Here is a 144,179-nt window from a genome sequence, read left to right on the forward strand (position 1 = left end):
TTTATGGGGCTGTGTCAGCCAGCCATCTCAAGTCATCCACAGCTTCAGGGGGCTTATATATAAATTTATTCTTTATTCTTTCAGTAACTGAAGGAGCCTGAAGGAGCCACAGGAAAGCTGGGGAGGGACTCTTGACAAGGGTTTGTAGCAAAAGGGTGAGGGATAATGGCTTTAAGCTGGAAGAGGGGAGATACAGGTGAGAAGAAATTCTTTAGTATAAGGGTGGTGAGACACTGGAGCAGGTTGCCCAGAGAAGCTGTGGCTGCCCCGTCCTTAGAAGTGCTGAAGGCCAGGTTGGATGGGGCTTGAAGCAACCTGGTCTACTGGGAGGTGTCCCTGCCCATGCAAGGGAGCTGGATCTAGATGATCTTTAAGGTCCCTTCCAACCCAAACCATTCTATGATAAGCATGTCCTGCAAGTTTGTAACTGAGAAAATCACAATGCCTCCAATTGTGTCCTCATGCAAACACTGTTTTCCTCATGGTGGAAATATAAAATCTGTTTTAACTATATGGTGGTTAAGCCATTAAAATGTCTGTCTAAAATGCAAAGTTCTTCATCAGCATTTACATAACCTGTGCATACTCAAAACTGCCGTTTTTCATTAATGATGCTTTGTCCCTGTTTTTCCAGTAGGCAAACAATTCTGATTATACAGTTTTGCTTTCTCTGCATGAATATTTATATAGATAATGATCTAGGAATAACACTGTAATACATAGCTGTTAATCTGATGTGCTGTTGATTAGTTCCAACTACTTGAGAATACCTGGGCTGACAAATTAATACTCTAGATAGGTAGTTATTTTATTCATTTCCTTAACCTTAATTATACATGATTCAGCTTTCGTTCTAAACAACAAGTACAGCATCCAGGAAAATAAGTTGGTAAGTCAGTAAATGCTATTGTAATGTTTCATAATTATCAAAGAAATAAAGTTCTAGGCCATACTAGTTTTAGGCTAAAAATGTCCCTCCTGTTTTTTAAAAAATATTTCTTCCACCTATAGTTACTTTCCTCTTGCAATAACGCTTCAAAAATACAGAAATTTCATGATTTTTTTTTGCTGAAGTTAGCACTTTTCTCATTGAAGGCCCTCAAGGGAAGTGGAAACTCCAAAATTTGAAATGCAATTCATGCTTGCCTTGTAAAATGCCAAGGAAACTGCTTTAAAACCATAATAACCCTTGCTGCTCATTCCATGAACATGCCTATAGAAAATGTTAATTTAATCAAGAAATTATAGCCTAACACAAAGCAAGAAGTGTGGGAAAATTGGCAGAGGAGGAGGAAAGGTCTCATAATTTTTATGATTAATCATCAATTAGGGACTCTCTATCATACTGGCATAAATGAAGAACTTCTCCTAAATGGATTATGTTGCACTTCCCATTCATTTCATTTCCCGATTCCCATCTACATACATGTCCCATCAAAATTTATGAGAACTCACTTACACTGCCATGAACGCATTTTAGTGAAACTGTTGATTGGTTTGGAGGTGTTTTTGCTTGTCAGAGTTGTTGTTTGAGAGGGAGATCAAACAGACAGCTAGTACTTTCAGAGGAAACCCTGCAGTTTTCACACTGGTTTCTAGCAGCACTTGGAGCCCATTGATACTGATCACGAGGTACCTTGCACTGTCTAAATGTTACCTGTCAAATCTCAAAGCAAAGAAGTTAGAAATACAAATATTGGAATAAAAAGGAACAAAATTCGATTTAGAATCATAGAGTCATCCTGGTTGGAAGGGACCTTGAAGATCACCAAGTCCAACCATAACCTAAATCCCCCTAGCATAACCTAATCTACCCATTCAGTGCTTAAATCATGTCACTAAGCACTGTATCTGCATTTCTTTTAAACACTTCCAGGGATGGTGACTCCACCAGCTCCCTGGGCAGCCTGTTCCAGTGTCCAACCACTGTTTCAGTAAAGAAATTCTTCCTAATATCCAGCCTAAACCTCCCCTGGTGCAGCTTCAGGCCATTTCCTCTGGTCCTGTCATTAGTCACTTGAGAGAAGAGCCCAACTGCCACCTCCCTACAACCTCCTTTCAGGTAGTTGTGGAGAGCAATGAGGTCTCCCCTCAGCCTCCTTTTCTCCAGACTAAACAATCCGAGTTCCCTCAGCCTCTCCTCATAGGGCTTATTCTCAAGACCTTTCATCAGCTTGGTAAAGCTACAGGCTTGGGGATTTCTACGAGTCAGCTTAAATATCCATTTGCAGTAGGGCAATGTTAAATTTTTCAAATGTAATTAACTGATTAGATCACCTGCATATGGAGTGTTAATTAATAATATTCATAATGCAACACAATTACATTAGCAGGAAAAGCTGTCAGATCCATTGTAGCGATGTCATTCAGGCACTAATCCTAAAGATAATGGACCAAAATCTGCTCTATTTGTTTGTTTGGGGTTTTTTTCAGCTTATATATAGAGTAACACCAGTGATACAGGCTGGCTGGACCTTTTTGTGACTGAATAGTGAATTTGTTCCATTATTATTACTTTAACTTAGCAGCTGGAGGTGGTGGGGGAAAGCGTAGTTTCTAATAATACAAATTTAATTTTCAGAAGTGCATTGAAAACTTACCAGCTGAACTAGACAATTATCAAGATGAGATGAGACTGAAAAATTGATATTCTGATTGCAAACAAACCGTCTTCCCTCTTCAGGGATGTACATCAGAGAATTGTCTAGTTCTTGTGGAAAAGGAATTTCCATTCATTCACTAAAGCTGGAATCAGGTCAAAGTCCATCTGACTTCTTTTATATGCATGCTGCCAACTTGACTGACAATGAGAATATAACTAGGCATATTTTGACTGAAAAACATTACTTACTGCAGCTGGGTTTTTTTTTTTTTTTTATTTGTATTGTAAAGGACTCGTGCTCTCTCTATTTGGTATAACATAGATCCAATATAAGAAGATCCTGTCGCGAAGTCCGTGTCTGCTATACAAAAGGACACAGAACCAGATGGTCTGACTTTTACTGTGCTTAACATTTAGGTGTGTCAGTTTTAGCCAATAACCAGGGGGCAGATGTTCTGTTTCCCCCCACAGGCCCTGCTGCCACAGCCACAGGACGAGTGGCCCGGGGGGCTCAGGGCAGGGCAGCCAGAGACAGGTTTTGTCCGGGGCCTCTCATACCAGGGCAAGGCTAAAGGCCTGGGAGGAAAGGGTATGTGGAATAAGTCAATAAATGCAGTTAGTTTCCAGCCAGGAATGTTTACATGCTGAAGAGATCTCTGCCCTGCCTCGCTCATGAAGTGGAAGCTGCAACAGGATTGGAGAGGTAGAAGAGGGTCAGAGGAGCGATGAGGCCAAGTGTGGGGAGGTAGGTGATAAAGTGGCCAAGGAAGGAATGTCTAGTGGGCATAAATGTACAGCTTCACACAGTCAATAGAGGGTATTGATCTAGTGTGTTCTGGAGAGTGCTGAAGAGAGAAACACTCCAGTACAAAACAGCGTTACATGCTGGAACTTCTTGGTCATCAGACTTTTATTCTAACACGATTCAAGGTGAAAAGCCAACAACACTAGTCATTAGTACTTTTCCAATTTATACATTTTCATTACAACCAATGCTAATTCATTTTTGTAATGCATATTGAGATTGTCTATCTTATGTATCCTCTTTATTAGCAGCATGCTGAAGGGATAGCATGGACCTGTGCTTTGCAATGCAAAGTAAGACTCTGTCTTCCCAAGAAAGTTTACAGATGGAGGCCAGATAGGCTTGAGATGTTAAAACACTGATGTCAGCCAACATCCGAGTTGGTGGCAGGAGAAAATGGGAAGATGGGAATAGATGAGAGGGGGAACAGTGAGTGGTAATTATGTGAGGGGTACAAAGGCAGGACATGGAAAATGGGACAGGAATGATCCCAAGGTGAAAACACTGGGAGGGACAGAGAAGGAAGGATCAGGAAAGCCAGCTGGTCAAGACAGGACACAAAAATGTAGGCAGCTCTATGAAGAGTCAGAGGTCCCAACTTTGGCTGTTAACCCTCCTGCTCTCTGCTGGGCTACACTCACAGTAGATTTTCTATGTAGTTCTTCCCCAACAAATAAAGGAATATCTCCTGTTATCTGTGGAAGTATTTCAGTGGGGAAAAAAAACATGGTTTTGTAATCCTGAAAAAAAAATCCCCAAAGAATGCATTCCTCACTCTGAAGTATCTAATTAATGTGTGCTGTGATCTTATTTTATTATGACAAAGCAGTTTCACTGCTTGCAATGTACACCTTGAGTGCATACACAGTATTTCTGTGTAGGAGAAACATTTATGAATTGTGTATTTCATGTCCATAAAAGTGTGAGAGTGCAGAATGGGGTAGTTTGCTTTGTTCCCTAAAAGGGAACTTTTTAAGTCCAAGATCTCCTTGGTGCTACACTTAATTTGTGACCAAACAGAAAGGTAACCCAGGTACAACTATGTTCTGCTGAAGACAGTCAGCATTGTGTTTTAGACATATCCATAGCTCCTATTAAAGAACGAGTAGAATTCCTGTAATAATTTTCATATCAACACCAATTCGTTTGGGAATTTTCTTTCTTCAGTGGTACTTTACTCCTGCTACTTGTCCCATGTGTGCTCTGTGGAGTATGTAGTTGGTGAAAGGGGTAGGTGAAATATGATTTTGTTTACTGTGTGCTGCATTTTTTAATTTAAGCAGGCAGGTTGGAAGTGCCCTGGGGCAGCTCAAGATAAGCTTAAGCAAGTGAGTACTGCATTGTGCTAACTTGGGTTCATTCCTGTCTTCAAAAGTTATTTTTTACCCTTTATGATACCTAAAGAGCTTTATGTGTGTGTTCTGGTTTGGTGGGGTTTTTGGTAGTGGGGGAAGGGCACCAGGGGTGGCTCCAGTAAGAAGCTGAGAAGCTCCCCCTGCCCCAAAACCCAACCAAAGAGCCATCAGAGGGACAACAGATGCCTCTGCCATTGACATATGAAAGAACTGAGATAAGAGGTGAGCAGAGCTAGGAGAGGGAGAGAAGAGCAGTGCTGGAGAAGGAGAGCAGTGCTGGTGGTTGGTGAGGAAGAAGGGGAAGAAGGTGCCCAAGCAGAAGTTTCCCTGCAGCCCATGATGAGATGGCAGCTGTGCCCCTGCACTTGTGGAGGAACGTGGTGGAACATTCCCTGAAGGAGCCAGGAGGGGTGAACTTGACCACTGGACTTGGATTTTGTGGCCAGAGGATTTGCTGCCTGTGGACTCTGATTGAGCAGCTTTGGAAGCCCCCAGGTCAGGGGAGTTTGTTCCCGAAGCAGCCGTGACTCTGTGGGAAGCCCAGGCTGGAGCAGCTCCGGGCCTGGTGGGAAGGACTCATGGAGGAGAGGTTGGTGGAGGACTCTCTGCCATGGGAGGGACCCCGTGGGGAAGCAGGGCAGGACTGTGAGGAATCCTTCTTCCTGAGGAGGAAGGAGCAGCAGGAACCACCAGCCTGTGACCTGACTCTAAACCCCATCCCCATCCCCCTGTGCCGCTGGGGGGAAGGAGGGAGAGAAACCGGGAACGAAGGGATTTGGGCGGGAAGAAGGGAGGGGTGGGGGTCATGTGTGTGAGCCCTGCTCTGGGTGTGTCTGTGTCCTGGGTGCGTTTGATTACTGTGAAATTAACTTGTTACTCTTTCCCCAAGTTGAGTCTGTTTTTCCCAGGACCTTAATGGGTGAAGAACTCTCCTTGTCCTTTGTCTTGACCCAGGAGCTTTGTCCTCCTCATCCCTGTGTGTGTGGGGGGGAAGTTGAGTGAGCGCACAGAGGATCACAGTTCCCCACTGCTTCCTGTTTAGCAAGGGAAGACGAAATTCTGCATGGATACTTCAGGAATCAGGTAAGGACAGTTCTTGCAGGGAAAGCTAGAGATGTAATCTTAGCAGCGTACTTGAAGCATAATGGTTCAAGCCATGATGGGATGTGACCCTGGTGTTAGGGATTTGCGTTTTGGGTAGTTGCCTGAGGTCACTTGGAGCCTCTTGGAATGGTGTGTCACCAGCATCATGTTTCTAGCTTCTTCAGTCAGCTTTAGATTTCCTGTCAAATACTGGAAGATGGTCCAGAACTCTGACAGCTTGATGTGAAATCTTAGGCAAAAATGGTAAGTTGATTTTTTTCTTTTCACATAAACCAAATTTTGCTGAGTGAGCCTTTCACAAAGCCTTTGAACACTGTAACCCTCATGGGTGTTAAAATGGTCTGTGCATATTGCATCCAGCTGGCTCTTATCCTTCTGAGTCAAAAGTAAAAAAATCCTCTTTCAGTGATGTCTAGTGATAGGACAAGGGCCAATGGGTGCAAACTGGAGCATAGGAGGTTCCATGTAAATATCAGGAACAACTTCTTTCCTGTGAGAGTGACAGAGCCCTGGGACAGGCTGCCCAGAGAGGCTGCGGAGTCTCCTTCACTGGAGACATTCCAAACCCACCTGGACACGTTCCTGTGTGATGTGCTCTGGGTGATCCTGCTCTGGCAGGGGGGTTGGACTGGATGATCTTTCGAGGTCCCTTCCAACCCCCCTAAAATTCTGTGATTCTGTGAGTGGCTATGGGACTGTTCCTGTGTTGTCGTGTTGGGCCCAAACTACTAATGAAGAGCCAGCCAGGAGAGGGAGACAAGGAACCATGACAGTGTGTTCTTCCCTCATTTTTCTTCCAGAAAGAAGGATTTTTTTCCATCTCAAAAATGAAAATAAAATAAATAAAAGTATGTGTTTTTCCTATAGAACAAGTAAAGACAGCGAGTACCCACGCGTCTGTTGTGACATTAATAAGTGGCTTGCGACATGAGGTACTGGTCTGAGGTACTTGCCTGAATCCTGAGTGACCAGCTGGCCATTGTCTCTGCTCTGGCTTCAGCTTCCTGGAATCTACAATTGCTTTGCTTTTGCTTAACTTACAGAAGGAAACATGTATTTTTCCTTGCATGAAAGGAACAGCAGCATTTTGCTGTCTGACAAACGCATCCCACAGATCTGAATGTGACTCTCTTTCTGAAGTGATTTTTGATCCAGACATCTTTAGAAAATCTTCCCCAGAGCTTTTACTTATGCTCCTCTCTATTTCTTATTCATTGTCTCTAGCAAATAACCCAAACCTTTCTGTTGTGTCCTCCAGCTTCACCAAGGGATTCTGTGACAGTTCCCATTCCTACCAGGCTGCTTTTCACCGACAGGTCTCAGCTTTGCTTTAGTCCACTTCTTCCTCCAGTTGCCATGTTTTGTCACACCCTGCTGATCACATCACAGGTTCCCATGACAATCCTTAGCAGGGCAGCAATACAATAGATGTTGCTAGACTGAAATTCCACAGCCCTCTTTGCAGCAAGGCATTCATGTTGCCAGGCCCTCCAGAGGATAGATGCCAGTTCTCCTACTGAAGCTCAGGCTTTAGATTCAAATAGTTGTTGTGCAGCTCTAAAGAGCAGTGCTGTGGTTTCATAGATCATGGAAAAAAATGAAAGTATATCTAGCAAGTGACTTAGTGTATTCAACAACTGCCTTATTCCTTATTCCCTGGGGTAGCTGTTCCAGTCCTTGAAGCAGCTGAGATTTGAATGTCTAAGGGAACATGGCTTCTACCAAACAATTGGTAATCTCTGAGAGAGAATCACCATACTGATGTTGTTATTAATATTAGACTTAATTGCATTGCACAGGCCGTGATTGCTTGAATAGCGTTAAGAGCTTTAGTCAAAGATTGGTGTGTAGGAAGGAGCTGTACAAGAGAGAAAAAACATATTCTCTCCCTCTGGTGTCTGTAGGCTTTAGATCAACAAGGAGTATCTGGTGAGTTGTCCCAGCATAAAGACACAGATTCCAAATTTAAAGTGAAATTGAGGAAGCTCTGCAAAAAAAGGTATATCTGTAGCCAGTACAAAACTGGAGGGATGAGTAGTCTGAGACAAGACAGGTTTTAAGGGAGGATTTAAAACTGATAACAGAACTCCTTCACAAATGTTTGGAAGGACCTCTCCAGCAGAGGATGTAAAGTGTAGAAGTGTTGATAGGAAAAGCAAATTATCAATAGCAGTGCAAAGTTGAGGCTGGTATCTTGCTCAAATCACAAGTCTTACAGGAACAGGGTGAAGTAAAGGAGTTTGTTAAAGGCTAGCACAGAAAGCTTGCTTCGTGTATGCAAAGGATCAGGCCACACATCATGGAGAGAATGATGGAATCAAAGCAAGGTGCCAAACCCAACAACTTGGAACAGTGATGGCTGCATGGATTGAGATCGCAGGCGGGCGGAGTGGTTGATTAGCATCAAGGTGAAGAAGCAACCACATTTCATGTGTATTTATTTTTAACTCTCAGTGCTGATATAGTAGTCAGATATGGGCAAAATTTGTCAAAGTCTGACATAGGAATGACAACTTGATGAACAGAAAATGTGTGAATATTCTAGATCCCAAGTTACTCCCTTATTTTAAAAGATGTGTTTCTTCACAGGGCACTGTCATGTTTCTGAGTCTAGCTAGTTTTGCAAGATTTAAGATTCAAAGCTCTCAGTTTTCATGACAAAAGTTTATAATGGTCAGATGGTGTGAAGCCAAAAAGGAAGACCATCTAAGCCACAAAATACAGGGCACTACGTGTACCAGGGTAATTAATTTATATGGAAAGTGTACAATGTTTGATTCCATTTAGCAGCAGTGAAAATAGACTCAGTCAACTGTGTCATCAATATACGGACTTTTCTGAAGCAACACAACACATGATGGAATACTGAGTAAACACTGAAGCAGCAGCTTGACAATTTTTAAGGTTTGTGAACTGCTAAAGCTACTACTTTAGCTATGCTAATGCAATAGTTTCATTTCCACTAACAGAAAAGGGAAACTACTGAAAGTAATGAAATTACTGGATTATACTTTAATATAATGAATACAAAGAACACAAAGATCAACTTCTGCATTTAATCTGCAAACCCCTGGTTACAAAACCCAGTACCACTCTTGTGTGAGAGCCCCAGGCCTCTTGCTTGTCTTTCTTCAATAACCCTCAGAATAGCTGAATGAGTAACGTTGAACTCCTACGGTGAGAAAAAAAAAATCATGCATCATTAAAGGCTGTATGGAGGCACAGAGGAGCAAACATATAGGGTTTAGATGGCATAGACCACCTTAATTTTACCACAGGAGCAGTCTGCATATGAAACTGCATATGAAACTTGAGAAGAATTAGGTATGTTTGCCCCAGCTTCCCCAGGGAGGCTGTGGCTGCCCCATCCCTGGAAGCGTTCAAGGGCACGTTGGATGGGGCTTGGAGCAGCCTGGTCTGGTGGGAGGTGTCCCTGCCCATGCAGGGGGGATGGGACTAGATGATCTTTAAGGTCCCTTCCAACCCAAACCAATCTGTGATTCTATGTTACTGATATGGATATTCCAAATGGGAATTTTAAAAAATAAGAACAAATGAAAAGACCCCCAAAACCTGATAAGCAGAACTATTCACAGGTAGCAGGTGATTACTATCTTTTATTTATGTGTGTATGATAGTATGATTCTGTTACTCAGGTGTTGATAAATGAATGACTAAAACAAAAGCAGAACTTAGTGCTTGGTGGTGCTGGGGTAAAGTCTGGACTAGATGATCTTAAAGGCCTTTTCCAAGGAAAATGATTCTATGATTAGTAATATGTGGAAAGGAATTACTTTTCCATAGGCACAACAAGAAACAATTCCAGTGATTTATAAATTACATGTAAGTTTTCTATGTTATTTAACTTTCTTACAGGAAAAAAACCTCCTTGGCTGTAATAAATGGTCTCTTCTATCCATCACAACTGTTAAGTGGAAAAGTAGCCTTAGGCATTTTTAGAATTTTTTAGTAAGTTTCAGGTTTTCAGTTATAGGGTGGTTTTTTTTTTTTCCCCATCATGGATGTGCCCCGTTAATCAACTACAACTTGTAATTTTGGGTCAAAAGTGGTCCCAGTCATTTTTCATTTGATAAGAGGTAATTCTTTCCATACTGTTTCCAGACTAGATCTGAACAACTCCCTGTGCATGTAGAAGGATCTTCAGCTCCTTGTAGAGAGGGCTGTAGGCCAGGCAATTGCTTGTGAATTAAGCTGTATTGCAATTCAGGGTATTTTTTAGAATTGCTTTAACAAGCAATTAGTGGTAACAATTTTGCCACCACAGAAACCTACTATGGCTTCTCTACTGCTAAACTGATCCACTGCCTGTTTACCTCCGGGGTTCTAGCTTCTAGATTATTGTACTATAAAGACTGCATTTAATTCCCAGTGTCTGGCATGGAGGATGCCAGTTAATTTCCGCTGCTAGAAAATTTCCATTGCTAGAAATTCCATTGCTCTGCTCTGCACTGGTGTGGCCTCACCTTGAGCACTGCATGCATTTTGGGCACCACAATATAAAAAGGACATCAGGTTATTAGAAAGTGTCCAGGGGAGAGCCACGAATGTGGGGAAGGGTCTGGAAGAGATGATTTATGAGGAGCTGCTGAGGTCACATTGTTAGGTCCAATTGGAGCTTGTTTGCCACAAGTATTCAGTTTGCTCACTGCTGGTCATCATAGTGGCTGCCCAGCTTCCCAGGGAATTCACAGCCTTGAATTAGTCTCTGAGGGTCCCCTTTGGGACTATGGAGTTAAGAATCCTTGTTAAGTAATAGAGTTAAGCAGTGAATTCTATAAACTGGTCAGAAGGAAAATGCAAAGAAAGAGGCAAGATTGGCCACCTCAGCTGTAAAGAAACTGTCTTGTTTTATTCTGAGGGGTGACCTCACTGCAGTCTGTGGTTCCTCAGGAGGGGAGGAGATGGGGCAGGTCCTGATCTCTTCACTCCTGTGACCAGTGACAGGACTCAGGGAAAGGGCAGGAAGCTGAATCAGGGGAGGTTTAGGTTGGATATCAGGAAAAGGTTTCACACCCAGAGGGTGGTTGAGCACTGGAACAAGCTCCCCAGGTCAGTGGTCCCAGCACCAAGCTTGCCTGGGTTCAAGAAGCGTTTGGATGATGCTCTCAGGCACATGGTGTGATTCTTGGGGTGTCCTACACAGGGACAGGAGTTGGACTCGATGATCCTAATGGGTCCCTTCCAACTCAGCATATTCTATGATTCGATGACAACTCAACAGGACAAATGAGAAGTGTATTAAAAAAATCAACAAACCAACCAACCAAACAACAAAAAAAAAAGGGCAAAAAAGAAAATGGTTTAAAACATAAAAAAAGAAAAAAAAGAAAAAAGATCCCTTCCCATTGAAAAAACAGCCTGGCTTTTAGTTAGGAAAGTTTTAAGTTGATGTCACCATTTGGGCTAAGGAATAGAAGAGTGATTTGATTTAGGAATGAGAAAGCCTCACATCCATCTGAATCCTGTAGTTTGACATGGTCAGTGGGATTCTGCATGGGCCCAGGGTGGCTGGGTCATGGTAAACATAAATGTGCATCAGAAAAGAAAGCCCAGGGTAAAGCAGCACCAGTTCCAAAAACCTCAGTGAGGATTGATGACCATGCAAATAGCATCTCTTCTATTATAGCTCATATTTTGTGAAAGAAATGTGTCCCTGATGTACTCTGTGAAGGATTCCTATGTCAGTGCAGGAGGGCCAGGATTTCAGTCGTATATTTTGAGATAGATGCTTACAGCCTCTGCTTACAGCAGTGACAACCTGCAAGTGCTTCTCAAGATGATAGCACCACTGTGTTATTTGGGATAGCTGTGTGGAAACAGAGAATGGGGCTGTCACATCCGTGCTTTGCCCTACAGAACAGTAAGACTCACCTTTTTGTTACTTCTTACTCCAGGTGTAGTTGTAGTTACAAGGAAAGAAGTAGTGATATTTTAATATTCCCTGTTGTAGACAGGGCAGGTCTTAGGAGAGGTGGGAATAGGACATAGACCTCGTGATTCACCAGCCACACTAGATGGGGTAAGATTATTTTTTTTAAGTCTAAGCACTTTGCTCCTCAGTCTGAAAAAAATGAGAGCTGTTGCACAGGCAGCATTCTTGCTAAGCAATAATTAAATCCTCCTTTTCTTCCTGGGATGGTGGCTTCTTGGGGAACAGCTCCCATGAAGGTAATACCTCCTGCTAGCTCCTATGCCACATGCAGGTGCTGCCCATGGAAGTCCCTGCTTGCCCAGTGCCCTACTGCCTTGGCAATAAGCAGGGACAAATCTCAGCTTGCCTCAGCTTTGGTGGGAGCTTAGGGTTCCTATGGGATCCTTGCAGCACCTCACTTTGAGATCCTATTGCATTTTCACTGTCTCCATGGCAACCCTCACTGCAGCACAGTCTCTTACACGCTGCATATGTGCAGCACATGTTTTCTTTACCTCCTGCTTTTAAATACCTTACTTGGGTTTGGGGTTTTGGTGGGTTTTTTTCCTACAGAAATAATAGTTTTAATACAGATAACGAGCCTGCTGTGTTGCCAGATGAACACTTGGGTAGCTTTCTAGTAGGCTTTTCTGGGTCTAAATCATACACTAATGATCAAGTGTCCTTTTCCTACGCTGTCTCCTGAGGTTAGATGATAAATGTATATTGGTGGTGCTAAGGGTACAGCACTGGTGTTTGCACTGCTAAACCTACATACAAGCAAAGGACAATTAGGATTTATGCAGTCATGCATGATCTTTTTTGGAGCCATTGTACAGTATTTATGCTTCTTTATGCTTCATCTGTTCTGAATTAGATGGCTCTTTCAGCTGGAGCCCTGTTGAAAGCCTTGTGCCATTATTGTGCCGTTTGTTCAGGAGAGCTTGAATTTTGCAATATTGTTACCAACTTCAAACCTTCACCAACTGCATCCACAGGAATACAGTTTACCCAGTACCCATGAGGCACTGTTAAGGATTAAAAGGATATCATAGGGCAACCTGAAGCAACCAAGGTCTGCTTTTGGACATCTCATATTAGCAATGACATTGTCCACAGGAAATTGCTCTTTTTCCACTGGTGGAACTTTCTCTTTCTGATGCCTAAGCAGTGGTTCTGCAAAAGCAGAAAAGGAAAAAGAAAAAGCAGAAATATATTTGTAGAAAAAGAAGAAGAAAAATAAAAATACTTCAGAGGGATAAAAAGCCAATTGACAAATGACTAATGGAGAATCCTTGAAAAGTAAATAAAAAGTTACATTGATGTTACCACACCACTTCGAATAGCACAGTGAAAGGAACTCAATCAAAGTGTGTAGACCAAGCATTTAACCTAGCCTGACCTTCTTGAAACCAGTCCATTTCCTCCCCTCACTGATATCTTGATCCTGTCTCAGTGTTGAGAATATTGTTTCCAGGATAAAGGAAAAGAATCCACAAGTGGACAGTGACATTCAGGGACTTAAAAGAAGTTAGTATTTCCAAGCTCACTTTGTTTATGATGTTAAGTAAAACATAGTCTGTCTCATGTAGTGCTCCAGAGGAAAAAATAGTTTTCAATGTTTTACAACACAAAACTTGTGTGAGGATAGAATTCATTGAAGTTCATGAAGCATTCAGCTAATAAAGTAATCAGTACAACAGCTTGGAAATAGATTTACATTAAAAAAATCACATATTAATATTTTTAAATCATATGGGTTTTTTGGGAACATTTCCCAAGAGAGAAAAATTCTTTCCAAATTCATAGTGAACAATGAAAGTAGCACAAGTCTTCTCATACAAGTGCTTCTGAGGAGAGAGGAAGCTGGAAGTCTGAAAACTGCAGCTGAAGAAAGGCTGGAACAAATGTCTCCTGTTCCTGGACTCATAATCCAGTCTCTAAATGTTACCAAATGATACATCCTTATGTTAAAAAACCTCATTGAGACAGTTTTTTCTAAAAGGGTGTCTTAAAAGCTTATATATGACAGGAAATTTTACAGACGTGAGTTCCCACCTGGTCCTGAAATTGAGGGTTATAGATAAATGCAAATAATCCAGCAAGAGAGAATGTCACAGAACCATCTTCCAGAGTTTCCTATAGCCTAAATTAGGTTCCCCTGTAGCTTTGGGGTAGTTAGTGTTGCTGAACCCATTCTTAGGCAGAGGAACCTAATTTTCCTGAGGTACAGGATGAGGAAAAGAAACAGCTAACTCAGGTATTTCAGTCCCACTCCAGAAATTTCTAGTCATTCTGAGCCATTCAGAGGATCTGGTGTGAAACAGCTTGCCCAATAATACTCAAGAAACCTTGCTAGAAAAGGAGATTAAGCCCAGGTCTCTAACACCAGCTGAGCAGTCACCTTCTGTTAGTACAACGTGCAGAGAAAAAACATGTTCACCCTAAAGCTATGCCAGGTGACACTGGCTGCAATCTTTCCCAAAGTGTTTTCCATAAGAAGCATTGGCCAAAAAAGTAAATGAAACAATAGTGTAGAAAGATGTTTTTGCTTTTAGTGGGGGGCATGAGATGAAACAGTACCTGCCAAAGAAAGATGAAAAAAGGATAGAATGTTCCTTCAGTTCTCATTGTGTAGGAAGGCATGATACTTTGCAGGAAGGTCATATCCAGGAATTAAATGTACTTTTTGTAAGAAGCAACAACAATAGCAAAAATCTTGAAAAGGAAAATTTACTCTCTTCTATTTTTTTTTTCTGTCCTTAAAGATAAAAGATCTTTGTACAAATCATGTATTAGTGAACACGGTATGGGCAAAAGTACACTCAAGATACCGAAGAATAAAGCCAGAAGACAGATAAAGCAAAATAATTCATAAAAATATGCCTAACAATTTTGCCTTTTGTTGGTTTCCTGAAAAGCCATTGTGTGACTTACCACAGTCAGGTAACATAAATGTCTGTTTCACTGCTTAGTCCCCTGGCTGTCCACACAAAATGCATTTTAGTTTGCTATGGGAATTCCTTTTACAATGAGCCAACCAGTTTCTTATGAAATGAAAACTGAGTGCAGTTCTCAGGTAAAGCACTCAGGAGCATTGCTGTCCTGAAAAGAAGTGCATTATTGTCCTAAAATGTCTTGCTTCTTTAATTTGGCAGACTGACTCACATTAATCCAAGTTTTTTAACTGCTTTAGCAAAACCGAACTAGGGCAAAATTCAAACGTGGTCTGGGGAATAGAGTGAATGGAATCTGGAGGGTAACAACTGACTGAATTCAGGTGACAAGCTCAAGGTAAGCTGAATAGATTTCAAGATACTACTGACTCTGTTGATCAGATCTCCTTGGAATGTAAGTGGGAGCTCAGACAAATACAGTGCCTGCAGACATTGGCACGCAGGTATTTAAATTTTGGCATCATTCATTGGGAGCTGAATTCCACCTTGGTACTCCCCTCTGCAGAGCCACAGACCTCAACCATAGGCTCACAAACAGCTCTGCACCTCTGTGGGAGGCCCTGGGTGATCCCAGTGTGTGCCTCTGCCCCTGCTCCATGGCCACGGCTCTTGGAGAAGTTTTCTGATAAACACTCTGAACAGCTTTGAGCTATAATTGTTCTTCCCCATGACCACCCTAACATTTCTGTTCTCATCATGAGAAAATGTGTTTGTTTTTCTTTTTGTTGTTCTTGTTCTTTCGTGATTTCCTATGGAAAATTGAGAGCTGTTATTATGGCATGAGTGGGTTAGAGCTACAATAAAAAAATGGACACCCTAAGGAGATCTGTGATCTTCAACTCTGCTCATACAATGAAAACAAGTTTTCTCTCACACCAATAACCTTTGTGTTTTTTTTTTTTTTTTTTTTCAGGCAGGAATCAGAGCTTTCTTTGCAAACTAAGGGTGATCAAAGTCATTATCACCTTATGCTTTATATCAAGTTACTGCTTCACCAACACAGCAGATTAAATATTTTCTAAGAGAAAAGAAAATAAAGAATAAAAGAAGTGGAAAGAAATGTCTTCAAACTGAATCTTAGGAAACAAAACTTGCCACAATGGACACATAATTTTCCCTCAGGCAAAAGGAGAGAAAGTAAAATTAACTGCAAATGATGTGTTTTATTCATGTTACTAATCCTTAAGTCTTGATAAAAGGGTTTATCTCAGCCAATACTATTGCAGAAAGAAAAGAAGATTAAATAAATAAATAAATAAGTGGTGAAGAAAGTTAATCACCCCACTGAAGTAGGCTTGCTCCTACTGAATTATTTGCCACACCCTTTTTTAGGTCTGTAAGTCAAAGCACTTACAGTAGATTTTTGCTTTGAACTTTGTGTACAGGAGCTTTCACAATGGGCAGAAGCACAAGAAGCTGATCCCCAAACGTCACGGTCTGAGCTGGATGTCACTGTGTTGTACAAAGGTGCCTTAGTGACAGCATGAAGTAAAACCTCCTCACTGATGAATGGCACAACGTATTCTCCAGTTTTCCTGAGGTGAGTGGCTAACATATGAAATTGTAACACTGTTGGATATCTGCCCTGTGTAGTGCCATGTATTTGTTTGTTTCAAGTCAAATAGTTTAGTTATTGCAGATAAGTGAGAAGTCTTGGAGTTTTAGTGCCAGAGGCTAACGAGATTTTGCCTCTGGATAAAATACAGGAATTATTTAAGAACTGAAAAGTATTGTAAATTTAATAATAATCCTGAATAAATTAAAACAGCCTATTTAAAAAATAATAAAATGAAAGGTTCTGTAAGAAAAGCCTGGCTGTGAAAAGTGTTCTGGTCATATGGAACCATTCCACTTTCCCCATCCCAGTGCTCACCTTACATACGGTGTCTCTAACCTTTTTTGGTTTTGTGCTAACATGGTGACTTTGTCTGCATCTTCTCTCATGAAATGCCACAGTTACCTAGTTCAGTTTGAATTATGAGTGTACTATACTCTATTACTTCACCTTTCTCTTTATGGCAGTCAACTACAATCACAAACAAGGAGTGACAAATAAAAAACCCAGGGTTGTCTGCTGTTCTCAGGATCTTGATCCCTGAATGGCCACAGATGCCATTCAGGAATTTGCTCCTGTTGTCTCATGCAACTATTTCTCCATTAATCATAATTATCTGCCCCAAACTCTGTTTCTGGCTTTGTCTCTTCTAGGTGCTTGTTTACTCTGTCTTGCTGAGACATAGAGCTTCACTCTGTGTTGGGTTCATTACTCAGAACCCCTTAACTACTCTGGCAATAAGTGTAAAATGATGTATTGTTGATCACACAGCATAATAACGTTCTCTTGTTTGGAAGCTGAAATCCAGAGACAGTTGTGGTTCCTTCTATACCAATGTATTTGGCCATTTCCTATAAATTGCATCCCATGTTATCCTTCCATTTATCGCCTCCCATCAAGCATTTCCCATGTACAAACCATTTACTTGCATTTTGCCATCACACTTATTACAGATTTCTGCCCAATTATTAAAGCTCCCATCCTTGAAAGCACCCACATACCATCTGTGAGTCAGCTCAGTTTGGTGCTCCTTTCATCATGCTAGTGTGCACCCAGCAGCAGCTTGACCATGACCTTCCTGCTTTCTTCTCCTTGTCCCAATCATCTTACATTTCACATGCAAGTAGCTCTTACCTGCTGTCCATAGTTGCAAGTTAAGCAGCTCATTTCAGATTCAAGTTAACCTACAAACAATATTTATAAAGGCAGAGCAGAAATGGGATGTTTTACCCTGTCACTAGCACGTTACTCCTGGCAGTGAGGGTTTTAAAATCCCAGTGTGCAAGTGGCTGAGGAAGTTTAAATTTTAATGGCTTTTAGTTTGTTCAATTATTTTTGTGTGCTGAGATGCTAAGTAGTTTTCTTGATATTTTTTTTTTTCCTTTTACTTTTGTCTCATGCTAGAATTTCCAGCAACCACCACTGGAAGGAAATATATATCCACATGCCTATATTAAATATATATATATATTTAAAATAAGTATTTTCTATGGAGGATCATTCCATAGAAACCAGAAAACAGCAACTAGACAAACAAAAACCCGCAAAAGGAAAAGACATATTAAAAGATTAAATTCAAAGAAACTGGATGGTATTTTTAAAATATGAGATATGGTCTCTACTTAGCTAAAAAGCTGAAAGAAAAAAACATGTCCTTCGCACAATGAAAACTGAGTGGTTTCAAATACATAATTCTCAGCAGATTTAAAATATACTGAAATCTCACATTCTGTGCAGATCTGCAGTGAGAAAGAAGGTACTGAGGTGAGGGAATGATCTTTCAGTTGTCTCAAGGACAAGAATCTGTCTTCAACAGAAGACTCTGCTGCGCACACAGATGAGCATGGACCTTCCATAGCAGGAACCTGCTTTCCTGAGGGCCTCTCATCTGTACCTGCTCTCCGTGAGATGAACACATTCATGTGGACAAGACTGTTCAAGAGACTAGGCAGAAATACATTTACCCTAAGACAATGTCCTCCATGGTAACTGCAGCTCCATCTGAGGAAGAAGCTGAACACCTGCTGGCAAAAGTGTATGTAGACACACACAAGTTTACATCACTGATGAATAATTCTTTTGCATGATACCTGCTCTTTCAATAATTAAAAGTAAACTTTTAATGCTAAGGAACAGAACAGACCTAAGCTGATAATTTTGCTTATGTACCAACTATTCTGTTTCGTGGGCTGTTTTTTTTATATTATTATTTGTTACTTTATAGTTTTATAGTTGTTAGCTTTATAGTTGGTATTTTTAAAAGTCATATGTTAACATCTGTGCATTTAAATAACTCCATATATACACACAATATGTAATTTAAGTAATGTAATGCATATAGTACAAGCAATAACTTTTCCATTTAGAGTTCACTGCACCTTCACTGGAGAAAGAAAACCTACCAAAAATATGTTTTAACACTTTAACCCCTTTGTGATATGTATTTAATCCCATTATAATATATTTTTACTGGAAAAAAAATACAGTTATTATTATTTTGCTACAGGAACTCCCTAATGTCATATTCTCTAACCAAATTCTAAGTTTATAATTTCTCTGAAACAATTCCAGTCTCACAATATGTAAGTGTACTACCCAACTGGGGCATATGTTTTCTGGCTGGATTTCTTTCTTTCTTTCCTTTCATTTCTTACAGGCAGAGAGATGGGAGGCTGACAGGGAGCCAACTATAAATCATTCATTTTTAAAATTATATTTTGACCAACCTCTGCAACTGAGGAAATTATTATTGCAGGCTTTGGATGTGGTCTAAATTATGCCCCAGGCTATAGGTCCCTCAATGACCTTGCAACAACTGAAAACTCTACATTCCTGACTTCATTTTCTTATTACTCTGATAATCCCATCTTTTCCAGCATTCTCAGCTGGAAGGTGAGAGTCTGAAGGAAAATAAAGGACAGGAGATAAGATCAGAAATTTAGACTTTGATTTTACAGGAATTATTAAGTCCTGTGCTTTTCCAGCTCTGTTGTTAATAAAGCCACAGAAATGTCTAAATGGTTTCTAACATATCCACAACACGGTTTCACTGTTTGTTTGTCTTTTTTTTTTTTTTTTTTTTCCAAGTCCATTCAGTAGTTATTTTTCTAATACAGCTGGAAGAACTTGTCAGTGGAGATTCCTTCTCTCCCTTTTCTTGTCACAAGTTCCTCCAGGACAGGACTGCCTTAAACAACAGCCCTAAGGAAAGCAGTGACTTGTGCTGCTACTGACCTTTGCAAAACTGTGGCTCTGGAAGGACAGCTGCTGGGTTTTGTTATGCCTATGATTTTTGCTGCTGTGGAAACATTCAGTAAAAGAGGCCTTTCCCTGCATAGGTACTTCCAGATAATCATAATTTTTCTTCCTGTCTTTTCCTGAAGCAGATTAAGTGGATTGAGCTCGTATGATCTCTGTCTGTGAGGCATGTGTTTAAGAATCCAAGACAGCTTTGCATAGTTTCTCAGAAATGTCTTCAGTTTTTTGAAAAATGAGACCCCAGAAGTGGGCATGGTATTCCAGTAATGGCTAACTGATGTGTTCTGCAGACTCGTCCTGCTCCCTTCCCCACTCCTGTGGGTGCCCGTTCACATCTTGCACTCCCATCACCCACTGCACTGCCGTTCAGCTAAATCAGAGGAGACAAAATATTCAGAAGTGTGTTGAACAGATTGCATCCGTACTACAAAGAGCTGAATGAAATTTCTTATTTATTGATTTGTTTTATGCTAATTTATTCACAAGCAGTAAAGCCACAATGGCACAGAGGTAATGAAGTCCTTGCCTGCTCCCTCAGACACACCACTTGCTGACATTGGTGCTGCTCTATGGAATTTAGCTAATGGGCAGGGATGGCTACACTGCACTCTATGCCTATTGTTCACTTGATGTGTGGGAGGTTTAAACCACTGTTTGAATCCTGGCTACCCAGAATTGGTGGTACTTGGGGCTGGAAGAGTTGTGGTTGGCAACTCCAAAGCACAGGCAGCATTTGTCCTGCACAGGAACAGGCTGAGTGAACTGGTTCTGTTCCTTTCATCTACCTCTAACTCCGCTGCTCACCCCTTCTTGTGAGAGATGCAATTCCTTTGATTCTTGCTTCAGGCCATGACTGCTCTTTCAGTGCTACTCTGCAGCTGTTGAACTACTGCACTTGCCCTGGTATTATTATTCTTTTTAAAATACCAGCAGTAACTAGCTTAATATGTTAACACTGATTTAATATGATGGGCAACTTGATCTGAAACACAGAAGCTCTGTAAGTCTTGCAGCCACATTTCAGCAGAGACATGGATAGGTATGTAATGACTCAGGTTTATTTACAACCTGTCAAAATGATGGAGACAGGAAAGACTATTATTTTTCCTATAACTCTATAAAGTTCAGAAAGTTTTATACAGAATTTCTGTGAATTATCCACTAACTGATAATGCCACATTAGGAAAGGTCCAATATTTATCTTTATTCTGAAACTTAATTTAGCTCACAAGGACATGAGACAACCTGAATCAAGGGAAATAAATTTTAGGTTGTGTACCACAAACCCACACTCAATGTTGAAAATTACTAGCTTGCTTTAAACTTCTGTACCCCTTATAATCAAGATGCTCAATGATTCAAAATATCTCCTGTAGTTTTTCATACTCTGTCCTTTACAAGTCATCAAAGAGAGCAGTTCTACTCACAGGATTCATGCATATAGGCATAGCTATCAGTTTCCATGGACAAAGCAGTTCTGCATGCAAATATTATTCTGTATATGTTCATGTTTATATCCCTTATGGGTTGAGGTCAGGCAGAATAATTCATGAATGCTCTTTTTTAGGTGCCCTTAAGCTTATCACTTCTATTAACTATTCAAGGGACTTGGGTCTTCTGAAAGACACTTAAATTAACTTTCAAAAGTGGCTTAAAGGAGATAAAACAAACATCCTGGTTGTCAAATTCAGTTATGAATACATCGTTTTCCAGTGATGTGGATTTTTTTTTAATGTATTTGGCTTTGTGATCTGGAAGCTAAACTATCAACAGCTCCATATTTAAGGATAATCACTATCAGTTTTATGACTTGAATCAATGTTTTATGTGTTAATTATGATTGCATGCTGGTGAAAATGATGCAAGCACTTAGGAATGTCTAGTCCAATATATTCTGGCTGCTCTGCAAAAACACAATTAACATGAAGCAATCGATAACCCAGGTAAATGTTTAATTCACTTCATAGCTAAAAGAGTGCAAAGCAAGCAGTGCTTCTTAAAAAAAAAACCGTCAACACATAGACATGAAAATTGACAAGGTCCAGTTGCTGTAAATCAAAGAAAACCTCAGGAAGGCCAGGGAGGCAGACAGCAACATTTCCCACAGGCAGGATACTTGAATTCTCTTTCAGTCTTTTACCCTGGAGTCACTTAATTTGCTTTGCTTCTTTTCCTGTATGCAAAACACTGCAAACATGGGCTCTCTGTTTTGTGGGGAGGTGAGTCCTGAGCATGGTCCTGAAGTCAGGAGGGGAGTCCTGTACTGCCACGAGCCCTTTGCCCTGGACAAAGCCTTTAAAGAGCTTGTCTGCTCTCACACTACAGGCATGAACAGAAAGAACCTGCACTGGGAGTGCCTCAAGATATGAGATGTGCCATATGAAAGCTACATACAATTACCTTAACCCTTACATTCTGGAACAAGTGGATTAAGCTTTCTATTTCAAATGTGACATTCATGGGCTAGTTCTACTGGCAAAAGATATGACACATTTTAAACAACTTTTAATACTCTGCTAAGTTATCACTTCCCTACCTGACTCGCAAATAACTCATCTGGTTAACTTCTCATTTCAGCCCTTTTGGTGCAAAAGAAAAGACATTCTTTACAATTTGGTTGAGTGTTGTCCAGGAGCAAATGAAAACGAGGTATTGCCAAACAAATAAGTAGGAATGGCTTTGTAAAATGCAACTGACATGTCATACATGTTGTGTATTGCTTTAAACTCAGTTATAGTCTCATTCTCACTTTTCATATTTCTTTTTTTTTTTTAAAGAGAAAGCAAAGGATTTTTTTTTTATTGAAAGTGCAATGATGATGTGAAGTAATCAGTAGACACCACAGTCGTGTTTATAAAAGTAGCTGTCTAATCATCTTTGCTTCCCAGTATATTTACTGTAAAGTAATAGATTTCATTTAAAAGAGCAATTAACTTGTGCAATCACTATAGACAGTAAGACATTGATTCTGCACAGTACTGCACTGCTATTAAACTCTAGCTGAGTGCAGTAACTAACCCAAGGCTGACATGTAACAGAGGGAGAAAATGTTTTTATTTCAGAGGAATTTGAACAACCTTCAATTTCCACATGATTAGAGCAAAGATACTCACTGTAAGGAGTTTACACCATTAGTCACACATTTCATCTGCTTGCTTTTCTTAATAAGTCTCTCCATAGTGCTTAGATTTCCTTTTTCTAGTGAATGTAGATAGTTTAGGCTCAGACATGACTCGATGTGGTTGCTGTTCATAAACATACCAATATTAATCCACCAAAGGCTTATTTATTGTAGCTGACAAATCAGGCAGAAGAAACCTGTCATGAAAAACACTGTTAAATATTACGACTAGGAAATCCTCTCATAAAAATTGTAAAGGCCAAAATATTCAAGGGTCAATGGGTGTCTTTATCTTCATTTGCTGCACTGTATTGGTTAGTATTAGCAAGAAGGTCTAGCAGGTACTGACCCAGAAATGAGCAGAGTGGGTAAATCATTATGTATCTGTGAACCATAAGCTCTCCTTCCCTTTTATATAGATAATACACACATTTACATGTAGGCATATAAAAGTCTCTCAAAGTGTTCTCACTTAGAAATCTCCAGATCTCAAAAGTAAGTGCATCTTTTTCATTCCTGCCAAAATCACATTTAGGATTTCTCAGATGTTTGGGACCAACAGACACTGCCTTCACCCAAAACCGGGCTCCTGCATCTCTCACACACACACAAGAAAAAAAAGACCTGTTGGGAAACAATCACCTACAACCCACCAGCTCAGTTACCCTGGCTGCTTCTCCTCCTGGAGTCTGCAGGTCTGACAGTCCTGGGTAGGAAGGAGTGAGGGTGAATGGCTTTGTTGCCTCCCTTGACTCGGGACTTTGCGGTTAGTGAAGCATTTTGGCTGGGCGGGCACAGGTGATGTGAAAAACAAGCCCGAGGATACAGCCCCAGCCTGACTTGTTCCTTCGGCGCGGGAAGCAGCGGCAGAGCCCCCCTCCCCCCCCACTGCCGGTGCCGGGGGGGGTTGGATGATGACCTGTTGGGCTCTCTGGAGCTGGCAGGAGGGCCCCTGATGGGCCGGGCATTGTGCCACCTTTGCTAGGTCACTCAGGCCACCCCCGGTCTCCCCGCGGGGCTGCGGAACCCCCCGCAGACCGGGCGGCTCCTGGTTTGGGCGGGAAGCCGGGGCTGCCGGGGCGGGACCCTCTGGCAAGGAGCGGGGCCCCCCCCAACGGGGGTCTCGGCCCGGGGGGGTGAAGGAATGAACGACCACAGGTCAGAGCTGGCTCAGTCCGTAAAAACGGAGTCCCCGGCGGGAGCTGCTGGTTGGGTTTCCCTGGGAGCAGCGGGTCTGTGAGGAAGCCGGACCCTCGGGTCGGGACGGCACCTGAGGAGACCTGGAGATGGAGAGACCTCATCTCTGGTGAGTGATGCGTTTCTTCTAGATACATCTCTGAGTGAGCCTTGTCCCTGTGGGGCAAGTGCTGCCATGTGCCTGAGGGAGGGAGGCCTTTCCTTTGGCTGAGCGAGTCTGCGCAGGGGGGTTCGTGTTGGTGTTCTCCATGTTAAGATTATCTATGTTAAGACTAGTCAAAAAAGCTTAGGAATCCTTAACTACTTGTGCTATAGTGTGTGAATCCTTAAGTAGTTGTGCTCTAGTGTATTTCCCGACCGGCATCCGTTTCTGTGATATATTATTTTTCATTTATTGGCATCTTAAGTGGTGTTGATTGGAATAAATACTCGCTTCTAGTTAAACCCCTGTGTGCTCGTGGGTGCCTCCCATGCAGTGTCTGATGTCTGCAGATTTTTTAAGATGGACAAAACAAAAAGGATTTGGTGGTTTCTCTGTTGAGCTGAAAAGATGTTTTTTTGGCTTTTCTTTTTGTTTCGGTGATGTGTCTGATGATTGCTCGTGAGCTTTTTGCAAAGACAAACTGTTCATTCAAGAAATGAAGTGCAGCAGTCTAGCTTCTGTTTCTTTTAATACTTGTTGGGAAGAAGATTATGTTTATCTTCACATATAAATGTGAAGTTCTTCCAAGTCTTGAGCTCCACCAGTCTTACGGACTTAACTGAAATTCCAGTCTTAAGAATTGAAATTGTCCTTAGTTGCTCTGGCAGGTTCAGGCACATCTTTTGAAAAGAAGTGGGCTGACAGAAAACTTGCTGGGTTTTGTGGGGTGTTATGGCATGTAGGTCTGTGAATTCTACACTATTTCTTAAGAAGCATATACAGAGAGGTTTCCTGAAATCTGAAACAACAGAAGAGTTAAGTCACATTATGACTTCAAGTTACTACAGGTTACCCAAACCATCTCATAATTTTTTGTGGTTCCAGCAAAGAAAGATCAGTGCATCATGCCTCTGCTGCCAGGTTACCACATCCCTCTCAGAGGTCACAGCTTGCAGGCCTTGTGATTAAATCACCTGACATGTATGAGTTAGAGTCTTCACAAGTCATTTGTTTCTAAGCATATGCATTTTATTCGTTCCTCTTCATTTCCTGCTGATCATTATGCAATTGATTATCCAAACTCATAACCAGTTGGGTTTCAGCAATTTGCAATGGCAAATCAATCATGTCTGTAAGAAGTTAACAATTCTGTTGAAGTCTTAGTAGGGTTTGGATTTTAATAGGTTTTAGGCAGCAAAGGACTGGGATTCTATTTTAGGCTGAAAATAATATAGCACAGCCAATATACACCTCCTCAGTTATGGTAGCTTATGCCATGTACACTGACATTAACCAATGAAAAATATGGGTTACAGCTTCTTGTTACACTAGGAGGGTGTCACATTTTTGACTCAGAGTAAGATCAGATGGGGTAGAGTTTGAATCACATATGAAGCTGGGGGGTAGAAGGAAGGGGAGGATGTTCAAAGTGGTGGCATTTCTCTTCCTAAGTAACTTATGCATGATGCAGCCTGGTTCTCCTGGAGATGCTGAACATCTGCCTGATGGTGGTGGTAGTGAATTAATTCCTTATTTTGCTTTGCTTGTGTGCTTGACTTTTGCTTAAATATTAACCTATCTTTATCTCAACCCGTGGGTTTTCTCACTTTTACCCTTCAGATTCCCTCCCCCATTCCACAAGGGGGGAGTGAGTGATTGACTGCATGGGGCTGAGTTGCTGGCTGGGCTTGAACCACAACGCAGCACCTGGAGCAACTCCACCCCTGTCTCCTTCCGTGATGTTGGTGTCTGCAGCTTTGTTTTTCACCTTTTTCCTGCTTCTGCTCTGCCCATCCACTGTTTTCTGCTCTTTCTTCAAAACATTTTGCTACAGGTGCCACTGGCTTAGCTGATGGGCTCAGCTGTGTCCTGTGGTGGGGCCACTGTGGAACCAGCAGGAACCAGCTGGATACTATCTGTCCAGCACAGGGCAGCTCTGGAGCTTCCCTGCAGCCTCACCAACACCTTGCCGTGGGCATACAACTAATTTATTAATTCCTACTTATTATTGCTAACTGCCAGTGGGTGATGGGTCCATGGGAGTTGCCAGATACTTCTTTAAAGATTTCATCCTTAACCATATATACAGAGTTGCTCAACCTAATCAACCTAAGATATTGCAGTGCCAAGAAAGAAATCCTGCTGCTCTTGGGCAGAAAGCAGAAATAAGCAGTCATGATTCTAGATTAAAAATATACGTATTTCTCATGTGTTGGGTTTGTGATGAAACAGACTTTTGTCTGAGGCCTGGGGGGAAAAGGCTGTTGTTTCTGGTGTTGTCAGTTCATACCTTCTTGTTGACATAGCCATGCCTGCAAATATTTTTCTCCTCCTGGGGAGAAGATGAGGGGAAAATACTGCTCTCTTTTCTAAAAGATGAATCTGTAGGCTGTGTGATACAGAGAGAAAATACTTCACTATCTGCTTGTTCATTAATCTACCAGGAATCATTACAACTGCACGGAGTCCCAACTAGAGTTTATAAGCTCTGCTGTGTTTGTCAGTTTGGTGTTTTACATGAAAGTTCCTAGCTGCTGTTTTCAGGAAGGACAAATCTTCCTAGAACTTCTCTGTACAGTGAACAGAACCTATGTAATATTTCCCCTTAAAAAAGGGGACTCATTGCAGCCTTCAAATTTCTGAAGGTTGCTTTCACAGTTGCGTGGAAGATATATAGTTTCTTTGATGTATAAGAGATGACTGGTTTCACTAGATTTATTGAGGAACAGGGTGTAAAAAGTTGACTAAAAACAATAACTTAGTTTCTGGTGTGGAACAAAACATTATTTCATCAGCCTTAAAACTCTGAAGAGATGCATAGGTATTGAAGCATTTGTTTATTGACAAGGAAGCAAATAGGAATCATTCTATTGAGATTGCTTGAACTGCTTAAACATCATATATCAACTGCAATATGTTGTCTGTCTAATTTATAGATGGATATTGCCAGGGGAAAAAAAAAACAACAAAACACAACTGGTTGTTACTGGGTTCCCTGGTGAGAAAAACTAAACAATGAAGCTGCTTAATTCACTTGTATAATTATGAAGCAAGCTTATAATTTTCTAAAGCTTAAAATACTCAGGTTAATGTCTCCTCTTTCAGATGTCTGCTTTGCAGTATACACTGTTTTGAAATTTTAAAGTAATACTGCTCAGCCTTCCTCAATAACAAGACTGCGAAGTGGAACTATTTTGTTTTTAAAGTGTTTACAGTCCAATCACAGGGAAATACTAGTGCTTCCAGTCTTTGAGATAGGACCAGGAGTTTGAAAATTGTCCAGTGGTCAAAGGCAGTCCTAAAGATCTTTACAATTTTGTAAATATGTATTTATAGAAACACATTTTAAAACTAAAGATTGTACATATTTTGAGTAAGCTTTTGGGAGTTTGATAATATAGAAGCCATTCTTTCTTCTCCAAATGACATCTTAAATAGTTCAGAAAATTATGAGCACAATTCATTGCATCTGCCACCTTATTACAAAGCTGAGAGGTTCTATCAGTCTGAGGATCATTTCTGATGCAACTACCCTTCATCAGATGAATCGCTGAAATTCAGAAATAATAGTCTATTTGCAACATAAATACTCAAAAAGCATGGAGGAAAAAAGCAAACAAAAACCAGACAGCAAATTGCCTTAAATAGGGTTGTAAAGAGGTACACAGAAAACAAAACTGAAGTAGAAACTGAAACCAGTAAGAGACATAACCAAGTGTTGTAATTATATGCAGAACAATTAAAACAAAACAAAATCCAAAAAGGAATTATAGTAAGAATAGATGTAGCCTGAAGGAGAGAAATACATCGTCGTGACCAGGAAAAAGTATGAACAGGCAGGAATTTGTGTTGTGTTGGTTGTGTTGGGAGAAACCACAGATTTCCTTCTCTTAGCCATCAGCCATTGTCAGCCAACAGCAGTAAATCTCACCATCAAGCTGTATTTTTCTTTTCTAATCTTTGGCCTTGTGATGGAAAACTACCCCCCACAGCTGTCTGTCTCCGAGGCAGTCGAAGTGACAGATGTCTATTCTATAGTTCTGAGGTCTCCAGTCTGCCCAGTGACCCACATTGGAACGATTCTGGTGCCACGTGATGCAGTAATACACAAACCCCTTGAAGTACTTCATGAGGAAAGCTAAGGCTGCAAATGCAGGCACTTGAAGCTCACTGAATGCCAAAATGGACAGCTGCCTTTGTGTCTCACCTACTGGAGTGCTCACGTTATGGTTGTCTCCCAACAAAATTCCAGGACGTTTTTCTCACAAGACCATTTGCCTTCTATTAGCTCGAAAGCTGGAAGGAAATAATGACATAGATTGTTAGTACATATTTGTTAACTTGTCATTCACTATGTGGTACTTTAGGATTTATTTCTAGGACAGCAACAAAAACACTACATGAGCTTCCCAGCAATCATCTTTAAGAAATTCTCCTTAAGAGTTACTCACTGTATTTGTACCCTTCTTTTCCTTCCTTTTTGCTCTGCTGTCTCTTAAGTTTCTCACTGGTAATTCAGTGTGTATAAGGACAAATAATTTGCAAGTGACTGAGTTACTGAGGCCTGATGAGTTACTCTAAGCCACTGGAGCAAAACCTTTTCTAGTTTACTGAATACCCTAAAAAAAACAACCCAAACCTGTATTGTCAGAGTGGCTTGTGAAGATAGTTTAAGCTAACAAAGCCAATTACACTGCTTGTGCTTGAGATGGTTTATACAGTTTTGTTACTGAGTTGGTGGTGAATCCTAACTCCTTCAGAAAGGAGAATTCATTTGCTGTAGAGCATCCCTTTATCTTCTCACATTTCAATCTATTATGAAGAGCAGATAAAGGGACATAAGATTTCTCTGCAGTAGTTACCCCCTTCCCTAAATCTCACAAACTTTCATGGTTGTTGCTCAAATAAAAGAACTAACAAATTTTAGGTTCTGACCTGTAATTATTTTTAAGTCAGTTAATTATGATGACAAGATGACATGTTAAAAAATTAAAATAGTACAAATTTTCTGTGAAAGTAAAAAGTATCACTTGGTCAGCTGTTGGTTCACACAGGTTTTGTCACAAACGTATTTTTAAGAGGTTCAGGCATTTCTCTCATCTAAACTTTCCGTGGATTTCATTTTTGCCACGTGATCTCTTCATCTCCCCTGCTGCTGTTGCTGCTCTAACAGCTCTTGTTCCCTGTGCTGCTGAGAAGTGAACCCAAAGCAAATGCAAAGCAAGTCTCTAATCAGAGAAATCAAACAGGCAGTGCTGGGCAGAACCACATGAGTCTGACCCTTTCTACCTCTGAGTCTCCTTTCTTCCCTTTGGACAGGGAAACTCAGCTTGACTTCCATATCTGGCCTCTCTCTGGGTTACTAACTGATATTTATTATCTTGTGAAAGGGTAGACACAAAGGAAACAGGAGGGAGTTATACTCTGTGCAGAATAATAGATTTTTATATCCTGTCAAGTGTTTAATGTGTTCAAGAGGGGAGACATGATAACCTGTGTCTTGGAATAAAAAAGAAAATGAGACTGCAAATCTGCTGGCAAGGATTGCTTTAATTAACAAGGGATAGTTCCATATAAATGAAGCCCAGCATATATTAGCTCTGTAAAAGCATGGTAAGCAATTTCCTGGTGTCTCTGCTAGTCTGTTAATGTGATCTCAGTGTCATGGCTGTTGTTTGGAATTTGCCTGGAAGTCCAGATGCTTGCCCAGTAATACTCTAACACTCTTGGCAGCATATATACTTTGAAATTTTTTTACAGAGTTTTTAATTGTAACAATTGAATCAATCTAAGCAAGCAGAAAAAAGGTATCTTCATGTCCTGACAATAGACCATATTATATTAAGTATAGTCTTAATTATCTCATCCTTTATTTTAAAAAAAAGTAAAAAGCCATTATATCTGACCTTCCAAAAGACTTGACTTCACAAAGAAAACCCCACTAGTTCTCTTTCTAACTTTCTGATTTCATTAGATCAGGAACTAGAGCTCTGTATTGAAGATAGTCAGCCTACAGGCCCAGCTGAGAGACCAAACCACAGAGCAGGATGGACAACCCTATAGGCATTCAGATGGTATTGGCAGGACATAAACTTGGCATAAATGATTTGGACTACAAACAGGCATGCTTCTAACTATCGACAGAGTGAGTCTTTAGCTTTTACTGAGTTGTGTAACACCATAACTAATTGTAAAAAAATTTTGTAAGTTTAGGATAGAAATTGCATAGTATAGTTCTCACTGATAAAACCAAAACTGCTATACTTGATGAAGTCAAAGATCTTTTGGTTCTGCATACTTTTTTCTTATGATGGCAGCTGAACTGCTACAGGTCTGAAGTTTGATTTGTATACGGTAGGGTGTTAAAAATGGTAATGTTTTTCCAGCAGTTAATCAAGGTGTCCCTGAATGTGTTTCCATAGTAATGTTTTTCCTTGTCATTTTTTTTCATAGAATTATAGACTGGTTTGGTTTGGAAGGGACCTTTCAGGATCATCTAACCCCCCTGCATGGGCAGGGACACCTCCCACTAGACCAGGTTGCTCCAAGCCTCATCCAACCTGCCCTTCAACACTTCCAGGGATGGGGCTTCCACAGCTTCTCTGGGCAACCTGGCCAGTGTCTCACCACCCTCATAGTGAAGTAGTTTTATTGGTTGGTAGTATCTTCAGAATTGTTGGGAATTGACTGAAAAAAACAGATTCACCACGGGAATGGAAGGGAATCCTGTTCATTGTGCTATTCAAGGGCCATAATCAAGAATTTTTTTTTCTCCCTAACACATTGTGGGTTTCCTCTTAAAATAACTCATTCTTGAGTAGGTACATACGAGCCCATCCTTGCATGTTCTCTCTCTGAGAGTCTGTTTCCAACAAGCACAAAGTCTCATCAGCTGTAAGAGCTACATACCATGCTGCAGCACGTGGTATTATTCAACAAAGCCTTGTTTGCCCTGAGTAAGTAAGTCTTTAAAGAATACAGGCTTTAATTAAAAGCACAGATTGGTAAGCTTATTTACACTGACCCCACAGGAACAGTGTATGGGTTAGTTCAAAGTACAAGTTTGGGTCTGTTCTAGTGATTTTTAAATACTATGTCCTTTGTGCACCTCTTAAAAATTTCAGTGCCTTTTTCAGCTTCAAGAAGCAGTGAGAGGTTTTTTCAAAGCAAATAATACCTTACAGATAGACAAAGCAGAACCCAAGCAATTTGTTTTCTTCTTTGTTATACCATTGAATTTAAAGCAACTCAGGGCTTTTACTTTTCTGAAAAGCTTTGGAACTGTAGTGTAAATTGATTCTGATTCTGTAGATCTTGGGCAGTTTTGTGTAGGGACTTGAACAGTGATGTTTGCATCACCTGCTTTAGCCACCTAAATGTGTTGGTATCTTAGTGCAAGCTAATGTGTTAGGCTTTGAAATAAGAACTGAAGAAAAGTTGGAGTTTTTTTATTTGTTTGTTTGTTTGTTTTTCTTCTCCCAAATATCTCAAGATATCTGATTGACTAAATTATACTAGATTCAAAATTTTAGCCATCTAAAGTCAGAGGAATTCCAGAGGCCACCCAGGGCCAACCGCTCATTTAATTTAATGAGGTTTTTATTTTGTTACCCATGAAACACTGGAGGTTTTCCAGGTTAAGGTTATGACAGGTTAAGATTGAAATCAAGCCTTATGTATGTAAACTTATACAAGGAATTACAACTTCCCTGGGTAATATTTGAGAGTTCAACATCTGAAAAAAATGTAATTCTATCTATATTACCAAGACACCAAACCTTAGTGTCATTAATCTGACAAATGAGTTAGCCTTTTACTATTTGCTTTTCATTTTTGGTGTTTTTAAAAGACCACAGAAAGACTTGACAGAAATCCAAAATATTTGCCAGCAGGAAGCACAAATACATGTTCTTGTCAGTGTTCTGAAGTGTCACTTTTACATTTGAAAGTTGAAAATTCCCTAATATTAAGACCCATCTAAAAGAGCTAGTGGTCTTCCAGAGTTCTCTGCTCTTAATTAGGTTTCTGAAATGTAATGTTTATTGATTTGCTCTTTGTGACACAAATATAAACTTACTTCTTTTGGCTGGTGGCTGAGAAGAGAACATGGAGGCATTTCACAAGTCAAAATTTTTGTTTGGTTCAGAAGATACTGTTTATAGCTCCTACCATGAAACAACAAAATACTTAATATTCAAAAATCAGTGTTTCAGGATGGGTTTGAGGATTCATTTTGTTATTGTCTTTGACTCTTGTTGTTAGAGCAATCTAGGAATTGAAAAATGTGTTGGCTTAACCCTAGGGAAATGCATATATGCTAAAAGCAGGAAAAGCAGAAGGCCTGAGAAATAATGAATTCACTAAAGGGCATATTTTTTCAGCTATATATCAAGAGTTGGTACTTTTAGAAAATAACCCATACCATTGGTGCAGTTTGCGGATTAAGCTGTCCAACGGCCCACTTTATTTTATATGGAAACCTGTCAGTCATCCACTCTCTGGTACATGTTTCATAACAGCACATAAGAGGACTCGAAACAACTGTACTACTGTTTTATCTATGCTACTTATCATATAGCTGGGAACATGGGAACAGTAAGGCACTGACATGACAGCCTACGTTATTTTTTTAAAGACTGTCATGCATGACACAAATAACTTAATAATTAATTTTTAACATGGTGCAGGAGTGGGAATCGTACTACAACTTTCTTTCAAAGGGCCTAATACATGTTAGATTCAGTGTTGAAAATTGGTCATGGTCCTTCTTTTTATGTGGTGGATATCACTTCTGAAGGCAGAATTAAACGAGAAAAAAGACAACCTGCTTTCCGTTTGATTGTGTAAAGTTCCAGATTTTAATTTCTTTGGTATTTTATGTCCTGTCAGATTCTGTGTGTGTATATGACTTGGTTGCTTGTCTGTAATGACACCCCCAGTCATATTTTTCTCTGTAATCATCAACTTTTACTATATATAATGTACCAGAAGTTTAGATTATACTGATATGAATCTTTTGTACTTTTTGGTCTGGAAACACCAGATACAGTGACACCACAGTAAGCAAAACTTTGACAATTAAAGCTCTATAATGTTCTGTTACAAAATGGCCCATATTTAGGGAACATTTCTTCTGAACCAAAAAAAAGTCTTTGATTTCAGATCAGCTTGAGGCTTCCTGAAATTGTGGTGAAACATCACCTACAGTGAAGGGTTAAACCATTCCTTCTAAATTCCTATTCGTGTGTTTATAATCAATATCTACATGCACTGGAAAAAAAGGGGATTATTTCCTAAAAATGTCTTTCTTTGACATCATTAAAAAGCATTCTGTTCTAGTACTAGGCTTACATAATTTGATGGAGTCAGACTTGAAGCAAATTAACTAAGCTTGTAATACATGTTCTACCCAATATCAGTTGAGGCTTTGGGATTTTTTACAATTGCCTTTAATTTCATAAACCATCATCTCAAATCAATAAACATGTATAAAAATTATGTGACTTTGCAGGAAACATGATAGAGTGTTGACTTGGCTTGCATTCAAGTTGCTTTTTTTAAAAACTGCAAGATTTTATTTAATATCAATGTACCTGTCTGTTGATGGAACAAATACCTTTCTCTGTGCTTAATTCAGATTTATGTGGCTCACTTCTGGCATGTTTTACAGAATAATCTTTTTACTGTGTGACTTTCCTTCCAATATCTGTGTCAATAAGCATTGTTTATTCCAAAGATTTTTTCAATAAGCATGCAACAGTAAAGTGATTTGCTTTGGTGAGGATAGGTTTTCCTTTAATTTCATGATCAGTTTCTGCTTGTGATAAAAATCTGCCCAGCATTTTCAGGAATAGTTTTTGGTGAAATCCAGACCTAAGAGAAGTCAAGGGAAAATTCACTCAACTTAAACTAGAGGAGAATTTAATCTATTGAATTTCAGAGAAAGAACATCCATTGCCATAACCATAACCTAGTCATACCTCAAATAGATCATGTGATTTTAGCAATTCCATACTAGCTGTGTATGGAATTAAAGCATTTATTTAAAAAATGCTCAGTCTTGATGTAAAGACTTAAAGTGACAGAGTCATCCCTTAATAAACTGTTCCAGTGGTTATTTACTGTCACTGTTGAAATACGTGCTCTTGCTTGAATTTGGCAAGCTTTAGTTTTCACCCACTGAATCCTGTTACTGCCTTAACTAGCAGATTAAAGAGCAATGTAGGAACAGGCAAGTGGTCTTAGTTTCCTTCCCCCTGCTTTACAGGCATTGATTATTGCCTGTTACAGTGGCAGGTTATATTGTAACACATCTGGTTAAACATCTTCTGTCAGATACTCCCCATAGGATTGTGTGAGGTCCTAATCTAAAGGAGGCTTGGGCTAGAAACTTATTTTACCTTGTGTGCCATAGTTAAAGGGAGAGATGCTCCAAGGTCACAGTTTCTTTTTTGCCAAGGAATTTTTCTACTGTGCTTTGACTAACCTTGGATGGACATGCCACTACAGCAGCCTTTCCCACTACAAAAGACTGTCTGGTCTAGAGCTCCCTGTCATGCCTTTACATTTTTTGTCCTCTTAAAATCCTTCTTTGAACCCTTAAAGTCTTAATGTGTCACCTCAGTCCGTCTGCACTTGAAATGTTTCTGGATCTCCAGTTCCTTCTTTTTAGGTGGGTAAGAAAACTTTAGTATTCCTGGCTTGTTTCAGCTGCAATAAATGGCCAGTTAAGACTGAGTGACCAGCTATTGCCAGTAGTTTGACAACAACATAGCACAGCTATTATCAGCAACATTTGGCATGTACTGGCATAGATGTACCCAAGAGTATAATAGGCCCATATTAGCAGCTTCGGATGAGTGACCAGAATTCATTAATGTGCAGTCAGAACTTTCAATTCATTACGGTGGGGCAGAAATGGGAATTTTCTTCCCTGTTCCAAGACACATGGTTAGGTAAATGTATCTGAGATTATTTTAGAACAACAACCATTCTAATCCTCCTGCAAAGTTTGTCCAATCTATATAGCTGCAGTGACTTGGAGATGTAAATCCTTATAGCACTGTAAAAATACACATTATATATGGTTTTGGAGGATGGTAGTACAAGAGGTTGGGGGAATTGGGTTTGTTTTGCCTGAAGAGCTCGAGGCTATAAGAGATCATATTGCTGTCTTCAGCTACCTGATGGAAGAACATGGAGGTGACAGAGCCAGACTCTGCTTGGGTGAGCACAGGGAAAAGACAAGGGACAACAGATACAAACTGAAATCCAGAAAATTCCAATTAAATATAAGGGAAAGTTTTTGCTCCATGATAGGCTGTCAAAACTATCCTATGAGATATACGAAGCTTCATGGGACAAGGTCATATGCAGCATTTGGACTTGTTTTCAAGGGGGGTGGAGCAGACACCTTTGTAGGTCTCTTACAAGCTACATTCTTCTTCTTTAAAAATGAAAATGCCTGTGTGATGGTTGGTGTTGTGCAAAGCATTTGCCTACAGATGGGCTAGTTGTAGGTCCCAGTTCTCATGGCTGCCTCCCCTTTAGCAGACCACCACCTAAAGTGGTATATACTTAATTCAGGCTGAATCTTACTTAGAAATCTAAATGTAAAAGATAATCTGTTTGTATTGCCTATTAATACATGATTTAGTAAACGTGTATTTATTGATTTCAAAGCTGCTTCGTAGAAATTTTTATTTCCTTCCAACTGTCTCTATCGAAAGACTCCTAATTTTAACACATTGAACCAGCCTACCAGTGAACCAACCAGTAAAATATTTTGTGACCTTTTCATTCTCTTGTTTAGTGTTGTGCTAAAGCACTTTGCAGAATATTTTAATCAAATACAGAAGCTTGTATAATTCTTAAGCTTAATAGTTTACATTTCCAACACTGTAAGTGGCATTATGTTAACATTCATTTAAATGTTAATTACAAGAATACATTATGTGACACAGGCCTTAAATATATATTTCACTGGATTAAAAATGTAGAGTTTTTCCAGAGTTATGGAGCAAGGGACAAAAGGAGTAGACAATAAATAACCACACACAATAATCATAAGGCAGCATTTTTAATAGATTTTAGCCACAAAAGAGACCAGTATCATCATTTCAGCTGCTCTGCAGCTTAAGAGGCTTCAGATTTCGCCTACTGGCTCTTGAATAGAACCAACAACTAGTTGTTCAAATATATATATGTTCAAATAAGAGAATATTCTCTCTTCAGACAATATCCAGATGTTGTTTCAGAACTTCACATGACAGAAAATGAGCCATATCCCAAGGGGAATTATTCCAGTGGTTTATTATTTTCACAATAAGGGTGTAGAGCATTGTTTCAAGCTTGGATGTTTGTAAGTCTTTAGCAAAACAAAGATGGGCCTGTCATATGCACTTTTCTCACAATGGAAGACAAAGTAATTCTGTCTAACTACCCTTGGTTGCATAGCCCCATCCTTCAGGCTTTCACCTGGGAATAGGAGATCAAGGTTTAATATTCTCATCTGGCTGAGAGTGCTCTGTTCACACAGTCAAGCCTATTTTACTACAGGGCACTCAGTCTTTCCAGTTGGTGCTGTTTATTAAACCCCTGTGAGAGAACAAGGGAAAATAGCTTCATAAATTAGGGATTAGGAACTCATCCAGAAAGCCAGGATTTGAGTCCTAATTTCAATGAATATGTAAGCACCACGGGAGCAAGCGCTGTAGCACTGTCCATGGGATAACTTCAGAGAAAGGCAGAGTGAAATCGCATCTTGCAAGTTAACTGGGAGACACTTGTGAGTAATGAGAGATCTAGGATTGAATCTGCACAGGTAGAGAAGAAAATTGAATTACCTGCCCTACCTCTTCTTTGAGTGCCTGCAGCAGTGGATTACTGACTAAAAAGCAGGTGATGTTCCTTCCTTACATGTGTCTAGTTTGTACCCCCAGAATTTAAACCAGGTCTGGATTGCAAATTTCACTCAAAACTAGTTGGCTTCTTTTTGCAGGTAGTGAAAGTAAAAGCTATTTTTGTCCTTCTGTACTGAAATATGGAAGCTCTCAATATGAAGCAGAAATTACAGTCAATCCATTTCAGCTGAAATTTAGGCCAGGTTTGGTAAAGAGTATTAAAAAGTCATCCAAAGCAGGTAAAACTTTAACATGGTCCATGAACAATTCTTTGCTGTATTATTAGTCAAGTGTGACATAACAGATTTCAGTGTGACTTCATGCTTTTCATTTCTCTCACTGATTTAATTTTAGCACAGTCCATTCAATTTCAATTTCATACGTGTATGAGGCAAAGGCTTTCTTTGCACACAGTTTTGAAAGTGCAGATGTTTTAACTGTTTGTGAATTGATACAGATCTCAAAGCTCAAATACAAATTATGTTGATGATTTAAGAGAAATTCAATATAAATTGAGTACATAGTTCTTATTTATAGATATGACAGAAGAAGAAATTAAAAACACCTCTGTCTTTCAGACTTTCCTATTTTCAACATATATTGTATCTCTAAAACAGGGCTCAGCTGTGCTATTTACCACTCTCTCTAATTAGCATAAATGTATGTGAAAAATTAAATATACATCCTTGTATTTGAAAATAAAATACATTTTCCAACAGGATTCATATGTCCTATGGGACTAGAGGGATATATGTTTAATGGAGTTGAGATGACAATACATAGTAGGAATAAATAACACAATCTGCTTTGCCTTATTGTTGCATAAGCTATTAAAAACTTAACTATTCTGGACTGAATAAACTTTCAGCAGTACAGTATGGATAGAATTCATAAAGAAGGATCTTAAAATTGTGTAGAAACAAAGTAAAATATCACTGATCCATGAAGATATGTTAAATACTGAAGTTACTAAAAATTTGACCTAATATATATGGATGCAGACACATCCATATATATGTGTGTGTGTGTGTATAGTAAAGTTCAACTGGAGTAAGATTGATTACCTTTCTTGCCCTAACCACTCTATAGAATATGCTGATGGAAATGATGGTTCTGCTCTAGAATACTGAAAGGGTTGTGTTTTTTTTTTTTTTTAAATGACATTAGGCTTGGGGTTTTTAGAGTACATTTTTCCAGAGCTTTAGTACACTTTGAAAAGGGCCTACTAATATTTTCCCACAGTAAGATCCTGACGTTTCAAGGAAAAGATAAATGCTGGGCCACAGAGCGTTGTACAAAAATAAAACTAAAATCTGAGCTTCTCTTAAAAAAAAAAACAACAACAAAATATATTATTTGATTTTTCATGTAACGTGCTTTCTTTTAATGCCAAATACCAGTTGTAATTATTTATTTCCTCTGACCTTTTCACTAGTATTTAGTGACATTATAATTTTGACATGTTAGATAGGATAATTACAAAATTAGTTGTTTTTTTACAAACAAGAACAAACTGAGCTTAATTTAGCCAAAGCAAGAGAGTTGTTTAGAGCTGCAGTGACAGACTGACAATGAAGCATCTTGCCTTGAGTTAAGAAGATCCAAACACAACAAGTAGGGATGTTTTCGCATGAAAGAAACTAGACAATTAGTTTTGGTGCTTTTAAGTTACTGTACAGCCAGGAAGGGACTAAGACAAATATATAGTGAATTGCTTTCTTAAATTGTGTAAGGCTGTTAGGTCTATCCTATGTTCTCTTCCTGTCTGGTTGCAGACCAGTGACTATATTCCTCTGCCCAGATGGAAGTGTCAGTGATGCATCAACAAAAACCACTGCATAATCAGGACTTCCCCAAAAAAGTCTGCACTAAAAGCTTCAGTGAACTTTATTCAGTATATGCATTTTGGTTAAACTTCCAGTATGAAGGATTTCATATTATGGAGGATGGAGCAGTTCTACCACCTTGCACAGGAAGGTATTACCCACTGCAAAATCATACAGAGCTTGAGAGAGAGACCCTCCACTTTCTAGAGTGCCCTTGGTTTGTTGAGGGGATGCTTAGTGCAGGTAAGTGCAGTGGTGAGCTTTGCAGTGCTTAAACTTAAAGCAAGTTGATACTAAAACAGTGTTGACATTCTCTCCTGTGTAACTGGGAGATATTTGGAGATAGAGGTTAGAAACCACAAGTGGATTAATTTCCTACCCCTTCACTTTATAATTCTGTTTTCCTGACACAATATGCAATGCTCCAGGTTACTTAGTCCAGTCAGCCTACATCTGATTTGCATTTAATAAGGTTTATTGTGAGTAATTATTTGTGTGGACTTCATCAACCATACTTTAATTCCATATCAATACATCCTCTATTTTTTCACAAAATATCCACCTATTCCAATTTATATGCAAATGCTAAAATAAATATATTTAAAAATGAAAATATTGTACCTGATCAGTAAATTAATCCTGTCACTCAAAAAAACTGTCTGATCAACTGATAACATTATTGCTGCATCAATGCCCCAATGACCTACAGTCTCTCATTTAAGATTGCTGTGTGGATAAACAATATATTTAAAAAATCAAACACCACAGCAGTGCTAGTTTGTCATAAGCAGAGAGAGCTGTGATGGTCATTCACTATTACAACATGAAGATTTTTTAAATAGCAAGAAAATACATTGTGGTGTTTTGTTTTTTGTTGTCCATTCGAATCTTGATGGCTATTTCATGTTAAATATTAATTATTTCTTATTAAATATTTTTAATTAATTTATATTAAATATTACTGAAACTGAGTTTCTTACTACAATAAATATCTTGATAGTTGGTTTATAATTTAAAAATTTGTCATCATTTTAGTGGAAAAAAAAAAAGTCCAAATAACCTTTATTTTAAATCCCCAGATTTTTAGCTGGTACTTGTCACTTGCTTCTCAAACACACCTCAGCAATGCAAACCCTCACATTTTACAAGTATGCTGTAGTTATGTTTTTATGTGTGGGCTCTTTCTGAAAATATGGGTAGATTTAAGTCACATTCAGGTAATTATCTTTAGCTGTGCACAGTTTAGAGCAAGTCCCACCCTTTTCAATCCTCGGTCTGTTTACTCTGTCCTTCCCATGCTTTTTCACATGATGTAAAATGCAGAAATCAAATACTATAATGGCTGTATTACAAACCTCAGATGTCACCACCATGTATCTTTATCCTACTTAATGATTCACATTTTATGTGACTTTAGACAGCAATAACCTTTTATTGGGCTGTGTCTTGTCATATTAAGGCTATATGACTGTGAAAATAAGTATCAACCTACTGATAGATACAATATTTATACTTAGTACAGAGATCTCTGAAAAAAAAATGGAGTTTTGAAAACTCCTGGAATAACTAATCCTCCTGGTCCATCCTCCCAAAATGCTGAAGAGCTGAATTATTTGGTCCAGAATCACTTGCATCAATGTTGAATTAAAACGTTTTCTCTTAATCTTCTACTGGGCTTCAGAATGGGCTTATGGTTTTCATCATAAGCTGACTCATAAATAAGGAATCTGAGTTAGCAAAATCTCTTGGGCATGTCACAACAACTGCCTCACCTTGTTGAAACACCTGTGCCATGGTATGTTCAAAGAACATCAGCACCTATTGGCAACTTCAACGTTTTGCATGGATTTGTGGTGTGTCATTCTTAAAGGTAGCCTGACTCTATTGTCCTGTTGCTGTTTCATGTTCTCAAAGGACAGTTTTATCATTCTCATGATTTGGCACAAACATTTAAGAAGACCAAAAGAGGGGGTTCTTCTCCCCAGTGACTGGTGACAGGACAAGAGGAAATGGGATGAAGTTGCACCAGGGGAGGTTCAGATTGGATATTAGGAACAATTTCTTCAGAGTGATGAGGTGTTGGAACAAGTTGCCCAGGGAAGGTGGTAGAGGCATCATCCCTGGAGGTGTTTAAAAAAAAAAAAAAAGGTATACGTGGTGTTTTGGGAGATGGTTTAGTGGTTAGGGTTTGTATGGCAGACAGTTGGACTTGATGATCTTGAAGGTCTTTTCCAGCCTTGCTGATTCTGAGGTTAGTAACAGACATTTTTTTTTCTCATTCAAGCATTATGAAGTGACTGCTTCCCCCTTTTCATAAACAGGGTCCTGTAGCACATGGTCATAGCCCAAACAACAGCCTGGGCACCAGAGATCACCTTTCTGAAGCACACAAGTAACTACCCTGGTGCACAGAGCAATTTGCTGAGCTGGTTCAGCAGCATGTTGTATCACAATTGTACTGCAAACTCCTGCAGTTTTCTTTCTTACCTGACTGAAATGCTTGGTGTTTTCAGGCAATTTTGACTGAATCTCGTTGCTCTCTACAACTACCTGAAGGGAGGTTGTAGGGAGGTGGGTGTTGGCCTCTTCTCCCAGGTGAATAATGACAGGACTAGAGGAAATGGCCTGATGGTTATGCAAGGGGAAGTTTAGATTGGGTATTAGGAAGAATCTCTTCACAAAAAGAGTGGCCAGGCACTGGAACAGCCTGCCCAGGGAGGTGGTGGAGTCAAGAAACATGTAGATGTGGCACTTCAGGGCATGCTCTAGTGGGCATGGTGGGTTTTTTGTGCATTGTGTGGTGTTGGTTTTATGGGGTGGGTGGTTGGACTCTGATCTTGCACATCTTTTACATGCCTAACGATTCTGTGATTCTATAAATTACAAAATGTGCAGGATTTTGGTTCATTCAAACCCCAATCCCAAACGTAATAATTCAGTGGTGGAGCAGGTCACCACTCTGCATACATTGCTTGTATATTCAGTGTCAGTTCAGAATATTGAGAAAAAATTCAGTTAGACTTGGTGTCCTCCCATCTTGTTTGAAAATGCCCTTGTGTAGCCAGTTGCTGCAGCCCAGGAACAATTTGTCAGTCAAGACATGAACCCACACACCAGCTGGAAGGAGAGAAAAGAATACAGGACTTGGCTGTATTTGCTGTGTGAACAGCTATGGGACAAGGCTGCTGTCTTCACCAATAGTGCTTAGCAGGAATGTGCAAACTGGGCATTATGAAGTTAGGGTGAGAGAATTGCACAAAACCTAAAGGCAACATAAAGCTGCAGAAAATGGCTTGACCAAAATGATTTGAGACTTTGAGGCAGAAACCATTCAGCAAATTGGAAACTGTGAGTCATTAACGATGCATATTGTTCAATTTACAAATTAAATTAATTGTGTTAAAAGTTCATGGTTGTGAGTCAAGTAGTTTTTCAGAGTATGCATCATATTTAGAAGCATTAAAGAATTTCTATGGATGGAAAGTGAGTTGTTATTTGATGATTATGTCTCTTTCCTAAGAACCCTAAATTACATTTTTTAAATGTCAGGCAAATTACCCGTGTGTGCATTTCTGAGGCACAAAAGACTTGTAAGGATGTTATTTCTTCATTTGGTAAGACCTGCTATGCCTGAATATACACAGCACAGTACAGCATCTGGCCTTTTTAAGCATTAAGAGCTTCTGAAACTTCTCAGAGGATAAAGTCATTATGAGGTACATTTTAAAATTAATCCAATAAAGTAAGCAAGAGCTTATAAACTTCAATTTACATTTGTTTTTTTTTCTGCTCCATAGCTATGAAAGACAAAAAAAGCATTACTTTTGTTCTCTCTTCACTAACTACAGCAGCATGAGTGTCTACTTGACAAGTATCTTAAGTATCTCAACAATTTATTTCTTTCCAGGCATAAATTTCTTGGTTTAGTTTTCTTTGGATTTTTAATTTTTTTATTTTTTTGCATATCAGTACAAAAGGAACATATTCTTTAAATGTTTTAGTGCTTTACTCCGGTGTTAACATTTTCTGCCTGCAGAAAAATAACGCATGATAAAAGATCTTAGCATATTGGTGTGTTTTTGTATTGCATTACATTACACTCTGCAGTCCTAGTTGTATCAGCTCCTTTTTAGGTGGTGTGATGGTTTCAGTTTAGAAGACATTTACACCTGGAAGCTGAAGAAAGCTTCTTTCAAAGTTTGTCATCTTATTTCTGCTTAGACAGTGAAATAGGCTGCCAGAGGAGTTTGTGAAACTGCTTTCACTGGAGGCATTCAGAATAAAACTCAACATTAAACTGGGGAAGTTTGCAGAGAATGAAATCAGTTCTGTGATGAAGTGGCAGACACCTACAGAGAAGCAGGAAGGTTTCTCACAAAGGTGCAGCACACAGTTCACCTCGCATGGTGTTTCTTTTTAATCCCCAAGTCACAGCTTCTCTGGAAATATTCTGGTACAGAAAAGACAGTGCTGCCAGACTAGAAATCTGATTCTGTTCTAACTTAACTACCACAGAACCACAGAATTGTCATGGTTGGCAAGGACCTCTGAGATCAGAGTGCAACCATCAACACACAAACCAACACTAACTCACCCACACACCCCCCACTGAAAAGCACCCACAAAAAACCCCACAACCTCAGCCACTAGAGTATCCCCTGAAGTGCCACATCTACATGTTTCTTGAATACCTCCATGGATGGTGACTCAACCACCCCCTGGACAAGCTGTTCCAGTGCCTGGCCACTCTCAGTATAAAAAGGTTTTCTAATATCTCATCCAGTGGTTCCTCACTCTTCCCTGGGCCTATAAGCAGGAGACAGTGTAGGTTTTTATAAGCAGCAGGATTAAAAACAACTGTCCATGATAAAAAGAAGATACTGCAAGCATCCTAGTGTAAAGAGTCCTAAGGCAACTGTGAGAGGAGCAGGGTGCAACAGGAAGGACCTTTATGAAGAGTTTTAAACACAGTCAAGAATTGTCTTTGAAACACATTAAAATATTTTCGAATGTAGTAAGTTCCATGAAATTAGTCAAGTTTCCTGAGCCTCTAGGAAACCCTCTGCCAATGGCACCTGACCTTCATGGGCCTGTGGGCATTGATGTTTAGCAAAAACTGCCCTGCAAGAGTCACTCTATGCCCCTTAGTGCCTTTTTAAAAAATAAATAAAAAAAAATACTCTGAGTGTCCTGTGACTATCAGCAGCATTGGCCCACAAGCCATGAGATGATACCATCTGATGCTTTACTACAACACTGGCATTTCTGTCTATATGCTAAGTGGCTGTTGTTCCAAAGCGAAGATCTGTTTTGTGAGAGTGACTTGCAGAAAACAGTTGGGTGGAAGACTATAAATACTCATTCTGAAAATGCCAGAATATTTCTGTCTCACCAGCCTGTTTCAAAAGTGAAGTGTACTGCTTGCATTGAAGAGTGGAGTCCAGGGTAGTGGATAACGAAAGCTGCCCTCCCTGTTACTGGGAAGCAGAGCTGAGCAGTCACTGTTGTCATGGTATTCTGATATGGAAGTTTAAAACCAAGATGCTTCACCTTAAACACATCTTAGAAATCTTTTATGTCAAAAATAACACTAGCATGTGCTAAAATATGATGGTATTAGCTGTCACTGCATGAATAGAGTCCTATTTTTTATTCAGTCTGGCAAGCAAAGAAGACAGATACTGAGTTAATAATCAGTTCTAGGGTTGAACACACCTCTTTCTTAGCTTCACACTAGATGGCACATTCATGTTTTATAAATTTGTACTGTCTAGATCTGAGGAAGTGTGGATGATTTTATTCTCAGCCATGTCTGTTGTGAACAACTTAAGGGGAAGAAAAAAGCATTTATTTTTCTTATTTTACTTCAAGAATTGATTGAGTCATTCAGGACCCAATAGCTATGGGCACATTTTAACTGTAATTACTCCAAAAGTTGAAATAATATTAAAATGCTTAGCTTGGTGTATGTGTTCTGCTTTTAATGCAGCCACAGATACTTTTTTTTTTTTTTTTTTACAAGTATTCTTATAGATCAGAGAATCACAGAATCATTTTGGTTGGAAAGGACATTTAAGACCATCAAGTCCAACTTTTAACCCAGAACTGCCAAGGCCACCACTAACCCATGTCCCTCAGCACAACATCTACATGGCTTTTAAATCCCTCCAGGGATGGGGATTCCATCACTGTCCTGGGCAGCCTGTTCCAATGCTTGACCACTCTTTCAGTAAAGAATTGTTTCCTAATATCCAATCTAAACCTCCCCTGGCACAACTCAAGGCCATTACCTCTTGTCCGATCACTTCTTACTTGGAAGAAGAGACCAGCACCCACCTGGCTCCAGTCTCCTTTCAGACAGTTGTAGAGAATGAGAAGGTCTCCCCTTAGCCTCCTTTTCTCCAAACTAAACAACTCCAGTTCCCTTAGACGCTCCTCATAAAACTTGTGATTAAGATGGTAATTCTTTCCACAGAAATCAGTACTATATTAGTATTGATTAGTAGCAAATGGAATGCCATGTGCAAGCAGCATGCAGATTGCTGCCAAACAGATAACTCATCTCTTCTTTTACAGCACATGAAATGATACATTTCTATGGAGTGGTATATGACGGTAGGTGCTCTCAAGCTCTTATTGTGTCATTTGAATAGAGGAGATTCTGGATACGTGGCAACTCACTAGAGTTCCCTACTCTGAAACATTATTATTATCTGGATGACCTTGGCAGGTCATGGAGCACCTTTTGTCTCACCTGTATGATACAGTGGGAGCAGCCTTGAGCCCAGCTGTGCAGTAACACAGCTCATACAGTTACTTTCTATTTCATTCCTGTTACCTGGAGGGAATACACATGCTATAAGGGTGCATGACAGTATTTTTCCTGTTGCTTTACACACACACTCTCAGTCCCTTCTTTTCAGAAGATCAGGATGAAATGTTCAGAAGTCAGGATTTGGGAGCCTACCCATTTTAAAAACTGAACATGCCTATACAAAGAAAAGTGAGTTCAGTGATCAGTAGTTTAAATGAAAGTGTTTAGTGGCATCTGAGACGTCTTCAAGTACCCTGTCTGATCTCCAGAAAGAGGAATCCTGTTGGCTCACACCAGTCAGCTTCACCTGAAAATCTTAGATTCCCTACAAAGTCCTTTGTGGCCCTACCAGCCATTAAGTGGGCAACTGAATTTAACCCTAAGATTTTTTTTTTAACTTTAGGATCTTAAACTAATTGTTGAAAAAAGCCCTTTAAAATACCAGTGTTGTATTTGTCAACTCCACTTAGATGGACATAGGGTAACTTAATTGGAATAAAAAAATCTATTTAGGAAGCCGAGTTGACTTGCATGACTGCTTTGTAAAATTTAGTTGTGGGATTCTTTTTGCTGTTTTAAATGCCTGAATCTAGGAATCTACACATGGGAGCAACATGTGCTTTGGGTGATTACTATGTACAGTGTGTCCTGGTAGGACACTCAGAAGGGGTTAGAGAGCTCAGCCTGAAGTGGCTCCTACAATCATTGAGTCAGACAAACTGCTTTCTACGTGTCAGTGGGTAAATCAGCCAGGGGCTGGATAACGTGGCTGTGATTTTAGGTTTTGTAGGGTTCCTGAGGTGTTTTGTCAGGCTGGTAAGTGTGATACCAGAAGTTCTTAATAAAAACAACTTCATTCCTTTCTGAAATAAGTCTTTGTTAGAGTCATGGCAAAGAAGAAAAATGGAATTTGTCTTCATTATACCTTCATCCATATGGTGGATATATGGAAACAATGGTTCTCCAAGTTGATGGGACGAGAACTTAGATACACTGACTTCAGCTAAAAGTCTCTTATTAAGTAAACCTACAAGAAACATGATATTTGCTTTCTCTGTCTCGGAAAACGTGGAACTGAGACTGAAGTACAAACTAATGTAAATTTTCAGGACCACACTGGGTACCTGCTGTACCTGACTACAATGCACAGGACACATGTACAAGTGTATGAACAAAAAACCCCAAGTCTTCTAAGGTGCTGATCTCCCTGGTACAGACCTAGGCCCACCTCCTTTGAACTCTCCCTGAGGACAAATTACCGTCTAAATTCAAGACAGTGCCTTCAACTTCTGTTGAAGGCATAGGTGTGAGGCACTGTTGGGTTACAGGATACTAATTTAGAGGTACCTTTCTCAAAGGCATCCAAAGTCAGCTGCCCTGTGAATCTGTAAATGTCATAGATTTCAAAGCTTTAATTTCTATAGCACTATTTAATTCTCTTTCATTCATTCATACTGGCCTAATTTATCAATATTTGATATAATACAGGGAACACAGGAACAACATAGGAAGTTCCACCTCAGTATGAGGAAAAACTTCACTGTGAGGGTGATGGAGCCCTGGAACAGGCTTCCCAGAGAGGTTGTGGAGTCTCCTTCTCTGGTGACATTCAAGACCCATCTGGATGCGTTCCCGTGTGATCTGTCCTAGGAATTCCTGCTGCAGCAGGGGGTTTGGACTCTTTGATCTTCAGAGGTCCCTTCCAAACCCCGTCATTCCGTAAGACAACACATTGTTGGTTAAATTGATTGCTCCAACACCAGCTAGCTCTAATTCCACCTGACTGCATTAAGTAGACTTCTCATTCAGTTAAAGAAGTTTTTGTGCAGATGCATCTCTATATTAATTTGATTTTCCTCTACCTGACATGGTAGACTGACAATACCTGTGTGTCACTCACCAATCTGTTCACCATTCTTCCTTATGTTGCTCTTAAATCTCTGTGTAAGGGTTTGCCTGCAGTTCAGTGGTATTCCATGCCCTACACCAAAAATGTGTTTCCTGGGGAGAGATGAAAGTAAAGGAAAATCTAGGAAAGAACTATTGGAATATAATATATAAATCCATTAGTAAAGGAGCAGCTGAGGACTCAGGACTGGAACACAGAGTGCTTCTAGGTGAAGGAGCTGAAAACAGATTATAAGACAATCAGTGGCCAAAGGAAAAAAAAAACAACAACACATTTCTGGCAGTGCAACTGTCCCTTATAATAAAGAATTTGACAAGACTGTCAAGATTCTGATTTCACTGAATATAATGCCAGATGTGATATTTCTGTGATCCTCATTCAGAGGAGGATGTATCTCTTGTTACAATCTCTTTGAAGCACAAGTGAGCAAGAGACAGCTGGAGACACCAGCTTAAAGACACTAGTTTGCTACCCACCCTGGAAGTCCTGTGGAGGGCACTTAAAAAGAAAGATTCATCCAAAAGACATTAAATATAATTTATTTCAAGTATTTTTTTTAAATTTAGAGGCATAGATAATGTTAGTTCTGTTCTCTTGTGGTGGCTTCAGCCTTTGGGGCTAATGCAAACAGAAGAGTTGGTTCCCTGGATAGCGGGTCCAAAGATTTTATCCTATTCTGGCAAGTGCTCAAAACAAACATTCTGGGTGTCTCAGCTGCAAAAAATATTACTGCTTTGAGAATAACCAGTGCAGTGGTCATGGGCTCTTCCTGCTAATCTACTCTATTGCACATCATCCAACTTTCACTCTTCTACCCTACTATCCTGTCCCCCACTGTCCCTGCAAATTCTAGTGATAAAACCTTATCAGGAAACACATTTAGCAAGTACTGCAAAAACTAGAGATCGTCCAAATAAATTTGCCTTGTCATTTGATCAAGTGTTTTGCTTGAGGTAAAAAGTTTCAAGGAATTTCTATTTTTTAGATGCTGTTCAAAGTATGTTACAGAACTGTGAAAGATGAAAACTGTAGTATTTTATCTTTGCGTGTGATAACCTACATTTGACTACTGCATCATATCACTGTGTGGGGTATATTTTATAGCATTTTATCATGTCTCCAACATATGTATTTTAAAGCCGTTTATATAGGTATTTATCCACTACAAGCTGTAGCTTTTTAGCAGCAGGTAAACTCTTCAGGGCTTATACTTCAGAGTATAAGCTTGAAAATATGTGGAAGCACGGAAATACAGTAGAGCACAAATGAGGAAGGAATTTGAGAATACTGCTAAGCCCCCTTCTTCTGACAATATATAAATATATAAACCAGGACAACATGTTTGTCTAGAGGAAATATGAAGTATAACAAAAACTTCAGTGGATGTTACATTACATTGCACAAGTGTCTTGGTTGTTTGTTCAGCATAGACAAACTATATCCTGGCAGCATCCTGTAAAGGGACCACTTTGGTTACTGGCAGCTTAGGTGACTTCAAGTCATCTCTCCAGCTTCCTAAAAAAACCTATTTGGCCCTACTGATGAGGGATTTGCTGTGCCACTGAGAGAAAGGCCTACAAAGCTTTTCTTCTGCAAGTGCCAGATGCCATAGCCCCCCCGTGAGGCCAGTTTAACTCACAGTATGTAAAGCAGCTTCTCGGCTCCATTCTGCCCGGCTCCTGGTGAAAAAAAACAAAGGTGCCAGAGAACCCATTTACCATTTGAACCACATAATTCAGTTACAAGCTGTCCTAGAAATAGTAACTAATCAGATGGCCACAGCCCTTGACCTTTTGGCTAACTATTCTACTCAAATGAAAAGTGCAATTTTTCAGCATCTCATGGTTTTGGATTATTTGTTGGCAGAAAAAGGAGGAGTTTCTGGGAAATGAAACAAATCCAATTGTTGTTAGCAAATTGATGACAACGGCAAGGTGGTAAAACAGGTAACTAAAGAAATGAGGAAACTGGCCCATGTGCCAGTCCAGACTTGGAAAGGTTGGGACCTAGACATGTTTTCATGGCTGCCAGGGGGTCCTTGGATTAAACGTGCCCTCTTTTTCCTCCTTTGTGCAGCCACTGGCCTGATGTTCATCCCTTGTTTAATCCCTTGTGGTGCATGCTTGATTAAGCGTGCAATTGCACACGCTGTCAGAGGAGTGTAACTTACAACTATGCCTGAGGAGAACTCATGTTGTTAGAAGGTTTTTTGTATTATGTACTTGTTTGATAATTCCATGTTCTTATTGGTGCTGTAGATGCATTATGGGTAGTTGTGCAGAATGGAAAAGAAACAAAATAAGGCAGCAATTTGAGAGGGGAAAATACCTTATCAGAGCTCTTGAAAAAAGTGAATTGCTATGGTGCAAAAGAGTTTGCACAACAACAGGAAAAGGGAGGATTGATTGAGAGATAAAGTTTATGGGTTTTAAATTTTGGGGGGTTTGTGGTTTGGCTAATGGTTGCAGAGGTTGGGCTGTTGAAACAGGGTGTATCCTACAAATGCAGGATTCCCAGCTTGGTCTGTTAATCAAACTATGTTCTTTAAGTAAGGATTTAAACTTAGATGAAAATAGGGACAAACTCCTTTGCAAATTAATACTTAGGAATTGCTTTGCTCCTCTGTATCAATGACTCTTATCATTGAGTCTCATGATCAGGCTCATTTTTGTTTTCTTCAACTGTTGTCATCAGTGGAAATTTCTACATCACTTACATGATCTACTCTTTTGTTGTTTCATTTTTACCTGGATGAAAAAAACAGATCAAGTATTGCAACAAAAGCTATAGATCCAACATCTGGTCTTTCTGGAGTGAGTTTGCAGAGCAGTAACTTCTGCCATGTCTCTCCTGCACAGCATGTACACAATGTTATAAAAAATGGATCACCTTGTGAAAAATCCGTGCACACCACTGTTTAGAATTCTTTGAACCTGCAGAAAGGAAAAGAAAGGGTAGTTGTTTAGCTGAGGCACAATGAGGCTCAAGGCTACAAGTATTTAAATGGTGCTGCGTGCTAGCCATGCCTTCAGCTACTAAACAGAGCTGCTTTCCTGCCTTATATCAAAGAAACTTGCAAAGAACTGAGTGCATTAGGTAAAAAAAAAAAATACTCTTTTTCATTCCAAATAAAGATTTAGTTACATAACTGATGAAAGAATGAGTTTGTGTGGAAATACATTGTAGAAGTAAATACATTTACTCATTATTTAGGAATAAACCTGAAAGAAGTTTCAACCTTTCAGATTACTCTCCTATGAATTGCTTTTTGTTGGGGAGTTCCTGTGTGATGAGATTAACCACCCTTTAATCATCTTTGTGGAACTTCACTGGACTCACTCCAGTATGTCTGTGTCTCTCTTGCACTGGGAAGCCCAACAGGGGAACCAGCAATCCAAGTATATTTCACAAGTGCTTGGTAGAGGGGAAGGATCACCTCATATCATCTGCTGGCAGTGCTCTGTCTAAAGTGAATTTATCAATTTTTAAAAAGATTTTCTGTTACTTACCAGGGTTCTTATGAATATAGAATGTATAAATGGTTCTGGATTGTGATCTAGATGTGCATCAGCAACAAAAAGCATTATTTTACTTAAAAGCAAGCTTCTTATGAAGTATCTTCACTGCCAAGAAACAGTGCTAGTTAGCACCTAGATCTCCTGAAAGTATTCTTAAGTATTTCTTTAGTTTGTTACTTCCTCTTCTCCCATTCTCTTCCCAGTGAGTCTGACGTGTTTTTGAAAAGTGTGTATTTTCAGGAATTTTAGAGCACAGTTTTCCTTCTTGGTTATTAAGGAAGTAAATAGCTCAGTACTATAGAAGATGATGGGAACAGCATGAAATGAAACAGCAGAATAAGGGTCAGCATGGGAACTTATTTGATTTATGTACCTAAATAGAAATGAGTGCTGACATGCAAAAAACAAAAGGCTGAAAAATTCATACTGTTCATATGCTATCACCTGTACTTGTTTTGTGTTCTGGTACCACCTAGGATTCTCATTCTGCAAGGCTCAGCCAAAATGTAAGACAAAAGAGCATGCTGTGCTCCCACATAACACAGAGCACGTTCCTTTGCAATTTATTGGAAGGTTTCACTATTTTCCAGAGGTAGTTAAAAATCTGTATTTATGAGAGGATTTCTTGTAATCTTAATGTATGCAAAATAACTTTGATAATCATGTTCATAAATTCTCTCTACTGTGATGCCTTTTATAATTGCTGTCAGTGACTCAGTGGCTATTTTGAGACAAAGGGCAGGTGCTTCCAAATCTTCATCTAATTTAAAGCTAAAAAAGCCAAAGGTACTATCATGATCATCTAAACCAGCCTTTCTATGTTGGTCGAATCATTTCTCCTAGTGAGAGAATCCTGTACTGATTCCAGAGACTCAAGGTTAAATGAGAACCTCTGTAGAAAGATCCTGTGTACCATAAAAATAATCTAAAAGTCTTGGATTCTACCTTAAGCTGTCAAAAAGGCATCTGGTATAAGCTACACAAGAATGGACTCCCTCTTACAATCAGTAAAGTTCAGTCATTTGAAAATAGCTGTCTAGGCTAGATGGAACAAATCATCCCAGAAGTATCCAATTTTCTAGATAACTAAATATTTGAAGTCTAAAATTAGGTGAAATGTATCCCTCCACATAGGAATTTTTAGGTTTTCGTCCTCTGCATCCATGGCAAGGTAACCAGTTATCTCCCTTCACTGTCTGAAAGGGGATAAATACTCAAAGGTAACTTGGCCATGTCCCTTGCTTCAATGCTTTCTGAAGATCTCAGGCAGAAACTTTGTCAGAGCTAGAAAGGAAGCACAAATACCACTTTCCTGCACTCCTCTATACTGCTTAAAGCTTTCTGAGGTGGCCTATCAGGATGCAGTTGTAATTTTGTCAGTGGTTGGCCAGACATAGATGGAAGAGTCAAGCTGCAGCTTCATAGCCAGACAAGCCTTTTTTGCAACCCAGTGACTACCAGTAATTGTGCTTGACAGGGCAGTCTGTCTCCCAGCTTCCTTTCTATTTGCAGGAATATTTGCCATAATATGATCCTATCATTAAAAGTCTCTCCTCTCCCAGACTCAAGACTTCAAGGATAATATGATATTCAAAATCATCCCACAACAATTTGCAGACTCCATACTATTTATGCTCCAGAATTGACCACTACTTGCAATCAAGCAGCAGATGATACCATATTTTTGAGAGAATACATTCAATATCTGAGGTTAAAAATTCAGTGAGCAAGCAGCTATCTGACTAATGTGTGCATACAGACAGCTAAGCAATAAAAGCTGCAGGTAAAGAAGCATCCACAGAGCAATTTGGGTTTGCTTGCTTGGTATTAAAAGTAGAGTGGCAGGAAGGGGATTCCAGCATCTGCAATCACTCTGGCACAGGCTGGTTATCATATGGAGAAGGTTATTATATGGCAGAGGAATCTTTTTAATTACTGTGATGTTGTTTGACCAAATTCCATGGTTGTTTTGTTAAGTACATGTTATACTTTCACAGGCAGTCTTGAAGCTGAATACATAATATGAGATTTCTTAAAGTAGTGCAGCAGGAGAGGGTATGGGGCAGTTTGCAGAGATGCTTTAATTAACCCTAAACTGTATTTGAAGACATCTGTATCTGTACAGGCTTTAGTCCCTGCATTATTATTATTATTATTTTTTAATCCATTAAACTTAAATAGCTGATAAAATGTTAAGGAAGCCTGAAAAGTGTTTTTTGTGTTATAATCATTGCACTGGACACCTGTGAACTGTTGAGTGTAATTGGGTTACAGCTGCTGCTGACTCTTTGCTTGGAGAGAGGGACAAATGTGTGGGAGGAGGTGTTTAATGACTTACGTGCCTTGTTTTTACAGCACAATGCCTTGATTGTTTCTGGCCATGTCCTCTGTTCCCAGCTTCCACTTGCATGGCAGCAGATTAGAGCAGCCTGGACAGCAGAGTAACAATAAGCTGCCTTGCATAAACATTCCCCACTCTGCAAAATCAGGAGGTTACTATAATAATGTCACTAATTTGGAGCTTAGAAGCTAAAGTGGGTTGGGTAACAGTCATAGGATGGGACAAGAACAAGAGTTGAATTGCCATGTTAATTTTCCCTCACCTGAGGACCACTTCAGAGTGTAGCCTGCAATTACATTAATTAAGGTAAAAAGTAACATGTTTCAGTTATTCCCATGGATCTGGACAGAACGTATATGGCTCAGGTCATAAAATTAACAAGCAGCAGGGAATAAGCAAAGCTTCTAGGCCTGCCTGGTACTGCCCACTTCCAGAGCTATATGTTGGGTGCAGCCCTATCACATTTTGTTGTCTTTAAACTCTTTACTTGGCCAGTTATTTCCTTGTAAGTGGAAATGGTTTTTAGATGTTTCTATGTGTATGCCTCCCTGGATCTGTAACCACATGATGGTCCTGAGACAGTGCGGTCCAAAACCAAGTGAGTTTATTAATGAGGTTCTGAAATTGGTATGCTCTATACCTATTCATAGTTTACTTATATTTGCAAGTATTTCTATATGTAGCCTTGGCACTAGAATAACTGTACCAAAATCACTGCCACACAGAATGTCAGCTTAGATAATCATAGAATCATAGAATGGATAAGGTTGGAAGGGACCTTAAAGACTATCAGGTTCCAACCTCCCTGCTATGAGCAGGGACACCTCCCACTAGACCAGGCTGCACAAGCCTCATCCAACCTGGCCTTGAACACCTCCAGGGAGCGGGCTTCAGCCTCCCTGAGCAACCTATTCCAGTGCCTTCCTACCCTCATGGTGAAGAATTTCTTCCTCATGTCGAATCTAAATCTCCCCTCTTCCAGTTTTAATCCATCACCCCTTGTCCTCACTCCCTGCCCTTGTCCAAAGCCCCTCCCCAGCTTTCCTGTAGCCCCTTCAGGCACTGGAAGGTGCTTTAAGGTCTCCCTGGCACCTTCTCTTCTCCAGGCTGAACAGCCCCAACTCTCCCAGCCTGTCTTCATAGCAGAGCTGCTCCAGGCCTTGGATCATCTTCTTGGCCTTTCTCTGGATCCTTTCAAAGAGCTCCATGTCTTTCCTGTGCTGAGGGCCCCAGAACTGTACACAGCATTCCAGGTGGGGTCTCGCCAGAGCAGAGTAGAGGGGCAGAATAACCTCCCAATAATAATAATCATCAAGGACCTTCCTGTTCTTAATGGAATACTCACAACATGTCTGCCAGAGGCTTTCAGTACATTAGCAAAAAGTCAAGGCAATCGATACAGAAAATCTGTAAGAAAGGACCATTCTGAGAGGATACACCTTATTGTAACCACACATCATAGCTTTCAGAAGCCAAACCCATCACGTTCCTTGGCCAAAAGTCTGAGCAATAATGTGATGAAATAAAAGCTACTGTATTGCAGCAGACATGTACAAGATATCTCACTGTTCAGCTCCTTTTATTTGCAACCATGAGATATTTCATAATGAGCTGCTTTGCTAATTATATGACACAGAGAAAAGGGTTTTCTGAAACTGGCAGACCCCTGAGACATTAAGGGAGAAAGCTGACATGCAGTCTAGTGTAGTTTCAGTTTCTAAAATCATGTGAGGTCTGAGCCATTGTATACAGAACACACTGCAGCCCAGTATCTTTCAAGTACAAGAACATTGTCACAATCTGCTAGTTTCAAAAAGAAGAATAAAATGGTCCTCCTGGTAACTAAGTGAACATCTAACAAAGATGGAATTTCAATACAGGCAGGAGATTATACTTATTCCTATTTTTTGTTCAGAAAGAGATTAAATCCTCACATTGGCATTGATTATTCCTTCTGATTTGCTGTGTTACTTCCATTTTTTTCTCTGTGGTTTTAGCTGTCATTCAATTCAGGCTGCACCATGTACTGAGATGAAATAGATCAGATTCTGATGAAATTATTGAACTTCATCATCATAAGTTAAAATTATCTGTTTGTAGCCTTACATAACATCTTAATCAGAAACTGGACACATGCCACGGGGACAGATCTTGACTAGGCCAATGGAGAGGCAGTTGGCTATGACTTAAGCCGTGTATGTTCCTGAAGATTCACTTATCCAAATGAAAATCTAAGACCCTGGAAGAGGGTGTCTGTTTTACCAAGTCTCTTTGGTTTGCCTTGAGAACATTTGCATTCACTTGCAGAATACATACAGCAATGAAGCTATCTGTGGTTAAACACTGACATGTCTTCTCATTGAAAACAAAATATGTGTCTTTATCCTGATACTTAGCAATTTCTAACTGTTTGTCCTTCACTAAAGCATCATAGGATGAATCAGGTAGGAAGGAAACCTCAAGAGGTCTTTAGTCCAACATCTTCCTGCAGTCTGAACCTTTCTAGTTTAATCTTGCATCTGTTGTCTCCCATCCGCCCACTGTATCTTCTCAACAAACTATCCACTGGCACCTTAAGGATGAAATTAAGTCTCCCTAGAGTCTTGTCTTCAGTCTGAACAGGCCAGTTTCCTCAGTCTCCCCTGAGACCTCGTGCACATTCAAGTTCCCCAGATTGTCACGTTCCCAGTGAGCCATTAGAACACAAATCCTTTCTGAAGGGTGAAGAAAAAGCAAGGAGGAAGAAAATAGAAAGGAGCTATTTTTAAGTCTTAAAACTGCAAAATATCTCATTGAGTGCAGTTCACTCTACACCTTTGTACATGACTGCTTAGCTGAGCTGTACCCTTCTTTCACGTGGCAAGGCATTCCAGAAACAAATACAAATCACATACAGATAACCTAATAGAATAACAAAGTTTCTGTATATTTTGTCAGGAAGAGAAAAAAATAGTAGCTTTGCCTTTGGAGGTGCATGTTGATAGTAAACACAGCTTAGAGAAAGAAATTAGACTACACTTCAGACAACTAATTTAAGCCAGGTCAACAGGACCCTTGTTGGAGCACCTAATGCCTTTTTAATAAAGGGTACCAGGTTCGTTTACGTGCACAGCTCTAGTTTTAAGCCAACTTGTGATGAAAGCATCTTAGTGTGCTCCTTTCTTAGGAGATGCGGGACACATTCATGACATTTCTTAACACTTAAAGGAAATGAACTGAACTTTATCCCAGTGGAGAGAGATTTAGGTATTGCTGAGGTAGATTAGTGCAAAGCAGGGACTATTTGAAGAAAAAAACCACATCATTTGCAAAGAAAATAAGAGCTAGTGACATTAATTACTAGGTTCTGTTCTGCCTATTAAATTTGAATGAGGCAGCTTAACATGATTTTATAATGATGCATGTGGGATTTTTTGGTGGTGCTTTTATTGCTAATATACTTAGGATTTCATTGGCCTCATTTGGTTTGCACAACCTTTGTCATGTGCAAGATGATATCCCAGATAGGTACCTACACCCACTGCAATAATATGTCAGCTGCCAAAGTCTAATAGCTTGAAATAATAGAAAAATTAACATTAGCAGTGATGTAATGGTCAGTCTAGTTGTATCACTGACAAAGGTTGTTGGAGCATGAGGAATAATATGCTGTGTTAGCTTTGATTAAAAAAGATTAGTAGGTTTCTGATGGTGTGCTGATGTAACAGTCAGATACCTTGCTGAGCATGCCCTACCTGTGCTTTGCATCTTTCTCATCTTCCATTTCTTTCCTATTGTCCTGTCCTTGGAATACAAGATCTTTAGAGACAAGCTTAATTGGTTAATTGAATATGATAGGAAGGGATTGTCTTTAATAATCCAGGGGATCTTCCTCAGTTTCATGTTCCTTCTTTGGTGCACAGGACAGTTTTGAACTTTGTTTTATGAAACTTCTGAAAAATACATTTTAGTATCAGCATGTCCATAGGAAGATTCTTCCTCTGCCAAGTCATCTTCAGGATGAAAATGGTAGGTGACAAGGAGGGAGGGGGACATGCAGTGTAACTACTGTAAAAATTCTAGCTTTCATAGGATTGTAATGATTTACTAAAGTCTCTGTGCCCAGGTTTTCTTGTAGAACTTGACCAAAATCCCACTGAGGTCAATCGTAGTCAGCATAAAAACTGAACTTGAACCAGTAACATTTATGTTAAAATAATAAGAGCTTCTGCTGAAGGAAATAGAGCTCACATCAGTCTCATGCACAGATTGCTCCACTCTTCGTCAGGACTCATTGGAAGGATTTCAATGAAAAACTTGCATTTAAATACCACGAAGCCCATAAAGGAAAAAAACAACATAGAGGACAAACACATAGAAAGAATGTATTTAATATAACAAACCTAAAAGATTTGCTGTAAGGGATGTAACTGAATAATTTAGATGATGAGAGTTCTGGCTCTGACAGTCTTCTGTGTGAAGCTATTTTGGTATTAAAATATGGCACCACAAATGTTGTTTATCAGGAAGAGTTTTAGTAATGATATTGAGGAGGTGTTTGCTACACATTTTACTTCCTGTCTAAAACGCCTTTAAATATATGGTTTTTAAATGAAATGGGTTGTGGAGGAGTGAAGAAAAACAATTACTCTGGAATTTAGTTTGTAAAATATTTATATTTGTTCACTTTTTTCCTAATTTTTCATTATCCCTTATTAAAGTCACTCTTTCTCAATTGGAGCTCTTCACTCTACAGAAGCATGGAGCCTTCAGTGATCCCGCTGCCAAATTACAATTTTTGAAGGCTTATCCATTTGCTTGTGCTCTTGCTCCCCCAAAACATATATTAAAGGGCATGACCTCCACACAGGAGGGATCATATGCCAAGACATAATTTCTTCAGGCTACATTTCATTTAATTAGAAAACAAAGAAAGAAAGAAACAAAAGGAGCATGACAAAAGCCTAACCTTGGACTGGGGCAGGGACCTCAAAAGTTTTCTACCAAGTATCCAACTCCTTGTCTGCGCAATCTCAGCAGTCACAGACACAAAGGCTCCTCTTTCTGGGTTTCTTGCAGCTATGTTCCACCTCAACATGAGGAAAAGCTTCTTTTCTGTGAGGGTGGCAGAGCCCTGGAACAGGCTGCCCAGAGAGGTTGTGGAGTCTCCTCCTCTGGAGACTTCCAAGAGCTGTCCTGGGTGTTCCTGCTACAGCAGGGGAGGGTTGGACTCAATGTTCAGAGGTCCCTTTCAACCCCTATGATTCCATGAACTTTACTTAAAGACATGGATCTGAATAACAGATTTCAAATAAATTTATCTTAAACTTGGGCAGGGATGACCCATGTAGAGGAAAATAACTGTATCACAATTACTAATATCATGAGGGCTCCCCTGCATGTGCCCCCAGTGCAGAAACTTCAGAAAGAGGAGCAATGAAATTGTTCTTGGATGAAACAATCATGGCCCTCAGCATTTACACTGCTTGGGTTTTCTGCCTGTGTGGTGTTTACCTTAGTGAAATTCCTTGGAGAGGGAATTTTATGCCTAAAGGTCATTCCTGTATTCACGCTACTACATGACACTGAGCTAATGAAAAATGCAAATGCTCTACCACACAGAAAAGATTCACTGAGGAAAATAATGTGAATTCAGTTTTGATGTCTTATCCCCAGGAAGTTCACAAGTGCAATCCCTCAGATAAATTGTGCTGTCTGCTTCCCCCAAAGCAACATACCCCAGCAGGCAGTTCCAATGTATTTCTGCCTATTTGTCCATCAGCTTCCCAGTGCCAGTTCCCCATGTTCCCTTGCTGGCTCTGAGACTCTCCTTGCTGAAACCTCCCCATGAACACCACTGCACAAAGATATGTAGGGAGAAATCTAGGTATTTTGGTTCTCCCACAGCCCCTGTGTCATTGGCAGCCAGCCCTGTAGAGGTTTCTTGTCCTCAGAGACATTTAAAGTGGCACCAGGCCCCTGGGCTCCACTCTCATAATCTCCTCCAGCAGTCAGAGCAAGTGTGTCCCAACCATTGAAGTGGAAACACTGGACAAGTACAATTCATCTTGAGTGAGATTTAGAAGTTTCTCTAAAAAATGATGGGGTAGCTATTGACAGTTCAAGGACTGAAATATGTGTTCAAGAGAAAAAATTATGACCAAATATTTCAAATTCAGCATTTAATCATTACATTTAGCAAATGGTGAGTTAGCTACACATAATGCTGGAAATGTGGGCTTCCACTTGAACTGCCTTCAGTGCTCATTAGATTTAGTACATTAATACCACTAAGTATAATTGGTTCTGTTACCACCTGTAGTGGGATGAGATGGCCACAGTTCTACTCTCTGAGTAAAACCTTGCAAAGGGAAATCTGGTAGTTAAGTGGAATTTATAATTGCATAAAAGTTTCCATTAAACCAAAAGAGAAACTGTTGCATTACAGCAAAAATTCTCATCAAGTTCTGTGTGCAAAACCAACTTGTTTGCAGGGAAAATGCTTATGCTAAAATACGGTGTAAAAGTACAAGTCAACTTCTTATTTTGAAAGAAGAGTGACAAGAAATATACAAGAATAAATTATTTAAGGTCTCCCTCTACTTCTGTAAGGAATTCAGTACCAGATAAGTTCTAGAGGCTTCATTTATTATTCTGCTAGACACTGCAGAGCAACAATGAAAATGATAATAGGAAAGGTATTAATTAAAAAATAAGAGACATACATCCTCCAAATTTACTTTTGATTTGTCAGCAGTCTAGATGGCAGTAAAAATATGAAAAAAACCCCTAGGGATGAAAATTCAGAGATTGAAAATTACCCTGGAAAACCCTGTGTTTTTTTATTTGGTAGTAAAGCCCTACCAAGGAGGAGCTTTATCTTCCTGCTAGACACATCAGAAAAAAAATTAAAATCACAGCTCTAAGCAGACTACCCTATCAGTATGCACACCATATTTGTTCTTATGGGTTTCTTATGTAAATAGGTTTCCAACTTTATAAACAAAACCGTAATCTTTCCCTTTTTTTTCTCAGTAAAACCCATTTACTTTGTACTTTTAGCTTACACAGTGTTTAAAGTGGAGTCAGGTGTATTTCATACTCACAGTACAACACTTCTGCAAAAGTAAAGGTTTAAGTAAGTGAGCACAGAGAGACAATCACTCCCGGGCTTATCTTCCTTGTCATTAAAGTGAAAGAATCAATTTGTCTGTTGCTGGTGGCAAACATGAAGAGACAGAGATACTGGCAGGCATAATCTATGTTGTTTTGGCCAAGAGGCAAACCCATACTGCTGGGACATACTGCATCCAGCTCCGGGCTCCCCAGTTCAAGAGAGACGGGAACTGCTGGAGAGAGTCCAGGGGAGGGCAACAAAGATGATGGGGGGACTGGAGCATCTCCCTGATGAGGAAAGGCTGAGAGAGCTGGGACTGCTCAGCCTGGAGAAGAGAAGGCTGAGGGGAGACCTTATCAATGCCTACAAGTATCTAGGAGTGGGTGCAGGGAGGATGGAGCCAGACTCTGTTCAGTAGTTCTCAGTGACAGGATGAGGGGCAATGGGCACAAGCTGGAACATGGGAAGTTCCATTTAAATATGAGGAAAAACTTCTTTAGGCTGAGTGTGAAAGAGCCCTGGGACAGGCTGCCCAGGGAGGGTGTGGAGTCTCCTTCTCTGGAGATATTCAAGACCCCCCTGGATGCAGCCCTGAGTAATGTGCTCTAGGGGATCCTGCTTTAGCAGGGGGGTTGGACTGAATGATCTCTAGAGTTCCCTTCTAACTGACAATTCCATGATTCTGTGACATGCCTGTAATGTCTTGGGGAAGACACTCAAGGGATAATGAAGTAGGAATGCACTTACCCTGGGCACAAAAAGTGCCATCAATATTTAAGGATTAAGTGAATTGTGACTTTTTGATGCAGCAGTTTCTACAGATAGCTAGAAAACATGGATGATAAGATTTTGAGATCCAAACTTCTGTAACCTCCTTTACTCCAGTGCTTGACACTGGTGAGCACTGTGTTCAGTTTTGGTCCCCTCACTGTAGAAAGAACATAGAGATACTAGAGCGTGTCCAAAGAAGGGCAACAAAGCTGGTGAAGGGTTTGGAGCATGTGTCTTGTGAGGAGTAGCTGAGGAACTTTGAGTTGTTTAGTCTAGAGAAAAGGAGGCTCGGGGGAGACCTTCTCACTCACTACAACTACCTTAAAGGATGTTGTAAAGAGGTGGGGATCGGTCTGATCAGTGAACTTACAAGTGATAGGAGAAGAGGTAATGGCCTCAAGTTGTGCCAGGGGAGGTTTAGATTGGATGTTAAGAAGAATTTCTTCACTGAAAGGGTTGTCAGGCATTGGGACAGGCTGCCCAGGGCAGTGGTGCAGTCACCATCCCTGGAGGGATTTGTATAGAGATGGTACTTAGGGATATGGTTTAGTTAAGAACTTGGCAGTGCTGACGGTTGGTCTCAGTGATATTTAAGGTCTTTTCCAACCAAGGTAATTCTCTGATTCTGTGAAAGCTGTGTGCATTTCAGAATCAATTTCCCAAATTATAACATTGTTCTATGACTCGTTTTAATGGGTCTAAATTAAATTTACCCATAGTTTTATCTGTTAATGTCCATTGATGTGAATAAAATGCTCTGAATTCCAACATTACCATTCTCCATCCAGTCCTCCCTGCATGCAGCACTATCTGTTTAACATGTATCATCTCTTTCTTTTCAGCAAAGCTGAACTCCCCTCCCTTGACACCATTAAAATACCTAAATGCTGGCAAGATTAAGGCTCTGTTAGTTTTGTATTTTCTGCGTAGGAGGTGAGATAATCTTCTGGGTTTGTTTGTTTATTTAAAGCAGCACTCTGTGTTCAAAGGATTGGATCCTGAAATCCCAGGCAGATATAAGACAATTCATATCTCAGCTTTAAAAGTTGACCCCATCATCTTCATTGAATTCCAGAATGTTTCCAGACTTAGCATATGGATACAGTGAAACTGCAGACCCTGGGTATATATAATAAGCTGTTCACCTTCAAGGTTCTCTTCACGACCACGAGCACCCTTGAGCTGTTGTTCAGATCTTTTCACTCTCTGATGGATGACTTGATCTCACCAAGCCTCTTGTGCCAAAATGCATTTAATCCAATTAATATTTATGTCCTGTAAGAGATAATGTCAGCAGTTCACTAGATGGCATTCAATAGGAATCAATATGAATTTTTGGTCTAACACAGTATTAGGTGTATGGACTCAGTCTGGTTAGAAGAAATCTGTTAATCACAAATTTCAATAATTTACTCCTATTTTACACGAGAGTAAATGATATATGAATCTGCATTTCCAAAAGATTACTGGATATTAAAGACCTTTCAAGGGTAACATAAATCAGCATTTTAAACTTCTGGAACTTCCAATTTTTAGTGCTGCTTGTTTAATACTTTGGTGGTGTTGTTTGCCATTAGCCTTTGATTCCTGAAATCAGTTTGAGGAGATTTAGAATTACAGAATTGTTTAGGTGGAAAAGATCTTTAAGACCACTAAGTCTTTAGTGATCTTTAAGACCACCAGCACTGCCAAGGCCAGCACTAACCCATGTCCCTCAGCACCACATCTACAGGGTTTTGAAATCCCTCCAGGGATGGGGACTCCACCCCTGCCCTGGGCAGCCTGGGCCAGGGCCTGACAGCCCTTCTGGGGAGGAACTTTTTACTCATATCTAATCTAAACCCCCCCCTGCTTGTCCTGTGCGTGCCATGTGATGGTGCTCAAGATCATCTGCTCTTTGACCTTCCTTGGCACTGAGGTCAGACTGACAGGTCTTTTGTTTCCCAGATCCTGCTTCTGGCCTTTCTTGTAGGTGGGGTTGGTCACAGAATCACAGAATTGCTGGAGTTGGAAGGGACCTCTAGTGATCATCTAATCCAACTCTCCCACTGAAATAGGATAACTTGGAGCACTTTACACAGGACTGCATCCAGGTGGCTTTTGAATATCTCTGGAGATGGAGACTCCAATGTGCCACGTGTGACACATGTGCCAATCTGCAGTCAACTGGGGCCTCCCCAGTTAGCCAGGACTGCTGGTAAATGATGGAAAGTGGCTTGCTGAGCACTTCTGCCAGCTCCTTCAATACCCTTGGATGGATCCCATCCAGCCCCATAGACTTGTGTGTGTCTAAGTGGTGCAGCAGGTCATTAACCATTTTCCTTTGGATTATGGGGACTTTGATCTGCTCCCTGTCTTCCTGCTCAGGGGGCTGGGTGCTAGAGAACAACCAGTCTTACTATTACAGACCAAGACAAATTACTCATCATTTTGGGGAACACAAATTAAAAAGTTTATGAATGTCTAATTCAAAAAATAACAAACCTGAAAAATTCCATTTATTTATTGAAATTTTTTGGAGTTAATTAACTGTGGAAAGTACAGGGACAGGGATACTGCAGTCTGCCAGGAGAAACCATGGAAAGACACAGAATAGCACATTGAAATGTAAACATTTATTTCTGAAAGTGGTCAGGAATGCACTTAGGGAGCAATTTTTCAGAGGCCAGAACAAAATCAGTAGCATTTCCTTTCCTCATATCTCTGACTGCTTGATCTTCAGTCACTCAGAGGACTCTGTATGATCTTTTTTTCTGTAGTGAAGTTCTGAATGTTGTACAAAAAACCTCACTTAGATTTTCTCATTTCCTTTATTGTTTGCATGCCCAACAGAGGAACCCAGAGTAATCATTTCTACACAGACATAAAATATTTGGGCAAACAACATGTATCTCCTTTCTTTGTCACTGGCCTCTTATACGTCCTATTACCTATCATACATAACTTTGTTTTTCCACTCCCCTAAAAAGGAGCTCGTTTCACTTTAAATATGGTCATTTACCCTAGAAGTAAGAAATTGCAACATTAAACTTTTTCTGCAGGACTGGATGTACCCATTCTCAGTGGTCAAGTGATAACTCTGAGAAACTGCATCTGTTATGAAAAGAAATCTGTTTTACAGTATATATTATTCATGTGTGTCTCCCCCTTTAAAACCACCTGGCACATAGCCAGGAAGGCTAAGGTCACTAAAGAGACATGCTTTCACATGATATGTCATAGTAGCCCTTTTGCTGGCTTTGTATTAAATGTTTTAATAAAGCACAACATCAGCCACTCCCAAAATCTGGACCAGATTTAATTGTAATTCCTTATTTTCAGAATTCTGTATCTTCAGTGCTGAGAGAGCTGAAATGCCCTCAGCTAATTATCTCTTGCTGGTTAATATTCTGCAAATACCTTCTAAATAGAACTTACATTTGTGAGATGTAGTGTTGTGTAAAAGGGAATGGACCTGTAGTGTTCACATTATACAGCTACCAGTGTCCTTTACAATAGAGAAAAGCCAGATTTGTTAAAATAAAGTAGAACATGACCGTATAAAGACCTGTCTTCAGTGACATCTTACAGCCATTTTTTTGCTAAAATTAATCTATCTATTGCAGAAAGGACAACACCAGCTCCAAGATTGGAGGCAAATTTGTTTTGATGCTTTAACTATGCATTTTGGTTCCATGTTGGCCTTCTTTTTCGTGTTTCTTAATTGTGTGGAACAACAGGATAGCTGAAGCATCCATGTTATATCTCAATAAATTGACCATAATAATAATAATAATTTAAGTAAGGTTGTCTTCTGATACTTGCTAATAACTTTGTAAAACTTTACTCTTCTGCACAAACTTTTCATAGATAATATCAAGGAATCTTTGGGGAGACCTGGAGTAGCAAGGTCTGTCTTTGAGTAGGTTCTTGGTGCTTTTTAAATCCAGATGTACATTAAAAAAATATGACACAATATGGACAGAGGGCTGGAACATTTTTCCAACGGAGAAAAGTTAAGAGAGTTAGGACTGTTCAGCCTGGAGAAAAGAAAACTTCCTGTGGCCTTTCAGTACTTGAAGAGGGCTTATAAGAAAGATGGAGAGAGACTTTTTACCAGAGCCTGTAGTGATATGACAAGAAGTAATGGTTTTAAATGGAAGGAAGCTAGATTTGGATGAGATTTAAGGAATACATCATTTTTGTAAGGGGTGGTGAGACATTGGAACAGATTGCCCATGGTGACATTGTGGCTGTTCCCTTCCTGGAAGTGTTCAAGGCCATGCTGGATGGAGCTCTGAGGAACATAATTTAGGGAAAGATGTCCCTGCTCATGGCTGGGAAATTGGATCAAGATGATCTTTAAGGTCCCTTCCAGCCCAAAGCATTCTATGATTCTATGATCTGCCTTGAGGTACTTGAAAAGAGATACTGGATGCTGTTCTAGTTATTCCAAGAGAAAAAAGAAAAGGCTTTGATAATTTTAGGAAACCACATTAAAGCTGCTAAAGATAACACTGCTATTGCAAAAAAATAAGGCTATTCTTCCCCTTGCTTCATGGCTTTCCTTTACACACTTTTAAACTCTCTGAAGGATTTAAAAAGTGGAAAAGATACAAGGAAAGAACTACAAAGTCGCAGTGTTTAAAATAAAAATTGTTTATCTGATTTAGACCAGCATGACATAAAAATGTTTTTACTGAAAGTTATAAGAGGTTTAGATCCTTATAACATGTTGTGATTGCCAGCTAAATGCAAAAATGTAATATAATGTAATACATCCAGTAGGTTCATATCTCCATGCTTTTAAAACAGCAAAAAAATGTTTAAATTTATGTCCTACATTCAACAGATCACCTTGCCTGTCAGTTCTAAATTCTCTGGCATTTCTAAAGGAGAAGCAAGAAGGCTTGTCAGTAATGCAGGCTAAAAGGCTGTTCAAAGGGATTCAAAAGTGAAAGAAATGCTTTAGCACTTTTAATATGCCAAAAAAAAAAAACCTGAAAAATCCTTTTCTCTGCCCTATCACTTCATGTTTTTTCTACCACATTTCCACATAGAGCTCAGGAAAACTGGTCAATTAGTGAAAGCAAGCATACCAGGAAAGTCAAATGTGAGCAGATGAGAAGGGAAGACTTCCCTGTGACACTATGGAGCTACAGACTGTGGGACTTACTGCTCTATGTTTTAAGTTAGAATGAGCAAAAGAGTAACAACATGAAGACAAGATGAAATAAGTAGTAAGTCTGGAGAGAAAGAGGCTGAGGGGAGACCTTCTGTCTTTCTACAACTCCCTGAAGGTTGGGGTGATGGTGGGTTGGTCTCCTCACCCAAGTAACAAGTGATAGAACAAGAAGAAATGGCTTTAAGTTGTGCCAGGGGAGGTTTAGACTGGATATTGGGAACAGCTGGTTGTCAGGCCCTGGCAGAGGCTGCCCAGGGCAGGGGTGGAGTCCCCATCCCTGCAGGGGATTCAAAGCCATATGGATGTGCTGGTGAGGGACATGGTGGCCTGGGCAGTGCTCAATGGCTTGATGATCTTTTCCAAACAAAATAATTCTATGAGTCTAGAATATAACCTTAGTTTTTTGCTATGACTGCTTTTTCCCTTTTGTGTGAATTTGAAATGAATACATGGAGAGAGCTCAGAAACGTGCATTGTCTTCTTGCTTTATTACAGTTTATGGAATTAGGTGGCAAATTCTTCTAACCTAGCTTTTAAATGATGGATTGGCTACTAAATTCTGATGGTGTATATCTCAGAAGTAGCTGCATTTTACTTCTATCATTAAAAATTAATCGGAAAGTATCTCAGGAGACTTTGAGACAGAACTGGAGATATAAAGGGAATATCCTATTAATATTCCATTAAGTTAATAAGATCTGTCCAACTGAATCACAGTTACACTTCCTACCAGCCTTTAAATACACTTTATTTTATTTCGGTGTTTAAATTCCCATTCTGAAGAGCTGTGCTAGTTTCTATGTGCTACTTCTTTGCTGCTTATCTTGTGTTTTTCAAAATGTGTGAGGGATGAATTATTGAGCTAGAGGCAGAAGAGTCCAAGGCAAAATAATGATTTTGACATGGTGTCCAACACATAACCACATTTTCCCAGTGAATTCCAGACTGTTATCTGATTACAAATTCACACGCTGCTGGATGGTTGTTTATCTCCTTTGACAGTGGGTCCAGAGCAGTGTTTGATGAGCCTTAATTGTGTTAATTTATATAGATTGGGGGGATTTTATGAGATTACTTTTTTCATCAGGTTCCAGCCAGACCTTTTCACACTGGTCACTTCATATTTGTATAGAATACAGATTCATCATCAGCTACTCCACCAGGTTTGAAGAGGCAGATAATTACAAAAACTAGTAAGAAGGGATCCAATTGCTTCCAGCTGTAAATAAAATAAAAATAACCATAGCTGTGGTATAAGGTTAAGCAATTAATGCTATCTGCTCTTCTTGGGTTTTTAATTATAATCTTAATTGTTATTAAATGCAGATGCTTTCTCTCTAGATTTTCAGGGGCAACTATTCCCTTTTTTACAGATGTGCAAGTAAAAAAAAATTAATATTCCAGAGATTTCTTGTGGATCTATGGGCTGCGTGAGTTTGATTCTGAATCCTGTGTAAGTCTGTAGGTAATTTTTAATGCTAAAATTGGAAGAAAAGTAGTCTTGGTACCTTCACTTTGGATCAGGTTTATGACTCTTCTTGACATGATCTCAGTGTCACCTCAGAGATCTTCCTGATACCAATAGGTCATTATATCTAAGTTTAAAACTAAACTTGCATTGTTTAAAAAATCAAAGCCTTGAAAAGGAAAAACTGAAATGATGGCAAAAGTTCTTTGTGTGAGGTGACACTGGCAGCAATCCTATAGGCTATTGTAGAAAGCAACACAAATGTAGAAATGCAAATCCAGTGCCCTCTGGGAAAGGGGGAACCAGGTAGCAGTTGCTTCATCAAGAGAGGGAGACTCAAGGATATGGCAAAGCAGACAGACAAATGGGAAATGGTGGCAGAAGTGTTGAAGCAAAGCAGTGGTTGCTGTTCTCCAGGTAGCTCGTCAGTTCTTTGCTGTGGTTGTTCTTAGACATCTGTAATGTACACATTATCCACCTATGCCACCACTTCTTTTTATACTTCAGTCAGTGATCTCCAGCTGGAAACCTTTGTGTTAAAAATAGAGAGCATTGTGTAGTTATGAGTCACTGAGTGCAGTAAAAGCAGATGGAGATTCCCATGGAAACGTAGTAGTAACCTCCAGATGGTGAGCCCTGTGCAGACAGCAGGATTTCAGCTCCTGAGCAGTACTTCCCAGCGAAAGCACTTTGCTCTGGTGTCTCTGCTAAGTTTCCAGGGAAACTAATGGCTAAACTGAGTATGTACAGACTGTTCTCTGAGGTGGAGACATTATTTTCATAGATTCATAGCTCCAGCTAAAATTTCACAGAGAACAAGTGAGCCAGAACAGAAAAGCTTAGATGCTTACACTGGGCTTTTAGTGGCTTTCTTTAGCTTTGCCAACTCACCTGTCTCACAGTAAGACAATCTACAGAACTTGATACTACATGGTATTATCTGGGATTCTGGGATGTCTAATATGAGAGATCTTAAATATTAAAAAAATAATAATATTAAAAAATAAATATGTGGGTTTAAAAGGCACTTTAGCATTGCAGGGGGCAGAGCAAAGTGTTGAAGGACAGCATTGCTGCTGCCTTTTCCATTTTGATGTTAAGTAACATCAGCTTCAGAGGCTCAGGTCTCTGCAAAAATGAACTGACATCACTGTTCCTCTTGACATTTTAATTCTTATTTTCCTAACTGATACTTTAAAAGGATCCTGGAGATGTTATTCAGGATCTTTTGTTGGTGTTCAAGAATATATAGATAATATCTCAGTAAACAGATTCTTTCCCATCCGAGCGTTAGTCCTGAAGTGTCATCTTAATCGCGCCAAATTTGAAAAGTCTGTTTTACAGCAAAGCTCGCAATATAAATAATTTAGAGAGCACTAAAACACAGTGTGTCCCTTAATCTTCCTTCTTGAGCCAGATACCTCAACCATTAGGCTACACTGTCATGCTAACTTAAAGAAGCTTCAATTATTCTGCACAAAGTCAAAGTAGTTGATTAAAGGAAATTCAAAGATATCTACCTCCTGACATACGGGAATAGCTCATTTAGTGATGATTAGAAGAAAAATGAAAGTGGTAGGATTTATGGCATTGAAGGGCAGTCAAAAACGAATAAATCCACATCCTGCTTGAGATTTCATTCCCGTCATTCCTGGCAATAATGACAGGCGTAACAAATCTCAGTTTGCAGTTCTGAGAGGGATTAGGCATCTGACAGATGCAAAAGATCAGTTTTATCAAGAACAAGATGGTTTTGGAACCACTCCAGAGGAAATCTTAGGCTCCTGGAGAACCTCTGCTCTACAAGTCACATTGCCTGCTGTTCTGCAGTTAAGGAGACATGGGAGAGGAATGTCAGAGGGACGTGTGGGTGTCTCAGTTTGGGGTTTAAGTCTTAAATGCAAGAGTCAGACGTGACACTTTAATTTCCTTTATGGATTCAACCCTAAATAACTCCCTTTTATGATTAAGCTGTTCAGCTCAGAGGAATCTTGTTGCAAAGCAGTGAATTTGACATGGCATGCAGGTAGTAATCTACAGACAGGACTATCTCTCCTTGTCAAAGATGCTGAATACATTTTAAAAAAAGGAAAAAATGTTCCCTTAAAATGAAAAAGCCAGTTTAGCTTCCTGCCCTAAAGGCCATAACATGACATGAAATTAATGTCAGCAGTGAAGCAGCTTAAGGCGAGTTTATTAGTGATTTAGAATTAACAGTGTCCTTCAGAATTAAATTATATATATATGTATTAAAAAGAAAGAAAAAAGAAAAGCCTTAGTTGATAAATAGCTGCCTGAGCCAAAAATTCTCCCCTGTCTGTGTCTCTCTCACCCTCCAATCCTGCATTTATGATTTCTGGATATTTTGAAGAGACTTGAATGTTTTTATGAGACCTGTGTTTTGTCATGCACTCTGTTGGTTTTTTTTGTTGTTGTTGTTTTGTTTTTTTTTTTGTGGCTGCAATTTATTGTAATGATATTCCAGTATCACTGACTTGGAGTCTGAAGGCCAGAATGTAGATGGGATCAGCCACTCCATGTTCAGAATGACAAAGTTATTATTAAGGTTAAGAGCAGACTTTTTTACGACAGAAGCCAAACTAGGATCAGAATGTAAAATGCCACTGGATGTACCATACCTGGCAACCTGCTTAAGAAAAAAGTAATACAGCCACCTGCTTGGAGTATAAAATTATCATCAGCAATTGTCACTACTAAAAAACATCTCTCTGGAAGTAGGAATTTAAACCCAAGTGGCTGAAGTCTACTTCAAACACATGACAGAAAGAGAGGACATGGATATAATATAATCACACTATAAAGTCAGTATCTATCTGCAGGAACATTTGCTGTTCACTCTTAATTTCCACAGGCCTCTTGCAGACTTCTCATTTTGAAATGGATATTTGCATTGGTTTTCTTATGCAGAAGGTTTGTGAAATAAATGCTGTAAAGCAGCAGAGGAGCTAACAGGACAGCCAAATATAAGAATATACGTATAGAGAACAAGCATGAGAATTTATGTTGCCATTAAAATTATGCAGAGCAAAGATTTTTGAATAGACACTCACAAAGTTTACCTCAAGAGAAAGCAATGAAGTAGGAAAGCTGGGGAGGGGCTTTTCACCAGAGGGGGCAGTGATAGGACAAGGGGTAATGATTTTAAGCTGAAAGAGGGGAGGTTTAGGTCAGACATCAGGAAGAAATTCTTCACCATGAGGGCAGGAAGGTGCTGGAACAGGTTGCCCAGGGAGGTTGTGGCTGCCCCCTCCCTGGAGGTGTTCAAGGCCAGGTTGGATGAGGCTTGTGCAGCCTGGTCTGGTGGGAGGTGTCCCTGCTCATGGCAGGGAGGTTGGAACCTGATGGTCTTTGAGGTCCCTTCCAACCTTATCCATTCTATGATTTTCTTCAGGTTTTTTTACTTATTACTTCCTAAATATATGGTCCATGACATGTATTAAGGAGTTGAAGCTGTAACTTCTGGTGATTTAAATTCATAAAGTTCTAGGAAAAGAAAGACATCTGTGCTGATTTTAATCATCTAAGGATCTGCCTCACACAGACATGCCAAGTTTCCCTCTTCACGTTGCTGTCATAGGTCACATAACAGGAGAGAAGCCGACCTTCCCACAAAAATCAGATTATACAAGGAAGCTGATCTGAGCTGACATGATTTGATTTGGGTTAGAAGATTAATCCAGACTTCAGTTGCCAGAGGCTTTTAGATAAATAGCACTTAGCCCACTTATATAGAATGGAATTTTTATTTATTTTTCAAAGGAGGGATCATTAATTAGAACAGCAGTAACTGGAAGTGTAAGAACTCTGCAGAGAACTAGGATTCATGTGACAAAGGCTATAAAATGCTGCTGTCTTCAGAGATTATTGTATTGATGTTTGAAATGGGATACGTGTTTCTGTGATCTGTTAGGGAGTGTTACTTGTGACTTGTCTGCTGAGGAAAAAAATGTAGTATCTAAAAGCACTGAGGAGAAAACAAAATAATAGTCAGCTTGCTTCAAAAGGACTGTGGACACAAAGGTATTTCAAATGCCAGTCCTGACCTGAGGCTGAGTAAAACCTTAATCCAAGACAAACATTGTGACAACTTAACATTTCAGTACACTGGATGGGTGACTTAAGTTTCATGTTGCCAGCAGTCAGATGTGCTCCTTCTACATGCATTTCATAGAATGGTTTGAGTTTGAAGGGGCCTCAAAGATCATCTTGTTCCAGCCCCCTTGCATGGGCAGGGACACCTCCCACCAGACCAGGTTGCTCCAAGCCCCATCCAGCCTGTCCTTGAACACTTCCAGGTAGGGGGCATCCACAACTTCTCTGGGTTACCCATTCCAGGGTCTCACCACCCTCACACTAAAGAATTTCCTCCTAATGTCTAACCTGAGTCTCCCCTCTTCCAGTTTTGATTCATTGCCCTTTGTCCTCTCACTGCAAGCCCTTGTATAAAGCCCCTCCCCAGCTTTCCTGGAGCCCCTTCAGGCACTGGGAGGTGCTCTAAGGTCTCCCTGGAGCCTTCTCTTCTCCAGGCTGAACACCCCAACTCTCCTAGCCTGTCCTCATAGGAGAGCTGCTCCAGGCCTTGGATCATCTTTGTGGCCCTTCTCTTCACTTTCTCCAGGAGCTCCATGTCCTTCCTGTGTTGGGGGCTTCAGAATTTGACACAGTTCTCCAGGTGGTGTCTCATGAGAGCTGAGTAAAGGGGCAGATTCACCTCCCTGACCCTGCTGGCCACTCTTCTTTTGATGCAGCCCAGGACAGTGTTGTTTTCTGGGCTCCAGCACATTGTGCCAACTCAGGCTGATCTCATCCACTATCACCCCAAAGTCCTTCTCCTCCAGACTGCTTTTGATCTATTCTTCACCCAGCCTGTATCTGTGCTTGGGACTGTCCTGACCCAGGTGCAAGACCCTGCACTTGGCCTTGTTGAACTCCATGCAGTTTGCACGATTCCACCTCTCCAGCCCGTCAAGGTCCCTCTGGGTGGCCTCCCTTCCCTCCAGTAAGTTGACCTCACCACACACTTTGGTATAAAGGAGATCAGAGGGAAAGAACAAGACAGAGCCTAAACAGCTGTGACACAACCTGAGTGAACAGGAATGCACTGTTGATTGTAACACCACAGTAAAGCTTTAAGGCTGTGATGACTGTCAGAGTCCACCATGTTAACTATGAACAAGCACAATCCCTTTAATATATTCTAAAAAGATACATTGCAACAAAAAGTAATGCAGGAGCTTTGTTCCCCTTGATAACAAATTGCCTTTTCCAGTCTCAAACAACAAATCTATGGCAGAAAAAAAAATAGGGTTTTCTAAAGCTCAGTTAGCAGCCTGTCCATAAATGCTGAATAACTAATTGATGTTATTTGGGATTTCCAGATGAGATTATCTTAAAACACTGTTCAAAAAGATGAAATTACTGGGAATTTCTGTAAAACTGAGGACATTGAGATCTAGTTTTATTTTGCCCATATGCAAGTGTGGAGCCTTAGGTAATAGTGAGAGCTCCCTGTGGAAAATCACTGGAGACAGGTGAAAGAAGGGCATGCACCCATCAAAAGTGTGTGTGATATGTAGGCAGATGTGAGTGTGTGAAATTGTCCAGTAGAACTGTCAGACTTCTTTCTTGATACTTTTTAATCCTTCCTAACACCTGAAACTGAACATAGACACTCAAATTGAATCACCCACACTGAAATCATGCCCTTAGCCAGGTGAGGTAATGCTCTGTATATACCTGTATGTACACACTGACACCATGGGTGAACAATATTCATTTGTGTGTAGGTGTGAACAGAAGTTCCATTGACTTCAAAGAGCTTTGCATAATCCACTGGTTGAAATTAATTAGGTATTTTCTCTCAGGCCCTCACCAACCACTGGAAAAAGTCTGCAAAAGCTTATAGTTACAAGTCTCACTCTTTAGACATTTGTATTTTAAACTCTTCAAGATACTTGATTGATTCACTGTCTGCCAGCCAAGAATGCTAGGTATCTATAAAAGAGAAAATAATTTTGGAGTAAAATTTCCTTGAAGCCATGCCTAGGCAGATGAAGAATCCCTCTAACACCATTTATTCTGTGAGTCTAAGAGGTGAGTCTCATGCTGTACTATTCAGGCCTTTTATTGAATGCACATGAACAAGTGTTGTTCAGCTCTTAGGACATCTGGTTCATTTGGGGAATCATAGAAAGCCAGGTTGGAAGGGACCTCAAGGATCATCTGGTCCAGCCTTTCTAGGTGCTACTCTAGTTGATAAGAGATTGCTCAGCACCCTGTCAAGCTGGGACTTGAAACTGTCCAATGTGGAGGAATCTGCCACTTCCCTTGGGACAGTATTCCAATGTATGACTGTCCTCATGGTGAAAAATTTGCCTCTTGTGTCCAATTGGAATCTCCCCAGGAGAAACTTGTGCCCATCACCCCTTGTCTTTTCCATTTTGGATAGGTCCTATCCCACTTACTTGTGTTGCTCATACTCTTTTTGCAATGATCACAAAGAATTTACTTCAGTGTATTCAAGTTCTGTAACTGCATGTACTCCTTTCCATCTTAAACTTGCTCAAAATGTAATTACTCCTACTACTTCCTATGGGAAGGAAGGGAAGAATTCAACCCCTTTTGAATTACCAAGTGGCATAATTCTACCAACCAGTTCCTAAACTCCTGGTTTATTTAATCTCAGCTTTTATTTGCAGCACTGAAGTAAATCTTTTTCTATCAATTCAATGTTTTCCTGAAGATTAAAAACTCATTAGCTACTGCAAAGGCAGAAATGCATAGTGTGCTGGGTTTTGTTAGTATCAAGGAAACTCTAATATCAGTAGAACTTTAATGCGACCTGTAAGCACAAAAGTTCCCCCCTTGGCAAAAAATAACTGGTGGCTTAATGGCAACATTAAGAATACAAGGGAAGTCTGATATGTCTTGAACTTCTTTCAAAGAGGGCTCAGATGAGACTGACTCCTGGGTATGTCTGCAGCTGTGTTGGAACAAAAGCGGGTCAGGGAAAGGGGACAAAATAATGGAAGTATAAATGACAAGAGACTTCTTGTGAGCAAAAGTTGGAACACTGAGGAGGTATGATGGCTCAACTAAAAGTTTTCTGAAAACTCAATTCTTGCCCAATGGGTGAATCACTTCTGGAGAGAACGAATTGTTGTACAACAAAATTGCAAAGCTGAAATGTGCTTTACCTGCATTATGGTTGCATATTGTGGATCCTTCAGAGCTGCAGTGGAAGAATTAATCTTTTTCATGCCTTTCAAGTTCAATACTAATTTTCTAGATAAAACTATTGAAATATGTGTGCACACATCTGAGATATATATACATATATATACACACACACATGTACATGAGTGCTGGTCTGTGTATATACTTCTATAAATACAGGCTATATATTTTTATTATCTATTGATATAAAGATCTTGGATAAGAAATATGTAACAGCATTTCCTGTCCATAAGCTTATTTTCAACAGATAATCCTATGCACAGTAACTCTTCTTATAGAATAGAATTTCAGCCAGGTTTACTGCCCAAATAAATTACATTTGGTAATTAGAATTTGCATGCAGAAGAAATATGAAAAGATTCTTCTTTATTTATTTTTTTTCTGGAGAAGTAATTCTATTGAAGAAAATAAGATGCTTTGTTTTGTTTAGTTATTTTTTAAAGTACATACTTTTAAGGCCAACCAAATTAAGTTTTTGGAAACTACTTTTGGAATGGCTGTTGAGTTATGACAAGTTCTTTCTGAAAGCTCTGCCAGACAGCCTCACACATTTTCTTCTTAAGATGGTTTATGATTAGAGCCCTGTCTGTAAATCAAGGAAAAAAGGTGACAATTTTCATGGGCTACAGACACTGAATATAATCGAGATTCTCTGTGGTCTGCCAAGATAAATACATAGGTAGGAAAACTATTAAACTGCACATTTTCACTATTAACAGTGGTTTGATGTTTTCAAGCAATAGAAGATGAATGAAAACAGAAATCTGTGGTGTTCTTCACCATAAGAATAAGTTGAGAAGTAATAATAAGAGCTTTTCAGATCTCCTGTCTGATGTGTTTATAGTAATATTCAGCTACTACCCAGTCTGCTTTTCATCAGCAGGCTTCAAAGTATTTTTCAAAGGAGGTAATCTTTAGAAAGGTTTGGAAAAAGTTCAGCTGAAACTTATTTTCATGTGGTTTTGCATAAGAAGGGAAAATAAACCAGTTTGGTTTCCCCCAGTTTTCCCAGACATCAGGTAGATTTTTCATAGAAAGTACAAACTGCATCTGAGTTTTACAGGTTGTGATGCTTTGTGTTGGCACAGGCTCCACAACTGCCTGAAATGTTGATCGAGGAGGAATTCGCAACTTGGTTACTATTAATTTATCCAAAAAGATTATATGGAAATAATTTGATTTTTGAAGTAATCAATATATAGTTGTAATTAGGGTCTTTACATGTGTGATATCCTCTGCCTGAAGATCACAGTGATTGGTGTAGGGAAGGCTAAGGAGGGCAATGTCCAGGTCATAAAACTGTTCAGCAGGTCAGTGTCAGACCTATGGGTAAGAGGGGAATGCAGTTTTAAAAAATCAGCTATGGAAAAGGAAAATCACATCAGTCTTTAAATGCTTCAGTACCTCCCAGTACATGGACAGATCTAGTGGCAGGGTTATCCTGCCCTTTGAGAAATGCTGTTGCTTTATTTGAAGTCTGAATATTTTATTATTACATGTCAGGGAGCTGAAAGGTGAAAAGACCAAACTAAGGCCATTCACCAGGGTCCTGCCAGAAGCTTTTTCACTGTCCAACCTGATAGCTAAAGAGGGCTATTGCCAAGCAAGGAGAAGGAACAAAAAAACCCACCTCTTTAAGAAAAAGGTTTTCATAAAAGAGATCTTTTGGTGTGATATGGATGCAGAACACAGTGCTTGGTGACCCCAGAGATGCCCTCTCCTCCTAAGATATATGACACTGTCTCTTACACTTGTCCTGATGGAATAAAGGACTATATTTCTGTGGAACACTTGCAGTGCAGAGAGGAGATGCATAACTGATGGTGGCTTCAGTGCTGACTATGTGCTGCAAATAGGAACTGAACTGAAATCTCCATATTCATTTCACAAAGGTCAGTGAGCAGATATCACTGCAATACATCTTTAAAGCCTGAGGGAGCTGATTCCATGTTGTATCATTTTACATTTATGTCAGTTTAACTTCTCCAAAATCAGGCTGACACTGAAATCAGTGGAGTTAGAAATGGCATAAAGCTGGAAGAAAGGGGTGAGTCATGCCTTTTTTTTTTTTCCAATATAAGAGCTGAGTGTTTACTGTGGTTTCAGCATGAAGCCAGCATAAATGGGGAGATCTGGAATGGATTTTGATGACTTGTCTGAACCTGTTGCTCAGAAGGCACGAAGCCCTGCAAACTAAATCCAAAATCCAGTGTATGCACACATCCCATTTAACAAAACCTGCTGACTTTCACACAGCTTCAGCTGCAAAGTCAAATTCATTTCACCTTTTTTCCTTGATGAATTGTTTGCAAAAATCTGCAAGTAGTCAGATAGAGAGTGTTTGCAGGGAAGGATGGCTTCATAGAAATAATTCAATCACAACAGATTTCCCTAGTATAAAAAGCTGGTAAAAAGAAAACAAAGCCAAACCAAATACCCTGAAAACAAGTAGTATTCTCTTCACTTATTTGTGATTTTACAAATTGATTGGAGGGTGGAAGCTAATTTAGGGACCCTGGGAGGATTACAGAGAGGTTGTCCAAGCAGCCAGGGATCAGGTAAGGAGAGCCAAATCCCAGATGGAATTAAATCTGGCAATTTAGAGCAATAAGAAAAGCTTCTCTGGGTTATGTTGGGGAGAAAAGGCCAACCAAGGAAAATGTAGGCTTTCTCCTGAAGTAAACAGGAGACCTAGCTACGCAGGTAGTTGAGAAGGCTGAGGTTCTCAATGACTTCTTTGCTTCAGTCTTCTCTGGCAAGGGCTCCAGCCTCATCGCAAAAGCCACAGCAGGTGAAAGCAGGGACTGGGAGAATGAAGCATCCCCACTGTAGGACAAGAAAAGGTTCATGACCATCTAAAGAACCTGAAGGTCATCAAGTCTATGGGACCTGATGGGGTCCATCCACAGGTCCTGAATGAGCTGGCAGATGCAGTTGCTAAGTCTCTGTCCATCGTATTTGAGAGGTCATGGCAGTCCGGTGAGGTTCCTGCTGATTGGAAGAAAGGGCAAATAGCCCCTGTTTTTAAAAAAGGGGAAAAGGAAGAGCTGGGGAACTACAGGCCGGTCAGTCTCACTTCTATGTCTGGCAAGACCATGGAGCAGATCCTCCTGGAAAGTCTGCTAAGGCACATGGAAAATAAAGAGGTGATTGGTGACAGCCCACATGGCTTCACTAAGGGCAAAACATGCCTGACCAGTTTGGTGGCCTTCTATGACAAGGCTACAGATATGGTGGACAGTGGCAGAGCAACTGACATCATCTACCCAGATTTGTGCAAGGAGTTTGACACTGTCCCACATGACATCCTGGTCTGCAAACTGACAAGGCATGGATTTGACAGATGGACCACTCGGTGGATAAGAGATTCGCTGTATGCCTGCACCCAGAGAGTTGTGGTCAATGGTTCAGTGTCCAAATGGAGGCAGGTGATGAGTGGTGTTCCTCAGGGGTCATTACTGGGACCAGTGCTGTTTAACATCTTTGTTGGAGACATTGACAGTGGGACTGCATGTATCCTCAGCAAGTTTGCTGAGGATCCCAAGCTGTGTGGTGTGGTTGACACCCTAGAGGGAAGGGACACAATCCTGAGGGACCTTGACAGGCTGGAGAGGTGGGCCAGTGCCAACCTCATGAGGTTCAACAAGACCAAGTGCAGGGTCCTGCACCTGGGTCGGCACAACCCCAGGCACAAATACAGGCTGGGGGAAGAATGTCTGGAGAGCAGTGCTGAGGAGAAGGACTTGGGGGTGGTAGTAGATAAGAAGCTTGACATGAGCCACCAGTGTGTGCTGGAGCCCAGGGAGCCAGTTGTGTCCTGGGCTGCATCAAAAGAAGTGTGGCCAGCAGGGCCAGGGAGGGGTTCTGCCCCTCTACTCTGCTCTGGTGAGACCCCACCTGGAATACTCTGTACAGTATTAGGGCTCTCAGCATAGGAAAGACATTGAGCTGTTGGAGAGGGTCCAGGGGAGGGCCAAGAAGATGAACAAGCTGGAGAAGCTCTGCTATGAAGACAGGCTGGGAGAATTGGGCTGTTCAGTCTGGAGAAGAGAAGGCTGCAGGGAGACGTCAGAGCACCTTCCAGTACCTTAAGGGTACCTGTCTTAAGGGTACTGGAAGGTACCCTTCCAGTGTCCTAGGTACCATTTCTCTGCCCTAGTGATGGGACAAACGGTAATGGTTTTAAACTGAAAGAGGGGAGATTTAGGTTAGATATTAGGAAGAATTTCTTCACCATGAGGGTAGGAAGGCACTGGAATAGGGTGCCCAGGGTGACTGTGAAAGCCCCATCCCTGGAGGTGTTCAAGGGCAGGTTGGATGAGGTTTGTGCAGCCTGGTCTGGTGGGAGGTGTCCCTGCTCATAGCAGGGGGGTTGGAACCTGATGATCTTTAAAGTCCCTTCCAACTTTAACCATTCTGTGATTCTCTGATCCTATCAGGCAACTGCTCACTTTCCACCTGAAGTCCTTCTGTAGATTGTTGTCTTTCTGAATTTGTGGTAAAGTCTCCAGACTCTTTGCATTGAATTCACAGGTGCAGTGACATGCAGCCAAGCGTGGCATTTCTTAGGAATGCATGCAGCCCACAGGGATTGTTCCCTTAGCAGTCATCCAGGTAGTGATTTAGGACCTGGTACCAGCAAGTACTGAATCAATATCCCCCCTATGAGTATTGCAGTACTACCCTATAACTTGGAGAGTGATGAAATTACAAGCCTTTTTTTTTTTTTTTCACTCCTCTGAAATCCATCTGGTTCTGGCCTTTAAGCTGTGCAGTAAAAGTGTGTAAGTGCTGGCATGATATACCATGCCCTCAGCCAATTTGTGGGCACCAAATGTGCTTTAAAGTTTGTGTGCTACTTCTAACCATTGCAGTAAATCTGAGTCAATCCAGGTAGAAACCCTCTATGTCTTTAGAAAAAACAAAAAACCAACATCTTTTTTTCAGCCAATTTGTGGGCACTAAATGTGTTTTAAAGTTTGTGTGCTACTTCTAACCATTGCAGTAAATCTGGGTCAATACAGGTAGAAACCCCCTATGTCTTTCAGAAAAGCAAAAAAAAACCCAACATCTTTTTGCATGGATGGATGGAAAATCTTAAAAGTGAGTTTCAATCAAAAAAAACAACCCACCTTGTATGAAATTAACCTTCAGCATCAAGCTTGTCTATAGTTTTAGACTTCTAGTAACTGCAATCCTAAGACTGGAAAGTACTTTATAGGTGTATTTTCACCACATAACTATATCAATACTCTTGTCACTGTTGTATAAAGGCAGAAACTGAGAAGCAAATCCTTCTTGAAGCCACAGAAAAAGCCAGGGGCAGAGGTGGTTAGAGAATCCAGAAGTGTCAAACCACAGTCCCACTCTTTTCCCTTTGAAAACACACAACGCAAATCGTGAGGCCCAGCAGTACTGCCAGAGTTGTCACCTGAGGCTGGAGGTGTGGCTGGATTCTGTCTGGGACACAGAACTAGCTCATGTGAGAAATTTTTGCTCATTCAGACAGTCCAATAAAAGACAGTAAGAACATTAAATAGGGAGTGTTTGGGGGAGCATAAACACACTGAGATGGCAAATGTAGAACTGAGTGCCCTATAGTTATTTTTTAAAATAACTTTCACAGTGGTGGCTTTAATCAACAGCTAAAACCCTTTAATAAAACCCTGAAACTATGTCAGGTGATAATTCTCCAATATAAACTTACCCAGACTAGTGATCACACCATATATTAAAGATGATTAATTTAAATACATTGTAAAGTACAGAAGCTCAGATCCCACATTCCCTATGCAGTTCATCAAGAGAGAGAGGCTACGAGGGGAACACTGCAATGCAGAGCCCCTAGGATTTGCTGAACTGGATGAGTAGATTCAAAAACTACCTTGGAAACAGGAACGTGCCCTTCAACAAGTGAAAAATGAAGATACAACACTGAAGGAAAATGGTTAATAAATGAACTTGTGATACAGGGCCTGTGTTTCACACTTTGGGAACAAAAAAATAAAAAAAATAATAACAACATCCCTCTACACTAAAAGAAAATAAATAAGAAGAGAGAATTGGCAAAAAAAGCCAAGACAGTAGGAGGATGCCAGAAGCCTCATAGTTGTATGGCTTGTGCACTCCCTTTGTAGGAACACTTGGGAACAGATCTCTTTCAAAGTTTTCCTCCTCAGCAGGCAATGAGGCAGAGAGAAGCCCTTCATACAGGCTGAGGGAGCTGGGGTTGTTTAGCCTGGAGAAGAGGAGACTCAGGGAGGACGTTCTCACTCTCCACAACTACCTGAAGGGAGGTTGCAGTCAGGTGGGGACTGGGCTCTTCTCCCAGGCAACCAGTCACAGGATGAGAGGGCCTGGCCTGAAGCTGCACCAGGGGAGACTTAGGTTGGATATTAGGAAGCACTTCCTCACAGAAAGACATTGGAATGGACTGCCCAGGGAAGTGGTGGAGTCACCGTCCTTGGAGGTGTTCAAGGAAAGGCTGGATGTGGCACTTAGTGCCATGGTCTGGCTGATGTGGTGGTGTAGAGTCATAGGCTGGACTTGATGATCTCAGAGGTCTTTTCCAGCCTGATGATTCTGTGATTCATGGAGATGGACTGCTAAAGGAGATGGCCCTTGGCTGTGACAGATTTTGCCTGGCAGCAGAGGATAAATGCAAGACACGGGCAGGGAAAGTACTTGAGAATAAATTATATTACTCTTGGTGGCCTTTTTTACTTCTAAATTCTCAGATGGTTTCCTGTTTTATCTCGTATCACCCAGAAATATAGAACTATGTGGCTGGTACAGCCAAAAATCATACAATTTTTCTGCTTTTTTAGAAGTCATTTCAGTTGCTCTTGTCATTCCTAAGAGATGTTTGTATAACCTGTTCATAATGATCTCCCATGCTGGCAACTCTGTGCCATCCTAGTCAATATATCCCTGGGTATCACAGCTTTCAGGGTCTTTTTGCTCCTAATATTTAACCTGAATTTTCCTTGCTTTAATTAAACACATTGCTTCGTTCTCCCTTTCAAGGAGATATAATAGAGAAAATCTATTTTCTCTTTGCTGAATTAGCCCCATCCAGGGGGTGATTCTGTGATGACTGTGGTCTATAAACAGCATTGGACTATTTTAAATTACTGTCAGTTTCTAAAATGGAGCTTCAGACAGACCAGAGTTCAGGGCAATTTCCCCTTTTTTTTTTCCCCTGTATCTTTGGCAAATAATATTATTGGCATCTTTGGCATGGAGATGTCAAAATCATCACTGTAAGATGTGCCTCTGAGGCAACAAGAACAAAAGCACTATGTGTGATTCTCACCTGTCTGCACTCTTGGTTTTTATGACATTACCACAATCCTCAGTTTATTTATCTGACTTTAATTTTTTTTATCCCTTGTCATACGCCAAATCCCTTCCTCCCTGCTGCTTTTGGTTCCCACAGTGCTGAGAGATCTTGGAGTGTCTGCAACACTTCCTATGTGAATAGAGAATAAAATGCCAATTCGTGCATTCAGTCCTAGGGCTGAGCTTTTCCATGTTTTATTTTTTTTTCAAAGCAAAGTTTGTTTGCTCACAGTCCCTGTGAAAGCAAGTAGAGCTGAAAATGTTCACAGAATGAATATTCCAGTTTTGTCTGTTTATGGGGTTGCTTTTGTTGTTGTTTGTTTTTTTTTTTCTTTTCTTTGGGCTTTATTTCTCTTCCTAGCTCTTCATGAGCAGTGCTGCACAAAATTCATTGTGGCACAAGTTCTTCCATGTCATTCATGTCACATGAGCTCTGTAGTGCAGGATGGTACGTGTGAGGTGGAGTTAGAAATACAGTTGCCTGCCTTACTCTTCAACTGGCTGGTACACTGCCTTAGTTCTCATTACCAGGTGTGAAGGACCAGACTTTTCCTCCCACAAATATAATATGTCCTTTAGGTCATGAGTCATTACTGATTTAAAATGGCTGCTCTGCCAGGCACTTTAAACCCTCTCCTGTCTGCTTGCCACCTCTGCCACAAAACAACAACTTAGACTCCATGAGGGAGTAACCAGCCCTGGCAGGAGCAGTGGTGGGAAAACCGCAACAGTTTGGCAAACAGGGAGGCTGCCCAGGGGCGGTGCAGCAGGGTGGGAAGAAAGTCCCTGCTTGATTGGAAGGGAAGACCCAGAAACAAGAGACTGGCCAACCAGGGACGAAGAAGTGAGTTCCCGAGACTCATAAAGAAACTGCCTGCCTGCTGCTCCTTGCTGCCGCTCTTTGCATGGCCACTGAAACTGCTGCTGCTTGCCTTTTGGGGGTCGGCCTGCTCCTTGGGGGTCCCTGCTTGCCTGAGGTCCCTGTTTGCTGGTGGTACCTGTTTGCTGGTGGTTCCTGCCTGTGAGAGACATTTGTTGCGCCAACGAACAGGCACCAACAGATCCTTCAGCGAAGCACAGTTTATTTACACTCTTGCAAGAATGGGTGACCTAAACAAGTAGGCACACCCATAGTGAGGTGAATAACGGTTTATATTCCCTATTCCTGACGCAAAGTTCCCTCCCCTGTTTCCCCACTGGCTGGGTACTCCAGGGTTTACAGCCTATCTGACGCTTCTAATTATCCTATAAGTTTCCCACCCCTGTTTACACATTCCATTCTAGCAGGTTTCATTTTTACCTTTTAAGGTATAATTCTGACCTTTCTTGCCCCCTTGGATGTCTTCCCAGTTACCAAAATGATCTATACCTATTGGTGTCATTCTGCCCCGAGGAGCAAGGTAGAAGTAGCTTTGTTCGTCTTATCTTGGCCATAAATCCTGCTCCATGTTTGGATCCCCCAGATGGGAGTCCAAGTAAGTCCCTCAGTTTCTTGGACCGTAAATCACCCCAGGTGTCATTGGAATGTGCAGATATCTCACTTCTCTCTTAAACAAACTATTATATTCCTAACACTAGGGTATATTTAAACCCGTCCCCCCCCCCCCCCAATATGCTTCTGACACTAGGATGTGAAAACAACACTACATTTCATTTCTAACATGCCTGCCTGGGGAACCTGCTCGCCTGCAGTCCCTGCCTGCTGCCAACCACCTGCGGTGAGACTTCTTCCTGTCACCCGTGGGTTTTAAGACCGAGTTGCAGGGGAAGTCATCTGCACCTAATATATAAACACCTAGACCATCTCAGGAATAAAGTAAGGGATTGCATTTTGGTGTCATTCCCTCCATAAGGTGGTCCTGCCCTGGCTTACCTCCACACAAACCGCGACCCTATACGGGACAGGCATCGGGCATATCCCTCCTTCCTCTTTCCCTCTTAGATAATAAGAGTTAATCTTGGTGTGTAAATAATAAGGTCCCCTAAATTGTGTTAAATTCCCTAATAAACAGTTTCAAGTCGTTAAACTATAAATTTGCAGTCAGTCTAAATTTGTGGGCGTGGTGGGAGGCGTGATTCAGTATTCCACCTTAGAAGTCAGCTTGTGGAGGCTGCTCCTCTGAGAGGCGAGCACCACGTGCAGACCCCTTGGTTCCACTAACAAATTCTTCCAATGAGGAAGGCAAAAAGTGTTTTAACATCCTGAAAAAATCGTGCTGGTTTGCGACATCAGGTTAATGAAATTGAATGAGAGAACTGCAGAAACAGGCCAGGGAGAAAAAACAATCGCGGAGCCTGGTGGTCATGACCTTGCAAAAACTGTGTGTCCTCATCTCTGGGGTAAAAAAAAAGAAGGTTCTGCAAGGGGAAATGGTCACAAATGCAGGGTCAGGATGGAGAAACAAGTTTTATCACTTGACTTTTGGGGTGTAGGATGACACGGTCATGACATCTCACACTGCTGTATGTATCAGTTACTCCTCCACAGCAGAGAAGCAGCTGCAGGTTCCCCAGGGTAAGAGATGTACAGCTGTATATCACAGAGTAGAAATGACATTTTTACCTCATCTTTAGGAATTATTTCACCAAGAGGCTTCTTTAAACAGCACAATATCAGTTTGGCAGCAAACCACTAAGATGCTTGGCAGCACAATACATACTGAAATTCCATTGCAAGGAAAGACTGCTAGATTTTTCCCTCTTCCTTTTCCAACAGGAAAAATGGTGCATTTTTGACTGTGCGAGTAGTTGCACTGCAGCTGAAACTTATCCTGTACCAAAGCATGTGATACAGCCAACAAATCCCCATGGCTGTATTATAAATTAAGTGTTTTCTGTGGCTGTGAGAAGGATGAGAAGGCTGTGCTTGAGATTCAAGTACTCTCAGTGTAGTGTTGATAGCTCCCACTCATGTGCCTGCAGTCACAGTGAATCAGTCATACTTTGTTAAACTCCATCCAGATGAAGATTGTGCTTACTGTATCCCTGCTGAGACAGGTACTCCTTGTTTCAAGGCAGGCGTTACAACCTTCATCACAAAGGAGACAGCACTTGTCAGCAGAGATGGCATAATTGAATCAGAAATACTAATTTATACACTCTTAGGTAAAATGGGTGTGTACTGCAGTAACTCATCTGTGCTGACAGGTAGCTCCTGCTCTCTGTTTCAATTGAATTAAAAGATTCACTCGTATTGTGACAGGGAAGATCTACCTAAAGAAGGAGCTAGGATTAGGATTTAAAGAGCATACAAGCTTCTGGTTGGTTTCAGTCCCAGTCATATTATTCACTTCAAAGTCAAGTTGTGTTTTCATCTAGATACTGGCCTCAGCTCCTCTCCACTTACATCACCAGGAATGTATGATTTACAGCAGTTTCTTGAGAGGAAGATTACAGAGAAGAGTAACGACAATTCCAGGAAAGCAACTCCCCTCCTGTGCTGCCTAAGACAGGGACCGCAGTACTGACCTGTGACTCCAACAGTACAATGAACACTGACTGTGCAAATTGATATCAATCCCACAAATAGCAATCATCATGTTTAGACTCTGTCATGATTTAGTTGTAACACAGTGAGGAAACGTGATTATCAGAAAAGACAAGGGCTGTGCTAAACAGATAGCATTGCTGCTTGATGAAACAGACATTTGACATGATGAAATGATCGATACATAAGTCTCCAAGTATTTAATACAGAGCTGCATATTTATGCAGAACACTCAGGGTCAATGTTGTGTAGTCCAGCATCAGGCATAAGTTGTGTAAACAGCTACACAGTTAAAAAGCCAGGAGCAGCAAAACAGAGTAACTATCAGTCAGTCCTCCCATGCTCTGCACTCACTCAACTCCTCCCAGTGCAGGAGGATGGATTGCAGCAAAGACAGCAAAAGTTCAGTGCAACACTCAGCCCAACACCCTTAATTTCTCTTCCCCTGGTTCACCAGCCTCTGGAGATGGAGCAAAGGGGTTGCCAAAGGCGATACTCGACAGCTCTGCCAACCATCATAATCAGTAAGATCCCTGTGAGCCACTGGCTGTAGATGAAAGACACCTCATACTTTTAGGAGGCAAGAGAGCTTTGATTTATCTCAGTGGGGTAAGACGGACAGATTTTAACGTTGAGAAATGGGCCACTAAATGCACAGACTTTCCTAGAAGTCATTTTGCTTCCTTCAACCAAGAGTAGCATCTTTTTTTTTATTCCTTCTTTGTGAAGAACTCAACAAATTCTGGTTTGTTTAGGTCATTGTTTACTAGTAAGACTTGTATCAAGTGAGGAGATGTTTCCTTGAAAATTACACAGTGAGGGAGTGGAGTGAGAATTTTTGCTGGGGGATAGATGTAGCACATTGTATGGTTTGTGGAAAGAAAGGTCAACTATCGGAAGAGAATATGAAAGTTTAGATGAGTTGGAATAGCTGAAAGAGCACATTAGTATTTCTTCACATATGATCCAACAGTTGTGAAGAAGGCAAAAAGCAAAATGTTTCACTCTTGATATAATTGCTAACACACACACACACACACAAATGAAGTAATATGAAAATCACAGAATCGTAGAATGGTTTGGGTTGGAAGGGACCTTAAATCTCATCTAGTTCCAGGCCAGAGGCAGGGACACCTCCCACTAGACCAGGTTGCTCCAGGCCCCATCCAACCTGGCCTTGAACACTTCCAGGGATGGGGCAACCACAACTTCCCTGGGCAACCTTTTCCAGTGACTCACCACCCTCAAAGGAAAGAATTTCTTCCTAATATCCAATCTAAATCTCCTCTCTTTCATCTTGAAACCATTACCACTCATCCTTTCACTACAAGCCCATGTAAAAAGTCCCTCCCTAGCTCTCCTGGAGCCTCTCCAGGCACTGGAAGGCCACTATGAGATCTCCTAGGAACCTTCTCTTGTCCAGACTGAACAATCCCAGCTCTCTCAGCCTGTCTCCAGAGCAGAGGTGCCCCAATAATTCCATGTCCAGTAAACTGGTAAATATCAATGAAATATAAGAATTATAAGTAAAACCTTAGAAAATATATAAAATAGTAGGTAATATGCATCTGCAGCATAGAGTCTACTTGTTCTTACAGCTCTTCTAACAGATGCAGATCTAATGAGCCTCCCTACATGTCTTGTTTTTTTGGGTAAACTGTCTGAGTTTTAAGTGATTTTTTTAATGGACAAGAACAGATATTCCTGACAGATTTATGTGCTCTGTCTGTCTTTAGCAGGAACTGCAGTTTAAGGACAGATTTTATTGTTGTGTTCAGCAGTGTCTTCTTTGGACTCTGAATGGTAACAAGAAACAACAAGGAAGACAATAGCAAAAGAATTAACCAGATTTTCTGAAATCTAAGACTAAAAAAAATGGAGTTGAAGACAGTAAAGAAAATAAAGAGTCTTACTTACCTTACTGATGCTTTATTTCTTTCTGTAGACAAAATCAGAAATTATTTAAATAGATTTGTTCTAAATTGAAACACCGACTCAAAATTTCTATTCAAAAACCCCCAACCAAACAAAACCAAGAATTGCCTCAGGAAAGTAAAATAAATTCAGGAAATATTTTTCTATATTCAGGAAAAAGAGCCAACCCACAGATGCAGGCTGGATGATGCATAGAGACTCTATAACTAAGTTATGTAAAACTTTGAGAGTCCTTTGGAGTTATGAGACTTTCCCTGTATAATGGAAATAACCAGCCCTGCACTTGAATCACTTTCTTGCACTATAGTTCAGCAACTGATGACAACTTGAAACACTAGGATACCTGGAATGACCTTTGAAAATTTACTCCTTACATGTTAAACAGATGGGGGTTGAAAACTTGCTATTTTGGAAAACATTAGTTTAAATAATTGCTTTACTATAACCTTGCCTTTATATTCAACCTCATTTTCCAATGAATATACATAGTGCAGCATTCCAGGTAAGTTCTCTGGCTGTAAGAGAAATTGCTCTGTTTTCTCCCATGTTTTCGAATTCCAAAATAAGTTGCAAAGAAAAATTACCTCAAGTATGATGAAAGCTACTTAATAGTCTGCTAGGAGGACAGATAGCTGTAGTGAAGAGAGAATATACCAGCTGTGTTGGTTTAAAAATTTATGTCCTGCTTAGCACAATTCTCACAGCAACACACATAAAAGGTCTGTCCTGAAAATGGAGTCAGGATTTCTGGGCTCTGTCTGTGTTTATCATGCATGACACTTTCTTCAGGTGAGGCCTTACTTAGCACTGCAGATCTGTAGAAAAGCTCTGCATAGATTCAAAATTTCCAGTGTATTGATTCATCTCTGGAGCAGTATTCATCCCTATTGCTCCTGGAGTGAGTCCAGAGGCCACAGAGATGCTCAGAGGGCTGGAGCAGCTCTGCTCTGGAGACAGGCTGGGAGAGTTGGGGTGTTCAGCCTGGAGAAGAGAAGGGTCCAGGGAGACCTTAGAGCACCCTCCAATGCCTGAAGGGGCTCCAGGAAAGCTGGGGAGGGCCTTTTTACCAGGGTGTGTAGTAAGAGGACAAGGGGTAATGGATCAAAACTGGAGGAGGAGAGATTTAGATTGGATATTAGGAAGGAATTCTTTCCTGTGAGGGTGTTGAGACACTGGCACAGGTTGCCCAGGGAAGTTGTGGCTGCCCCATCCCTGGAAGTGCTCAAGGGAAGGTTGGATGGGGCTCTGAGAATCGTGGTCTAGTGGAAGGTGACTCTGCCCATGCAGGGGGGGTGGAACTAGATGACCTTCAAGGTCCCTTCCAGCCCAAACAATTCCATGATTCTGTGATTCTATCCCCAAGACTATGCTTTGCTTCTTTCCCTTCTCAAACACTAACATCTCTTGTGCAAAAGGCAGAAGGAGGTTTTATTAATCAACCACAAAGTACATTAAAGAAAACTGTCTAAGCACCTCACTAACTTGTTTATAGAAATGATCTGCTCCAGTGTAAGTGGGGAGGTCAGGAGCCCCATTTGTTAAGCTGTGCCATTTTATTGATGTGGCAGGATCCATCAGCAGCTGTAATTTGGTCGTGGTCTGCTTTCCATTCCTCCAAAGGATAATCATTCTTGGGCTGTCAGATGCATCCCAGGGCATGTAGCATATTTGATAGAGCACTACCCTGGTCATTAATCATGCATAGAGTTAAATTTCCTCTGTCAATACAGTAATCCTTTAGGGACAAGAATGTGTTATCAATTTTTATTGAAGAAATGACAACCAAAAAGTGGGTCAGTGTGAGGTTGCTTTAAAGCAGTTCCTTAAAATTAAAATGATACTGGCTAGCTAAATGTCATTACTCATAAATAATATGATTTAACTTTAAAAATATTTTCCATATCCTGTTACAAACCAAGTCCCAAGTATTGACTTTTTTTTTTTTTTTTCCCCTCAAAGTGCATCCCTTTCTCAGAGTGCAGTGTCACTTCAGGCAGGAAAAAGATGATTTTAAACATAATCCCATGACAAGATCATTGGCTATGGCAATAAAAAAAAAAAGTCTCCAGGGTCTTGCAGGTTTTGGAAAACATTTTAGAACAGCAGCTACTCTGGCAAGGACACTTAGAAATCCCCCAAACTTTTAGTCAACGTTCAGAGTGTCAAACAAAAGCAAAGACTAAAATAAAACAATATCAAATACGTCAGGTATTTCAGCTTTACGTTCCTGTATTTAGTGTAGGAGTCAAAATGTTATGAAAAATCAAATCGACTTCAACAACATCAAAGTTCAACTCAGAGAATTATGGATGATCAGTATTAACAAGAAAAGATTTCTGAGGGAAGAGTCCTCTTTGATCTAGCAGACCAAAGCATCATGAGATGCTTTGGCTGGGAGCTGAAGGTAGACATTCAGAACAGAAATAAGGGAAGCATTTTTAATGATTAAGGTAATTAATGATTGGAACATGATACTCGGAGCACAGTGGATTTTTCATCACTTGACATTTTGGAATAATTTTCTCAGAGAAGGGTATTCGTACACTTACAAGTTGTTATGAGCTTGATGCAGGAGTCACCCTGGTGGGGAGGACAAAATAATAGGCAGGTGCAGTGTCTGTTAGAGGTCTGTTCACACACACAGATATCCTGATACTAAACAAATGCATTCACTTTTTTTTTTCTTGTCTATTCTGCTTATTACAGTGATAAGAACTCTTTTTTTTTTTTTTTTTCCCCCCCTTACTGCCTTTAATTAACACAGCAACAGAAGAAGGGTGAATTCTATTTCATGAACAGTGGTTCAGTGAAGGAACTGTGGTAAGGGGCACAGTTCTCTGTATGAGCAGGGTTCCGTGGCACTAAAAATAGCAACTGGCATTTAGTACTGGTGATGATGGCACACAAACCTTAAAGGATATATGATTTGTGTCTAGGAAAGAGTAACTAGCTTGTAGGATAGATTTGGGAGACAGGGACATTAGTAAATATGGCAAATGTCATCTGCAGTAATTGAAGTCAGGGAGTGTGGATGTCATTCCAGCAAAGTCACTTTGAAAAGTTGGATTTTTTCTCAAAGAAAGGTTAAATGGTGACATTCTTTGCCTCTGAAGACCCTCTGCTCATCTTCCTGTGGAACACTGGAATAATCTCAGGATGCAAGATTTTAATTTGCAGTCTGTGAATTTATGCACAGAAGAAAATCCATGTGAAACAAAATAGCATAGAATCATAGAATGCCAGGTTAGAAAGGACCTCAAGGATCACCTGGTCCAACCTTTCTAGGTACTACTCTAGTTGATATGAAATGGCTTAGCACCCTGTCAAGCTGAGACTTAACACTGTCCAATGTGGGGGGATCTACCACTTCCCTTGGGAGACTATTCCAGTGTTTGACTGTGCTCATGGTGAAAAATGTACCTCTTGTGTCCAATTGGAATCTTCCCGGGAGCAACTTGTGTCCGTGACCCCTTGTCTTTTCCATGTGACTCCTTGTAAACAGGGCATCTCCATCTTCTTGGGAGCCTCCCTATAAGTACTGGAACACTGTAATATTTATTTTTATGTTCATTCTTACATTCTCTCTACTTTTGCACTGAGATGCTAGTTGGCGCTAAAGAATTCCCACAGTTTCCATCAAAAAAGGAGGGTTTAACCCTACATGTAGCAGATTTCCCCATGTACAAGGCAATATGCATTTTCATCAGGGTAAGAAAACATTAAAAATCATTGAATTCAGCTTCGGTATCACAAAACACAAACAATACATCGTGATTAATTTAGTTAAAAGAGCTTCACCTATCACAGAGAACAGGAAATTTTCAGCATTCCCTACACATGGACAAGAAACAGACTAGGACCCAGTGTGGATCTGATTATTTTTGGGAAAGATTTTTTGTTTCTTAGTTGCCCCTGGAAGCTGTTACTGAACCAGGAGTACGAGTGTGTCACAGACCTAAACTGTTTTCTCCTCACATATTTCAGAGTTTCATAGAGTGAGAAATAACTTTGCCTGTCAGTCTCAGAGATGAGCAGGATTAGATTGATGCCTCTTTTCTTTCCACTAGCGAGTGACCTTAATTCATATCTTCTCTTTATTTTAATACATTGTATTATTGACTGCACTGCCTCAGTATAGTATTTTTTAAATCTTTCTGAAAGAAGCCTTTACATGAGTAGCAGTGATGTTTATCCTGGGACTGCTGCCAGAGAACAAGCAGTGCATGGCTTGAACAATGAGTCTGGATTATGCAGTACTTACTGCTTTTCTATTTTATCTCTTCCACACAATAGACAGAAGCTTTCATCTGTTATAAAGTACAATACTGTTTTCTCCACGTGATACTTTTCTGCCTTACTAGAATTCTTTCCTAACCCACCCTGTCATTTGGGGGTTTGAATCTTCCTTTATGCATCTACACATCTTTTTTGATAATAGAATACAAATATTTTACTATTTTCTTGACATCCCATGTTCTGCTAATATTTTAAGAATGTCACACTCCATTTAAATGACAGGATGAAGACATCTAGTGTAGTCTCTTCTTCCTGTAAGTGCTTCTGACTTCTTTTTTGTCTGTATAATTCTGTCTTGCAAAGAGCCTTTTGCAAACTAATGTTCTTAAGAACACTGTGGATGAGAACAGCTCACCTGTGGCATGAGGAAGAAATGAGACTGGCAGTGAGTGAGGAGCTGGGGAAGGGAGATACTGGGAGGACAAAGAAGTAATCTGACTAGAGTGAAGCAGGCTAAAAGCTCAGAGCTGAGATGTGGGATAATGAATTAGAAATGAGTCATATGTGGATCTTCTAAGTGAGCTGAATTCTGGTGAGAGCTGTCTTCTGAAGAAGTTGTCTGAAAAGGATGCTAGGACTAGCAAAGAGCAAGTTTTTCTCCATCACTGGGCATTCCATCTGGCCTAGGAAGGTCTTGGGAAGGACAAAGGATGCAGTAGGTTCTCTGTGCGCATTCAGGCTTTCTCTTGGTGATTTGCATCTATGAGACATTGATCAGGAATAATCAATTAATTTCATATGAGGTCACTTTCAAGTCAGAATTGATGATGGTTGGTTGCATCCTACTGCACAGACTCGTGTCTCTTTGGGAATGCTAAACCTTTCTCCAGGTACACAGAAATAGGAACAAAGTGAATAACAACAACAATAATAATGATAATAATAATAATAGTAGTAATAATAGTAATAATAATCATATTTGACTTTATCCAGGAGGAGCTTTGGGGAAGTTTCTCACTGTGATAAAGATGTGTGCTGCACAGCAGCTGCACCCTTTGTTGTCCAGCAGGACCTGTGAAAAGGTTTAAAGGTGATCCCAAATGGTGAAATGAAGATGCAAACGAGGTCAGATGTCACGTGCACACCAAACTTTATTAGAAGTAACACAACAAAGTCCCTAGAGTGGATAGGACAGGGAGGAAAACAGAGACAGAGAAGCAAGGAGAAAGCAGAGATACAGAGGACAGCAAGCGAGAGCACAGTTACCACCACGGTCCAGCGATGTCGTTGGTGGGGAAGTGGTTCCTGGTGGGGAAGCGCTTCCCTGCACCCATAGTGTCCCAGATTTTTATACAGTTCTTGCCCACTGCACCCCCACTTTTCTCCCTGTACAGGGGAGAAAATCCTTCTATCTTCTCCATGCTTCTCCAAGATAGGAGGGGGGGCTATGTCCTACAGATAGTCTTTGGCTAATTAATGAGATCAGCCATTGCAAAACAGAAGGTTGAGACAACTGGCACCACAGGATTAGTTTATTGCAGAGGAGGTTCAGTCCTAGGAGGCAGCTTGAGACTGGCACTCTTTATCTTTTCCTGCTAAGTCGGTGGTTTTCCTGAAATCTCAAGGCCCGGTTATCCCTGGGTATTGTTCTCCCAGCACCAGCTGTAGAGGTCCTTTGTCTCCTATCTCAGCATGTCCCACACTAAACTCCCCAGTTCTTCAGGTACACATCGCAGGGGGGAGTAAACTGGTTTGGTAGGCTGCTGAGACAGCAACAAATTGTGTTTCACTCTCAGATGTCTCAAGACAAACAACTGAGTGCCTAAGTACATCACTTATCTCTCAGATTGTTCAAGACAAGTCTGAATGTCACAGGAGCAAAGTTCAGATAGACAACAAAGTTGTTGCTACATGAAAGAAAAGTGATTCCATAAAGATGCAATAAACATATGTAATAAATTGTGCAGCAAGAGACCAGAACCAAAATTCATGGCTTAGACTTAGTAGGATACTGATTTTATAAAGCTTAAAGCAAATGGCTTCTTTGTTTTTATTTGAATTAAAGGAAGAACAACAATATTGCAGTGAGAAATGGCAATACCCTGCAGTTTGTAAATACCTGTTAATGGGATGATAAGCTATTCTTCATTTTTATTTCTTCTGGTTTTACTTCTTCCTTCTGTTTTGGTAGGAAAGGAATCAATCTAACAATGTAAATTGATTCTACACTTACCTAAAATCATTCACCAATATGATTTTTGATCCTAGAATTAATTATAACTTGCAGTTAGGAATTACTGGAAGTGTATTTCTGTATGTAAATGAGTACTGTATAAATTATTAACTACTTTATGAGTCAAAATAATCAAAAGCAACAAATTAACACTAAAAGATCTAAAAGCAGAAATATTTTATACCTCCTATCCTTGTGCACCTTTCATCACCTTGCAGTGGTTTGAGAGAACTGCTCTTCATTCCACAAGCCGAATAATTTATTGCAGCTAGAATCAGAGAATCATGTAATAATTAAGGTTGGAAGAGACCTTTAAGATCATCACATCCAACCACTAACCCTACTCTCCCAAGTCCAGCACTAAGCCATGCCCCTAAGTGCCACATCTGCACAACTTTTAAACACATCAGGGGTGATGACTCAACCACCTCCCTGGGCAGCTTGTTCCAATGTCTGACAATCCTTTAGTGAAAATGTTCTTCCTAATGTCTAGTCTAAACCTCCCCTGGCGCAGCTGGAGGCCATTTCCTCTTGTTCTATCACCAGTTCCTTGTGGGAAGTGACCAGTGCCTGCCTCTTTACAACATCCTATCAGGCAGTTGTAGAGGGCGATGGGGTCTCTCCTCAGCCTCCTTTTCTTCAGACTGAACAGCCCCAGTTGCCTCAGCTGCTCCTCATAAGACTTGTGCTCAAGGCCCTTCACCAGCTTCGTTGCCCTTCTCTGAACACACTCTAGCACCTCCATGTCTTTCTTGTCTTGAGGTGCCCAAAACTGGACACAGATTTGAGGTGTGGCCTCACCAGTGCCGAGTATAGAGGGACCATCACCTCCCTGGTCCAGTTTCTATCATCCCAAAGTCAAGGTTTCCTCTTCTAACTTACCCACTTTTCAGTTACCAGCCATTAAGTGTTTTTTGTAGTCCATAGTCCACACACTTTTATCACAGAATCTGAAAAAAATTATACAGGCTGGGTTTGTTGGACAGCAGAGGGGCTTTGGAATGTGACACCATCCTCAAAGCAAAATCTGTTTCAGAGAACTTTACTCTCAAAGGTAGGGACAAGGGAAAGGAATGGCTAAAGCCTGGATGTTGAGCTCTTTTCGCTTTTTCTCTTTATGGTTGCTAAGAAATGTCATCAATAGTACAGCAAAGTTTTCAAACCAAGGGGCTTTTAAGCAAAATTTCCATTACCAGAAATCATGATGACCTCAGCTACCGTGGTGAACAGTATTACTGCAAAAGCAGCTATAAAAGAAAAGAATAAGTTGCCCTAAAGACATGAACCAAACCTTACAATCCCCCCATCATATGCAGGATTATAATCTACATAAATATCCTACAGGGAAGCACTCAGTCTGATCACATTTTATGGGTATGCACCATATGGATGAAGGGGAAATGTCTACGTTGACAAAAGAAACCACTGAACAAACAACATTTTATCTCTGGGGCCCAAAGTTAGACAAATTTACATAAGAAATGAGCTACACATTTGAAGAAGAAGGTCAATTAACCATTTCAAAAGTTTATCTAAGAACATGATCAATTCCATCAGTTAAAGTCTCCAAGTTGAGATTAGAAGCCTTTTAAAGTGATATTAGCTAGTTTAATCAGAAGGTTTTAGGGAATTAATATAAGCATCACTGGATAAAATGAAGTGAGCAGAGTATTCTGGCTTTAGAGGCTATAAATACATGAAAAAAAGGCTTAATGATAGTGGATGATTGATCAAACAAGACTCCTGTGGATATGGAAAAATGACCCCAAAAGCTAATTGCAAATATAAAATAATCATGTACCTTTTGCCAAATATTTGCCTAAGTGGTGTCTTTGCTTTGGAAACACTGCATCGACATCTCCTCACTGTGCTGTCTTTTCCAGCTCATAAATAACCACTCATTAGCTATAGAAATAAGGATAAATTAACAAAAAATTAATCTGAATGCATATCTGAACACACTCGGACAGAATGTGAGGGCTGTAGATTTCCATGTTTGCCTGTCCCTAGCTGTGATAAATGGTGCAAGTGAGTCTGAGTTTGAAAGTTGCCTGATGTAAGCATGCAGTAATATTTGAGCCTATTTGAGACCATCCAGAACTATCTAATCCATAAACTGTGCTGGAAACACAATAATAAAGCTGCCACAAGAGTTTCAGATTTCAGTTTCCTACTGTATTTTGCCATGCCCTATTTAATAACATTTTCGTGTTTCATATCCAAAATCCGATTCATTTATTTTTATATTCATTTATTTCCCTGCCAATGCAGGGGGATTGGAACTAGATGATCTTTAAGGTCCCTTCCAACCCAAACCATTCTGTGATTCTGTGATATTTCTTTTTGAACTTAGTACTTCTAGAGAGCAATTTCTGATACATTCTAACAGACTAATGTGTTTGGACATGGAAACTGTATTCCTCCCCCTGGTATTGTAACAGATGCATGACATAAAGCTCTATAAATGTCATCCAAGTCTCAGAGGACCATCTACTCTGGTTTCTTGAGCCTATCTTTGCTCCTGAAATAAAGTCAAATTAAGATTGCCAGAAGTGATATGTACAAAGAAAGCAAAGAAACTGGCAGGGTCAATAGTTTCACCCATAAAATGTGTGTGAGTATTCAGGAACACTTTCTAATACTCATATAGCAGCACTTTGGTTTTTGGATCAAGCTCACAGCTGCTTTTGTGTTCTTAGGGATCTACATGTTTGCTTGAGCCTGTCTCACACTTTGGCTAAGCTACCAGTTTTCCCTGTGGTCCACTCTGACATCTTTCATATTTCTCAGCACCAGATGCCTCCTTGTTCAGACTTCCTGATTCCTCTGCTTCATGGTATCCTGGAAGATCTTACCCAGACTCTTCTCATAGCTTTAGATGTTTCCAGTTCTTAGATGTTACCAGTTCTTAGATGACCCAGTCAGATTCCTATATACCACAGACCAATCAATGTCCTTCAGTTATTTTCTGAGTGAGAGCAATCACTTTTAATTCCATAACCTTGCCCAATTGTGAGAATTTCAGGAGATTTAAAAGTTATCACTGGTTTTGTAGTTTGTTGCAATTATTTTCCATGTGAAGGATTTGTGCTTTTTTTTTTTTTATTTTTTTTTTAATTGCATTAATCTATTTATAAAATCCATACATTACACCTGATTAAAGGTCCTTCAATACCTGGTATTTTCTTCAGTGAGAGTATTTATGTGCTCTAATGAAGTCACCTCTCTGTCTCCTGGTGAAAAAAACCAGACAGACTGAACTTAATACATTTATCACTCTATGGCATTTCCCAAGGATTCAAAAACCTTTGTTTGTGCCTCCTGTCTGTGCATTTTTCATCTCTTTAATATCCTACTAAAACCACTGGGCTCTCCCTGAGAGCACAGTTCTCCAGTACTGGGCTGACAGATGCCACATGCAAAACTACTGTTCACTTTCATTTTTTTACCAACTACTCTGCTTTAAACATCAGGAATCCCAGTCACATCATTGCACAAAAAGCTGGATTTTTTTGTCTACTGTAACTCTTAACTCCTTATAACTAATCATCAATTCCCAGCATGCAGTTCTGCAGGACAGGCAATCATTGTTCCTCAGTCTCTGATGCTTTACTCAGCTGTGTTCACACATATTTTGTTTGAGAGATGCAAAGTTACCAAGTAAAACAAACTTCTTTGTGTGATTGGTCCATGTGCCACACCTTCAGACCTTGTGGAGATGCCACAGATCTACTGTGCTGTTTGAAATGGCTCCAAGATGGCAAGTGTTCAGCAACAGGCTCAGGGCTCTCACATATAGGCATCTACATTTAGATGTATCAGAGTCTGCGAGCTGATTTCCACCCCAAATGTTCATGGTTTCTCCTCAACCAGAAGTACTAAACCATACAATGACAAAAAGAGCAGGAACTTTTGGCCTAATTCTAGTTGCAGCCTGATTTTGAAGTCAGGAAGTGTTTCAGCGTTCATTTTTCCCCACTGAGTATTTGGAACAGGGAATATTCCGAATACAAACTGCTGTTTGTTGCTTAGTCTTAATTAAGAAGCTCCACTTCACAGGTGTCTGTGTCTCTGGACATTTTGTTCTGGTTGAAGCAACTGAATATATAGTCATCAGGAGATAGAAAACGCAATATATTTGGTTTCCTTAGATGAACCATCTTCCTGGAACATTTCTGAATAATTAAGTCATCATAGCCTGTTACTGTGACTAGTAAGAAAGCTGAAGAGAACTTCCATTCAAAAATACCAGAGTTGTGATCAGCAGATTTATGCAGGAGCCCTTTTTCTGGACTATGATCATCCCTGGAATGACACAAATCCCCTGCAAAGTCACATATGAATAAAGAGATGAGAGACAAGTTGATTTCAGAGAGCTGAAAGCCAGTGTATTGCTCTTCCCTATGTAAAATCACTGTTCAGCAAATCAGCCTGCTGGGGTCTGCAAGAAAAGGTTTGCTTTCCTTTCTCCCGTGTCTCTTCTCACTTGCCTTACCCCAAAAATCCTCCAAAACTTCACTGAAGTTAATGAAATGTCACCAAAGTAAAAGGAATCAATTTCAGGCCATTTATGGTGTCTCACATTTGATCTTCTTGATGTTTTACTTCTCTTCATCTTCCTTTCTTATTTCCCAAGAGAACAAAATGAGCAGGATGAGAGCCCAGTTCATCACTGGATTTTTACACCAGTGTAAGACCTTTTCTTTCAGTGCTTCCTGCAGGTATGAAATTTGAGTTGCAATGCTTGGATGTGCACATCCATGAAATATAAAAGTTGCAGAGGAAGTATGTTAGAGAAAAGTATATGAGCTGAGATATATGATGTTATTTTTTCAACTGCAAGTTTGTTAAGGATTTGTTTTTTGATTAAATGTCTGAGAGGTGAGGTATCAAATCTTAAGATTTCAGAATTAAAATATGGAAAAGATATTTAACTGTCATGGCTGCAGCAGATAAAGTGTCAATAATTTTGAATACAATCTGAATATGAAGTTCTTTCACTCCATGACAAAGGTGATAGCAAAGTGCATTGAAACATTCCAATAAGGTACATTCCATATTTATAGGAACAAATACTGTTTTTTTGATGAGCAACCTGGAAATTGGCACATTTCATGTAAAGACCTATGAAAGTACTAAAGTAAGCAGTGATTTGCAATCAGAGAAAACTAGAACTTCAAATTAAAATTACAGTATTAATATGGTCCATCCCCTCTGCCCATCCCTCATGTTATTAGCCACAAGGTTCCATTTTCTGCTGGTTTTGTATACACAGGTTTTATTTGTGTTTAGGTAATTTAAAACACAGGGTTCAGCAAGGTATTGGAGACACAACCTAGCTTTGATATTCCTCAGATGCAAACCTCCTTTGAAATGTTTTTGAATAATCTGTCTTCCTAAAGTATGTACAAACATCACAGCTTCTGCTGTCCCAGCAGTTACACTCAGCATTGCTAGAATTGTATTCAGACTGAAGTCATGTTTAACATAAAAAGGACAGCAAAATTTATCTACAGCCATAACACATTGCTCTGATTAACTTAGGGGAACAAAACTGTCAGGTGTGATTCATATTGTAATGAAAATGTTTTAAGAAAAACACATAGCTCTGAGGAAAAAAAAGTTTGGATAGATTTCACCTTCAGGATCCAGTAGATACGCAGTACGAAGGTTTAAAGGCTATTTGTTTGAGTGGACTTGTTGAAGTGCTTTACTCTTTATTTCTAAGGGGAAAGAGGAAAAGAGTTTACAATTCTCATCTTTTTTACCAAAGCTTGTTGGAGTAATAGAGAACAGTCACTGCCAGTAGGATTTTGAGATATTATTTGATGGCATTTAGTACTCTGGCACTTCAAAAATGTAACATTCTTCCAATGAAAACTCTGTAGAAAGCTTTCCCTTAAACTGGAGGACATGTTTTGTTCAGCATTAAAAATGTAATGAGCAAATTTAAACTATTTTTTTTTTCTTTTTCATTTTTTCCAGAGGGCAAGTTACAGTTTTCTTAATTTATTCTGGCCCCAAAGTCATTTATGTCAAACTTTAAATCCATGCTCAGTCTCCCCAAAGACAATGAGAGTTCTCACATGCTTGAATTCCTTACTAGACTGGGACCTGTCAGCCTAGTCCAATTTCAAACTGTCTTTTCATTTATTTTAATGAATGTTAGATTGGATGCTGTATGAATTTATTTCACCATTGTCATCCTCCATTATTTTACTCTGGGGAACTGGGTGTAAATACTTGTGATTCAACATGTGTTGCTCATCACTTTCCATTAGAAAATATGCCATGTTTTTTCTCTTCCTGTTCTTTGAATGGATGAACACAAAAGGATTTCCCACAGGATTCCTTCCTGGGCAGATTTATGTCTCCCCTTCTGCAGATGCTCATATGAGGCTTTTGAGTTTCATTTGCTGAGAACTTTTGTGCCAGTAAAACTTTATTGCCTAGATGTGTGCAGAAAGTGAGCACAAAAGACATGTGAGTTCATGAATCCCCTTTACTGCTAAATTGTTTTTACATCTTTCACTGTGGCTGATGAACAGATGAGACTTGGCTGTAGGAACTGGCCAGAGAAATTAATTTTCTCAGTCACATTTTGCAGTGGATTATTTGCAATTTTTCAAGAGTGCTGAGAACTGAATGAAGGCCAATACAGAATAAAATAGAAGAAGATACAAGGCTTCATTTCAGAGTGACAACAGAGATGGCAGCCAGTGCCTCACACAAAAGGATTTATAAAACTAAATGACAGCTGATGGAAAATATTTGAATATGCATTAAAGTTCATAAAGTTTCTGTTTAAACTCTCACGTTGCATGTATGAGAATGGTTAAAGAGCTGCCACGTTCAACTTCAGTGGTTCAATTTCAGTGGTGAGAAAAGTGTTTGGGAAGTGCTATAAGCATGCATGAGTTGTATGCTGAATGACTGTATTTTATGGTAAAACTTGAGAGTAAATGCATTAAATGCTTTCTGGGGAAAAATCTCTCTCCGAGACAGGATTTTATCAGACAGAGTTTATATTTATCCCTACATGCAAGCTTAATATATTAAAAAATTCTATAGAAACACTTACAAGCCAAAATAATAAGTTTACTTTACAGACAACCTCATAAATCATGTGGTGAAGATGTTTGTGTCTACAAATGAAGGAAATTCCCTTCACACTTGAATAAATAGAAGCTGGGGAGCAAGGGCACAGATGAGCAGAAAAGATGAAGGTCTGTTTCCTGTGGAAATAATACCCTAAAACTGGGTTATCAATCCAACAGGACAGGTTCCCTAATACAATAGCTACCTTATAAATTAGCTCCTGTAAATTAAGCAGCTCAACTAAACTTTGGCAGGATCTTATCACCATAATGCACAATAAAGTCTGTGTTATTAAAATTCCACTAGAGAAAACTTAGTGTGCGATAAAGCAGACATGAATGATCATTTAACATTAATCCTGATGACAACCATTTCCACTTTGCTATTGAAATTCCCTCCTTCCTACATTTTCATTTCCAAATACAATACAAACAACATGCTTGATTAATCAGGTATACATCCACCATAATTTTTATACCAGGCCCTCTATCTTAGAGATTCAAGCCAAGGAAGAGAATTTATCTTCCTTCTTGCTTTGCAGACTCACTAAATGAAAGGGAAGGTGGAGAAAGGTAAGGTGGTACAGAGAAGAAGCAGGAAAGATACAGTTTGGGGGACCATAGGTAGTTTCAACAGTGACTTTTGCATTCAGAATTAATTTAATTGAATATGAAATTCAATCTGCACCTTAAGCACTGTGTTCAGTTCTGGGCCCTCACTATAAGAAGGACATTGAGGTGCTGGAGGGTGTCCAGAGAAGAGCCACCAAGCTGGTGAAGGGTCTGGAGAGCAAGTCACGAGGAGTGGCTGAGGGAACTGGAGATGTTTAGTTTGGAGAAGAGGAGACGGAGGGGAGACCTCATTGCTCTCTACAGCTACCAAAAGGAGGTTGTAGGGAGGTGGGTGTTGGCCTCTTCTCCCAAGTGAATAATGGCAGGACCAGAGGAAATGGCCTGAAGCTGCACCAGGGGAGGTTCAGGTCGGATAGTAGGAAGAATTTCTAAACTGAAAGAGTGGTCAGGCACTAGCACAGCCTGCCCAGGGAGATCATGGAGTCACCATCCTTGGAGATACTCAAAAGCAGTGCAGATTTGGTATTTCTGGACATGCTGTAGTGGCCAAGGTCCTTTTTTTTTTTTTTTTTTTTTTTTGAGTGGACAGTTGGGCTCTGTGATCTCAGAGGTCCTTTCCAGCCATGACAATTCTGTGATTCCGTGATTCTGTAATGACCAATCACAGATGCTGGTAACAGTCACACGTAGTTCATTCCAAAGGAGAGCTGTGTTGGTGTGGCCCTGCATCACCTCAGTGTGATTGCATTGCTCCCAGAGTAGGTCTGAATCAGAATGAACCACCTTGATCATCTCTGTAAAGTGATTCCAAGTCCAGGTTTGTCTCACGTGGTGTCAGCTTCATGCTGCTTGTCCTGAATTCCCCCCCAGCCCTACATGTAAGGACTAACTTAGGATCTTAGTCATCACAGGCTATTTATAGGTGGAAGTTGGAGGAGAAGTGGTGCCTGCATGGCACAGTTCAGAGCACTGATGATGTGACTGCTCTGCTGACTGTGCTTAAACATCATGTTTTAGAAAGAGACTTATGTTCAGGTGGGGTAGGTGGTATAGAGACCATAAATCCCAGTGTTTACTCTGAATGGATATAAAACCCTGCAATTAAATTTGCATTAAGCACTTGCACACATGGCCTGCTTTTCAGAGGGGAATGATCAGTAAGAGTAGTTAGCACTTAACATCTCCAAGAGTAAAAATAAATCAGATCACATGGGCAAGGTGCCAAAGATGTTTTAGTTGAGTTATCTGAGCTTGTAGTGGTGATTTTACTACCCACCAAAAACAAAGCTTCATTCCTCTACCATTAAACATGCACATTCATGCATGTGGGCTAAAGGACCTAAGTGCCTTCTCCTATCTCACCCTTCTACTGTTATTTCAACAAGTCAGCACAGAAAAATCTCCAATTTATAAAGAAAAATACAGATGAGAAAAACTTTATGAAAATTTTAGTTATTTCTAAAATGTATCTTTTTAAATAATTTCACTGACCTCTGAGGAGGCTGACAAAGTGCAGAACAGAAAATGGCTCTTTTACTAAAATGAGGACCCTTTTTTCTGAAATCTCCACCACACATCAGTATAGTGGCACCACTGAAAATTTTACTTAGGACATGATTTGATACAAATGTGAGTTTCTTTGAATTTGTTTTTTTCCTTTTTTGTCCCTGTAAAAAACCATTTGGCATAGTTACTGCATGGAATCATTTTCTAAATGAGGAGAGCACTTCATTCAGTCTCCGTCAGAAGATGCAACAGGAGATTTCAAAAGCACAATATAAAATAAGGGGAAAAAATACAGCCAACCATTTTTTTCACAATTTATAGTGATAATAGAGAAAGATATTAGGAAAATTTATGTAAAATGATTTGAAAATTAAGCACAAATAGCAATGGCTCTGAGAGAAACAGGAACCAAAATTAAAAAAAAAAAAGGCAGGCTGAAATGCAACTATTACACATGCAAACAAGAACAAGGGTTCAACTGGCTGGTGCAAATGCAAATCAAGACATTTCACATTTTGCAGATGAGCAATACGATGCAGCAGGAACAATTTGTAGACATGAACATGTTCCAGGGACCTGCTGAATTTCACCTGAAAAGCAGTTCTCTTTCGTTAACTTCTGAAGAAGTGTTTAGTATGAGCCGTGGGTCGATCTGACTTCTCTGCATACAAAGCAGGCATTTTTAACCTTGACCTTTTAAACTTACAATATCAAGAGAAAAACTCCCTGTCAAAGGTGTTCTGAGTATACCCACTAGCAGAAAATTTTGGTGGTGACAAAGCACATGCTTTTTACTAGTTGTGAGCATGCCCCAGGAGCTTAGGGCCCAGGAGTTTTTAAATCTTACAGTCTTAAATTGTATTGTAGTAAGAAATTTCACGTCAGAGTTCATACTGAGATGCTGTGACAAGAGTTGAGATGATCTCCTCTTGCATTAGATTAAAAGCCTTTAGTACCTAGACAGGCTTTGATGCATTTTATATATTTGACTAAACAACTATTATTATCTTCCCATGCTCTCCAAAATGAACAATACTGTAAATCTTTTTTTTTTTTTTTTTCTACTTCTAGGCTGACCAAGGCACATGCAGAAGGCAGACTGAATGTGAGACTTGGGGGGAAAAATACTTTCAGGAGCAGGTAAAATAAATTAAGAGACAATTTCCAGCAGCCTGTAGGAGAGTAAAAAAATCCACCTGCCCAGGTGAAAAGTATCCAGTCTTCTGTGAACTTGAAGGCTCCACGGAGTCCTTATAGCAGCCTTCTAGTGCCTGAAGGGACTACAGGAAAGCTGGGGAGGGACTTTTGACAAGGGCTTGCAGTGAGTGGACAAGGGGTAATGGATTAAAACTGGAAGAGGGGAAATCTAGCTTAGGCATTAGGAGGAAATTCTTCTGTGTGAAGATGGTGAGACACTGGAACAGGCTGCCCAGGGAAGTTGTGCCCCATCTCTGAAAGTGTTGAAGGGCAGGTTGGATGGGGCTTGGAGCAACCTGGTCTGGTGGGAGGTGTCCTTGCCCATGTAGCAGGTTTGGATCTTTAGGGTCCCTTTCAACTCAAACTTTTCTAAAACTAACAAACAAATAAAAATAAAAAATTAAAAATTAAAAATAAAAACAAACAAACACAAAACCAAAAAAAACCAACAACAACAAAAAACAACAAAACAAACAACAAAAAACTGTGGTCAATATATTCTTATCGTAGTCTGTATATTTACCTTAAATGACAAAGATTGGAATGCCCCACTTGAATATAACCCTGTCTGTAAACTGTCTTTGTGATCCCTATTTTCAGTGGCAGACAAGTCAGACCCCTGGCACTTTGTTCCTGATTAGCCTCACCCCAGGCTGCCTTCTTCAGTAACACCATAAGGCACCAAGTCAGTCAGTTAGAAATATTAAAAAAGCTTTTAATATAAGTACTATAAAGGTTTGCTTCCAGGAAAGGCAAACACTTTCCAATTCCATGTCATTAGATCACTGCAAATACCAGCTTCTTGGTACTGAGAATTCTTCACATTTCATTTGGCTTTAAAATCTCCCATCTTGAGACTTCTCCCGTTACAGCCTGTCCCCACTCTTGTCTTACTCAATTATTTGCATCCAAACAGATTACAGTTGCAGTTGGAAGGCACAGTGATTGAGCCCTTCTAAGATACCTGGTTTCCAACTAGATTTGTTTTTTCTTCCTTAATTACTTCCTGCTCATAAATAGTTCTTTGTAAACAAGGTAAAGTTCTGCCTTCTCTGTCCAGTACTTGTGCATCCTGCCTATGTATTTTTCTCCTTTTTATGAAATTGGGTCATGTCTTTCATGTAAGTTTGGTTAAAAAAACCCCTCATTTACAATTATTTGCAATTCATTTAAGAAGAAAACGTTTCACAAGAAAGCAGCAGTTTCCATGGAACTTTTATTTAAGAAAAGCATTTCAGGCCGAGATACAATTTTTTCCCCAAAAAATTGCTTATATAAATTCTTTGCTTATATATTCATACATATGAGCAAATATTAAATACATGCCAGTGCATTAATTTCTTTTCTATATCCATAGCTATGTATGTGCCAATATGTATTCACACAAATAGAGATAAAAATAAAGAACACAACTAATCACTAATGAGGTATTTTGCATACTACTACCATGGCTATGAAAACTGCCTTTCAAATCTTGTTTTTTCTCTCTATTGCAGGTGAAGTATCCAAGATAGAGATAAACTCATCTTGGATAGTACAGATTTTTTCTCATTTCTTCATGTCAAACCATTAAAGTTCTTGTTTTCATCTCAATCACAGAATCCTCATGGTTGGAAAGTACCTCTGAGATCACCAAGTCCAACCACCAGCACAAAAAAATCCCAAACACAATCAACCACACACACCTCACCAGAAAACACCCACAAAAAACCCCACAACCTCGACCACTAGAGCACGCCCTGAAGTGCCACATCTACACGTTTCTTGAACACCTCCAAGGATGGTGACTCTACCAGCTCCCTGGGCAGCCTGTTTCACTGTCCAACCACTCTTTCAGTACAGAAATTCTTCCTAATATCCAACCTAAACCTCCCCTGGTGCAGCTTCAGGCCCTTTTCTCTGGTCCTGTCGTTATTCACTTGGGAGAAGAGGCCAACACCCACCTCCCTATGACCTCCTTTCAGGCAGCTGTAGAAAGTATTTTAGTTTAAAGTATTATTAATTTTCATGGAAAACAGAAATATTTTTCCTTTCTGTACAGTTGAGGAATACTTCATGGTGCAGTGCCACCTTCACAGACCCCTTCCTCCTACATTCATACCCTTTATTCTCACCTTGCTATTTTGCCTTATTATTGTCCACTTCCAGTTAGCAGTGAGGAGTGTTAATTAAGGCATGTACTATTTTGACAGTAAATTTACTTCAGCATGAAGTAAAAGAGAAATAGGTCATGAACAACAAGGATAATTACCTAGAAATAAAACCAATCACTTTCTATGTGAATTTTGAGTTAATCTAAAATTTGGCAAGACAGAGTTGCAGATAAAACTGCAAACTATGCAAAAACATCACAGGATTTTTTCTCTGTGAGAAATTTGTGCACTGCCAGAGAGTGGACCTATCTTGTTGCTACTAATGGGAATGTTCAGTCTTGCAGGATGCTCAGCAGCATCCAAAAGTGTCAAGGTATTTGATCATCTTATAAATGAACACACACGCTTTGAGGAAGAGTTAAGAGGTCCAGAGGTATTTGCTTTACCAGCCCCATAATACTAGAGAATAGTGAGGCTTAAGGTGTAGACAGTCTGAAATCTTCATTTAAACATTAAATACAAGCAACTAAGTGCTGCATTTTAGTATCATAGAAATATTTTTAGCTTCCAGCACCTCTTAGGGCCAGTAAAATTCTTATTTGCAAAACCACTAAGAGCATTCAATCAATTAAAGACAGAAATGCAATCTCCATCAATAACAGTTTCCTCTCCGATACTTCTCAATGCTATAAATAAAGGGTTCCCCAGTAGGAAAAAAGAAATTCTTATCAGTCTCCTGATGAACAGGTGTCTTCTCCATCCGTGTTATGCTGCTCATTTCTGCCATCAAACAGATTTTCTTGACACGTTTTCACATTGTTATGAAGATAGCATACAGGTGTGGAATGAAATAACCCCCCCACACTGTTATTCTCACTGTACTTCTTTGATCACCTCTGCGTGGGTATCTTTCTAGGGCCATGCAAAAGGTTTGATTTGATAAGGAAAAAAGATATGCAGCTTCAATTTCCCCTTTATTAAAAGCTGGACACATTCCTGTCAGCAAATTCTTTAAATTCTAAAAAGTGTTTTGTTACTAACAAGCAGGGCCAGACACTCAAAAGTGCCTCATAAATGGAAGGCTGTAAACACTTGGAAAACAATCTAGCCTAGAGGTCTTTTGTAACTTCCATTTTTCAAGCTCAGTTCTGCAGCCTTCCCCCTGGAAACCCATGGGAGTTGAGGATGCTTATCTTCTTGCAAATCCCATTCTGTCCCTTTGTTTTCCCTATTGGTAAAATACACATAAGAAAACATATTCCCTTCAGCACTGGGATAGTATCATTAATGCTAGGAAAGCTTTTTATGATTTGTGGATTGAAGTTGCCCATAACTACTCTTAATTGAGGTGCATATCCCAAAGCAGCTGAATTCTCTAAGACTGCCAGCTCTCTAAGTGTCTCAGAGTGCATATTTGAAATCTTGAGACTCTTTCAGGGCCTTCGACATGGTCACACACAATGTCCTTGTTGCTAAAGAAGAGAGATACGGGTTTGATGGATGGACTATTCAATGGAGAAAGGAATTGGCTGAATGGAAGCATCCAGAGAGTTTCATTCAATGGCTCCATCAGATGAGTAACAAATGATGCCCCTCAGGGGTCTGCATTGGGACCAGTACTGTCAAATTAATGGCATAGACAGTGGGATTAAGAAGGGATGCCATCCAGAGGGACTTTGATATGCTGGAGAAGAGTGACCATGTGAACCTTGTGAAGTTCAAGAAGCCCAAGTGCAAAGTCCTGCACCTGGGTCAAGGAAATTACCAGTATGGGTACAGACTGGGTGATGAGCGGAGTGAGAGCAGCCTGGTGGAGAAGGACTTGGGGATATTGGTAGATGAAAAATTGGACATGAGCTGCAAGGTTCACTTGCAGCCTAGAAAGCCAATCATACCCTGAGCTGTATAAGAAGAAGAGTGGCCAGCAGGTCAAGGGAGGTGTGTTCTTGAAAAAAACTTACTTCTTCATCTAGGAACTTAATTCTAGATGTTTTGGGTTTGAAGGTTCATTTTCATTAAATTCTTAGAGGAAAGAGTTTTCCAAGATGGAACAGATTCTTCTTGTTTCAAAGAGCAACTATATTATATACAGGGAATGTAAACAATGCCAGAAAAAAAAAATATTAGGGCTGTGTTCCACAGTAATATTATTTGCATTATTGTTTAAGTACCATAATTATAATATAATAAGGAAAAAAAAGTGCTATAAAAAATCCCTATATTTCAGTGTTTAGACCTGCTGAAGTTTTGTGGCACAGTGCTCTAAACCTGGGAGTTCCTGAACTTATTTCTTTACCTTTTTCTCTGCTTTTACGCTGTAATTTCCTGCATTATGAATAATGTATGAAAAAAAAGCACAGCAAAATTTTTATTGTGCATATATATATATATATACACACACACACACACAAACATATATATAAAACCAAATTAATGGTTAAGAAAGCCTTTAGCTCCATCACTCTGCTTCACATTACAGCTGCTTGCTACGTCAATGTAATAATCAAGGAAAGACCCCAAGTGAGTCTGTGGCCAATAACAGCTAATAGAGATATGAAATGAATGTCTTACAGCACAAAGAACTATTTTATGCATTTCTTATGGATAAGAGATCAGAGGTGAGATGTGAAATGACTTGAAAAGCTAACGTAACAGATTCAACTAGCACGAACAGATGTTGATAGAGGATCAGATGCATTTTGCTTTTCATGGTTCTAGGCATATTTGAGAATCTCTAAAGTTTGCCTTGCTATCTTAAACCCCCTGCGTGCAGCCCAGCTGAGATTTGAGGTAGTTCACTAGGCCTTTCCTAAGCACTTAAGTAATCCTTTGATTAAAGAGAGCTTGAGAAATGTCAGCCTTATGTCTGCACTGTACAGATATTTCTGATAGTCCCTATTACAAACCCCAAATAATTCAGAAGCAAACTACCCTGCATGGTGCAGCACATTTCTGCAAATCCTACAGGTCATTTTAGATCACTGAACACATGTAATGTATTTCTTACGAGAAAACTGTGAGTTTTTCTATCCAGCAGACTGCTGGGTAAAGTTTAGAAGTTTCAATATCTGTCCAACTCTGCTAAACCAGTCAGGTTTAAACAAAAATAATTTAATGGTAGAACAGTTGAGTCCTTGCTGTGAAAAAGGCTTTTTAAGTCATCTTTTGTGATAGAACAGAGCTCCTCCAAATCAGCATTGCAAATGGAAAGGTTCTGTTATTCAGTGAACCTAAACAGAATGGAAGGAAAGGAAAACATTCTGTTAGGCAGACTTTCTGATCTATACTTGAATGGGAAATTTCTCTTTCTTTGTTCTTGCTGATGTACAAACAGAAGGTGGTAGGACGTGTGTGTTGTCTGCTGCTGGGTCTGACACTGAAAAAGTGGATTTTTCATTCCCAGATCTGCACTACATCAATTAAATTATTAAAAAACCCCAAACGTTGTATTATCCAAACCACTAGGGATCTAGATGATCTTTAAGATCCCTTCCAACCCTAACCCTTCTATGATTCTATAATAAATAATGATAGAACTTCATCTTCTGCCACCACCCCTGCATACCACAAGGGTCGAGTTGTGAATTAAAAGCACAACGTGGCTTTTAATAACTTTATTTCCTTTTTTAAAAAATTCTTTCTTTGAGAAGCTGCAACCCTGATCACAAAGCATTTTGCATTGTGTAGCAGTACAAGTCTCAATATGCTATTTACTTAATTCAGAGATAATGTATTTTTGTTTGCTGGACATTGCTTCACAGAAACACAGCAAGCAGCAATAAACTGCACCCTGTAAACCTGTGAGCAGATTACAGTGCACCAAACAATGGGCATTCAATCAAATTGTAACAGGATTTGTATGGTCTTTAAGAGAGTTAGAGAAAGAATAATTTCAGCATGAAAAGACTTCAGTTTGTTTGTTTCACCGATTTTCTTTTTTTAATGTGAAAGTCTTAGATGTGTTCAGTGATACAACAAAAATACCAGCATTGTTTTGGATGCTTTCTGATACTCCCTCTCCATTTTCCTATTCTGCACCAAATTTGTTGATAAAACTGAATGTTATTGTTTTTCAACAATTGAAACTGGTTCAATATTCTCCTGTGCCCTGGGGAGGGCGGAGTTCCACACACCATTCATACAGAAGCAAAGCTGGCTGGCCTGACACAGCATTGTACAGGAAATTTCCAGTTCCTTTCATCCAGCTGCAAAGGATTATCCCTTAAGACCCAGGAAAGAAAAGGGAAATGCACTTTAAAAAAAAAAAAAAAATGGTGACAGGGCAAGGCTACAAAATACATAACGACTTGGGGAATGATTTATAGAACTACTATTAATATGTGTCCTCCATTTCCAACTAGGTCCTAAAGTGTCTGTCAGGGTGGGGTACAGCCTTCTCTGTGCTGCCACAGTTTAGTAACCAGTATGAGGATAATTAAAACAGACTGAAACAGTAACCTTTATAAATAAAAGCTAAACAGTATCTAAGGGGGTTATATTTCCTCATTGTATTGTGATTCTGACACAAATTAATCCAAGATAGATTCTATTCATTTTGTGCTTTCTGTTCATATTTTGCTCTATGGCCCTTAGGGATACAGGAGTATGGATGTAAAGGAGTCTATAAATAAAAGCAAAGCTATGTTTTACAGTAAATACGACCACATCTTTATAACGGGTTAGCTTAATGTGAGCAAACAACAGTTTGATGGTAGTTCATTTGCATTTCCTTCTCTGCAGGTTCCTGGGTATTTTGAGGTATCAGAACGTAGATTATGGAAACTACTGTGGTAAGGGGAAAATTAAAAAAAAAAGCAGCACAGCATCCTCATGAGTTTTCACATCTCAGCCTTTTCCCTGCAAGTCATTTTCTACCATTCAGGTGTCGTTCTTCCTTGCAAACAAGTGGACATGAAGTATCTGAATCTACCTCAAACCTACTGCTCAGTCATTATCAGGACAGTTGGAATATGAAGAGTATGTCTGAAAGGAAGTCCTGGCTTTGGGTGCTTATTCATAAAGTTACAATGTTTTGAACTTAAGATGTTAAAAGTAACAATTTCACATCCTCACCAGCCATGCAGTGCTCCCAGTGTGTTCTCACAGAGAGTCTTGAAAGAGCAAGATCATCTGAGAAGAAATATTCTACTTTTTTCCCTTCTCTAAAACTGTTTTTAGATTCTCTACATCAAGGATAAAGACAGAAAGCTTTTCTTTCGGTTTCGTTTGTTTAATAAGTGACTAGGATTAGTATTTCACACTTTACTAGATACAAGTCAGTCCATCTAGGTCTTTATTCTATGCCTTTCTTTGCTCTCCTTAGAGTCTGAGCAGTTCTCTGCCAAAATAGATATCTACAGATGACAGAAGTAATCTTTTCCAGTTGAATATGCCAGAGATCTCCCTGCCCCTCCAAAAATCTGTGCTGACATCCAAATGTTTATGAATGATGCTTTAAAGATTATTAAATTATTACATAAACTGTTGCTGATATCAAAGGGAAAAGGATATCACCCTGTACCTGTCCTGCTGTTAATGCCACAGAATCACAGAATTGTCTGAGCTGGAAGGGACCTCTAGAGATCATTCAGTCCAACTCCTCTGCTAAAGCAAGATCCCCTAGAGCACATTACCCAGAGCTGCATCCAGGGGCGTCATGAATATCTCCAGAGAAGGAGACTCCACACCCTCCCTGGGCAGCCTGTCCCAGGGCTCTGTCACCCTCATGATAAAGAAGTTTTTCCTTATATTTCAGTGGAACTTCCCATTTTCTAGTTTGTGCCCATTGCCCCTCGTCCTGTCCCAGGGAACTAGTGAGCAGAGTCTGGCTCTGTCCTCCCTGCACCCACCCTTTAGATACTTGCAGGCATTGATAAGGTCTCCACTCAGCCTTCTCCAGCTAGAGTCCCAGCTCTCTCAGCCTTTTCTTATAGGGGAGATGCTCCAATCCCCCAGTCATCTTTGTTGCCCTCCCCTGGACTCTCTCCAGCATTTCCCTGTCTCTCTTGGGCTGGGGAGCTCAGAACTGGACACAGTTCTCCAGATGTGGCCTCACCAGGGCAGAGTAGAGGAGGAGAGGGAAAAGGTGCTCAGCTACCTAGTGGAGTATCTGAAAATTATGCATACTGTGATAGGGAGCTTCTCTTGGACAGCCAGATCTGCTCTTGGTAAGGCAGTTTTCACCTTCCTTAAGGGAAATGTGCACACCACAGATGATATGCATGACATGGGATTATTAATGTATTTACTTATACATCATTGCATAATTCCTTGTAAGAGTAAGATTTAAGCAGCAAAAGCAGTCTTGTTTTTATTGTCTGCACACATGCACACAAATGTGTGTATGTGCTATATACTACGTTTTTCTTCCCTGAAATACTCTCAGATTTTCATACACATATATTTTCTGCCTAGAAATGTTGTTATTGTGCCTCATTCCTCCTATACAGATGATGGGAAGAAAAGCAAATGTTTCATCTCCATATTATGCAGAAATTAATTGAGTGGAAGAAAGTTCTATTGATTCTAGCTAAAAATACCCTGCTTTCAGTTGTCATCCTCAAGTCATATGCTTTTTAGGTTCTTATGCAAGTGCATGAGATTAGTATATCCCCCATTTAATTTGATCATGATTGCCTGCTATTTTAATTAACCTTTATTGGCATACCTATATTACCAAGAAAATGTATTTTGAGAAGCCCCATTAATAGCATTATTATTTGTCAGGGTATTTTTTTTTTCCAGTTTCATCCATCAAATTCTTTAAGTAGATATTAAATCTGTGTAGCCTATGGTTATTGGTGGGCTGATTGTTTTGTTATGTTTTTTAACAACACATTAAAAAAGTTAATTTTTTAAGAAAAAGATGTTTAAGAAAATATGTCACTCTTAACTTACAGAGGGAAGACTGAGGCAGAGGGGCTTGCCCCTCCCTGTACAGCAGGTCTGGGTAATACTGGTCTCAGTCTGTGTTGAATGAGAAATAACCCAAATAATTAAAAGGTGTAATTTCAGTATTTAATGATCATACTCTCCCCACTTGCCTCACACTACTATAGCCCTCCCTGACTACAGGTCATCCTGCCTGGGAGCAGGGATATGATCCAGATCAGTGCTTAGTTTCAGCTCAGTCCTTTTCTCTTGCTCTCCTCAATATCAATTAGTCTCTGAATCTTTTGGCTAAAGTCAGAGGCTGGCTCTCAAGGAAAACACTTTCTAAAGCTTTCAAGTCTCAGGTCCCCTCACCATAACAGAGTAAAACAAGAGATGGTATTTTATGCTCATCCAGAAGCATGATACAATTTGGTGCAGCCACTGAAGCACCATGGTGGCAACAGAGCATTTATTTCCTCGAGTCGCCTGGGACTTTTCACCAGGAAAAAGAAGGTTGCGCAGAAGCTCAGGCTGTCAGTGATCCATCTTCAGTCCTGAGGCAGGATCCTGTGCCTGCCTGTGTTTTCTAACTCACAAAATGAGTTCCTGAACACTGTATTTTTGGTAGTTTGTCTTATTTTCTGCTATTTTTCTTCTTTGGCAATAGTCTCTAACTCTGTATGTTGCTTCCTTCTACTATTATTAAAGAAGCTCCACAGAGCAGAGCCTCTCCCACTCTGAATTGGCTCCCTTCCACTTGACTGGGAAGACAGAGTACTTTAGATGATATGTAGCTGATCAGTTGTTCTCGGTGGAGTTTGAATGAACTGTCTTTACTATCACCTTGCTCAGACTTATCTCAGCAAGAGTAGCATCTGCTGCTCTGCACCCACCATGGGTTGCATGCTGTAAAGAATTAGCCTCGTCTCACTTCCTTTTTCTTTCCTTTTTAATAGCTCTAGTAAAATACATGTGTTGAAGTGGGATTTTCCAGTTGCTGCCATTTGAATCGTAAACATAACCCTCCATGCAAGTACAAATCACAGCTCTGGTCTTCTGGGCTACTCCTGGAACTGCCTTGTGAATGAGAAATCAGAGCACATCATAAATCCCATCCAATATTGAAACACACGCAGCGATAACAAGGAGAGAATGATACTTAAAAGCTCTTGTATTGTTATTTACTATTACACAAGACATGAGGCAGAGTAGCTGGTAGCAAAATATCAAATATGAGAAGAGCAATGTTTTGTCGAGCTGTAAATGCGGGGAGAATTGGAGATGGCATGATGGGAACTGAAGAGAAGGAAGAAGCTATGACAATTAATTTTTTACTTTGTCAAAGTTATTTCTCAGTTGCATTGTTGATGCTCTGAGGGAAATATGATTAATACTAAGAGAAAGGTATTACTTGGTTGAAAGGAAATTTGAATACTAAATCAATACAAGCCCACTGACAAAGCATGAATAACCCTACATGTTTTCCCCATACAACTCAAGTGCCATATTCTATGTGGTAAGAAGAAAAGCAACTTTCTCCTAATGCTAAAGAGTAAGTTTATTAGAATAAACAAAGAAATACTATTCCCCAAAGTAGCTTTTCTTTCCTCTGCTGACTGTAATGCTTATGGCTAGAAGCATTCTCAATTTTCTTCTGCCTGGACACCATCTAGGCTTTAAAGGAGCTGTACAGATTTTATTTCACATGCCTCTCTTGCCTGCAATTAACTTATAGGAAAGGAAACCCCCCAATTTAAATAATTCTCCTTCAGAGGGAATGAATTCACAGCAGTCTCCTTATGTATCCTCTGCTCCTTAATTTATAAGTTTTCCAAGTACAGCCTGCCCCTACTAAGGGGGGATTTTAGCAAAAGGCAATGGGACCTGTGTGGTACATTCAATATGCTAATGCTCTGGTAGTAAAGAATCCTTCTGTCTTTTCCCCCAGAAACTGTGTCTAAGACTTCTAATGTCTATGATCATAAATCATTACTAGGCAAGGTACCACAGGACTGCTCAAGTGGATGTGGGTATTTCACGAACTCTGTAGCACCAAATAAACCTGTGTGCTTTAAAAAGCAGCTTTTGTGGACCTTGTAGTAGCATATTTCTTATTTTATAGACAGAAAAGGGGATACAGTCAGTGAATTAATTATGCCAGATCAAATAATTTAAAAAAATTAAACCAGGAGCAGGATCCAGAACGTCTCATTCCCATATTTAGGTATTGACCACCAGAATATGCATTTGGTACTCGTATATTTTAGTGGGAAGATTATCAAGGCTACAGAAGATCACAGAAGCTTACAATTTGGGACAGGCACCAATTCTTACTTTCTCTGAAAATGTGCCTCTGCAGCATGCCAGTGGTAGAACACCACCACTATGTGTGTGGCAGTGGGTCTGAGCCTCTTCAGCAGGGCACTGAATTAAACTGAGTTAATTAACCAAACTGCAGGGCTGAATACATAGATTGTTGTTGAACTCCTTTCTACACGCTTAATTCCAGCAGAGAAAACATTATTCATTGGACAAGGCCAGCAGGACCATTTCTTAATAGCAAGGACTGTTGAGGAGATTCCTGGATGGACCATTACTCAATTAAAGGGTCATCATTCACTTGCTCAGTTCTCTCTTTATTTCTCCTATCATTAATTGTTTCATTTTTTGCCAAATACAGATTAACTTTTATGCATCTGATGAATGATAGATGGTGACTTCCATATAAAAGCAGTGTCAGAAAAGCTTGCTCACAATGCACAGTGTCCTACCTGATCAATAACTACTGGCCCCATACAAGTAGGCTCACATGCAGCAGCCTGCAGAACTTCTTTTTAGGCTGTTCTAGCAGTGGTTTTAACAAAGTTTTAATAAGGATTGGATTATGTCTGTGTTTGAATATCACTAATTTACGGTTTACATAGATAAATAGAGAAAAGGCCTAAACAACCCTTTTTCTTTTAGTAATTACAAGTGGAAGACAAGGGTAGCTACAGCCTACAGGGAATCACTTCTCCTTTACTAAACAAAAGAAATAACCTATTTAATCAGCATTAAGGAACTTCATAGAAACTGGGAATCAGAACAATCAGAAATTCAAGTAGAATTTCTTCCTTATTCCTAGTACCTAACTTTTTTTTAGCTGCTACAGCAGCTTTCTGTAAAACTAAGGGAAGACAACTTCCTTAGGAGACATTTTTTAACAGCAGTCCAGTCCAGAAAATGACACTCAATGGGATAGTTAGAGAAAGGAAGCACCAGGCTCACATGTATATAGTGAAATACTTACCCAAGGTTTTTTTCTCAGAAAAAAAAAAATGCCTACACTATATAAACCAACACAAAACAGCCGAGAGTAATTGAAGCAGATATTAGATAAGGTCTCAACAGCTAAGCAGGGCCAGCTCCCACAGATAGTCAGAGTGCAAGACTAAAGTTGGACAGCCTTGGGCAAACCATGGTTGCAGCTTCCATGGAACTGACCACTGGAAACCCATGGTTGGGTTGATTTTCACAGCAGATGCTTGGCAGAAGCATTAAGATAGGACAAAAATATCCCATCGTTTTATTACCAACGTACTGAACCTGGGGTTTCATTCCCATCAGTGGTCCTCTACAGTTGATGTGTGGTGCTGAGAAGAACGTTGCCTACAGTGATGTTCTGAGTCACTGCCCAGGCTGGGATGGGAGCCTAGGACTGATTTCACTCTGAAAGTCTGCGTGAGACCTTTTACTAATTCCACAGTGCAGCATTCAGTGCAAATTAGGGTTATTCAAAGGATAGAATTTAGTTCAAATACCAGACAAGAAAGGCAGGAGTGGCACAGAAGGAAATTACTTTTTCATATTTTTATATTTTCATATTTTCCATGTATATCAATACATTTTTTAAACCAAATTCAGATAAATTTCCAAACACAAGTGTTGTGCTTCAAAACCTTTGATTTCAGAAGTGGTGGCATAAACCCCTCTGATTTCCTCATCTCCACCCCTTCCCCTGCTACCAAGCTGAAAAAATTAGATTAATTCACTGGGAATTGATGATTAGTTTCACTTACTCTGAAACAACATTTCTTACTTTCTTTGGCAAATCAGCTTTTCAGCTGTTCACTGCATTCTACTGCAGAGCTGAGGGATGGTAAAGCAGACAGATATGTGTGCAATTTATTATGAAATGCTGGGTCAGCAAGACAAGAAGCAACCTAATAGCCCAAGATACTGGCCCAGGTGTGCATGAAATGTGAAAGTAGTAGCTAATCATTGAAGTGTTGCAAATATTTAAATATTGTCCTGCAGCCACAGTCAACTTGACCGTGGCTGCTCGTGAGGACTTAGGGCATCATGTTGAACTTGTCATAGCTAACAGTTTCCCATAATTATCATATTGTCTACATGTAATAACAATGTGAAATGTTTCTTTGTGAGGACATTAGTGATACTCCTGACTTAACATAGAAATCTGTAAATTTTTATTCGGTCTTGAATGGAATAATTTCTGTTCTAGACCTAAAAAGATTGTGAGATTTGGATGCCATACATAAACAGAACCCTTCTGGACCCTAAGACAGCAAGGGCTTCTTGCCCTCTGCCTGCAGAAGGTGGAGGTAAAATAGTAAAAACAACAGTAAGTTCATATGGAATCAAGTCTTGTCAAATGCCAGGTAGTTTTTTCAACTCCTTAAAGGTATGTAAGTTCAGAAAAGATAATACCAATGCAAAACTTCCCATTATTTCTTTCCCAAAGAAGCAAGAGGATTTCTCTTCACAAAGGATTGCATGAGTGGAGCTCTCCAGCCCTGTTAATGTTGACCCTTTATTGTGTTTGAAGTTGAAGAGGTTGGCTCCTTCTCACCTGGCTGTGAAATAATTTAGCACTTAATCCTAATAGTGCTGATTCTGAATCTGGCAGTGCACCAAGGGATGGGATAAGGAAACAAATGATAACCTGAAAGGACTCTGGACATAAAAAGTTATGTTCTGTATAATATGCTTTTGTTATGACTGTTAATATTTGTGGTTCTCACAGTGCCTGGAAGTCCTAGACCATGAGCTACAATAAATAAGTAAAAAAAACCTAACTTTTCTTCAGGGAGAATACATGCTGGTGTATTCCTTAGGGAGCATTTTCTTTCTGTTAATAAAGTCTACTGATAAAGATGAACCAACAGCATCTTAATTTGGGATGGACAGGCTGCTGAGCCTTTTTTCCATTGGCAGAAACCCAGGGGAGTCCAATTTCCTGTCAATGCAATGACACCCTAACTCCTAGCTGATTCCTCTCTGTTCCTGCTGCCTGTGATATTTCAGTTTTACAGATCAGGAAGCTGGAATTTAGAAAGGTATTCCCTGCCCAAGGTCACGGGGCAGCTTTTGGCAGAAACAGGAACAGGAACTATGGATAGCAATTCATCTGACCTCTTCTAAATAACAGACCCAATTGTCTTTTTTATTTTCCAGCTTTCTCTAATGTGTCTAGACAATTACAGGACAAATTCAAGGTACAATGCCCTTTTAATTTATTTGCTTTCTTTTTCTGGATTTTTTTAAAAGGAAGATAATTTTGTTTAGATGTCATTATTAGTTATAGAAAACAATTTTTATTTCTTTTATTCAAAAGGTTAGGAAGAATCAAAACAATTCTGTTTAATTACTGCTGTAATTTCTCTTGCCTGGTGCAGAAAAACACTTTTATCAAGTTGATGGGAAAAGAATTTCTAAACCTAATTGTTGTACTTGGAATAAAAAATACATCACTTAATTAAACAGAAAGAAAAGTTCTGAATTCTTAAAATTGTGCAAAAGCTTGAAATACAATGGAAAAAAAATGAATTGTTCCTAGATTCCAATAATAGTGTTCCTCCTTTTCTATGCTAATGAACCCTGGAAGAAAAGTATGTCATCAAAGTGTAATCAAAGCTAGATTGTTTTGTTGATCATTTACAGGAACAGAAGCAGAACTTGAATTTCTTTCAATCTCACACTAATAATTCAGTGAGACACTGAAGTGCACTGCATTAACAAAGTAATACTTCCCTAGAAATCTTACAAATGCAAATACACAATATGTCTCTCATTTTGTTATATTAACATAAGTTCAGTACACCAGCACAGAAGAGAGAGTTTGTAAAGTGAATTGGAGCCCCATACTAACATGGTAGGATATGAAATACCAATTACATGAGGTATTTATGCCACCTGAATAATGTTTTACACTCCATTGGTAGAAGATGATCGACTGAAGAGGGATGTAAGGAATACACTGACTAATAGAACCCTCATTAGCTGCAACCTGAAGTAGACTGGTGAAGGAAATCAATACCACCTCAGCATCAAAGTAATGACAGTGAACCTTCATCCTCAAATCCTCATTCATGGCAATCGAGGTTTCTCATGCAGCCAGTCCCTATTCAAGTAGAAGGGACTAACTGCACAGTAAAGATTTATAGGGAAAGATCCACAGTCAAGTTTTGGTTCTGCTTTAGCCCAGAATAAAGAATACTGAGTCTCAAGTAATCGTTAAAGCAAACCGAGCCAGTCATATGATGAGGACAGCTCATTTTCTGTTATTAAATAGAAAGAATGAGATGTGAAAAGGACCAGCAGACTGACATTTGCTTTCAAATGGGAACAAAGCACCTTATTTGTTGTGGTACCTGAAGACACAATGAAGTTCCTATTTATGTATTGCTTAAATATACACATTTATACCTTAAGATTCCTTTGAGAATCTACCCTTCCTGCTTTTTGCAAGATCAAGGTCTGTCAGGATGTCAGAAGGACAGCAGAAAAATCACATGCCCTGCTAAAATAAATTTTATACTACATTATATTGTACTACACTAATTCATCATAAACTGCCAGAAAAGTGACAGTTTCAGATTGCAGAAACAATATCTTTGTCCTCTAATTTTTTAAACTGAAGAACAGCTTGATGTATCACTGGAAGCTGGAAGAAAGAGATTTAATGCAACTTCTGCATTAGTTTTGTGGATAGAAATATTCTGGCAAAAATAATGATGTCTGATATTGTAACCTAGTAGGAGATTTCTCATTTTGAATAATGTTGGTAACACTTGTAATCTCTGATAGGAAAATGTTTGGTAGAAATCTTAGCAACCTGTCAGAATGTTTGTCAGTGTGCAGTCAAGAGTGTGATTATTTTTGACTGTATATTATGTAGAACCATGTAAAAAAAGGTACGCTCATGTAGACTTAGATGATCTGAGGGTTCCTCCTTTTACAAATGCTTTGCAAAGGGGAAATGGAATTTTTACTCGTATGTTGAGAAGAATCAAGCAAATTTACTTACTACCCTCATGAAATGTACCATTTGGTGTTAAGGTCAGCACTAGATCAAGATATTTGAAGCTTAAAGAGGGGAGATTCAGGTTGGACGTTAGGAAGAAATTCTTTCCTGTGAGGGTGGTGAGACCCTGGCCCAGGTTGCCCAGAGAAGCTGTGGCTGCCCCATCCCTGGAAGTGTTCAAGGGCAGGTTGGATGGGCCTTGGAGCAACCTGGTCTGGTGGGAGGTGTCCCTGCCCATGCAGGGGGATTGAAACTCAATGATCTTTAAGGTCCCTTCCAATCCAAACCATTCTATGATTCTATTCTACAATTCTATACTAAGAGATCTCCTCTAGCTGGGTTTCTGATTTTCCAGAATGACTGAAACTGGTTATAAGAATTTATCTCTAGGCTTCCATTCACTGGCTCAACCAAACTACTGGAGTAAGAGTAATGATGGAAATTTGTAGCAATGTTTAACTCACTGGTATTACAGGTCTTCTTTTCTGTGCATCTTAAGTAAGAACCACTGCCTTTGATCTGCTAATTCCTCTTTTAATTTCCTGAATTTTCTTGGTGGGGATGGGTGCTTGCCCAAGTAACACTGCTGCATTTGCATAAGGGGATTTCCTTTTATTTGATTATAAAGAGCCTTCCTTTGTAACATAACCTGTTTTGCTTTTACACTTGTACCCTCTCTAGACCAATCAAAGGATACATTTTTTTAAATATATATACATTTTAAAATATCTGATTAAGTTGGGTATGAATTTCTGGTCAAGGTTTTAATAAGAAAATTTAATTTTGTATTTACTGAAATATTCTGAATTACTGATCAGCTGCTTAGTTTAAATTTATCTTTTCATTGCCTTTGAGAAGATGAATTTTAACTTTTAACCCAACAGTGCCATTTCCTATCTAGGTTTTTTGTTAAAATGAACAAATAAACCATTTTTTTTTTCAAATTAACTAAGGCAATGTTTAATTAAAGCTTAGTATTCTGCTTAAATAGGTTAATAAAAAAAAAAACAACACCGGACCCCACAACCTTGATTAGGCAATTAACATTAGAAAAATCTGTTACCAACACAGTTCCAGCTGCTATTCAGTAATAAGTGCATTTTTAACTATCAGTTAGTTATGAAAAAAAAAAAAAGTTTCCAAGGGAAACATATTTTTCACATAAAAGAAGAGAAATCTGAAAGATCAAGTTACTATTTTCTTGATTTAGGCACATTAAAATATGTAAAGATAAAATGACTTGACAGAAACCTCACAAGGAAAGTGATGGTGACTTTAAGTACAAAACCCCTCTCTGTCTTAAATTGTTACTTTAATAGAGGTATTTTAAAATTCAAGAAAGGATGTATGCATAATACAAATTCATTAAAGCATGTACATGCTCAAGTTGGGTCTGAATGTTGGTAAAATATCTTGTAAGATTTTAAATTAGATTATATTTATTCAAGGATTTGTGTAAATCCGTTTAATAATTGCACAGCTTCCTGGAATGGGTAGATTTCAAAATTCAGAGCATGGGCACAAAATAACTGAAGTTCAGTTCTTTAGTAGCAACTTGTTTGTGTCTGTTGTGTTTTCATCTACCTCAGCAGTATTCCTGCTGATTTTGACCATTTTATCCATGAAGAAGATCAAAACAAAGCTCTATAATTTCAAGGCCATTCACTTTGGAGAGTTGTGAGAATATGTATTTACATTCTCTGCATCTTAGTTTTGCCATGACTCAGCTGTGATCTACAGGTCACAACCATGCTCTCTGATGTCTTCTTGAACTGGGTCAGGGTGCTGGGCTTCGTGTGAAAGGAGAGACTCATCTCTTTCCTGACCATAGTGTCTCACCTGGACATCCATCTGGAGCCATTTTTAGTAAAAGCAGCAAATGTACCTTCAGCATCAAAGAACTAACACAGCCACAAAGGTTTATGAAGACACGAGTAGGAGATATGGTGGTGAGGGCACAGAAGAAAACTAAAGGAACTAAAAATGCTTAATCTAAGTATCTTAAGATGATACCATAGAATCATTAAGATTGGAAGGGACATTAAAGATCATCAAGTTCCAACCCCCTGCCATGAGCAGGGAACCCTACCACTAGAGCAGGCTGCACAAAACCTCATCCAACCTGGCCTTAAAAACCTCCAGGGATGGGGCATCAACAACCTCTCTGGGCAACCCATTCCAGTTCCTCACCACCCTTATAGTAAAGAATTTCTTCCTAATATCTAACCTAAATCTCCTCTCTCTCAGTTTAAAACTATCACCCCTTGTCCTATCACTATCTTCTGTAACAAAAAGCCCCTCCCCAGCTTTCCTATAGCCCCTTTCAAGTACTGGAAGGTGCTATAAGGTCTCCCCAGAGCCTTCTCTTCTCCAGGCTGAACAGCCCCAAAAGCTCTCTCCCTTTTTGGGTCTGTCTGACGTTCTGTCAACGTTTGCTTTATTCCCATGGCCAGCGACATGTTCTCTTGCCCATTCTGTGTGTTCAGGTTGCTGTAACAGGAAACAAGCTTTTCTTGGCAAAGTGTGCTAGTTTTTACGTTCAATCCTTTTCTTAAATCTCCCTGTAGTTCCATTTAGATTAAAATCCTCCTTCCTCCCACCAAACATTATTGATCCTTAATTTATTTAGGAGGCAGTTTCAGCACTCCTTCTTCTAAGTATTGACTGCCCTTACTGCCTTGGAAGTGATAATGGCTCTTGAGAAAAATAGGTGCTATCTCTTGCACTTGAGTAAAAATATTAATAGCTCTTCCTCACTTGGGTAGACAATGAGTAAATATCTTTGTGGAGCTATTTCTATACACTGAGCCTTATATTTCATATTAACGTGTAAACTCCTAATCATATATCAATGGAATCGATGCTTGGAGCTCGTTAGTGGGTGTTGGTTGAGACAGACGTGAAAGCAAAAAGATAAAAGTAGGTCTTGGTAAAGTTGACTAAACAGTTTGCTGACAGAAGAAAAGGCAGGTCTCCCAGTTCTTCCCGTCAGGACCTGTACAAATCCTCTGTACAATTGCAACAGTAGCATTAGCTGTCTGAGGTAGCTACTTATCAGACTCTGCCTCCTGAAGTTTCAAGGCACAAGTCCATTATCCTAAAAAACTAACACCTGCAGGCTTTGCATGTCCTGCCAGAGATCATCATTGCATCCTACTGTGGTTATGAAAGACTATCTCATGTATCACCTGGTAGAATGCTAGTCACCTGTTTAATAGCACTTCTTAACCCAGAAATATTCCTTAAAACAACCTCAAAGAATGCTCACAAAACTTCTCTTGCATCACAGTTGACAGTGACTGTCTAACTTTATTACTCTGAAAACATATAAAGGAGAGGGAATTGGAGTTCATCAGCTGCTGGAGAGAGGAAAATTTGCACTTGAAAAAATAACTGCAGAATGGTTTGTCCACATTCCTGTATAACACTTGTCCCACATCAGTGTCTGAGATCTCATAATGGGTGTTAATGAACTCAGCCTCACGCTGTGTCAGTGATACAGGAGAGTGTCTATGTTCCCCAGCTTTACAGATGAAGAAATGATTGAGATAAAGAGAAACCAGAAGCACCTGTGCCCCATGACATGAGACAAGGATTTGGGGGTTCCTGACAGGTAACACAGATCATATATCCTCTTCTGGCTTCCCTGTATTTACACACATGGCTGGCAGATCAGATACCCCGACCTTTAAATAATACATCATGAACATTTCCTTGGTACTTTCATTTTGCCCTAAATGAAAGGCAACTATTCTCTCTGACAAACTCTTCTGGGTAATTGTATTTGCTACTAAAAAATGTTTGTTCTCAGCTATTGTTCCATGTGTTTATTAAAATAAATCAGGGCTAATGCAGTCACTTCTCAGAGTGCATTCATCTCCTGGCAAAGGATTTAATTTCCAGCCTAGACTATCACTAAACAAGGATGCGGACTTCCAACACATAAAAGCAATATAGATAGACTCTCTGACACTAAAACTCATTATTAAGGTAATAGGTATCATGCCCCATTACTTTTAATGGATTGATTAATAATAATTATTGCAGCCTTTTCATAATGTTTTTGGAAGGTAATAAATGTGCTAATATTTGGCTTGCAAAAGCATTCATTTCTAATTGTTACTGTTTCCTGATCAAGTACTTGGCAGAAGCAACTGTCCTCTAACCCACACATCCTTTGAGTGGAATCCAGTGATTAGCTAGATTAGATCATCACTTTCCTGAATCAGCCATCTTGTGACTGCTCCTGCATGAAAGGAAAAGCAGCCTGCATACTTAAGTGATAGAAAATTGGAAGGCTGAAGTCTCCAAACTTCCGTGCTACTGAATCTCCCCCTACAAACTGCCCAAAACTGCTCTCTAGGAGGAAGAAGCTGAATTGTTATATGGATGGTGCCATCTTCTCCTCTTTTTACATCTGAAGAAATGTCTTATCCTCCAGCAGAGAGAAAACTGGACGTAAACAAGAAAATTTGGTCCCTTTTTCCTTTCATGTCTTTGTGTGTATTAATTGCAGATGTAGGCCAGTACCTAAAATATCCCTTGTTACTGATTTCAGATCACCCTGGTTTGATTCAGTTGCCCCATTAAAAATGGTTATGAATGCTGAGCCACCCATCTCAATGACTGAGAAGTTAGGGCTTATAGTTATATTCTGAATTTGATAATTCAAATATGAAAGCAGCAGACAGATATTCCAGACAGCTGTGCAAGAAATGTTCCCTCATCCAGGTTGTTGATGAAAATATTGAGTAGTACCGGCCCCAGTACTGACCCCTGAGGGACTCCACTAGTCACAGACCTAGAACTAGATTCTGTCCCATTGACCACAACTCTCTGACTTCTTCCTTTCAACCAGTTCCTGATCCACCTCACTACCTGACCATCAAGAGCACACTCAGCTTATCTACGAGGATGCTGTAGGAGACAGTGTCAAATGCTTTACTGAAATCAAGATAAACCACATCTACTGCCCTACATCATCTGTCCACCTAGTTACTTCATAGAAGGCTGTAAGGTTGGTCAAACATGACTTCCCCTTGATAAAACCATGTTGACTGCTCTTAATGACCCCATGGTATCACAAAGAGACTAGCATGTCTGGAGGTATGATAGACCAGCACCCAGGGCCTGCAGAGTGACACAGAAATCTCACTGTGGAATGTCACAGTTTGAGCCCCAGGATGCATAAGAGAAGATGAGCAACCACAGAAGGAAGTATGAGCTCCACTAGTGATTATACACTGGAGAATGAGAAAGAGAGAGGAGAGAAGCTGCAGAGGTTTAGGCAAACTGCTGCACTACAAATGAACAAACCAGCCTTCCCCTACCCTCTGTTTCCAGATGAAGAAAACCATAGATTTGTTTTTGTTGGAAGGGACCTTAAAGATCATCTAGTTCCAAACCCCCTGCATGGGCAGGGACACCTCCCACCACACCAGGTTGCTCCAAGGCCCATCCAACCTGCCCTTGAACACTTCCAGGGATGGGACAGCCACAGCTTCCCTGGGCAACCTGGCCAGTGTCTCACCACCCTCACACTGAACAATTTCCTCCTGTTGTCTAACTTAAATCTCGCCTCTTCCAATTTTAATTCATTACCCCTTGTCCTCTCTCTACAAGCCCTTTTAAAAAGTCCCTCCCAGGTTTCCTGCAGCCCCTTCAGGTGCTCTAAGGTCTCCCTAGAGCCTTCTCTTCTCCAGGCTGAACAGCCCCAACTCTCTCAGCCTGTCTCCAGAGCAGAGCTGCTCCAGCCCTCTGATCATCTTTGTGGCCCTCTGGACTCTCAGAAGAAGATTCCTTGTAACATTAAAAAGCATTTCAACAGTAACGGAGAGGAACCAACATACGTGAGAAAATGTAGATGTGTAAATGATATTAAGTTTAAATTGTTAGAAATTCTTTTGTAGAAATGCAGCGTTAAGGCACTGACAATGCAGAAAATCCAAACTAGGACTTGCTAGCTGTATCTCTAAGCTTAGAGCTATATGCTATTTTTTTGCCCTTGAGCTTATCATTTAAACCCAGATCTTAAAGCTAAATGGAATTTTCCACTAGAATCAGATGTTTGTGTAACTTTGAAAAGATAGGCTTTAGTTTTTTAAGTGTAAGTGGGAGAAGAAAGGTGATGCCCTATGTCACATAAATTTTGAGGATAACTACAATAAAGACTATAAATAAAATCATGTAGTACAACAGTGGATTCCAAGTAAGAGCCATGAAAAATGTATTTTACAAACTCACTGTTCTATTTTCAGCAGAAGCAGACACTATTCTTCAGACTCCAGGTAAGATTCTGAATTTCAAAAATGAAAACACAGTAGGCACACCATGCCAGGCAAAGGGCCTGTCTGGACTGCACTGTGCAGAACCGACTTTGGGAGAATGCACACCAAGATAAAACGAGTGTTGTTACCTCCCTGCAAGTTGTAGAAAATCAATATACCCATGGGTATCAGGCCCACTGCTTCTAACAGGCTCAGCCTTGCTGTAGGCTTTGATTTCTTCCATTCATCCTGACTAGGGAGGGAAGTGCTGTGTCTGTGTTGGTGCCTCTGTCTGCATGTGAGTGGGAGAGGAACGTGCAGTGAGCTGGAAACCAATTAAACCATGGTGGTAGATAGGTGACAAAAAGGGCTCTGGAGAAGCAGGATGGTGCCTGAAGCTAGAGCTAATACTGCACCTGGCATACAGTAAATAATAACATTGAAAATGTTCTCAACTAATTTATTTGTAGGATGATTTGAAGTAAAAAAGGAAAGTTAAACCATAAAGTTCAGGCAACAAAACTGGAGGACAAGATGAAGGAATGTCACATCTGATGCTTAAAAAAATGCCCAACAGTGTAAAAGAGCAGTTAAAAATGAAGGGCTTGCGAACTACTAAGTACTGATTGCCAGACCTCCATTAAAAAGAACCCTAAAGGGTTATGTGATGGTCATAGAGTCTCACTACGTGTCGTGGGGGGAGTAGGAGTCACTTCAGCCACCTTGCCAAATTTCTGGAGTTTGTCAGCAGTATACTCAAAGCATACTGATCTTCAAAAGAGACTTATCCTTAAAAGCCAGTGTGGCTTTTGGGCAACTGCAGATGGAAATGTGGTACAACTGGCCTAGACTTTCAGCTGACCCCACCGTGTTCTTTGGGCTGCTGCACCTACATTTCATTTCCTCTCATTCAGTGAGAGAAGAATAGCAATTTCTGTTGCCTCCTAGTTGGGGATGTGGAAGGCAAGAGAGATTTTAGGAGAGAGTTTGAGCTAGAAAGTCAAATGACCATGGCCCATCTGCCTGAGGCAGCAACTTGAACTGCCTGATCTGGAAGCCTGATAATGGATGTAGATATGTTAATAGAGACATCAATGGAGAGTCACCTTCAGAGGCTGACTGAGGTTATAGGAAAACCAATTAATCTTGCATTTCATAGTCTCTCTTTGTCCTTTATGGGCCTTCTACTCTCTTAGTTTGCTCTGTCTTCATCTCCCCCTCCCCAGTTGTAGCCCAGTCTAACTTTGACACCAGGAGAGCTGCAGCACCATTCTCAGAGAGCATCTTTGCCTCTCAGACTACCACACCCAACACCTGTATGGCTGGGTCAGGCTCATCCACCCCTACGTTTTCTAAAGGATAAATAAAACAAGGTTGTCATTACTGCCCCAGATGTACAGGAGGAGGAGAAGGGAGAAAGAAAGCTTCCTGTGCATGTTCAGTCCTCACGCTTTCCCAGGATTGCTGAAAACAGGATGTTCAGGGAAAGTATTCGGAAAAAGCTTCCAGCCCTGAGCTGCCCCTGGCAATAAGATGAGAAAAAACTGAACAAACATGGTATCCCTAAACAAGCTAATGTCAGGTTCTTTTAAAATAAAGGTAAAAAGCTAAACATCCCCTTAAATGCATGTACAATCACACAGCCACACTCCTGTGCTTGGCCAGTACAGTCAGAGCTGTGTACACTAGGGAATGGGTAATAATCTCTGGGGATTACTGGACAGAACATTTCTGCTGTCAGAACAATTCTTTGGGAGCAAACCCATGCAGAGGTTGATGCACACACTGAAAACAAGATGGGGATTGTTGTATAGGGAATGAATGGAGCTGCATCTAAACCAGTCGCAGTGTTGTTTTTATATAGCCAGACTACTTAGCACTGTTTTGAATGTTTGAATAAAGAAATAGTTGGGAAAAGATAAATCAGCATCCTTACTTAGCATTCTGCATTGAGTAGCAAAGACATTTGCAGTAGGCAGACACTGGTCATTTTGAAACACAGGAAGAGAAAAAAACCTGATAGTTCTGTACCTCCAGCTTTACCTCCTGCATCCTCATTATTTTCTACAGGATTGCATTGTCAAAGAAATAAACACTGAATTAATCTTGAAGATACTGGCAAAATCAGGGGAAATTACACACAATATTCAAGTTTCCCCATCTTAGTTTCTTTCATAAACATCAACAAACACGTGAGACTTTTTAGAAGCTTTCTTTCTTTTTCTAGTGAGTGTGTTACAGCTTCTGTGTTCACAGACCAGACACTATCGGGGCCTGATGCTGCTTTCAGATCAAAGTTCCACTGATTTTTGTTGGTTCTGTTCCGGTACTGATACCTGTTACCTGCTGTGCAAGGTACAGCACCATCACGGAAGTCAACCAGAAAAAGAAATCCCTCATACCCAGAGAATTTAAAATTAGAACCTGACCTGCACTAGTATTAGTGCAATGAGAATGAGTTGTCCACGTTTAAATTTGGAGCACTTACAATCAATAAAGGTGCTTCAAATCTGTGCCTGCAGCAGAGCAGCATTGCTTTATGCGATGCTTTGAGAAAATGCACAGGCTTAAAAGAAAGTAATTTTCCTAGGTTTTTGAGGTGGCTTCACTGGATGAGCTTCAGCATAAGACTGAACAGAAGCAATTAAAAGTGGCACTGCCAGGTTATAATTTTAAAACACCTTTGGAGGTTCTTGTCTTTTCAGGAGATCTTAGTAATAATGTTCCCATTAGGATATCCATTTAGATAGCCTAAGAAGACAAATCTTTAAAAGCATAAATGACCCCATTTTGCTCCCACAGGTTTGCAACCTGAAAAGCTAACTGTCATATTCCTTTGTATTTCTCAGCTGTAACGGACAAATACAGGAAGAGAGAAGAAAAAACATTCCTCCTAACTGTAGAGATCCAGCTGGTAGCTCACCATTCCACAGCAACTGGTCAATTCTGCATCTCAGCAAGAAAGATGGGACACAATAGAATTTCACCAAATTCATTATAATGGTGGAATAATTGGAATAAGTCTACCAGAACACCTGAGGGACTGATGGAGTTTAAATACATTCCATAAGGAAATAGATATGAGTCAAGCTCACCTGCCAGCCAGAAGGCTCTCACATCTGCCCTGGGTTTAGCTAAGCATGGTATCTGCTGTTTGATTTTTCTAACAGTTAGTGTTATTTCTCCTTGCACAACATACAGGCTTGCTTTCTTTTATGTTAAAGGATATGTAGGTTATTATTTATGCATGGTAGGGAATAATGAAGTGAGGTCCGTGTCCTAGACTGCTTTAAAAGAAGTATGGCCAGCAGCTCAAGGGAGGGGATTCTCCCTCTTTACCTGGATTTTGTGAGGCCCCACCTGGACTACTGTCTCAAATTCTGGAGCCCCCAGCATAAGAAGGACGTGGAACACGTCTAGAGGAGGCCATGAAGATGATCAGAGGGCTGGAGCAGCTTTGCTATGGAGACAGACTGAGACAGTTGGAGTTGTTCAGCCTGGAGAAGCGAAGGCTCTGGGGAGACCTCATAGCACCTTCCAGTACCTGAAGGGGCTACAGAAAAGGTGGGGAGGGGCTTTTTACAAGGGCTTGTAGTGAGACGACAAGAGGTAATGGATCAAAACTGAAAAAGAGGAGATTTAAGTTAGACATCAGGAAGAAATTCTTGAGTGTGAGGGTGGTTAGACACTGGAACGGGTTGCCTAGAGAAGCTGTGGCTGCCCCGTCCCTGGAAGTGTTCAAGGGCAGGTTGGATGGGGCTCTGAGCAACCTGGTCTAGTGGGAGGTGTCCCTGCCCATGCAGGGGCATTGGAGCTAGATGGTCTTTAAGGTCCCTTCCAACCCAAACTCTTCTGTGATTCTATGGAAAATCACAGTTCATGCAATTGGCTGGTTGTTATTTCAAAATGGTTCACACAGACTGTTCTAACAGGCTGACCAATTGCCGATCCTTCATCAGTCCCATTTTGCATAAGGAGCAGCACGGGAGAATAATCCTGTGGGGCTTCTCTTTAGCTGTAATACATTTTTAAGCCAGTCTTTCCTTCCTTACACACAAGCAACTGATATTGAAAAGAAGTTCCTTTTGAGAAATTTTCAATGCTAAGACACTGCAAATACCCAAGACACAAAAGCTGTTTAAAAATTTTGTCTGGATAGTTAAATACAAACAATAAGGTCTCAAGAACTCACTGATCACTGAAAACTTCTGAGTATCAAAACAAACCAAACTGAATGGAAAAGGAGAGGTGTTGCAGCCTGTTGTCAAAACATCAATGAAAATTGAAATGACTGTTTGGGATAACTCCTAAATCTTCTCTAGGTCCCTGCACTCCAGGAGGATCCCCTATCCTGCAGGGGAAACTGAGTTCTGTATTTCCAAATGTATCACTGTACCCCAGATACATCAGAAGACATTCTGGTGAATTGTGAACATTTTCACAGGCATCTCACACCATGTCAACATGATTTAAATCCTAGCAATCTGTCTGCTGTACTCATTATTTGACAAGATATGGGTCACTGGATATTGGACTGGAACCTCTGAGAAACAAGTTTTCAAATGACATCTCCCCATTAAGAACTTAATTTGAGATCTCTTATAGTTATAATCCACCTGATGTTCCTTGTTCACACTACGTATAGAAAGTTGCTTTTATACCAGTTTCAGACAGTCATATATATATGAAATGATTTAGAGAAACCCAAAGTTTCTCTACCAAAACCAGACCTTTTCAGCTAGACTTAAAATCTTGCCAGGTAAAACATGCTCGTGTTTTACAAAAAATTCTTTCTTTGAAGATATGCTGACATTAATCTCATGGGTTTGTTGTTTTTTTTTTTCCTTCTAGCCTTTTGCTGCTAGAATCTGCTTCCATATTTTACTAGTTATGTTAATTTATGTAGGATAAATCAACTGATTGATACAATATATTATCCCATTTAATTCATTTTATCCCTTTTCAATATTGAAATTAGTAATCTTCCATACTTTGGCATCCAAACTTGGTTATTAACAAACCTAACATTCATGATTCAGAGGGTTCCTCCTTCAACACTTGTAAGTTACCTTGGTTTGCTATTTTATGAGGGTTTTCAAGTTTTCTATTCCATCTACAAGACAAGAGAAAGCTTGATCATCATTTGCAGGAGGGATAAACAGCTTGCAGCTGACACATGACAAGGAAGCAGCAGCCTATTTTTCTTCCTCACACTATTTAGGGTTGTACCAGTGGATGTCTCTGCCATTCAGGAGCATCTATCCACTCTACCTACATAACCACTGACAAGTTTTCCCACTTCCACATCTCAAGCTATGTTTGGACAGGTGGACTATCACTTCTCAAAAAAACCTACAGCCTAACTCTGCACTTGCCATCAGCATTGCCATCCAAGCACAAATACAGGTTGGGTGGAGAATGGATCAAAAACAGTCTAGAGGAGAAAGACTGGGGAGTGATGGTAGACGAGAAGCTCAACATGAGCAGGCATTGTGCACTTGCAGCCCAGAAACCAACCGTGTCCTGGGCTGCATCAAAAGAAGCGTGGCCAACAGGTCAAAGGAGGTGATTCTCCCCCTTTACTTGGCTCTGGTGAGACCCCACCTGGAGTACTGTGTCCAGTTCTTGAGCCCCCAACACAAAAAGAACAAAGAGCTCCTGAAGAGATTCCAAAGGAGGGCCATGAAGATGATCCGAAGGCTGGAGCACCTCTCCTATGAAGACAGGCTGAAAGAGTTGGGGCTGTTCAGCCTGGAGAAGCGAAGGCTCCGAGGAGACATCAGAGTGGCCTTGCAGTACCTGAAGGGTCTACAGGAAAGCTGGGGAGGGGCTTTTTACAAGGGTAGGGAGTGACAGGATGAGGGGCATGGATTAAAACTGGTGAAGGGAAGATTTAGGTTAGACATTAGGAAGAAATTCTTTCCTGTGGGGGTGGTGAGACACTGGAACAGGTTGCCTAGAGAAGCTGTGGCTGCCCCATCCCTGGAAGTGTTCAAGGGCAGGTTGGATGGGGCTCTGAGCAACCTGATCTAGTGGGAGGTGTCCCTGCCCATGCATGGGGAATGTCTAATTCATATTCCTCAGCTAAAATTGCTTTGTGTAACACAATTTTTTATGTAGTTGAGGTCAGTCTTTGGAGAGATTAGGTAGTCTATAATAAATTCTTACCCAGCAATTTCATTACATACAACTTTAATGAATTAGCATTTAGAGTCCTGTAATTCCCATTGGTCTCCAATTATGAGCATCTGATATTGACCCCAGCAATTCTCCTTGCATTCTGATTCCTCAGAATCACCACAGAATCAGAGAATCACAGAATGTTTGGAGTTGGGAGGGACCTTAAAGATTATCGAGTTCCATCTCCCCTGCATGGGCAGGGATACATCGTACTACAACCAGCACCTCAGAGCCCCATCCAACCTGCCCTTGAACACCTGCAGTGATGGAGCCCCCATAACATCCCTGGGCAGCCTGTTCTAGTGGGAGGTGTCCCTGCCCATACAGGGGAGTTGGAACTCGATGATCTTTAAGGTCCCTCCCAACTCCAAACATTCTGTGAGTCTGTTTTCTGAGTACAGTGTTGGCAACAGTGCATACATACTTGTTCTTCTTAAGCAATGTGGGGGTTGACTTTGTTAGATGTAAAGGATTTTCAGCTCAGATTTTATGCCTGAGTATTTAGATGTGACTAGTCCATTTTTAGCCTTCTCTCTGTTTGTTTGTTCAAAGGTCTCTTGACTATGAAAAGATTTAGATGAAGATCACCACATTTGTACCACCTACTCTCTCTAGACTTGACCTTGGTCAAAACCATCAGTCTGGTGCCTTTTAAACATTTCATTTTGGTATCACCTGGCTCCTTTTCTCCCTGTATTGCAGGATAGTATGTTTTCTGGGAAATTCATAGATAGCCTGGATATTTTTAACTTCTGTCTTCCTACCCAGATGATTCAAGCTTTCCAGACTCCGAGGAACTGGGCCAGATGCTGCGTCACTGAGTCCAATACAGATGGAGCCAAAGGTAGCCTCCGTTTTCAGTCTTAACAGTCTTGCTGATCCTTGAGTCATGGTGTTTGCCTTCATTCCCAAAAAGGAACAAATTGGCTTGATATCCTCCCAACTTTAAACTACATCCTATCTGCTTCTCTTAACATTCTCTCCTTTGCAACATCTGCTAGTAATGGACACTATGTTAGTCATACCTGCCCTTTATTCTGTTTTGAGATGTTTTGCTCTGTCAACCATTAAATATCTCCCTGTCAAGAGACAGGGATATCCTGTCTCTGCATATCCTACATTACACAACTGTGCCTTTGGAGGGGGAAACAGGCTGTGACTCACATCAGCAGCTGCTGACACCAGAAGAAGATCTGAATGGGTGGGTAGATGGACAGAGCTTTCAAAATTCACCTGCCAAAACTGACAGGAGTTTTTCAGTTCCAGTGACAACTTCTGAACATACCATTCCCAGCTTTCTTGCCCTCTGGTAGCAGATCAATTGAGGACCAGTCTCATCAATATGTTACATTCATACAGAAGTTTAAGAACAGAAGAACAACATGATTGTGGCATTTCTGGCATTCATAATTCTTATAACACCTTCCTGGCACTGCTCAAGGGGAAGTTAAAAGAAATTACTCTCTTTGTTCTCAGACCTTCTCTTCCCTGTGCTCCCACACAGGGGTGGACTGACAATGTAGGACATCAGGATAGTGGAACTTGGTGCAATGTGTATGAATTTTTCCCATTATTAAAAGGAACTATTATTTAATTAGTAAAGGGAATTATGAAGAGGGTGGTGGATAACAAGGGACAGTGGGCACAAACTGGAGCACAGGAGGTTTAACCTGAATATGAGAAAATCCTTCTTTACTCTGAGGGTGACAGAGCCCTGGAACAGGCTGCCCAGAGAGGTTGTGGAGTCTCCATCCCTGGAGACATTCCAAACCCACCTGGGTGTGTTCCTGTGGGATCTTCTCTGGGGGATCCTGCTCTGGCAGGGGGTTGGACTAAATGATCTCCAGAGGTGCCTTCCAACCCCTACCATTCTGGGATTCTGTGATACCACCATTTTTCTTGCTCCTTCACCTGAATCCTATGAGCATGGAATAGTCAGTCTCAGTAGAACAAGTACAATCTGTTCAGAAATTCTAACAGAAAGCAGTAACCTAAATAACAAACAATTACTACATTTTCCACACCCAAAATCTTGGTGCTGTCTTGGCAGTTGCTCTTTCCTCCTAAAGTTTGGTGTTAACTGGATGATTGACATCAACAGCAGTAGTATAAAAACCTTCAAAAGCTCCACTGCTTCTAATCTAGCTAGATTGTACAGGTAGTGTGGTGAAAACCATGGCCTAACAGGCTCCATATCTTCCAATCAGATTTTAGATCGGTCAAAAAGTTGCATCTTCTTTTAGTGAAATTGAAAAAGCTTATTAAAATGGACAAAATTGGGTATTAATTTTAACCAAAACAAGTAACCGTTTGCAGTTCTGTTAACAAATCTGCCTTGTACATTCTTCGCATCTGCTGAAGTGTTCAATTTTTAATACAAAATAACTGCTTGGTCAGAGCTGAATTTCATTTCTCTTTGAGTACAGGCTGCAGGAAACCAGTCACAGGCTCTGCTGAAAGCTTTTGACATTATTTGCAGATTTTTTTAATATTTTTTTTTTTCTTTTTAAGAACCCTGCAACATCCACAGGAAGTGAAAGAAACAGAGTTGCATGAAATATGTTCTAAAACTTCTGCACCAAAGAAAAATGTCTTTAACAGCTGATACACCGGGCACATAATTCAAACTGTCCCTCATTACAGACCTAAATTTATCTTCCATCCCACACAGATTTCTACTCTATCACGCTTTTTTTATACTCAAAATTATTCACATCAGAAATGTAGGCTCTTGAAATGCAGGGTAGCAAAAGTGTCATTTATGCTAAAGAAACCAATCCCATTTCTTATTTAAGCTTTCTGGCTGTGGGTTTATTGTGTCCTCCTTCTTGGGGCTAAGTCCCATATGGTATCTCACATTTGCACCCAAGCTGAGGAGAATATGGTGCCTTTGCCTTTGAGAGCTTGAATTAATATAGTAGGGCTCAGTCATAAAGTACTATAAAGAGCTAGAGGCTATATTGACTTTAAGTTCTCTGGATGCATTTTTGCCATGTGAATTATTTAAAGTCCTTTGCAAGCTTCCCTGGGGCCTTTTGAAAATAACCTCACAATTGCCTTCAAAATATGCTACGGCCAGCCCTCCCTCTGAAAAAATCTGCTTTCTCTAAACACCAGGAATTCTGGCAATATCTACCCACCCCTGTGAGGAAAGGAGAGGCCTATATTCAAAATATTCAGACCACTGTACAGGTATAAATAATTCTAGTCTAAATGACTGGCAATTTTTTTTTCCCAAGATAAATGATGAAAAAATTCTGCTAATAATTATAGTTGTTTTGATGGGCTGTCTTACCTCTATACACAAGATTTATCTTCACAAGGAACATGACAAGCAATGGTACTTGAGAATTGCATATACAGGTCATTATACAAGTTCACACAAGTTCAAAAATACTTGGATTTAGTTAATTTGCATTAAATCTATTTAATAAAGTCACAATCATTCAGAAATTATTTCAGAATAACAGGATTTTTGTTAAGTCTTTCTTTAGAATAATTTCTCAATTAGAATCAGCTCTAAATTACATAGAGCAAAGGAATTCATTATGAAAGAGTTCTGATAATAGAGTCTGATTATTACCCCAAATAATGCTTCTGGGGAACTTTGTTCCCAAAAGCTTTCAGCTGATGAAACCAAGACTTCGGTCTTAATATTATCTGTAGGAAATACAGCAATAAAAAAGCTAAATCACCACGAATATTCAGATGAATTATGTCTCTAATTCTTTTTTCCATTAGACACCAGTGGAGGGTTTGTTTTTTTTTTCCCTATTCCTGTAAACTGAAGTAACACTTTTATTTAATTGTAGCTCATGAGAAAATCATATTGTAATACATCAGTCAACTCAGGACACAGTGAAGAAACATCACTGCCCTGTTTTATCATCTTTGTTCCCTCATCTCTCCTCTTCACCTGTGATGATATCAGCCCCCCTTCAGGCCCAGAGACAACTTCTTCACCTGTCCATATATGCTAGACTCTGAATAAACAATTTTATCAACTATACCTACACTCTCCTTTTCCATTTTCCTTTCTCTTTTCGAATTTCTGGCTCAGGCAGGATTTATCTAATGAGTTCATCCAAGTCCTACCAGGGAAAACCTGCCTTGTCTTATATTTGTTATGCACCACTTGCAGTGACAGTCTCAATAAATAATAAGTATTGATAATAAGAACACTACCATTACCCCAGCACTTTGCTGGAGCTGACAACTGTGACACAAGCTGCTAACAACACAAGAAACCACTTTATTCACCAAACAATCTTGACATTAACTTCTCCAGGAATAAATAATTACCTAAATTATTTGTAAAATTGTCAAGTAGCATTTGCCTTTGCAGATCCCACTTACATGATGAGATTTCCATTTCCAGCACAATATCTAAATTGAAGAGTCTTGGATGCTTAAAAGGTATTGCTCTTACTCTGAAGAAAGTTCCTTATCTGATGCAATTTAAGATTTCTTTCTCCTTTCAAGTTGACACAAAAAAGCATGAGATGAGGATCAGACCACAGTTTTAATAGGGCTCAAACCCAACAGAATCAATAGATTTCTTTCTTCTCTGTGGAGAATTCTTGGTACAGAGAAATATACTACCTCAAGGAACTATAGGATAGCAATAATTTCATCAAGCAGGTGGATTTTTGGGATTGCTAGATTTTGTGCAATTCTATTCTAAGGCTAAAGTGAAATGGCAAAGGTACAATCATAAATCCCAAAGGAAGATTTCATTTCTTCCTAAATTGGGACAATCTGCTACTGCTGTTTCAAGAAAACAAAGTCAATCAAATCTACCATGAGGAATTTGTTTTCTACTATACATACAGTTTACTATACAGTAACTTCCTTTTTCTCTTGAATTCAGGTTCTCATTCAGGAAAACAGATAACCCTGCTTCTTTCTTTAATGTTGGAATTTTTGTCTGTCAAAGACAAAAAAACCCCTTTTTTATTTTGCAGCTCTATATTTACTTTAAAAAAAATCACTTATGGATTATTAGAATATTTCTAATAATGTACTGATTCTCCAAATAGACTTTTCAATGTTCTAAAAATAATTTGTAACTGTGAAGAAGAATCAATTTCTCCTTTATACATTAAAACCAATCAGCAGGTAAAAGATTTTGGAATCTTCCAATGCTGTGGTTTCTTGGACCACTAAGATTGTTAGGTATTGATGAAACAGGTATTAGGACAAAATAAACCAATAGGAAGACACTTCTAGTTCTTACATTCCTCTGGCAGTTGAACTCTACAGGAATCTGCAAGAATATACTGATTATTTTTCTAATAATATATCTGTATCTGGGAAAACTGTTGGGATAAATGTTCTCATTGAAAGTTAACACAAATATTTAAAAAAATACAAAAATTGCACTGGGAGGAATTGTTCAGAATCTGTAAAAGTCACAATAGCAAAACTGGCGTGGGGACTCACCAGCCAGGAAAAAAAAGAAAAAAAAAACCTGAAACCATTTTCAACTCATGTTCTCAAGATACAGCTCATTAAAAAAAGAAGGAAATCAAACCAAACCAAAAACCAACAACAAAAACCCCAACAATCCAACCTCTGAGAAACACAAATCTGCACTTCAGTGCTTCCAACTGAGGTAATCTTGAAGAACAGGTCATTTTATTCCCTATTCCAAGGACCTGGCTAAGTAGTAACCAGAAATATTTTACAAACCCTTTGTTTCCCAAAAGTAACTAGAATGAGATTTACCAACGACACTTATTTGCACCTAAGTTAGATAGCAACTTTGTTTGGTCATCCATGGCAGTAAGAACAGTCTGCTTTTCAGACTTGTGGGAAAGAAAAGTAACATTTGCTTCCCACCTTACAGATGGAAAACACTCCAGCTATAATTTTTCCTTGCTGTTGCATTCTCCCCACTTCATGTCTAAAGAAGACACAGGAACAACCTGATCCCTTATTGTGCCTGAACAGTCATATCATTTTCTGATGGCAGATACAAAAGATTCTGCATCAACTGTGGTTCATGTTTGCTTAAATTAAGGAAAGAAAAATCCAGGTATTTCCATACATAATCATATCCATTCATTTTTTAAGTAAATAGTACATTAGTTCATAAATAAACCTTTCTCAACATAGCACCTTAATCATATAATCACAGAATCAGAATGGTTTGGGTTGGAAGGGGCCTTACAGATCACCTAGAAATTGGGAGATAAAAAATCCTTCAAGTCTAGATACTGTAAGGATCATTTAAATGTTAAGCTTCTGTTCCAGGAGTGTAAGTGATGGTTCTCATTCTCCTCCATTTTATGGCATATAATTCACCTGTTTAACTCTTAAAATGTAACTTGTGTTCAGTGAGCTTTTACTGGACCTGCACAGCTTAATATTCCCATAAGTGATGCAGTATGACTGAACCCGATGATATATTTGCAATTTAAACTGTGAATGTGACTTTATATTGGAAAGATACAAAAATAAGTGATCTGAAATTAAGAAGCCACACCGATAAAGCTAAAGCCTGGATCTCTCAGGAAGAATTCAGTACCAAATCACACTGAAAATACCTATTGAACAGCATATAATCTTATTAACTCAAAGAGAAAATTACATGTAATTCTTATTCTCTGAAGGTACAAGTTATAATAAATCCTCCTGACATACCAGTGCATGGGCCCAGGAGCTGGGATCTATTCTAATCTACTTACCCTCTGAGAACCTAATTTCCACTTAAAATAATAATTAAAAAAAAGAACCCTTAAATACATTGACCTCTAATACATTCAAAATGTTGGAATAAATCAAGTAACAGAGTTAATAATTGACTCTTTACTAATGTGCTCTTATGAAAGAAAAGAATTCAGTATGCTTAGTGCTATTCCTAATTTGAAGCTCTAATAGTCCATTCTTCATATTATTCATCCTGCCAATTTCCAAGGTAAACCTTTTTAAGCATTTTTAAGAGGAACAAAAGTGGAATAAGACTATAGTTGTAGCTACAGTACAGGGGGTTGAAAGTGTAGATTATTCATTATTTTAAGCCATATTTCCCACAGCAGATAAATAGTATTTGTCATTCACCTTGCAACAGAAACTTAACGCTGGAGCGCCACTGCAGCAAATGGTATAACAAGACATCACATTTTAAGTAGGCAAGACATAAAAAGTGTGGAAGAAATCAAGCCACACTTCCCATTCTAGAGGATGAAGTTTGTCATGCACTAACAGAAGAAACTGTACAGAAGTCACAATAAAATCTTGAGGCAAAACAGGAACTGGAGACAATCTGTTCTGGCTGTTAATCAAGTAGTCTAACTAAAAAAGCATCTTCCTTCCCTCATCAGTTCAGTGGATGATTATCTGCACATGTAAAATGTGCAAAGACACAACCAGGCTCATTCTGCATCCCAATGGGTAGGAAATCAAGTAAGGAGACCCACATGGTTAAACAAAGAACTGCTGGGCAAACTGTTGTCAGAGGATGTAGGGAGGCAATTAGGAAAGCTAAGGCCTCCTTGGAACTAAACCTTGCTAGTGAGGTCAAAGACAGTAGAAAGGGCTTCTTCAAATCCATTGCAGACAGAACTTACACTAGAGGCAATATAGACCCACTGCTGAATGAGGTGGGTGCCCTGGTGACAGAGGATAGAAAGAAGGTAGAGGCACTGATGCCTTCTTTGCCTCTGTCTTTACTGCTGCAGACTCTCCGCAGGAGCCCCAGATCCCTAAAGCCCCAGAAGGAGTCAGGATGAAGGAGGAGTTTGCTTTGGTAGATGAGGATTGGGTTAGGGATCAGTTAAGCAGTCTGGACATCCATAAATTAATGGGTCCGGATGGAATGCACCCACGGGTGCTGAGGGAGCTGGTGGAGGTCATTGCTAGGCCACTCTCCATCATCTTTGGTAAGTCATGGGCAACAGGAGAGGTAGAAGTCAGAGAGTTGTGGTCAGTGGGACAGAATCTAGTCGGAGGTCTGTGACTAGTGGAGTCCCTCAGGAGTCGGTCAATATCTTGAGCAACAACTTGGATGAGGGAACAGTGTGTGCCCTCAGCAAGTTTGCTGATGACACTAAACTGGGAGGAGGAGCTGACACACCAGAAGGATGTGCTGCCATCCAGGGAGACCTGGACAGGCTGGAGAGCTGGGCAGGGAAAAACTTAATGAAATTCAACAAGAGCAAATCTTGCATCTGGGGAAGAACAACCCCACGGACCAGTACAGGTTGGGGGCTGACCTGCTGGAAAGCAGTGTAGAAGAAAGGGACCTGGGGGTCCTGGTGGACAGGAGGATGACCATGAGCCAGCAATGTGCCCTTGTGGCCAAGAAGGCCAATGGATCCTGGGGTGCATTAGAAAGGGTGTGGTTAGAAGGTCAAGGGAGGTTCTCCTCCCCCTCTATTCTGCCTTGGTGAGGCCACATCTGGAACACTGTGTCCAGTTCTGGGTCCCTCACTTCAAGAAGGACAGGGAACTGCTGGAAACAGTCCAGCACAAAGCCACAAAGATGACGAAGGGAGTGGAACATCTCCCTGATGAGGAAAGGCTGAGGGAGCTGGGTCTCTTTAGCTTGGAGGAGACTGAGGAGCAACCTCATCAATATTTACAAATATGTTAAGGGCGAGTGTCAGGAGGACAGAGCCAGGCTTTGTTCAGTGATGTCCAGTGATAGACAAGGGGCAATGGGTGCAAATAGGAACACAGGAGGTTCCACGTAAACATCAGAAAAAACTTCTTTCCTGTGAGAGTGACAGAGCCCTGGGACAGGCTGCCCAGAGAGGTTGTGGAGTCTCCTTCTCTGGAGACATTCAAAACCCATCTGGACGTGTTCCTGTGTGATGTGCTCTGGGTGATCCTGCTCTGGCAGGGGGGCTGGACTGGGGGATCTTTCCAGGTCCCTTCCAACCCCTGCTAAGATTCTGTGATTCTGAAGAGCCATTCATAAAAAACCAAACAAACGGAAAACCCCAAATAAAACACTAAACAAGCTTATGTATGAAGGAGGGAATTTTCAGTGAAAATAATTAATAGTAATTAATGCAATGTTATAACATTTATTATTTGTATCGAGGTGAATGGGACTGAATGTTTCAGGGCAAACCCATTTTTAATTAGACAGAGGGTCAGGATTTTGCCCAAAATATTTAAGAAAGGAAAGAATCATCTACATTTGTTCTGCAGCTGAATTTAATGTCAAATTGTACAAAGTGCAGTACTTGTGATATCCTTATAAAATGTAGCCCTGTCACAATCTATTTGGGATGCTAACTTTGGCAAGAAGAACATTTTAAAATGTAAATGTCAATAGGGGAGTTCAATATTTTTTGCCTGAGCACAACGGATGCAAAACCCAATAACGATATGTTCCAACATAGTTGTTTTTCTTTTCATTTTTTCCTCTTTTTTTTTTTTTTGCCATTTATATTTATTGTCTAGTTGAAACAGATGGAAAAATATCTTTTCCCTTGGAATTGGAGATCTTGAAGAAGTTACAGTCAAAATTGTTCACATTCAAAAACCACTGCATGACATGAAAAAAGTCTCTCTTACCTATCTGGGACACTATCCAACAACTTCAGTTTTAATGCATTTGTGCATTCATTAAGTACATTAATTAAATAAAGGCACTGGTAAAATTCTTAACTATGACCTTCACAATTAAGACCTTAATTGATTGCATAGTTGCATAAAAAAACCCCTCTATTAGATTTGCAAAGAAAATTAAAGTCTACAACAGGAGAACAGATGAGAGACTGTCAGTGACTGGCTGCATTCATGGATCATGATTTTAGCATAGGATTAATTAAAAACTTCTGGAAAGTATAATTCTGCCATATCTATGAAAGTACATGCATCACCTTGTCTTTAGCTTTTTGTCATACTAATTGTCAGATAATTAACATAGTTTTTTTTTTACTCTTACCAGGCATGGGTAATACAAAGTCCTTGCTTAAGGTCTTTTAGTAGGGGAAAAAATATTTACCTTTAGAACTCTGTGCCTCATTATCTTTCACAGTAATTAGGTACCTGTTGATCTGGTCAAAAGCTCTGCCATGGATGTTAATTTGTTCAGCTCTGTTCAAACTGATCCATCTTCTTTTATTTGCTTGCCCACAGTCTGACTGTGTGGCCCAACAGACCCACCATGCAAATTGGAATGATCAAATTATCAAACACAACTAAATTACATTGGAGCTTTGCCAACTTCAAAGCTAAATATTTTGATCCCTTAATCACAGGAATATTTTTAATAAAATGTGATAGAAGAGCTTAGTTTCTCAGTTTCTGACAAAATGTTACTTTATTGATGCTGCATGTAAGCATTTTACCTTCTAGTTTGATTTAAATTCCTTTAAAAGTCAATGCTTTCAGAGAATGAACAAATTGTATAATGAATTAAAGTGTTTCTTTTTCTAACCTAATCTAGGTATTATTTCCTAGATAAAGAGCTGCTCAGCATGTACTGCATTGTTGTCTTTGCAATAGCCACTTGTTACTTTGATTTAGCACACCTGAAAACATATCAAATTGCTAGTAGATTCATTATCTGTAACAAAGGATGACAACGTATTTTACACCAGCTGTGTAAACCTGCAACTCTGATTCACCTGGAAGTTGGTTAATTATGATTTTCCCTTGCATCTGTTGGTATTGAAATCTACATGCACTTTGCATGGACATATAGACAGTGCTGGGAAGGTCTGGAGTGAGCATTGCCTAGAGAAAGCATGGAAGTGTGAGATAGACCTGTGATCTTTTCTTCTGCAGGAGCACTGACAGGCAT

The sequence above is a fragment of the Apus apus genome, chromosome 4, assembly GCF_020740795.1.
Source record: "Apus apus isolate bApuApu2 chromosome 4, bApuApu2.pri.cur, whole genome shotgun sequence".
NCBI classification, from domain to species: domain Eukaryota; kingdom Metazoa; phylum Chordata; class Aves; order Apodiformes; family Apodidae; genus Apus; species Apus apus.